Source organism: Ixodes scapularis, unplaced genomic scaffold (genome assembly GCF_016920785.2).
Source record: "Ixodes scapularis isolate PalLabHiFi unplaced genomic scaffold, ASM1692078v2 PGA_scaffold4__175_contigs__length_147842914, whole genome shotgun sequence".
Taxonomy (NCBI): domain Eukaryota; kingdom Metazoa; phylum Arthropoda; class Arachnida; order Ixodida; family Ixodidae; genus Ixodes; species Ixodes scapularis.
Window position 1 is genome coordinate 134,737,592 of NW_024609879.1, and position 119,647 is coordinate 134,857,238.

At 42.7% G+C, this 119,647-nt stretch overlaps 2 protein-coding genes and 1 pseudogene across 2 annotated transcripts; all 3 read left to right on the forward strand.

Moving 5' to 3' along the window:
- The first annotated feature begins 1,983 nt into the window (after positions 1–1,983).
- LOC120847018 lies at positions 1,984–34,555 on the forward strand (annotated as a pseudogene).
- Positions 34,556–54,149: 19,594 nt separating this feature from the next.
- Positions 54,150–103,895, forward strand: LOC115311462 (zinc metalloproteinase/disintegrin-like). The gene is made up of 14 exons (XM_029970128.2): positions 54,150–54,225; positions 54,932–55,104; positions 62,451–62,540; positions 67,886–67,997; positions 68,573–68,668; positions 73,702–73,814; positions 74,298–74,372; positions 75,586–75,722; positions 76,895–76,953; positions 81,656–81,764; positions 82,874–83,041; positions 96,166–96,307; positions 96,389–96,520; positions 103,821–103,895. Exons 1-14 carry the CDS (start codon positions 54,153–54,155, stop codon positions 103,893–103,895), a joined length of 1,554 nt encoding a protein of 517 aa, XP_029825988.2. The 5' UTR covers positions 54,150–54,152.
- LOC121837698 (tigger transposable element-derived protein 6-like) lies at positions 55,529–57,472 on the forward strand. The gene has a single exon (XM_042293452.1). The coding sequence runs from the start codon at positions 55,763–55,765 to the stop codon at positions 57,317–57,319; it is 1,557 nt and encodes a 518-aa protein (XP_042149386.1). The 5' UTR covers positions 55,529–55,762; the 3' UTR covers positions 57,320–57,472.
- Positions 103,896–119,647: the final 15,752 nt, after the last annotated feature.

The window sequence follows — 119,647 nt, forward strand, 5'->3', positions numbered from 1 at the left end:
ACTCCGAATGACGTCACTGGGAGTGCGACCAGGTGTGACCCTGAAGACTGGGAGTGAGTTGAGGGGTGCCCGAAATGCCAATCTTTATCTTTTTTTTTTACGCAACAACTAGGACACGTAGGCGAAATCGGTTTTCTGTTCTTTACTTCAGAAGTGTCAGGGGGCAACTTCCAGAAATCTTTGACCGAAGTCCGAAAATCGTTGCACCGCCCCTTTAACACGCTCCGTGTTAAAGGGGCGGTGCAACGGTCGAAGGTCAGCGCGCCCAGGAGAGCGCGCGCGCTGACCGGCGACAAAAAGTAGGCAGCAGACGAAATAAGAGAGCAGATGGGCGGCTTTGCATGATTGCGCATTCCCAACTCATAAGAAGTGCTTAGGTGTACCTTGATCTTTTTCTTAATTTCTCTTATTCTATTCACTTCGCTCGATCATTACCACAACAGGGTGGGTTATTGTCATTTAAAATTCTACGGTGTCCATCTCCCCCGCACAGGCCTTTGTGGATGGTCGTACCTCGGTAAGGGAAGGTCAGCAATGGCGGCCGTAATCTCGCTCGTGTGCAAAGAAAATTCAGCGTCGTCAACAACACCACGCAGTCAACTGGGCCCCGAACACTTCGGCGCATGAAACCTGGACCCTGTGTTCTGCAGCTCAAGCTTTCGCTTCACGTGCTCCGAGCTTAATCGATTAAATTTGATGCTCGCTGATACCTTTATTACTCGTGCCCGTTTTGATCTAGATGAGCGTCGCACCGGCGCGCGGTCATGTATAACAGCTGCGTGACGCACGTTAAAGACCCAGGCAAGCAGCCGATCGTACGGCACTGGCTAAATCTTTCATGTGCAGTGCAAACAAGTGTCGTCACATCTCAAGGACACACTGATCTTACAATGTAAAAACACAACCGTCAAATATGATTTTATTATCTTTGGTTTGCTGAAATGCTCGTGGTCTCTACACAGATTGGGACTGGATCTGGGGACCTGTAGCTTTGGCCACAGTTCAACGCAGAATGACACAAAGTATGTATTTGTTTGTCTAAAAGGCAACGATTCCTCAAAACTTGTAACGAGATACAGAATTCTAATGAGAAGCCAGGATCACACTCAAAAGCGTACTAAAATGTGAGACATACAAAAACAAGTTATTTGTTTAGAACTATAATGGGGATACATTTGTATGGCGATAACGGCCAACTCTTATGGTGCATTGTGCCCGAAAAAAAATTTTCCTTCAGTATGAGAACTAACGTTTTTAGAATTAAAAAAAGGAAACAGACATAAGGTTGGCCATTCCCATTCTTCACAGCTGTTCAGCGAGTGCATGCATAGCAAATTGATTTAGGTAAACGTAGCAAGGTGAAACTTTGAGACATACTCCTTGACAAATCCAAGTACACCTCCTTTAATTTTAGCTTTCAGTTTCGGCTAAGACCTCATGGCATACCAAGAAGCTGGAAATTCATTTCCAAATTTGCCTTGGCCAGATATTTCCACCATTGCCCCATTAACGTTATATTGCAATATTTATGTATAACTATGTGGTCAGCGTGTCTTTTCCCGTGTTAACATGCCTCATCACACCCGAATACGTTCGCGCCCGGCAGAGCCCCATGCATCCGGCAGCCCTCCTAGTCTAGCTTTGTGGGTTTGTGTGGTGTTCAAAGAAATACGTATTACAAAAGCTTGCACACATAGGCTATGAATTGTACAGAAATTCGTGTTGACTCATCTCACTTTTAAACGCATTTAAACAAGTCAAGAAAGCTGATGTTGGAGCAATGACCGGCACAATGAGTGGGCCCTGCAGCGACCTATACAACGATTCGTTAACGATGAAAAAGGCGACCAGAGGCGATCATGACGCACGCTGAATGCGTAGTAAGCTAGAAAGTTGACCTTTAATGAGTTCTATAAATTGGCAGGCTACCAATCGCTGATGCCCAAAGCCTATTGCAAAGAAGCAAAGTCATTATTGTTTAGAATGGCGCGAGGATCGATTCTCGTTCTGATAGTCCTATATTGTGCAATATATCATAGCCAGATCTGCAATGCCGGTAAGTGTGCTTTTGTACTTTAGTAAAATGTTTCCACCTGTGCAATGTTTTTGGCTCTGCACAACCAACCATACCCCCTGAATATAGTTAGTTTTTAATGATTTTTTTTATAAACACACTTCTGGATAATGCTCGACCTTTGAAATCAAGTAACAGCAGCGCCCATGCTGTTTAGTTTTAAAATAAAAATAAATATCTGAAGGTTGTCATATTGTTTCCGTAGTGACTCTAATCGAATTTACGCAAGGAATATGCAGTGACTGAAGAAATAAGAGAGAGGTCAGAAGAAGAGTGCTTCCTATGACTGCAAAAATATTTAACGCTTTCGAATGTTATAAGTTCACGGTATACTGCAACTAAACATTATGCTTAGTAACCCGCCGCTGCAAAGACATCAATTTAAATTATTGTAATTTATTGGATGTGAAACATGCAATCGGATAAAATTTTCGCGACTACTCTAAATATTTCGAAGCGAAAATTGTCTGTCCGGAATGAAGTGCATTCATGATTGTCTGCTTAAGTAGCGAAAGTACCCGATTCATACATCGCTTTTCTGAATGTTTCCTCGTTTTCCTACTACGAAAAAAAGGTCACATTATTCGGAAGATAGAATCAAGTTCAACTTGTAACGCAATATGTTTGAGAATTGCGAAGATATAAACTGTACAAAATCTTACCCAGCGCTTTTTCTACACTCCTAGGGATTCTCAAAAACAGAAAAGTTTTCCCGACGCTTATCGAAGAAAGGAGTTCGGCGGGCGAGCTCACCTTAAGAATTAACCAGGACCTCGTGCTTAATCTACGAAGAACGTCTGTGTTTTCGGACACAATTCAGTTGTCGTCGTTTGATGGGGATACTATGCTCACACGCAACGTAAGTGATGTGTACTTATTTTATGGCAGCTACATCAATAGTGTTTTGCAATAAATGATCACATACAATCGTTTTTGTTAAAAAAAGGGATACTGATATCTCGGTTTGCTATAATACAAATATTGGGTGTCCCAACTCACCAGGCTCAATCTAAAATGGACCGTAAGAATCGACGCCTGCACGTAGCAATTTAAACTTTTCGTCAAAAGTGTATTTCACAAGTCGGGTTTTTCTTTTGTGCTAAATTACAAAGCGTAGTTTTCTTTCTCAAAAAAAAAAAAAAAAGGGCCAAAAATCTTGCCAGGCTCAACCGCAAGCGGCGACTCAAACGACCAAGTTGAGTAGCGGGGCGTGTTTGACAATCGCCTAGGTAGATGCCGCTACCTCCTTATCGAGACTGCTCGCGACCACCGTGGTTTATTAGAATTAACCTAATCTTTTTGTAATCTACCTGTGGTTAGAAAATTGCGAACAATAAAAGCAAACCTTTAAATAAAAATTGGGGGCTACCATCTACGCTGTAAAGGTGGTTGGTTGCTCAGCGAAGCTGTGGTATCACCTGGAACGATGGCCTACTGCACTACACGAAATGCCGCCGCCGGTCGTAGCACGCCACCGCTGGTCGCATTGGCGTTTCTTTTCCCTTTGCAGCTCCTAGTATTCCCGCTGCTCCTCGGGAGTCCTAACTATGCGTGGCCTATTCATCGCGGTGCTGCAGCAACAACGAAATCAGTTGCGATACTCCGTTTCATCTTACGTTTAAGCGCAGCGAATGTTACGAGCCACCGGAGCCTTTCGGAGGCCATGTGAGTGTCGCGTGACTTTAGAGAAGGGGCACAGCGACGCACGGAAAGCGTATCACAGGCCACGTCCACAGTACGGGATTGGCTAAGATAGCTCGTAGCATGCGCTGAGTCCGGATGTAAGGTGAAACGGGGTATAGGCGGGTTTTTCTTTTATATATCAAAGGCTAGGGACGTCCCTCACGACGTCGCAAGCTGCCGTCGCCTTGGCAGCAGGCGCCGTTATCCTCAATTATGCGGTTTGCACTTCACACGAGGGCTTCGAATGACGTCAACCCCTTTCGAAACAGCTGCAAACCTAATGATTACCGGAACGCGTGGGAGGGTGTTCATATTGGTCACACACGCCTTCATGCATCATATGGTTTTGATGCTTGTTTTGTGGTTTTCTTTATTGGAACGGATACTGAGCTGTATGCTGTATGCCTGATATCAAAAGAGATATGCTGTTCTGCCTTCAATTGTTCGCCAGGAGTGTTTTGCTTACAACGACGACACGAAACTTTCCTTCGCTGGTAGAGGTATACAGCTTCCCTGTAAAAGTGTTTGCACGACGACGGCGCTTTTGCTGCCAACGAATTTCGCCTGCGTGTCGTCTGCTTTCTCTCACTGGTCGGCTAAACCTTTCGATGCTGCTCCCAGCGCCATCTATCAATACGTGCAGCAAACGCGTCTCGCCGTCCACGCTTGATCCTAGCAAGTTTTTTGGCACCATTTTTTACAGGAAGTGAGTTACGCTTTGTAATTCTACAAGAAAAGCCGGCATGTGAAGTACACCTTTGACGAAAAGTTTAGATTGCCGCGTGAAGGCGTCAATTTTTACAGTCCACTTCAGATCAAGCCTGGTGACTTGGGATACCGTATATAAACCTACTATAAAAAAAATTACAATAAAGCCAAAAAAAAAATATGTTTGCAGTTAAACTAATGTTGAGAAATCGAAATATGGGGAACATTTATAACTTTTACTGTGTTTTGTTTTGTGTTTTCATGCTTGAAGCACAGTTATTATAAAGCATTTAATCTCTGCAGCATAATTACGAACCAACGCAAAGGTAGACAGTTATTCAAAATCCAAGCACATATAAGCAGCGAATAAATATACCGGGTGTTTTTTTTATTACACATTCGTTAAAAAAAAACAAAAAAAAACGTGAAAGCTACACTAATGCGGTTTGTGCAGGTTGGTTATACGGCCACGCGGACAGTATGTGGGTGGCTAATATTGCGATAAGTCGGCTGATTAATTAAAATTCGTTAATTAACTTTTTAATTACTGAAAATGAACACATGGTTTCAATTAGAAACTTGCTGAGCACCATCTAAAACTCCTAAATCAACTATTTTTAGCAGGATATAACGCCGGGGCAGCGTTTTACGGCGTTCTGTAAAAACGCTCCATTTGGACGCGTTTCTAGATTTCGGTTTCTTATCGGAGCGCATCTACGCGCCCGCGATCCTGCTCCCCGGTGGTCGTGGCGCGAAGCCACCTCCTCGCCTCCTTCGTAGAATGCAGGGAACTACGGCGCACGTGTGTTGCGCGTCTCAGCCGCTGGGGAGCAGGACTGCGGGCGTGGTGATGCGCTCCGATAAGAAACCGAAATATACAAACGCGTCCAAATGAAGCGTTTTTACAGAACGCTGTAAAATGTTGCCCCAGCGTTATATCCTTTCAAAAATAGGTGATTTAGTGGTTTTCGATGATGCTCTACAAGTTTCTAATTAGAACCATATGTCTATTTCTGCTAATTAAAACGTTAATTAACAAATTTTAATTAATTAGCAACTTATCGCAAAGATTAGCCACTCACATAATGTCCGCCTGGCCGTATAACCCACCTGCACAAACCGCATTAGTGCGGCTTTCACGGTTTTGTTTAAACAAATGTGTAACAATAAAAACAAAACACCCTGTATAATATTTATATATATAAGCGAATATAAACATATAATAGGATATAAAAAGCATATAAGAAGAGCAATTAAGTAATTAAGTGCTTCTCCTCGAGTTTTATTATGATACAGAATATTTACATTGTAGCTATATTAAAGCTTTTTGTACCTAAACGTTCTTACTGTTTTTGATGTTGTTATGGGACTTGCAGGTACGATCAGATTTAATTGAGAAGAACTTGTATCACGACACCCAACATGGAGCCGCCGTTACAGTATCCGACACCGACGGAGTCCGCGTGGTATGAGAACACCATTTATGCTGAAATAATATCAAGATCTGAAATTTTAAAACTAGGCATTTGATGTTGATTTTCTTTCCTGTACTAAGTTTTTGAAGTGGCACCTCTTAATGTAGCGATACCGGGTGTTTTAGCGAACATTTCCAAAAGTTATTATAACTTTGTGAATCACGTGCGCAGCAGTCAGCAGTCACACCCATAATGCACCGCGTCGTTACATTGACGGCGACGCGTTACGCCGACGTGTTACGGTTACGCCGACGGCGATGGCGACGCCGACGCGTTTCGCCGACGCGTTATGGTTACTCCGACGCGTTACAGTTATGCCGATAGCGACGGCGACGCGTCACGCCGATACGTTACGGTTACGCCGACGCCGACGGCGACGGAAACGCTGCTCAAGCCGGAAACGGGCGGCTAAGAGCCGCGCTCGAAAAAAGAAACCAGTTCTGGGCAATCTATGCAGCCACTTCGCAGGCGATGTACGCGTAGAGGGAAGCGCTGCCGACAGGTGGCGTACGCCACGTTGAGGGAGCGCCGGCCGATTCGGGTTGATAGCAAACAATCTCGTAAAAGAACCCTAATCGACCGGCGCTCCCTGGGCACAGCGCACGCCACCTGTCGGCAGCGATTCTTTTTACGCGAGCACCGTCTGCGGAGTGGTGGCATAAATTTGCCAAAACTGTTTTTTTTTAACGAGGTAAGTTTTTTTTTAATTCTTCACAATAAATTTCTACCACCTGCTAGCAGGTCTGTAGTAACTTGCTGAGCGATAACTTGAGAAACCGATTTTATTGGTGGTCTAAAGTGCCTTACAAGCGCAAGTTTACATGCTGTAGTATATCGAGCGAACATTTCCAGTACTGGGGTAGTTAACCAACTCTTAAAGGGACACTGCAACAAAATGTTGACACTTATTTCTTGATCTATTCGTGTTCAAGGGAGCATTATCACATCAGACTCACCAATCTGCGCAAGCTCTTGTCGAAAAAGACACGAAAAAGAGTTTTAACACGAATTAAACGATTAGCGAAGAAAACCTAGTGAATGTCGCTAACATTTCGTTTGTAATGCCCGTCAATAATCCGCGACAACGTTCCTTGGAAATGCAGTGGAGAGGAGGAGAGCCCGCGCACAGGCTTTATTCAGCTCTCAACATCGGAGAGAGAACGCGTGCCTCACACTGCATAGCCAAGAAACGTTGTCGCCGAGTATATGAACATTGACAGGTTGTGACGATGACTGTCTCGCCTCCTGCCACGACGAGAGACGGAGGAAGTCCCCTCTTCCCGAGACTCTCTTTTGTGTGTCTCAAAAGTCGCTTTTGTCCTTTTACAAGATTATGGAAGATTAACCTGTCACTCAAAATTCGTACAAAAGCAGCTTTAGGGTTAGTTGCAGTGGCCCGATCGCTGGCGTGCTTCCGCCGCTTCTGTGGCTGGAACGGCTAGGACATCCTTTCGGCGTCAGCCTCGCCGCAGCTTTTCCCGTTCCGTGACAATCTACGTCACAATTCCGGCAGATGTCATGTGCTCTCCACTGGCTGCTCTCCAAGCGTTTGCCAGAGTGGGCCGTTTGTAACGAAAAATACAGCCATCAGGCTCAAAATACAAACGTGCGATTGTCATTTACGGACATCGTGGATCATATTCAGCCCATTCGAGGACACGACGGGAATATTTTAAAATTTGTTGAAGTATCCTTTTAAAACGTGGCTCGATGTGTGTGATACACGACGAGGAAAAAACGTGATAACTTAAACCTTCGTCGCTGACGGAGACGAGTAAACCGAGCCTAGAGACAGGTCTGGTGATCTCAAGGCTCGTTCACACAATTGCGGCTTCTTAGGACCGTGTGCATTGACACATATTAAAATTCCTTAGAGGACGAGAGAATACCCTGGCGCCATCTATCGGGTGGTCGTGGAACACATGGTGGTGCCGTATATCTTCATTTCTTTTTGCACACCATTCTTTCTTTCCTGGCTTGAAACACTTTAGTGAATGTTATAAACGGCCCTTTCTCATGGACGATACGAATATCTGACCTCGCAAATACCGCAGGACCTTCGCTGTAATGAAATGCAGCTCCAGGTTCACCATATAGATGGCGCCAGCCTGTCAGTGTGTTCTCTCGTCGAAACAGGTTTTAATATGTTTAAAGGTACTCGTTCTTAAGGAGTCGCAAGCGTGTGGATGGGCCCTTGACGAGAGGTGCTAGGATGTAATAAAAGCAGGAAGTGGACGACGCAGGTGAACAACAGTTGGGCAGGAGATTTGAACAAAAGCGTTTGCCTTAATTTTCTTACTACCATCATATCAGTCACCCTAAAAGGCCGACCTACAAAATCAATTCCTCCTCGCACTCCTTTCTCATTTCCTAAAAAAAAAGAGCGAGTCGTTGGGCTACTTTCTGCAGAGAGTAGGAGGTCTCCCCTCTTTCTCGAATAGAAAAGGTGGAATTGATAGAGAGCTTTCTGCTTTCAGACTGCTCGTCAGCTTTTAGGGTTTTCACGGTTTAGACAGAAGTTAAACTGTGTTTACAATCGATTCGCACCGACGGAAGAAGCATTGTCCAATGTTGGATTATTTACAAATATTATTCTCATTTTTACAAGACCAAAACTAGCTCTCGAGCTTTCCCTACTAAAATCCACCTTTTGTGCACTTCTGAGAGAACTACGTACATGACTTATTTTATGCTTCCTATTTATATACATATATATATATATGTATATATATATATATATATATATATATATATATATATATATATGTCAGTTTAAATAATCGCGCTGTGCTACGTAGTTATTAAAAATATTCCATGTATCAATGTTTTTTTTTAAATTTGGTATTCTATCGTTAGAAGTTTTTCGAATAGTGAAGATTTCCTACATCTGGGATTCTTTTCTTTCTCTTCTTTGTCTTCTTGTTCACATGTGGTGTGCTTTAAACAAGTCGAACAAGAGAGTAAGCCGTGAGTCAGCGCTGTGTCTGTGTTCCTCTTCTACTTGTCCTTGTGTGTGTGCTTTTGCGCAATTCTCATTATCTGTTTACTATCCTACTCACTTATATTCATTTCTGGTTGGAGAGCAATTCAACACCAAATGCGGTAAGCCTAGTTAAGTATTGAGATAGTCACACAGTTCGCTGAAACAAGTAATACGATTACTAGTTTTCTCTCACAGGTAGCACATTTTGATTTAAACTTGTCATACAATAGAATTATCGGGAGAAGTAATGTTTCTAGCGAAACATTATAGTTGATAAAAGGCTATATCTCCGTAAAACGCAAAAAAGTCCGTAATGTTTAAGCGCAAACTAGATAATTCCTTATGCTCCAAATTACACTCTTTAAATGTGAATATTGTTGAATGTTGGAATACTACTTTGTTACATGCTCTGCTGTTCGTCCTTTGGAAGAGTTATATCTTAACTTCAACGGAATACTTTTTATTAAACTAAATTATGTTTCCTTTCTTTTACATTCAGTCTAACATTAAAAGTGAAAAACCTGTATGCTAGCAGTTTTGCGTAAGAACACAAACAAGTTTACCAGTCAGTGAAAAAAGTGAGCGCAAACGTAACAAATATAAAACAAAACTGTAAATGAGGCTCTAATGAAGGCTCTTCATGGTCGTAAAATAAATATTTCTTTGTGAACTTTTGGGTTATTACTATAGTTATCAAGACTAAACTCCTACACATTTCACAGAATCCTGTACTCGTCTTGATGGCGCGTTAGTGCTCTGTAATGCTGGTTTCCTTTCAATGTTTATGTATTGTCAAATTTATTTGTTTTCTACTTTTCAGTTTTTACATAGCGAAGGTGTTTGGCTAAAGTAGTGTGTGGCTAAAGGTAAAATAAATAAAAAACAACATTTATTTTTCTAGGAAGGAATTATTGGGGATCGACTGAGAATATCGCCCTCAAATATTGCCGAACGCAATGCAGCAGGACATCTGGCCCATAAAATATTTGAAATCGAGATACAATCTTCACAAGGTATTAAGTTTCAAAGGACTTTTTGTTGGCTGGTACAGCTATCAGAAATGTAGAGCACACTTTTTCGCATTTAGTAATAACTTGAAGATGATATTATTCAAGGCATTTTCTGTTTTCGATTTTTACAAACCGCGATCTCCTACCACAAAAAGAAAAAGTTGCAAGGTTTACAATTACAAAGGTATTCATAAAAGATGTAGCACATTCAAAATGCTAAGGTCTCGCGCTCACCGTGGTCATTTTATTATACTTTATTATGGTTTCATTCCCTAACACATCAACATTTATATAATTATTCTACAATATACATATAGGTAAAATATATAACAAAAACATATATCTTTATGTTCAAACTTTAGTGATTGGACAATTTGTAAAGTTATTCAAGCAATTGTAATTAGTCCGAGTGAGACAGGAAGAAAAAAGAATACTGCTACTCTCTCAATAAAATACTTCATGTGCTTAAAATTTCGTTTGGTGCAACCATCATATTTTTTGCTGTACACTAAAAGATTGAAAGGTAATACCATGTTAATATCAGAAGTTTAAGTTTATGAACTTTGAATTAACTGCAGGAAATGACATATCACCGCAGCCACCAAATGCGCACCTCCTATCAACCGGTGCTTCAAAACACTTTGACGTAACAGCAGTGGAGCGAGCCCAAAGTGGTAAATCAGTACTGAATTCACATACCATGTTTGTCAAGATTTTTTTAAAATATTTAGGTAGACATTTTTCAATAATAAGCAAAATCAAGTTGCAAAATTGCCAGTGCGTGCAAAAAGAATAGTAAAATAACTCGCATCACGCACAAAATTTTTCACCTCAGCGCCTTCTACGTTTTAGTACACGTATTCGGAATAATAAGCAAAAAATAAAAATATGATAAAATCGCATAAACCTGACGACCTTCAAATAATATTTATGTTGAAAATACGTGTTTGAAGCTCGTATATGTTTGGTAAAAAGTCTGACAGCTCTATATCTTCCAGTGCGTTTGTTTAAAAAGACATTTATTCACGTTGTAATGTTCAATGTGTGTTTTTCACGTGCTTACTTACAACCTGAGGGCTTTTGCGGTAAAACGCGAAACACGGGATACATATTCACCACAAATATATATGCTTAAAAGTCATACATCTTGATTCCCAACAGCACATATAGTGTGTTGCTAGGGATCGATGGTCAATCTCATCGAATCGATGCCTGTTTTTCCGGATCACTATTTGATTTTGTTATTTTTCACGTGAATGATAATCCTCCATAGAATAATAACATGAATTTCCTGAGTGTTATTGAAAGATGCCTGTGAACGTTTTGGGTTTTAGCGTCTCTTGGAAACAAAACAAGAGTTAAAATTTCCACTCCTTATCTCAGTTCAGGCGACCTTCAATCAATAAATCAATCAATCAATAAAACAATCATTTTTTTCTTATAGTGACCAACAGCTCGAAAACCTACTGGGTTAAGCACACACATTCGAAATACACAATAAACAAGACGCGTAAACTCTTAAGGCTCAAACGGCAAGTAGGTATATAAAATATGACCTTAGAGAGTTGTGTGATATGCAAGCACACAAGCATGTGTATATACATATTAAAACAGGCAAACAAATTCGTTTTAGAAAAGACAGGTTCGTACTAAAAATATCGACGTCAGGAAATTGGGTGCTTAAAACATGTTGGATGCGCAAAACCGGTGATGCATCTTGAATGGGGTCTAGGTTCAATACTGTCAGATTTTTAGAATTCGTTCTAAGCGGAATGCGGAATTGAACATAGGTAAGGAGAATAGGACCGTATATTGGCTTACGAAATAACCTTCGCAAAAAATAAACATTTCTAAGAGACCTTCTGTTACATAAAGTGCACAATATTAGCGTAGCTAAAATCGAAATATATTCATAAAAACATCTTCTACCAAAATGTATGTCGTAAATAACGCGTAGAAATCGCTTTTGAATATGTTCTATACTTTCACTTGCTGATATAGACATGGAGTTCCCCACAACAAATGCAAATTCTAGTTTCAAACGCACGTGGGAACTGTATAGTCTCCAAAGACAGGGATGAGTGCTAAATGCTCTAGTTAAAGGAAACATTACCAGCGTACGTAAAGACTGGCTAATAATGGAGTTTACGTGAGAAAAAAAAGGGGGTTGTTATCCACAAGCACATCTAGGTCCCGTATCTGTGTGGTCCAACTGGTAGTTTTATTTTCTACAAGGTATACATACGATGAATGGGTGCACTTTCTTTACAGGGACATGACTTCTGTTTTGCAGGGATTTAAGAAAAAGAGTGATAGAATTGCACTATTCTAGCACTGAACAAATGTCGTCCTGGAGCAAAGTACAGTCAGTGATGGAGGTGACCTGCCGAAGCAACTTCACTTCATCTGCAAACTTAAGCACTTCAGAGCTTCTTACAGGCGACGCCAAATTATTTATAAAAGCAAGGAACAACAAAGGTCGAAGGTTCGAGCTCTGGGGCACTCCTGACATCAAACTTGAATCATGAAACAAGACGCCAGATATCCTTACACCACTTCTCTCTTTTAGAAAAATAACTCCTAAACTAGGCATTATTCAGGACTGAGACAATAGTCCCTGGGTTTGAGCAGTAACAGTTCTTGATTGACTTTATCTCTGGCCTTGGACATATGCAGATATATTATCTCTACTTGACCCCGACTCTGAACAACTGGCAAAGCAAGATAAAAAAATGTGCGCAAATAATTCTCTACAGGTCTGCCTGTTACTAAACCGTGCCGCACAGGAACAAACTTTATTTTAAAATAGTCATTTAAACCACCTTCTCAAACACATTTGAAAATACATTGAGAAGCGATAATTGGCGATAATTAATAAGATCACAAGAAACACCTGTCTTGAAAATCTGGACAACTATCGAATATATCCATTCATCTGGAAAGATAGCGTCCTCTATCGATAAATGAACACTTTTTCAAGAACAGCATCAAAGCATTCGACACATCCTTTTTCAAGAAAGTTGGGAAAACCATCTGAGCATGAGAATAGCTTAGAACTATGTTTTCTAATAGCTACAATCAATCCCTGAACCATAATACAAGTAAATGGTAAATAATCATCGAAATTAATGTTGCATGCCACGCGTAAGGGGTTCTCCATATTGGAAAAGCATGAACTGAAATAATGCGAGAAAACAACTCGCAAGCAAATTTGGGGGACGTTTTGGATGGGAACGCGACAGAACAGCACACGACAAAACAGCTCGCGACAAAATAGCACGGTCAAAACAGCACACGTCAAAACAGCACAGCGTCAAAACAGCGCGATGACAAAACAGCACGCGTCAAAATAGCACGCGACAAAACAGCACAGCGTCAAAGCGGCACAGCGACAGAACTTTCGCAGTTTGCATCTTGTTTTCAAAATCAGTTCAACTTTCAAAAAAAAAAAAAAAAAAAAAGCTCCAGGGGCGCAGGTGTCTTCAGGACGAAAGCTGGATTTTTGCACCTTACAGGTTTTTGTGTGCAGAATTCTTTGTTCAAATAAAAGAGTTTAATCATGAACTGAACAATGAAGATCACGGCCGTCCGTACATGCCGCACATTTTTTAACGGCTCTAGCTTCCGTCTACTAAAGGAGGGCATGATTACGATTGTTTTATTGTCGTTTCTGTGGTCGGCGCGAACTTATCACCTCTCGCAGTCGTGCAAATGGGGGAAAAAAACGCACTAAGTACAATGCTTGCGAATTTCTGGATTTTTATATTTTCCTCTCCGACCGAAGTATATAGTGACGATCATGTTCGTCCTTTGAACAAATACGAGCACACGACGATAATGGCAGATCAGAACAGGGCCCCAGTGCGTCTTGCAGATCAGGTCCCGTCGGGTGCCACAGATTGCAACAAATAACAAAACCAGTACATGGTTTACTCACTATACATTTTAAACAAACGCTTTTAAAAACTATTGCACTTTTGTCAGCATACTGGTTTTCGTCAATAAACTGAAAAGAACTGCGAAGTTTATGAGTCTACAATTATTAATCGCAATAAACCGAAAACTTCTGTTTGGAATTAGAAACGGAAAAAGAACGCCGAATTTCAAAATAATAAAAACCGAAAAGTCCAGACCCTAGCTATACTGTCAATGTCCTGTTTTGACGCTGTACTGTTTTGACGCCGTTCTCTTCTGTCACTGTGCCCTTTTGACGCTGTGCTTTTTTGTCGCTGTGCTGTTTTGACACTGTGCTGTTTTGACGCCGTGCTGTTTTGTCGCGTGCTATTTTGACGTGTGCTGTTTTGTCGCCGTGCTGTTTTGACGCTGTGCTGTTTTGTCGCCGTGCTGTTTTGACGCCGTGCTGTTTTGTCGCGTACTATTTTGACGCGTGTTGTTTTGTCGCCGTGCTGTTTTGACGCTGTGCTGTTTTGATGCGTGCTGTTTTGACTGTGCTTTTTTGTCGCCTGCTGTTTTGTCGTGTGCTGTTCTGTCATGGTGCCGTTTTGGATAGCTGACACATTGCACAGAGTTATATTCCTAGACTTTTCATGATTTGATTTTTCACATAGTGCAAAATTCTTTGGGTCTTTTGTATATTTTACGCTCCACCAGTCGCTAGCGAGCAGCGTTTTAGTTATATCTTGACATGTGTTTTATTTTTTCATACCATCAGCCCAGTCGCATTCTTTTACATAATCTATGATAATGTAATTTTAATCTTAAGTAATACTGTAGTTTTTTTAAAAACCAGCTAGGGTTCGTCTCAGGACGATTGTGAAACTGAGGAACGACCAGAGTCGTGACAACAATTACTACCGCTGTAAAACTATCCACCATGGCATCTACATCAGAGTATTGTAAGACATCCGTCTGATTGTAATGCTCAAAATATTTGTACAAACCAAAGTGATTGACAGAGTTGTATGCGTACCGAAGTGCACCAGAAGGAAACCGATATATCAAAAACAGAAAAAAAACGAGACTGTACGTGGAGGGTGATCAGCGTCGGCAGTGAGGAGCGGGTCATCCACACGAGTCGCTTCCCAAATAGGAATGTTAGATACAACCAGATCCAAATTATTACTGGACCAGTTCGCGAACATATTGTATGGCGTAAAATCGTTGAAATCTATAAAGCCAAACAAACAATAAGCTTTTTGACGTGAGCAGGAGCTTTTTAAGCTAATGCGAGCTAAAATCCAGCCAACTTTCGGTACATCAAAACTGCCGTATATATCTGGTCACGCGATATCTAGTCACGTCAATTTCATTTTCAAGAAAATTAAAGTTGTCGACAAAGTGAGCAGCATCTGAAGCAGGGGAAGAATATTTTGCTTCAAGTATAATGTTGAACCCTTCGCCAGGCGGTATCTCGACCCAGTCGATTCTTGACACGTCACCAACTCATTTCGCCTATGAGCATTCAGTGACTCTTTGCAAGCTGTTAGCACACCACCTCCATATTTTGTTCCAAAAGTATATTCACGATCTCTACGAAAGACTGTATAGGAAGATGTTAAGTATTCAATATTTGCAATGTCGTCATGAATTCCAGTTTCTGACAATATGACAATAATATATTCGGTACCTACTAAGACATAAATTCATCCGATTTCGTTCTGAGGTCACTGAAATGAAATAACTAAAAAAATAATTAGCCAACAATTAAAATAACTGCGTAATTTTTTAAAGATAGATCACGACTTGAAACAATAAATTACAGTATTAAACATATGCAGGTAATAACACATAAATGAGCAAAGCAGAATTTGCGCAAATCGTTATGAATATTTGTTCTTTATCCTTCCTGGAGACCACATATATATCACATTATTCTACATTTCACAGGTAGAATGAGGTAAAACATGTTTACATGACACAACCAATACCTTTTCCCAATCTTTCGCAATATTTCAGAGAACCGGACCTTATATTAACTATGCCTGTTGCTTAATCTTACGTTAGCATATTAGAATATATTTGGTTTTTTTTTTTGGCTGGTAGTTATCACATAATCATGGCGATTATTTCTGATGCTCTAGCTTCCTGAAAATAAAACAAAAAAAATATTACAAAAATATTACAAGAAAAGCACGATACCTTGACTGGTTTCATACTGCGCCAAGGCTTTACTTTTTTTGCTCATTTTATCTTGTTAAAAAAAAAAAACTTTTAGCACATGCTAGCACCACTTGATATTACGGGAAAACATTATTGAGCTACTTAAGGGCTGTTTTCACAAGCACACTCTTCTAGAGTGTTTGAAGAACACTGTTGAATTGAGCGATAGCTTGGAATTAAAACAGCACATTTTGCTATGGAAGTAGAATCTAGAATCAGAAACCACGTTATTGCTGCAACAACCTCTATTGCATTACAATTTCGTACGTCATTAGTAGTCTTGGAGTATTCGTTTTTTTAAATAACAATGTCGCAGCCAGGCATACTTAAGCAATGAATTAATATATTTAGGAAACGGCACTTTAACTGCATAAATGATAGCATCAGTGCAACGTTCTCGGCGCCAGTGAACTTTAGGCTATAATGAAGTGATCATGAGCTCTTTTATTTAGTGGTTCCCTTAATAACATTCGCCTTATTTCTCACATTTCAATTAGGGATTTATTTCCCATTCAAATTTCCTAAAGCAGCTATTACAACTAAAAAGCTATATCATTTTACAGCTGTATTCGATGACAAACTTAGACCGTCTAGAGATCGCCACACCATAAAACATAGAGGAGTAATGCGCCTAAAACCTTGCACCTGAGGAGACAGCATAGTATAACGTTTTTATTCTGCGGCCCCGCGAAACGGCACTGCGAGATCAGTTCGTGATTCCACACTACTCGAGCCCACTGTAGAGGCTGATTTCGCATCCAGGTGGACATCAGTCGCTCTTCTTTTCCTTTGTTTCGGTTCCTCGGTGCTGTCATGGTTAAACTTTGCAAGAAGATAGCCTGGCGCACAGTTTTCTTTTTTTTTTTTAACTGTAACGACTGCTACTTGACATTTTACGATGAACAACAAATATCTAGTTGTAATGGACCAGCTATGGCAAATATTTTGAAATGTAATTATGGTGTTTTATCCAAACTGCTCTGTATCTTCTTGCGCTTCTGACCTCACGTCCAATGTAGCCGATTACGCCACTTGGAAAAAAAAATTCTTCATTTTAAGTTACATTTTTTAAGAGCAATTTTAATCTGTGGTGACGCACTTGCATGTAGTGTACTGATTACAAGAAGTGATCTGCCAATGTCATTTGATTGTAATGATTTTTATTTAGCACTAATAATCACTCCTGAGGTCCACTTACTCATCGACTCTGCGCTTGCGAGCAAGTTTAATGACACGGAAAGCATCGTCAAATATTACGCCATATTTGCGGCTTTCGTAAGTACACACTAAAGTTCTACAAAAAATTAAGTGTTTATATTACTGGAGCAGACTGCCAAATCACATGCAAATTCCCGAGTAAAAAGTGCGCTGGCACCACCAATCGTCCTACGCGTATGTTTGGATTATTGGTGCCGTTCATGAAAGGGTGAAGACGCGTGTAGTTTTATCTTAACATGAGGACTTACATCTAGCACTATTAGCAATGAAAACACACAAAGTCCCTCCTAATGCGCATGTCGTCATTCATTTCCACTTCAACATATAAAAAAAAGGTCTGCACTTAAGTTCATAATCAACGCCTTAAATTATAGGAGCAATTACATTCACCAATAAGACTTAATACATTTATTAGAGAATAAAATGTCAGGTCGCAAACGAACTCGTAAAGATTAGGCATAACACAACTCCGAGATTGCAGTGTTAGAGACGTTTACGGATATATATCTGTGTCCTTTTATTACCTGCAAACTTGGGGCTGTGTTATGTTTAATATTTATTAACTCAGTGAGTAATATTCACGGCTTCCTTGTTTCTTTTAACAAGTGATGAAACATTTACAATTTTAATGTATTGGGACATTTTACGTCGTCAATACCCCCTAACTAGAGGTTAAAGGTGTAGTGGCAATTGCAGCTTAGAACAACGACTAACGAAATTAAAATAGGTCTCCCGTATAATTCCAGGTGAATTTGAAATTTAAAACACTAGAGGAATGGCTTGATGTGCAGCTAGTGATCACAAAAATTACGATATTTACGGTAAGTTAAACAGTGCTGATTTTGTGCTCCTCATCAATTTTCTGCAGATTTAGAAACTTCTCAGGGAACATTTAAAAAAAAGTGCTTATGGTGTCTTGAAACTGTTTTTACATATATTTTACTTATTATCTGCCCCTGCAATGCCCTTATGTATTAGATTATAGGATATAGTTTGCTCTCTTTTTTTAATAAAAATGTCGAGTTTCAAGGCCTCTATAAGAAAATGTAAAATATTTAATATCGTCATGAAGTATTTCATATACCTAGCTCTACTTAGAAGAAACAAACTACACGCCATAAATCTTATATTGAGGAACTGACACTTAATCGTTAAGGAATCTCTGTATTTGATTCCGTTTTAAATCTCAGTCAGAAGACATATTCGTGGTGTTTAGAGGCATTTGCAAACAAATATCTCTGTTGTATCTGAAATCCTAACTTGCATTTTTAAAACACCTGTTAATTAAAAAACAATCCGCAAGCGACAAAAGGAATTAGTCTTTTTGGAATGTGATGCTCAGGAGATACTATTAATTCATTAATTTCATTCATTTTTTGTATTTTCTGTTTCCCCTTGAACGGCGAGTAACCTTATCCAATAATGCACAGAGTCAAAAGGAGCACGCTCAAGAAATTTACAGCACGTGCAACAGCTAATATTTATTATGGGGGAACAGGAAATAGTTAATAGTTAAATACCAGCCTTTGAAGGAACTAAACGCTTTAATGGCTGATATTCGGAATCTTTTTGTGAAGGCAAAAAAAAATAGTCAAGTTGACAAAAATCTAGAGCTTGTCTGATGTTCAGCCATTTTCTGAATATTAAGTGGTTCGATCTGTATACAATGTTGTCTGGCCTTCCGCGACAGCGAGCTTGATTTACATACCAGACATTATGAGTGATCAACCAATTCAAAATAATATTAGCCACACGAAATCTGTCATATCTGCTTGCAATATTAACGTTCGGGTGATATATATATATCACTTGGTCACACCGATTTCAGAAAAGAACGGAAACGTTCATTAAGAAACCGCCAAAAAATGAAAGTGTCATAACGACAGAAAGCCTTGAGTACTTAAAGAACTACACTCACAACAGAAACGAATTCAAAGAGGACGACATCGTTGTACTGCTAACTGGGTATGCATACTAACTTTAATAAAAAGTCAACTATTGTACTGCGGGTCATGCTGTACAAACGGCAAGCACTTTATATATAAAGGGGAACTTGGTCTATTTTTTTAAAGATATCTACACAAAAGACGCCATTTCAATGCCGGTGATTTATTGATTCCGAAATAGCATCCTCTCTTCGAAGAATGCCTCTAGTCAAGTACAAGAAAAAGAATTCGGTTGCTACGTAGTCAAGAACCTCTATGGTTTTTATTTTAATAGTCTATCCCCAATTTTGTTTACCGTCTAAACATGGCGTCGTTGTAGAAAAACACAGAAAACGGACATGATTGTAAACCTGAGACTGGGGCAGGAAGAGAACACAACAGAAGGTAGTAAAAGAGGAGGCAACGTCTGAGACGTTGCCTCCTCTTTTACTACCTTCTGCTGTGTTCTCTTCCTGCCCCAGTCTCAGGTTTACAATCATGTTCAACTTACACCAGCTCGCCTGCACTCTGACTATTTTTACAGAAAACGGCTTGCAGTCACGAACACTAACGTTAAACAGCGAGCGAACCAGTCCGCTCGCACTATCTAAAGGCATTAATATTAATTTTTTTCCACAAAGTCTAACCATGGCTTGTATGCTGGGTTTTGAGAAACAACTTGAGCTATTGGGATTTCGGTGAAAGAGTTTTTCAACTCAATACGCTCGACCTGCGGTTCGATCTTTTCATCCAATCGGTGATATAAATAACTCACCATCCATCAAGAACGAACAAGCACACTGGCAAAAAAAGTTGAAGAGCCCGCGATAGACTTTTAGCCACGTTATTCCAGTACCAAAAAGAAATGCGGGGGCGTAGGTGAAAGTGCTGCGCGCGCTCACCTTACGTGACTGTGTGGAGAAATTGGCATTGGTATTAAATTTGCTTTAGAAACGTTACACCACGTATAACTACACTCCCAGAATGTTGCTCGGTGCTTGGGTAGTTCACCCGAATAAAGGCAGAATGAAATGAAAACACCAGAAACCAAGCGAAACATCAAGATTTAATGTGATGAGTAAAATACCGCAAAGACACTATTGTAACTTTGAGCAAATAGGCTACTATACCTAAAGACGATACCGTCCAAGGACTGGAACATTCAGTTGTCCACAGTTCTAAGCAAATTAACCATAAGCTACTTGGAACCAGTAATTTATTCAATGCCAGTGTAGAACGCAATGCATTTAGCCGCCCATTAATTGGCGCTTAGATGGGAAACAGGTAATTTCGAGTTTTATATGAGGTTATCACGAGTATTCCTTGGACGTGGCGTTTTACAAAATAATTCGTTGTTTTGCACAACTGCTTGCAGCTCCTCGTGGATATATTTAATTTCCCTACTCGGAAGTTAGATTTTTGTCAAATAGAAAATGTAAGAAAATTGTGGGGATAGCACCTGTAGCAATATAGTAGATTGCGTGTTGTCGGTTGTATCCTGTGTGGTCGAACGCGGCATGTTTGAGAAATAGAATATATATGAAAATCTGCGTTATATAGTGAAAGCCCTGGAACTTAGTTTACTCGTTTATTGCATATGTATTGCTGTACATTTGTACAGCGATACCGGTACACACCACAGCACCAACTATTTGCTCCCATTTAAACTTTATGTTGGTGTAGTCTCTTGAAAAATTAAACCCACGAAACATGTTGCATAAAAATGTGGTTGGTTACAAATACGCAAAATCCTGGTATTACCGAAACTAACTGAAGTAATTTAATAAAATGGTGTGCTTTCACATATTCATAAAAAATATTGATATTCCGGATAACCATAAGAAGTTAGGATGGGTATTTTCAGTTCGTCTTTTTATAAGTAATCCTCAATCTACACGCCTCAAGCGTCCTAAAAAAATCAAAGTTATATTGTGGCGTATACTTATACTTACCAGAAACATGGCCAAACTTCGCGATACGGCCATATTTCTGAGCTATCTGAAAAATGGGGCGCGTCGCAAGGTTTGGCTCCTTTCTAATACATAAAAAGTACACACATACTTGTCATATTTGTATTTTCAACACATTAGAGCGTTTAGATAATATTAATTTAATAAAAAAGATATCAACCAAAAAATTTCCTTAGTACCAATTAGAAAAAAATAAAAATAAAAAGATCGTGGACATGATTCGTGAAGCATCCGCAGAAAGCTTTGCACACAGAGGCACCGGTTTCGGTCTCAGGCTAGGACCCGTAGTGCACGAGAGCTGATGCCAGATGCAAGATAAATTAATTTCAGGTGCTTTCGGCACCTTAAAGACACGTGCACACACCACGCGCGCTATCTGATGCGACATATGTTCTAAACTTTCTACACTTTGGGTAAATATTGAGTTTGACATAGTTTTAAGATTTTAAGATTTACAGAATTCAGTCCAAAATCCTATTGTAATACACCCATCTACCCTGCTTTCGGTCACATAGACTATGCACTGTATAAAATGCCGACTGATAAACAAACTCATCACAACTCCATCACAACCTTCTTTTTTTCAATTTTAAGTAGGTTTGTGTTTTTGCTCAATATAAATATTTTTTACAGACTTAACATTGCGTCGTATAACTCTACGACCAAGAAAGTTGAATCTGAAGGCATTTTAGGTATGTATGCCGCACAAAAATTAAACTTGTCTATAAGTTAGATAGAAAAAACGGTCGCCAATGAGAATTAAAAAGTAAACTGAGTCATGTTTCTCGTACAAATATACTCGTACCACACTGAAAACACAAAAGAAAATTTGAAGGCGGACAGAACTTTTTTTAATATATATCATAAATTTCCCTATAGGCCTTCACACGTTTTTGTGTTTTCTGCGTTATACGGGTGTATTCGCACAAGCTAGGGCCTATAAATAAACGTTAACGACAAAATGAAAGAAATACACACAGATTGAGTGATACCAGAAGACACTTTTACTCTGCATTGCTCATGTTTCTGTGCTCTATCTTCCAATACATTTCACCGAGGCCTACTCCAGGTCAAGTGAAAACAATTTTTGAAGCAACACCAGCCTGGTCAAAAAGCCGCACTAGGCGTACATCCCTTACACATTTCCCCCTTTCGGCAACTTATATATCTACTGTTCAAAATTAACACCATAAAAGTCATAAACATCGAATAATAACATAAAAATATTAATATTTGCGGGACAGGTAGCCAAAAGTTATTGACTCACGTGCGTTCAAGCGGCAGGCCTCCATAAACAATAATACCTTGCAGTGGAAGAGTTCTACCTTCATTTATCCAAAGAACAATGACACAACACTGCCGAAGAGAATGCTTGTTGTTGTGCTGGTATTTTGATACATGTTTAACATTTTTCTTTTACTTAAAAAAACTCTGTCTATCAAAATATTGCCAGACCATTGAAAAAGGTTAGGATGTCATTAATGCCTTACATAAAGCGCTTTACGCGTACAAATATGTATGACGTGTACTTACTCTTGAGAAGTCTTGATCGTTTTTAAATATTTATGAACCAGTTCTTGACTGTTATCCCAATTTATTGCATTGGACCATTTTCAAAAGTTATTTTCGCCAATGTTTTCAAACAAAATGCATCTTCTTTAGAACACTGATCGAAACTAAATGATTAGCATCGTATGTGGTTTTGGTTATGAATTACCTCCAGTGCTGTTTAAAAAACTTAAAACTAGTTATAAAAGTTTCCGCAATGGCGCCTATTGAAGCACACAACTATTGTAACCACATTCCTTATTCTGAATATTACTTTTTAATCAAAGGGTATGCATACCTTGGTGGTGCGTGCCGCTCAAGCAAGGTGGGCATGGTAGAAGACGAGGCAAATATGTTCACTGGTACGCACACATTTGTCCACGAAGTCGGACACCTGTAAGTTTCCACTTCTGCACTTTACACAGTTTAACAAAAATCAGCAATTAAAAAAGTTATATTAATAGAAGTATGCGAATTTTTATAGTCATACGCGCACATAATCTCACTTTATATACACGAGAAGGTTTAACTGTCATACATAATTGGTCGTAATTACAGAAACCTGACGAGAAATAATACTTTATTACTTTAGTAATTATAATACTTTAGTTAATACTTAATAATTAACACTTCATTAATTGTAACACTTTAGTTAATACCTAATAATAAATATTTTAGTAATACAATACTTTAGTTAATACTAATATTTAATACTTTAGTAATTATTTCTTTTTCTTTTGACCAAATAGAAAAGATTTGAGAGATATTGTACTCGTGAATTAAGGGTTAAATGACCACTTTGAATTGAGCAACTGTGTGAGTATTTGAATTTATGTATATTGTACAACACGCTAAAACGTACTTCACTTTTGGTGATCAAACAGACTTGGGATGTCTCACGATGGTGACGGTCCACCAAACAGCGTAACAAACAGTCCAGGAGCCAGTTACTGTAATGCGAGTGATGGATACATCATGGCTCCTTCGTACCACGTAAATAGCACTCATATATTTTCAGTGTGCAGCGCAGATCAGCTCGAGGCTTTTCAAATGTGAGTCACATTTCATACATAAATTAGAGAATTGAGGAAGTACTGAAATAACGGGAACATGAAGCACTCATAACACCGTCTCTGAAGTTGCGTGTATTTCTCGGATTATATTGTCATTTCCAGGACACTGTGAGCAAAACATATCTTTAAAATTACCATTATAAAACAGAAATCTCGGATTCCCACCGAGTTATATCATTTGCGCGAAGATCTCACACACCATAAGTATTTCTTTATGTACAGTTCTGATATTAGGAATGCGCGTTTACGCATAACGTTCTAGCTTTCTTTATTTTGTCAGACCTAATGTAGAAATTGACTATTACACAATATAAGTATTTCAGGGATTCGTTTACCGCCGCCGATTCGCCATTTCCCACGTGGTCCATCAACAACCCGAGTCCAGCCTGGTTCTTTCACGGGAGCGGGATTCCGCTCCCAGTTTATTCGTACAATAAAACACAACGTTACAAAACCCTCAATCTAAATTACAAATACAAGCGACATTACACAAATATTTACAAACGCACGTTAAGCCAAAAGCTAAACACAAAGAAGGCCCCCACGCCTCGTGTCCCGCGATATCCTAGATCCGGTCGCCACGCACCTGCCTGCGTCTCGGTCTCGTCCGAAGTTCTAAGCGGCCTCTCGCCCCCTGACCTACCGAGTATATATCGATCGATGGGTGAGGAGGTTTCTCCTCGCCCGCCACGGGGCGCCTGCAGCGCCATCCAGTGCTAGGAGAGAAAGCGGCACGTCGGGAGCCGAATTCGAGATCCCCATCGACCCCGCGGCGACACGACCATGTGACCCTGTCTGAGGCCAGGCAGGTACATAGCTGCCTCGAGGCCAAGGTTGGCAGAATGGTTTTATGGACGCCCTCGTGAATGCACGGAGCGCCATAGTATCTAACGTTAAAGCAACTTCAAAAGTTTGTGGTTTATTTTAAAAAAACCTGTTTCGGTATCGCTTAAAAATGAAGAACTTTGGGTGAATCAAATGAGAAATAACAAAATGTATACATATAAAATGCGAAAATATTTATATCTTTTTTTTTGGTATAGAAGAGCACTTGATTTCATGGTTATTCATTAATGCACGCAACCTTATGCAAAATCTTTATATACTTGACTCTTGACCAGACTTGGACCGTACGCATTACAAGTAATGAAATTACTTGTAATCGATTACTTTTTTTAGTAATTTTGTAATCAGTTGATTACTTCTATTAGGCAGTAATCACAAGAGTAATCTGATTACTTTTTGAAGTAATAAAATTACGTGTCTAACCGTTACTATTTTTCCATACCCCCCCCCCCCCCCCACACACACACACACACCTTTCTTTTCTAAAATGACAAAATAGGTTTTGCTTCTTTTTTCGAACAGAAAAAAAAGACGATTTTTGAGGATTTGTAGGTAACGAGGTCAACCGCTTTGTATGTATAGTTTCTGCGGAATCTCCGTTTTCTGTTTTTTTTTTTTTTTTTTCGAGCTGGGATTGGGATTTGGATGCCTCAGGGAAGCCCCAGTGCGTGACAAAGGCCACTCAGTGCGAAGTTTGAGGGAGGAGAATGTAGCTTTGTAAGTCGTTCGCTCAAACTAGCCCCCTCACGCACACACACACACAGAAATAATCATAATAATAATAAAAAATCCTGCTTACGGTACCTACTCGCAGCCCATAGGAGAACCAGAACCGAAGAATGTCTAAAGCGGATGCAAAATATAACAAATCCAGTTCAAATACACGCCAAGATCTGGTATTTTCCCTACGTGGTCTTTGCGACAAGCAAGGTTCCGAAGTTGGAAGTAGTTCATTGTTATGAGCGCTAAAGATGTAAATCTTCACACAATAAAGTAATCGGAAAAGTAACGGTTACATCTTAAAGTAATGTCCAATTACTTTTGCTGTCGAGTAATCAAGTAATCTAATCGAATACTTTTTAGCCAAGAGTAATAGTAATTGTAATCGATTACTTTTTTTTAGTAACGTGTACAAGACTGCTCTTGACTCAGTTAAAGCGCGTTCGTATGTTTGAAAAGCTAAAATAGAACTCAATTGTTCTTTACTTTAAACATGTTGCAACAATTACAAGCTAGATCTGCCATTACCCTGCAGGAATGCTAAGTTTAGGTACTGAGAAAAATATGTATTACATAGTACCGGCCTAAAAATATATATTGCGGCGTTCCGGGCACCAGGCAATGGTTCCCGTTGAGTGGTGGAAAGTAAAAAAAAAATATTATTGATACGTCTCGATTTTCACCCTCATTTTTAATTTATTAGGCTTCTTAGATTATTAAAAAATACTAGACCCAAATGTTGTTCCTTTTTTGTTTGCCTCACTGTATTCTTCCGCACACACCTTTTAATAGAGTTAGGTGTCACTAACAAACACTAAATTCTACCACACCGTTTCCCTAGATTCTTTGGAATTCTACTACAAATACTGTCGTTTTGAAGAGTTGCTTTGCAGCGTTTTTCTCCATACACATCTAAATAAAGCCTGCTGCCATTAAAAAGCAATATTTTCCCACAGCCTTCACCGTGACATATGCGAAGGACGTTCAGCAATTTAATGAGACTTAACAAAGCTTCGCACTAGTTCCGTGTTATGTGTTTGGTTTTCAATTTAGACATATACTTTTATTTTTTTATAGGGACCCGAGTATCAAGTGCCTGAATAATACACCGCCAAGGCATAGCAAGAATTTAACGGTCAACGACATAGAAAAAAAAGCAGTTTCTCCACAGAAATTCTGCGAATTAAAACACCCCGGAACGAACATTACATATCAGGAGGTATTTCTCTTAATAGCTTTATATTATAACACCTTTAAATGTATTGACATCGGTGAAAATAACCGTTCTTTCTCTAGCATTATAAGGACGAACAAACAAAAATGGATTATGACTTGATTCGCTGTGATATCATATGCATGAACAAGGAGAGAAATACTCTGACCGTATACATGACGCTCCTGATAACACTATATGTTCGAGAGAAAATACTTCATTGGTGAGTCTTGCCCACGTGCGATTTCGTTGAGCTTACTAGAAATGCGTTCAGAAGATAATGACTTGTATGTAGAAGCTAATTCTGCTAAAATACAGATAAGGAATATATATACCATATCACGGAGTTAGTTACTTATAAGTGTAGACAGACCGCGCGTAGCGGCTGCCAGATAAAGTCCTTCCACCATGGTTTCAAGCAGTGGCACCAGATGGATCCTCGATACGCGGGCTAATGGGAGCCTATGGCGGGCCCGGTTTTCCATGCTTTTCTTTGAAAGGCATGTTTGCTTTTAAAGTCGTTTACTGAGTGCGTCACGTGATGTAGAACTTATCCCTTGCGCTACACGTGTTGCTTAGAAACTTCATTTTTATTGACTGTAGTTGTGTGCCTCAACGGCGAGAATAACGGTTTCATGAACGCACTGAAGCGGAGAGATTTCTGGCGCGGTGTTCAAGCCTGCGACTGTCAAGAACACAAGCAGACGTTCCCGAATAGGAAAGGGCGCGCCGGGGTGCCACGGAAACGAGACACTATTTTGGTTTCGCTTGCTTTTTTTTTTATTTAGTTGCGCTGTCCGGACGGTGGAGACGCTGTCGGCTGTGGCTACTGCGACGCGCGCCAGCAGGACTTTCTCTGGTCGATCGCGTCGCGAAGTTCGCCGTGCTGTACGCTTTCACCTTTATACGTAAACTGTAATACCGCTATGTATGCTTATTTTCGCGAATTTCGCGAATTGTAGAATTCGCAAACTTTAGTGGGCGCGAATATTTCTATTTTCTCTGGAGGCGAATTGCAGACTTTAGGATTCGCGAAATTTAATAGTCGCGAATGTGACCCCGCTGCTCAACTCGCGAAAAACCGGGGCAGCGAAAATAAAAGGTTTTACACTATCTTACACCGTGACCCACATAAGCATTACACCGCGTGGCAGGCGTTCCTCCGATAACGTGTTTAAGGAACCTTCACGCGCGCTGACCCCCCGTCTTGCCTGCTATGATCATATTCAGCCTAAGAAACAAAGGGCGTGTCTCCTTAATGTCATGTGCTTTGCTGAGCTATTTATACTCAGGCGTTGTCATCGATCAATGCGACTATTTCAATTACCGCGCTTTCATAGTAAGGCGCCCTTAAGTAAAGCCGCATGTGGTTTCTCCGGCTCTCAGTAGACTAACCGCCTAATTCAGAAACCTCACTCAAACTTCACTCAAACTGAAGGGCCCCTCTACTTCCTCGAGGAAGGCGCGAGGGCCGGCGCGGGCCAATCGCGACGGCGGATCCGCCCTCGCGAATGGCCAGCGCCGGTCCTCGCGCCTTCCTCGAGGAAGTGGAGGGGCCCTTCAGTTTGAGTGTAGTTTGAGTGAGGTTTGTGAATTCGGTGTTAAGCATTGTCCACTATCGAAGACTACACTCTTAGAAAAAAGGGTATGGATAGTCCTCCCTTAGGAGAGGAACGGTCTTGTAACCTATGTTCCTTTAGAAAGGGAGAAACCTTCGTCCCTGAAGCAGGGGAGCAAAGTTCCTCCGTCACTTGCATCTCAATATGGCGGCCCCGAATCGAGCAAATCGAGCCCAATAAGGCTTAACGAGGACGCTGCGTCTCTTGTACGGGACGAAAGCAGCAGCACATGAAAGCGTAACACGAGCTTTCTGCAAACTGTGTTTATTTCCGAAGCCAGATTCCCCCCACAGGTACAGAAACCTGCGTTTCAAAAGCAGTTACTCAGCCTTCTCGTCGACAGCACTGCGATGTTAAACGGAGACAAGCGATACCCAGTCACTTCGCGCACTTTGCGTCTTACCTTCGGTGTTCCTCGAGTCACAATTCCTTCGTCAACCGCACATCACGGAGAAGGGCGAACTCACTCCGCGAAACTAAAAACCGTTCTCGAAAGAACAAACTTGAAGCCGCTGTGGCCGCTGTTTATCGCATAGCGCGAAAGAAGGTTAAATCGCTAGCCACCAGATGGCGGGGTCAAGCAGAGTAATCGCAAGTAGCTAGGCTAGGTGGCGCTAGGTACCGCCCAATTCATGTTCTACAAAAAATAATTTGCTTCTCTCAGGCCAATACTGCGCTTGAGGACCCTCTACTATACACACATTACACCCATTACACTTATTACAAGCATCAGGTGAACATACATTACGCACATACAAATATCAATACAACGGATCAACACACTAAACCGAACACTACACCTGTGCCTTGCGTTTCCGTCTTTTATACTGGTCGTTTTGAACGTACGGAACTTTTCGGTGACTCCCTAAGCAATAAAAAATATTCCCAGCATGTTGCTTTTTTCCCAGCAATGTCATACCTCTGAGAGTATTTTGAATGGCTCAGGGGTTGAATCTCTTATTAAAACGTAAACGCTCGATCATGGCGTAATTATTTGAAAGCCAAAAAATCAAGCCGCTCCAATGCGGTTCGAAGCCAAGAGTTTGTTTCCCCACACGGCACGTCGTAGCCTGTATTTCTATTTGTTTTTCTATTTGTGCTGTTCGCGCAAAGCTGCAATTGCCGTCTTGAATTAATCTCTGTAGAGCGGATATTCAGTCAGCTGGAAGTGATGCTTCACGGACTGAGAAATCGCTTTTCGATCAACTTGAATGCAGTCAAAGCCGCCACTTGCGGCAGGTGTTAAGTGTACGGAGCTACGCCGTTGCGAGCCCGAAAACTTCTAGCGCTCATCCCAGCGCGCCACGGAGGGCAGTTTCTCCGGCAACCGTATAGTATATTTAAACAGCAAAATAAAGGGTAGCTTTTTTTTTTTTCGATTTTACCTACTATTGTTTTTAATGCCGAAATTCCATACTGTAAATATACGTACTTTACGTCCCGATTTCGTACTGTTCAGTCCTTGCCCCTGAGCGCAATTGCTCTCGGGGACGAGAGAATTCCGACAGTCACATTGGCCACAGTACGATAGGAACTTCTACAGTTCAGACCAGCGTTCCAACATGACTATCCGCACGTTGATCGATTGCACGTAATCCCTCAAGTGGTATTAAACTTTTTAATGTAAAGCGGAATGTCAAACTGCGACACCCCGCCCCCTCCGATCACAACCCGACCAGCGGCATCAATGCCCAACAGCTTACGATCTCATCTTATTTCTTGTTACACCACTGATACGCGAACACATGGTCACATCGGCGATAATTCCAGTCTTCTGTTCACAACCCGCAACACTGCCATCGCGATGTTGCAGCTATGTTGCTGACACGCACAAAGACAAAACCACGTTGAGCGCCGGTTGCACTCGGCATCGGAAAACAGAACCGAACTCAGGGGGGAAGGCACCCAGGCAGCCGGCAGGAAAACCTGCCTGTCTTGGACGCAGTTTCTGATATTTCCATAACGTCGAAAACGTGGACACAGTTCCGCGTGGTTTCGCTACTGTAGTGACTGTAGTGCTGTAGTGGCTGTAGCGCTGTAGTTCCGTGCCGCGCGAGTCACGCAATCCGGAGACGGCCATCCCCCAGTGTATGTGGCGCTGCTGGCACTGCTCCGGAACTTCGCTGTTTCTAGCGGCTTCGTTAGCTCGTTTGATAAAATTAGTGATAAAAACGTCAATGTAACCGAAATGTTCTGGACGTTTAAACTAGAAGACGGAATTACAGGCGGCCTTCGCTGCTGCTGAAGCTCAATCAACTCAACAGCAATTTTTTAAACAACGTGCACGACCTGCTCGAAAAACGAAACCGAAAGACGATGAGTCGGGAGGGCGAAAGCTTTCTCCCGACTGCCTGGAGAAGGAGAAAAACGTTTCGTTCCTCCCCTTGTCTCGTGTCCGCTTGGGGGCGCGTCGGTAGAAGGGAGGAAGACGCGCCGTTGCTACTTTTTTCCTCCATTTTTTCTAAGAGTGTAGCCAAGTCGCATCATTAACAAAATGAGATAAATTATAGAAATAGATCAACACGCAAAACATCTCGTATTTATCGACATAAGTTTCGCATATGCCTCCTAATGGCAAATTGCATTTGTCGTTTTGGAGCGCGCCGGGATCAGTTGACAGATATCCGAAATGAAGCATGCGATCCGAACGAAGTCGTTCCGCCTTCGAATCACCAGTGGAACAAGACCGCTCCTTTGGAATCGGCAGGTGCCATCCCGTCATTCACCTTCCCGTGAACCCCCTTTCCGCGGTCCCGGATCTCGAAGCACTCGCGGTGCCAACAAACGCATGTTCAACGCACGAGCGAAGTTGATCCTGACGTGAAGGATGCATGTCGATAAGCGATGTGCACCAGTGTAACCCGCTTTCCCCTTCATTGGAATACTCGTAAACGGTGTCCATGTACGCTCGAGTTTCGGCCTCTTCTGCGGAGGTTCGACAATGCAGTCGCTTTCATGCGGGACATAGGCAATCCTCGTCGTCGCTGCTACTCGAGACGCTGCTGCTCGAAGAGCTGCTCGAGAAACTTGTCGACGATCTGTCATCAGGCAGCAGCTGTAAAGCGGGTGGCACTAGGGCACTTCGCGAGCGATCATTACGATTTTTTCCGAGGCGAGATGCCCAGCGAAAAAGGAAGTCACGTGCGCGCGCCGAGGTCTGGTCAGGCTGGCTTCCGGTTGAATCCGCCGAAATCGGCGGGGCGGCTTTCATCGAATCCGGATCGAGATTTGGGGTGAGAACTGACCCAAACCAAAAAGGGGAACACGTCCGTCTTGATCCCGATCGCTCAGTGAAATAGGCGCGATCAAGAAAAGTCGATCACGGTGCACTCCAAAACGATCAGTGGAATTCGCAATAAGGAAGCCGTCAAAGTAAAGCCGTATTCCTACGAGAGATCAATCCGCGAAGGAGTATGCGTGACTTCACCAGCGGGCCTAATTCCTTCACCACCTTCGTCGTTTACACTGTCGAGATGCCGGCGGTGAGGATAGTAGCGTTAACCGTCAAAATTAGCGGTTTCCACTCTTTCCATAAAATCTTTAAAAAAAAGTCGTTAAAATTACATCGATCTTAACGATATCTAACGTGGACTGTTTGTGCAACAAGAGTATCTCTCCGTACCTCCACCACAAAGCTCACATCACAGCGCTGCTTCCAAAGCTTGGCGTTTGCGTCGGGTGATTCGTGCTCCGGGGAAAAATCAGTCGAATTTCTCATCGTGGAAATAACAGTTAACAAGCATTATGCATCTTCGTTTGTCAGTTGTGTTAGCGAGATAAAATTTGGCTCTACATCTTCGCATATTGACCTATAAATTCAGAGATGTATAATGATGAACAAGTCAACTTTCGTTGTCACTCTTTCTGTTTTACATTTAATTTAATTAGCATTTCAAGAACAATGAGAGGCCAGAATTGCTTCCAAGTACCGTAACAATCGTAGTCACTTTTTGCCAAGTCCTGGCTGCATTGTTTAGCCGCTCCAGTTAGATGCTTTCGTAAACAGTTTTATGCACCAGAATTAGATAAATATAGATTGCCGGAAATATGTTTTAAACTCTCAAGTACAAGAAAAAGTTAAAGCCTTCCTTTTTGTGTATTACACCGCTTAAATTACTATAGCATCTATTCTAATTTGATGCCATCACTACAATCCTCTCTTCTCTAAATGTCATCATGCTGGCGGTTACTTTCAGTCATTTGATGTTCTATTGAGTGAAAACGCCTTTCTGCGGCACGAAGTTTGTTATTGTATGGAGGAGGAATGCGCTTACCCTTCTGAAATTATTTTAACGCATCAACGCAAAAGACAAAATTGTTCTTACCAAACATGAGGTTAGAGTATAAACTACTTGGAATCAAGCCATATGCAAGAACTAGATTTCCTCCTGAGGGGCTGGCAGGCAGGACTTAGGAGTGGTGCACCTACAAATGAAGTTAATTAAAAAATGTTAGTAAATGAAGTCACTCCTTTTGATTATTAGTCCCTTACATTTTGTCCCTGTGTCCGTATAACTGACATGTACAGACCACATTAGTGTATCTTTCTCGGAATTGGGAAAATAAATATATTTGAATTAAATATCAAACCGGCTGTAGATTGTTTTTTTCGGTTTTAACTTCAGCTCGCTTTAGCGTCTTATACGTTTCGTCAAATTATCCTTGCCAAAAACGTTTTATACGAAGGTGAGTCAAATGAAAACCTTAAACTTTGGAAATTGAAATAACGTTTTCAAATAGGGCGATATTGTCTTTGAAGTTGGCCGTCTTCTTACAAATACTTAAAATAGCGTTCAGCAGGTGGTAGCATCATGCAGGCAGCGTGTGCGACCGCACAGAAGCCGCGTAAAAATGACCTCACACTCAGGGCAATACACTAAAGAAGAAGCTTTCTGTCACTCGTTGTTTAGGTATGGAAGGAGTGAAAACTATTCAACTATGTTGTCAAATTAAGCTGCGGTATGCTGACACAATCTATCACTCCAGCAAATGTACAAATGGACAAGGAAGTTCCAAAATGACGCGAGTTTTGTATCATAATGTTTGAACCCTGAGACTGGGAAGAATACTTGAATATACGTATATTAGAGGGACAGAATGAAGGTAGCAGACAAGCATTTCAGACCCTCCTCGATAGGGTCAGGCAAGCCTTGTGGTTGCCTAATCCTACCGTCTGTTTCATTGCAGAGTCTGAATGCTTGACAATTGCAAATTGTCGAGTGACGGTGGATGATGTACCTCTGCTTAAAAACGCTAGTCCCAAATCTCGTCCTAAGTGGCCACAGCCTTTTTACCAGTCAAAAAGGCAGTCAGGAAGCATTTCCGCTTCGATGAAGAGGTGCAACAGGCGGTGCGCATGGGAGACATTTCAAACAACCGAGTGATATCTTCTACGGAAATTTAAGCTCTTGTTAAGCGCTGGAAGGTCTGCATTCAGAAGAATGGAGACTATATTAAAAATTATACAGGTGTGTACTACTTTTACTTAAAAAAAGGTCGAGCAGAAATGTATATTGTTTTCATTTGACTCACCATGGTACTCTGACAGACAGTATTTTTTTTTAGAGCGCAGCTCTTAGGCGCTTGTTTCCGTGTAAGCGGCATCGCCGTCGTCGTCGCCGTAGCTGACGGCGTAACCTCCCCGCTAAATTTAGCGGGAAATGGAATAGGTGTTGAGGTCACGTGGCCTCAATTTTTCGCCTAAATTTAGCGAGGAAACTGTGGGAGCAGGGGCTAGGGTACGGAGGAGGAGGATGGGAGCGTACGCAGGAGGGGGAGGGGAGGCTACGGAAGAGGAGGAGAGGAGGAGGAGGTTTCAAGGAGGAGAGGGGGAGGAGGAAGGGATAAGGAGAAGGAGGGGAGGGTATGGAGGAGGAGGAGGGGCCTACCCTACCCTCCTCCTTCTTTAGAGCTGCGCTCTAATTTCGCACTACAGAATTTTGTAAAAATCTTTCATCTATTTTTCTTTATCTTTAAAGGAAGGCACGAGGAAATATACTGATAGCAAATCTTTTAAGTTGCGGTTGCTGCGAATGAAAGCGTAGAAAGCGTTTGAGGCATTTTTGTGCAGACATACGAAAGCGCTCCGAATGGATGTTCCGGTCCAGGCATTTGTGTTACAATCTCACAGGTGTTTCATATAAAAAAATAGTATCATATCGCCCAATTATGCCTTCTGATCAGATATCAAATGATCTGGTTTAAATCATTCATTTCGTGTTGAAACTCTTGCAAGCTAATTTTATATAGAAACCCTAATATTACTATTTATTTTCAGATATGCGTCAACAAAGACTGCGTATATATTCCCACTGGCTTGAAGACCTTTGCAACAAAACCAAAACTAGCAACAGAATTCACTTCACCTTAACCAGTGAATTAATTAATCACATTTTTCCGGCAGTCAAGTTCATTTAAGAATGTAGCGTTCGTAACAAGTTCACTTTGAATAAATATTGTTACTAATTAAACATGTTGTAAGTTTATTGTTGGTTTGTCTAATATTCAATGGCATAGTACATGCATTTGTGAGTTTATCCTTCCCCAGGAAATATTATGACAAAATAGAGAAAACAGGGCAAAACAAGTTTATTTCAAAATGAAGTGAGAAAAAAAAAAGCGAAAAACATTAACGTATTTAAGAATTTTTCGCCGTCTAGCGTTTAAAAGAAAACGGAACTTTCACCCTCTGAGCTGAACGAAATAATACGGAGCGCAAGTTCGGCTGCTCCTGGAGCAAGGCTTGAGGTTACGTCAGAAAGCCAAACTTTGATTGGCTCCGATTGGAACGATAGTGGGTAGACTTCAAGGCGGCTTGCCTTCAGGTCTACCCACTGACTCTACAATCGGAGGTAATCAGAGCTCGGCGTTCTGACGTCACGGCAACCCCTGCGCAAGAAACAGAACATCTTTCACTCCGCATAGTTTCAAACGTCGCGGAGTGATGAAATATCGGTGGAAAACATTCGCGCAAGGGTTGGAGATGCAACGTATGCAGGGTCGACATGCTGGCTCGAAGCGACAACACAAAAGGGCAAAACAGAACGTTTTGTCTTTTTTTTGCCTTTGTCTCGGGTTTTAGTATGTTGATTAAAAACCAGGTTGCCTGCATCAAGTAAATTTCACCAACACACTCTACAGTTTATTTGCCCAATAACGTTGCCTTCAATCATATGCAGGGTGTTTCTTTGTGCGGTCTGTAATTTTAGAAAAATGGGGAGCTTAGATCACGTTTCCTTTATTCTGGGGCTGAGTTTCTGGATTCTTCGGGCCACGAAAAAAGAAGTGTCATTTATTACTGTTTAGGTAATATGGACCATTGACTATATATGCATTGCATATTAGTTACTAAACAAAAATATAGGATGTCCAAAGTCACCAGGCTCCGTCTAAAATGGACCGTAAAAATAGACGCTTCCACGTAGCAATCTAAACCTTTGGTGAAAGGCGTATTCAGGTCGGTTTTTCTTGTAGAATTAGAACGAGTAGCTCCCTTTCTGTAAAAAATAGGGCCAAGAAATAAGCAAAGGTCAACGGCGGGCGGTGACGCAGATGACCAAGTCGAGTTGCGGGGTGGGTTTGGCGCGCGTAATCATAGATGGCGTCGGGAGCAGCGTTCGAATGTGTAGCCGACCAGCGAAAGAAAGCAGACGACACGAAACAGAAATCCGTTGGCAGCAAAAGCGCTGTCGTGATGCAAACGCTTTTTTGGTTCCTTTAAGTTTTGCTTTTATTGTCCGCATGTATTTTTAGACCAAAGGTACATTATAAAACGTGTAGGCTCATTTTAATCGCCGGCGGTGGTCGCGAGAAGTCTTGATAAATAGGTAGCACCACCTCTCAATACGAGCGCCAAACACACCCCGCAACTCGACTTGATCGTTTGCGTCGCCGCCCGCCGTTAACCCTGGCAAGTTTCGTGGCAATATTTTTTGCAGAAATGGAGCTACGCTTTCTAATTTTACAAGAAAAGACCGACCTGTGAAATACACCTTTGACGAAAATTTTATATATTGCTAGTGCACACGTCGATTTTTACGGTCCATTTTAGGTCTAGCCTGGTGACTTGGGACACCCTATATTTTAACTAACTTTCTAAATTTTCACTTTTTTCAAACCTAAAGTAATTGGAGAATCGGAATTAGATCTCGTTATAGTCTAACCGTGATAAAAATATTGATAAAAAAAATTCGTAGGGGGTGCTACGGGGCGAGTTTTGTTATACTCGCCCACGGCTTCAAAACCGAAACTAATCGGTGAAACGCGGCCGTGGCGTCAATCTTTCCGTCCTGCGCCTGCTCTGTAGTCCGTATGTTATCTCTATTGGTGGCGTGATCAGTGGAACGCGAGCGTAAAGCGGAAGGATCGGCCTCACGAGCACGTTTCGCCGACAAAAGTTTCGGTTTCGAGTCCGTGCGCGAGAATGACACTTCTCGCCCTGTAGCGCCTACTACAATTTTTTTTTTCACAGCGGAGCTGTTAAGGTCTAGTTTCCCCAGTATCGTGTCCGCAAGCAAACAAATGTCGATACACAACTCCGGACAGCTGCCGCCATCTAAGAGCGACGGCGGCAACCTTTCCATCCTTTCCAGTCTGGCTTGCATACTTGAGGTCGGAAGGGCTTCCAGAGTTGAAAAGCTGAAAGTTTTTAAATAAAATTTCACAACAAGGCTATACTATAATGAGGTCGAGCGTGAATTCTCCAATATCATTAAGCCCCAAGAAGGGTATGTTTACTTATTATTTATTGCATCATGTTTATAAAAAAAATTTTAAATATTTAGCTCGTTAATTAACCTATTGTGCCTATTCTTGAGAGGGCCAGGCTCCGCAATTCAGCCGCAAGGCGAAAAAAAACAAATATAATTTGTTTTTAGATTCTGAACCTTTTTATATAAATATTATTTAAAGGTCCGTTCACTCACGTGCAACCGAGTAGGACGGAAACACACGAGGCTGGTTTTTAAGCCTCTTGCGATGACCCAACTGCTGAGAGTCTATTTCTACAAAGCATTTTAAAACGGGGTATTCTGGGATATTCTTTTGTGCATTGATAATTCAGAAATAAGGTAGTTACATGACACAGAGATTAGAGTAATCCTATAGTTGTTAACAAAAACATATGAAACAGATCTTTTCCATATAACACCCAATATTTCTTGAAAGTATTTTCGGCTATTTTCGGTAGAATGGTAGCTGTAATTACTAATCTGCTGAAAATCACCGCGAGTGTCATTCGAAAAAAAGAAAGCTGTATTAATAAAAAAAATTAAAAGGCGGTAGTAGCTATGTGAATGTACTATCGGGGAAAAATGAAATGCGAACAGAGGAGCGCGTGGCTCGCGGTACAGGCTGCGCCACCTGGAAGTGAGCCCAGGAGCGAGGGTGCGTGGCCTACTCCAACGTGTTCACGCCCCTCCCTCTGCGCTCCCCGAGCTTCAGCAGTGCGCCTCTTGGTGTGCTGAAAGCTATCACTGCTATCTTTGCTGGCTCAGCGCGTGCGGTGCAAAGAAGCTCGCCGCATTTGCCGAGCAGGCGAAGATAGCGGTGACAGCTTTCAGCGCACTGAGAGGCGCACTGCTGAAGCTTGGGGAGCGCCAATCGAGGGGCGTGAACACATCGAAGTAGGCCACGAACCCTCGCCCCTAGGCTCACTTCCAGGCGGCGCAGCCTGTACCGCGAGCCAAGCGCTCCTCTGTTCGCATTTCATTTTTCCCCGATAGTACGTACTTTCACACAAGAGAAACAAGGTATTATATATATGTAAATATTTTTGTTGACTGACGAGCTTAGAGCAGATTGGAAAGGGCAGAGGTTGTTTTGCGATTTTTAATGGCCTTTACCCCCAAGTCTCTTCCGGGTTACAAGACAAATAGTCGAAACAAGGTATAAAAGATACATCCAAATGTTTTGGCAACTTCGTCAGAACTATCTGATGAGCGATCGCAGAATTGGGGTGCAGACTGACGTTTACCAAGTTGATACCAGCTCTTCCGAGTTCTACTGAAATGTTGCTGTAATGATCTCTTAGATATAACGCAGACCATTCGTGGAGAATTGAATATTATAGAACTAAACAGGGGGATTGCGGTAAATAAAAACAAAGCAAAACATGACATAAAAGGTAAAGTATTGAAAGAGCATGTTTCTGTGGCTTCTTTTTTTAAATTATATATATTTGGGAAAGGACAAAATAACTTCCCACCGACAAGTACAGAAACAACAAAACAGAGATAGGACTCTAGGTTAAACGCCGAGCACTGAGAAGAAAAGGGGCACCCGACTTTACAGGGTTCAGAAGAATTTGTATTTTTTATTTACATATTATCTCTTCCAAGCAAACTTTCCATTGAATTTTACAATGGTCATTTATTGTCAATATGATCTGCGATAGCGACGTGGGAACATCCTGTGGCAGTACATTTTTCATTCCGTTACCTGCCTAACCTCAATTATGCATAGTGTGATTTATTTAAATTCAACCAAACTTGTCTTTGATCTTTTTCTTAACCAAATATGTATTGTCACGAATGAAAAATGTTGAGGTGGCAAATAACTGGAGAAATAAACGTTTAATGGGGAGAACTTGTGCCCAAAACAATATAGAAGAAGGTTAGCGTCGCAGGCGTCGATGTCGTCAAAACAGCAGGATCGAACGCTGGGGCGAGGCTGACCCCGCTCGCCATGCGGAGTCCTCTGTACCCGCGTGGGATTCTGGAACATTCAACGTAGAACATTCGGAACTCGATCAGACAACAATGTTCTCGAACTTACGAGAACACAAATTTGAAAGAATAAATAAGATAACATTCCGCTGACTGGAATCGGAACTGGACCTTCCGCACGACAGCCAAGCACGGTAACCATTCGGCCATGCACCCGCTCGCTCACCAACGCGCATGGCATTATTCCCCCTTTAAAAAGAGCATCGCCTCGATGTAGGCAGGAAATGAAGTAGCAAAGCAAACAAAAGTAATGGCGAAATACGGAGCTTGAAAACATAATTCTATTGAGCGTAGTATAAAAACGAAGTTCACAGTCCTTTCGATCGTAGTACGGCTTGAGGCGCACGACGTGGACGACATCCGGTCGGGGAGTGCGGCGAGATGAAGTCCGAGTTCCGTCGGGCATCACTTCGTAGTTCAGATCCCCGAGTCGACGAAGCACTTTGTAGGGTTCGAAGTAGCGCTTCAGGAGTTTCTCACTTAGACCGCGTCGTCGCATCGGGATCCAGACTGCCACACGATCTCTGGGCTTGAAGCGAACGTCAACCTGACGAAGGTTGAACCGGGCGGCGTTGATACGTTGTTGATCTTGAATCCGGAGTCGGGCTAGCTGGCGAACTTGTTCAGCTCGTTGAGCAACCACCTGTCCGTCGGCGATCCCATCGTCAGCTGGTTCGTGGGGCAGCGTCGCGTCGAGCATGGTCGTTACTCTTCGGCAATTCACCAGTTGAAACGGTGTTACTCCTGTGTTCTCTTGCACCGCTATGTTGTAAGCAAACCTGACGTAGGGTAGCACCTCGTCCCATGCCGTTCATTTTTCTGCGGATGGTCGGCGGTGGCTGGACGGTGACCGGTGCCACTGAGACGGAGGATATCTTGGGTCAGCTGGGCATGAACGAAGTTCCACGGTCTGTGATGAGGACTTCAGGGGCGCCGTGCCGGAGGATAATACACTCGATTAAAAACTTGGCGACTTAGCGATGAAAGGGCTTTTGTCTCGGCGCACCGTGTAAGATAATCAGTCGCGACAATTATTCATTTGTTTCCTTGCGTCGATGGTGGGAACCGGTTTGAATAAATTCATTCCAATTCGCTGGAGTGAGGTAGATGGCGGTGAAATAGGCGGAAGGTTCTGCCGGTCTCGTCGGTGGTTTTTTCCGTCCTTGACACTCGTGACAAGATCTGATGTAATGATGGGCTGTCTTCGCAAGCTTGGGCCAGTAGTACTTTTCGCGTATCCTGGCAGGAGTCCTGTTGCAGCCAAAGTGTCCCGCCGCTTGAAATATCTTTGCCCGAAGACTGGAAGCGATTACCAACAGCCACGCCGTGTTGTGGTCGCTAAAGTTACCCTTGTAGAGCACACCTTTTCGGATAGAGAAGGTTGGCAGTGTTCGTTTGAAAACGCGGGGAACGACGTTTTTTTGTCCCTCTAGGTGATCGATGTGTGCTCGTAGTTCAGGGTCGTCTCGTTGGAGTGCTGCCATGTCGTTGAGATCCAGAGCGCCGAAGAAACAGTCATCGTCGTTGTCTTCGGCGCAGGCAGGACCGGCCTCGACGGGAGCACTTGAGAGGCAGTCGGTGTCATTGTGATTCCGGCCGGACTTGTACACCACAGTCATGTTGAACTGCTGCAGTCGTAGGCTCCACTGGTCGAGGCGTCCGGAGGGACCTTTAGATTCGCGAGCCAGCAGAGCGAATGGTGGTCTATGACCAGGCAAAGAGGACTTCCATACACATATAGGCGGAACTTTGTTATTGCCCTGACGAGAGCAAGGCACTCCTTTTCAGTCGGTGAGTAGTTCCTCACGTTAGACAACGTCCGACTTGCGTATGCGATGACTCGTTCCGCCCCGTCCTGCCTTTGGACTAGTACCGCCCCCAGTCCGGTGTTACTGGCGTCAGTAGGAATCTGTGTTTCAGCGAACTGATCGAAATGGCACAGAATCGGGGGCGTCTGGTGTCTTCGTTTGAGCCTGTCGAATGACCGCTGGTGTTCTTCTGTCAAGTCAAACTTTATGGCGTCCTTCGTGAGGTACGACAGCGGTGCGGACAGCTCGGCGAAGTTCCGAACAAACCGCCTGTAGTAAGCGAAAAGTTTGAGAAATCTCACAGCCATCTTTCGGACGGCGGCGTAAATGCAGCTACGGCACGGGTTTTCTCGGATCAGGAAGAACACCTTTGTTGTTTATGACGTGGCCAAGGAACTTTAGTTCACCATTGGCGAACCGATACTCCGTTCGCTTGAGTGACAGGCCGGCGGTCTTGATGGCTTGAAGCACTGCTCGAAGTCGTCTTAGGTGTTTGTTGAAATCCTGTGAAAATACCACTGCATCGTCCAGGTAGACGAAGAAGCTCTGCCATTTCAGACCTGCCAGTACTGTGTCCATGACAAGCTGGAAGCTGGCTGGTGCTGTACAAAGCCCGAACGTCATTAGTTTGGATTCGTACAGTCCGTCGGGAGTGACGAAGGCAGTTTTTACTCGGTCGCGTTCGTCGACTTCAATCTGCCAGTAGCCACACTCCAGGGCCATCCACGAAAAATATCGGGAATGGCGCAGTCGGTCTAACGTATCGTCAATGCGGCGGAGCGGATAGACGTCCTTCTTCGTCACAGCCTTCAGTGGACGATAGTCCACACAGAACCTCAGGGGTCCGTCCTTCTTCTTTACAAGGACGACTGGGGACGCCTACGAACTTCTCGAGGGTTGAATGATGTCGTCGTTCAACATTTCCTGGACTTTATGTTGAATCACCTTCCTTTCCCTTAAGGAGACACGATACGGTGACTGGTGGATCGGGAGCGCATCGTCGTCAGTAATAATGTTGTACTTCGAAACCGTTGTTTGTCGTACCCATGATGCTGTGGCGAAGCACTCGTGAAATTCGCTCAGCAGGTCAAGCAGCCGTCCTCGTTCTGAGGCTGGAAGCTTCGGGTCTATGTCAAGTTCCGGGGGCGGCGTTCTCTCGTTCTGCGATGAAGTCGGCTCTTCCGAAAGTGCAGCGATTGCGGCTGAGTTCTAGAGCTCATTGATGTGGCCCACGGCGATGCCTTTCCTAAGGTGCTGCGGTTGTTCTTGGAAATTTGTAATCAGGACCATGGCACGCCCGTCTTGAAGTTTTGTTACTCCTCATACGACACCAATTGCACTTCGTAGAAACAACTGGAGGTTTCCCTGAAGCAGCACATCGCCGCAGGGATTTTTCTGATGCCGACGGGTACGAAAATACTTGACCACGGCGGTAAGTTCACGCGGTTTGCGAGGACTCAGACCACAGACGACGTCGCTTTGAGTTCCTCCGGTAGTGGAACATGTTTTCGTAGCGTCAGCCGGTTTGCTCCGAGGGCGATGACGGCGCCATACTGGAAGAGAAAGTCCATTCCGAGGATGACATCTCTCGCACAGTCTTGCAGACCGACGAACTTCGCAGGGCACGTCTTACCGTGGATCTCGACACGACCAGTGCATCTCCCGGCTGGTATGATGAGCTGCCCACCTGCGGTTCGGTTCTGAGGGACTTCCCACGGCGTTGCCGCTTTCCGAAGACGGCGTGAAAGCCCCCCATTCAGAACGGAGTAGTCTGCTCCTGTGTCCCCAAGTGTCGACGCGTAGCGGCCGTCGATGCTTACGTTGAGGTTGTTGGGAATTATTGCAGAAGCGTCGATCCGCTGCCCGTCGTCGGTCGAGTGAGAGGCCACTGGCGTTTTTGGAGGCTCTTTTCGTCGTCATTCTAGGGCAACTCCGCCTCCAAGGGTTGCCGCGCTTTTTTTCCAGGCACGACCTGGGCGAGAGGCTTTCACGACGGGGTCGGTGCATCGCCGAAGCTGGACGTCGTGGAGACGGCGACCGGGACCCGCGGTGAGGTGCAGGTGCGGTAGACCGAGGTCGTCGGAGGTACTCTTGTAGATCCCACGATCGGTCACCGTCGCGTGGGTGTGAGTCCTTTGGGTTGAATCCGCGCAGTCCTATTTGGTGGTAGGGACAACGGCGGTAAATGTGGTCGGCTTCCCCGCAGTGATAAATCAACCGGCGTCGATCGGCCGTCCTCCACACGTCGGACGTTTTTCGCAAGCTTGTTCTAGGCGGACGTGCGCCCGATCTTGCTGGCGTCGGGAATACTGCGGTGCTGGAGGTTCACGCCGGGGTGGCGCCGTAGACGGGTAAGCGCGGGACGGTGGTCGTCGGGTAGCTGCGGCGTACCTCAGCGTCGGTGGTTCGGGACCGGCGCTGAGGAGAACTTCTGGCTGCAGCGCTTCCTGAACTTCTTCCCGGGTCAATCTCGGCGATTGAGGACGAAGCCGGTATTGTGGCGGCAGGCCGAAGCTTCCTGATTTCCCCCCGCACGTCGTCCCAGATAATCTTGCGAAGGTTCGGGCTGTTGCAGCTAGAAGTCGAGAGGGCAGCGACGCCGGGAACTTGCTGGTAACGGGAGGCGTGTGCTTGAAGGGCACGTTCAATGTTTGTGGCCTCAGTAACGAATTCTCCGGTTACAGAGGAGAAATTCAGTGACAACAACACCGCGTGGCTGTTGGTGATCCCATCCAGTCTTCGAGAAGATATATTGAAAGCCTGCCGCGATGACCCGACGGCGGGACGCCTTGGCTACAGCAGGACTCTTGCCAGGATACGCGAAAGGTACTACTGGCTCAAGCTTGCGAAGACAGGTCATTACTACACCCGATCTTGCCACGAGTGTCAATGACGGAAGAAACCAGCGACGAGACCTGCAGGAATTATTCAGCGTATTTCACCGGTATTTACCACATTCCAGCAAATCGGAATGGATGTGCATGAATTGTTTCCGCCATGGACGCGAGGAAACAAATGGATAATTGTCTGGCAGATTATCTAACACGATACGCTGAGGCGAAAGTCCTTCCATTCCGGCACGGCGCCCCCGAAATCCTCATTACGGACCGTGGATTACCGTTCATGGCTCAGCTGACGCAAGAAATCCTTCGTCTTAGTAGCACCAGCGAATGTCGAACCACTGCGTACCATGCGCGAACGAAGGGACCAACGAAACGATTAAACAATATGATAGCTTCTGTACCAGGATAAACGAAAAAGCTCTTTAAGTAAATGAGAACTTGAAAGTTTTAAAGAAAGCAATTCTAAAGTTCCACCTGGTGAAATGCATTAAAAAACGATTTGACTTCTTTTTTTTTTAATTTTGGCCGTTTTTTACGATCTCTTGAGTTATTTCTTACGACTAGTATTTTTTCAACCTCTAAAGAGGATTACGAATTGTCTTTAAAAAAATAGTATATTTTTAGAGTTTATACTTACTTTCTTTATAAGGTCACGAACTTGTTTTCCGAGCAATTTTAATTAGATTGCAGGAACAACTGAACCGTTAAGAATTAAGACGTTAAGCAACCATCAGTGTATAGCTTCACATATAAGCTATCTGAAGATACATTGTTCTTGTAGGTCAGTTTCATGAAATTTATTATATCTTGCTCCAAGCGTGATAGAAATATTGGTTTTATATTTCTAGGTTGACTTTTAGAAAGGCAATGTCCTAAATTTTCTTTTAACCTTTTATATAGGTTTTCATGACGTTAACATCAACCGGATATGAATATTGCCTGACTTTTTTGTTGCAGTCTTGATACAACCAGTTTAATGTATATCTTTTGTTGCTCCAAACTTGTATCACATGGTTCCGACTAGAAACTTGCTAAGCCTTATCGAATACCCTTAAATAAATTAACTATATAAAAACTTAGAGCACGCGTGAAGCCCGGGGTTGTGCTGAAGTTTCCACTCGTGCTGCTGGCAAAAAGCTGAAGATGGGAAAACGTTGGTTTCATTAGTGCACTTCCACACTTAACATGTGCTTTCAAACTTCCTAAACTTGAATAATTCAGGAGTTTGAGATGACTCACAACAAGTTTCGAACTATATATTTTATTTCTTTTTATTTTCAGTAATTAAAAAAGTATATTATTCATTCTTAGTTACTGTTTAACTTATTAGTTGTTGTTGTTTTCTTTTGCAATCCCCGACGATTGTTGTGGGTAGCTGTCTCTTCTCGAAAAGAGATACATTTTTTCTTAACTGTCTATTGGCAGGAATTTTTTAAAGCCCTCGAGGGTACGATGCTATTACAGATCGAAACGGGCAGGTGTGGTAAGCATGTACGCAGTGTTGCAGAGTTGCCTTTCTGGAGTTGGAATGATTCCAGAATTATTCCGCACTTTCGCGACCCCGGAATGGAATGGGAATGGAATGGCGGCAGCGCTGATGGGAGTGGAATGGGAATGGAATTATGTGACTTTGGCCCGTAATGGAGTGGGAATGGAATGGGGCTCGGTTCTTATACGAGCTTTCTTGGTTTTCATCTAGGGCCTACGGGCTGATGGCGCAACTCGCTATTGCGCGGTAAGTGGCTCTTGAAACAGCATCATTACACTGGAGGTGACTGACGGACTTATTGTCGCACTCGCTCATGCTCCTTGGAGGATGAAAATGGCGCGCCCTCAATGGAGCAACCAAACGGTAGACAGACAAGGTGTCGCCACGGTGCCTGGAACACGTCTCCGACTGGTGTGTTTACCGGGTTCAAAAAAGTGGTCCCTCGATTTCCGCCTGATGACGTCATACAAGTGTCATGCTGTCGCCGGTCGCGAACCTGGTGGCGTCCCCATGGCTGTGGTGTATGTGGCAGGCGCCTGTTCTGCTGCAGGTCGCTCTCCATTGTTACAGTCCATGGAAGCTAAAGCAGCCGGAAGCTGGGACGCCTGGGACGCCGTGACGACTGCGACACTCCCGTTCCCCTGTGGTTTTCGCCAGTGTTTCTACGACCAACCGCCAGGATCGCGACGTGCAACAGCATGACACTCCGGCTTCTGTGACGTCATTTGTTGCCGCTTTGGGACCACTTTTGATGTATGGGCGTCACAGGACGCTAAACACACCAGTCGGAGACGCGCTCCACGCACCATAGTGTCGCTCCCAGCGCCGCGAAACGCTACAATTCGGCTATTGTAATCAAGCGAAATTAGCATGCAGCTTGTAAACAAGGTGTCGAACCGAACACTAGCCGAACACCGAAGCAAAACCGTTATTTCTAAATGAATCGGAACAGAACTCTAACCGAAATTTAACAATGGATATTCAACCCGAACCGGAACAGAACCGTAATCTCATGCGGCGGTTACCAGTTCATTAAAAACGGTTCGGCGTCATAAAATATAAGCAGTACCTTCCTGCAATTGGCGGCGCGAAGTGACTGAAATATTCTAGACATCGACGTCGTTGTCTCATTTTCAACTAAACAAACGGCTGCGACGTCATGGAAACAGCTCAGTAATAGTGAAACAAAAAAGTGTATTTCTTCACGTCAATGTGCAGCGCGAATTAGCGCCGGCCAGTCGGCGTGGAGGCGTACACTTCTATACTTTGTTTCAGTTTAGGATGGACCGCAAAGAACGAGCTGTTGGAACCAATTTGTAGCTCGGAGGGCGTCATACACCTTAGAAGTTGGGTGGAGCGACCCTGGGAGTGCGAAGGCACTACACAAGCTACGAACTACGGACTGGCTCGTGTAGCTCGTAGCTTCCATCGCGGCACATCGTAAAGTAAATCGGAGGATATCTGACTGTGCCAAAAGGGTAAAGTGCTATTCTTTGTGTGTGTTTGTGTGCGTGTTTCTTTGCTTTTCTTGCTGCTAAGCAATATTCCTTAAAAGCCACATGCAAAGGAAAAAGCTTTTTTTAAATTTTTCTTAAACATGCTAGGTGGAAAAAGAGTGTCATAAAACCTATTTACAACGAAGCACCGCTGCCGCACGCTGAGCGTGGTGCGCTGTCGGCTGAACGCGTTTCTTCCCGCCGCCATCACAGCAGCAGAAAGAGAATAAATGTGAACAATCCAGCGCGCCGCCGCCGTCAATTTTTGACTGGCGCACAGGTCTATCACGTGGTGCCTTGCGCTCTTTCAGGAGCTTCTTTTGGCCTCGAAAAGTTACGTATACACCTTCGGTCTTTCGTTGCACTTCAAAAGAAGATTAATAAGTAACTTTTAGAGAGAATGGGAAGCTTCCGAAAGTGCGCAAGCACGACGTGATAAATAAGGCCCAGTCACGTGATAAATAAGGGCCACTTTTCCGAGGGCGCCTGCGGGCGCCAACTACAAATTCGTTTGGTGGTAAATAAAGCTCTAAAAATGTTACTTGTTTGTTGTAAATTTGTTTCATTACTTCCTTTTCCCATCCAGGCTGTTAAAAAAATCCCTTCCCATGTGCCGGAAGGAGAAAGGAAACATAAACATCAAAGTAAGCACAAAAAGTTGACGGCTGTCGGCGCGTTTGTTACCCACCCTGGTGGTGAAATCTGGAGGCTACAAGAGGCGAAGCCGCGACGAGCAAGACACTGCAGCGTCGGTCACCGGGACGCCACTCACCCAAGACTACGTTGCTTAAAGCAAATATTCTTATGTGTGCGTTTTCTAGAAGCACCAAGTCGCCTTTTTTTATGTCTTTTTTTGTTTTGACTGTCTTTCGACGGGCCCTCGCTGTCTTCTCCCCTTCAACTCAGCCGTTCGAGAAAGTCATTCGGGCGTGCGGTGTGGGTGTATTCGGCCTGTTTTTTGGGTTTTTGTGGGTAGGATGCGAGTACGGTGCGTGCTACCGTCACGGTGTCACTGTGCGTGCTGTCTGATTGACTTCACGTGTGAGTACTGTACTTTGGTACTGTTTCCAAACGCCTGTTTAACCGCGTATTTTTCATAGAACAGTATTTGCTTTAAAAATTCGAGATCACAATATGAAATGAAGCATATATTTGTTTTGCTCTCCTCGTTTTCGAAGCACGGCTTTTGATGATGTATCATTATTATAAAAGTGACGCCGTGCTAAACTTACGTTTTTTTAACAACAGGGAGCTGTGGATTTTCCTTTCAAGAAGAGCTTTGTACTGGTTCGCGCTTCGTGAAATCGGTAACCAAACCGTTATTTCAAAACCGTCCCTGAACCAGAACTAAACCGGAACAAAATTCAAAGCAAACCAAACCTGAACCGAAGCAAACCAAACCCGAACCGAACCCGAACTAAACCCGGACCCGAACCGAACCCGAACCGAATTCCCAACCGAAACTTGAAACGAACAGGAATAATGACCGGCTCGACTCACTGCTTTTAACCCTGCCGAACGTCTATGGTTTTTCCGTGGCACACATATAAGAAAACAACAACAACATAGATTGAATATACAACAAAGGTAAAAGTTTATATATTGAAGGCAGGTTGCATAATATGGTGGTACAGTCCCTTGTGCTGGCGAAGTATACCGATTGCACTTTATCCGTGGTTTTCCGTTCGTGCCGCAATGCGTGGAGGTTGGAGGCAAGTATAGGCGGCGTCGCTTCTAACAGAGCACTAAAGGTGCGGTTGCGAGGTATTCGAAGCAGAGAGAAAGATAGCACCTTCTTGCTCGACGCACAAACTAGACATTTTTAAGGCCTTATTAAACAAACAAGACGCTAACCACGTATCCGTGGAGGGTATGCAGGTACACGGTCCGTTTGCGAAGGAAATAGGTAGTCTTAATTTTTGGCGTCTGTTGGGACTCGCAAGTCTTTTATGCTTGATCGCGCGATCAATGTCTGCAGTGACAAGAGGTTGCCACAAATTACTTTGTGCGACCACCCTTCGGCTTAGCACGACGAGTGCCTTGAAGATGCTCTTGCACACTTTTACAGTAATCTCCGCGTTTGATAACGTTAGCAGCTTTATGCAGCTTTTTCCAGTAACACAACGTGGCAGTGAGTGACCATTTTTTCACCTTTACATATTAGAGAAATGGAAGGCTGAAATTCAGCGATTCCAGGAGCTGGAATGGGCCCAGTTTCGCCATTTTGAGGAGTTAAAAGGAACGGAATTGTCGGGAACTAATTCTCCGGAATGGAGTTGGAATGGAATGGTGGTGCCCGTCTTCGTAACAGTGGTAGGTAGGCAGGAATTTTTACTAGCGTGCCTGCCAACAACCGAGTGGCTTGGACAGCACTGCACTGTCTTGTGAAATACAAGTACAAAAAATTAGAGCAGTAGAAACTAAATATTGAAGTCACAAAAAGATGTCTACGCGAATAAACAAAATATCGGAACACTGTTGCAGGCGGGTCAAGGGGCGAATGGCCCTCACATCGTGATAAAAGTCCGGAAGTCCGCACCGATGGTACAAGAAAGTTGAGCGCCGTCAACAACACCACGCAGTCAACTTAGCCCCGAACAATTTGACGCAGGAAACCGGAACCCTGTGTTCTGCCGCTGGAGCTTTCAATTCACGTGGTCCAAGCGTGTGCGCGGTACTGCAATGCTATTCGTTCACTGAAACGTGCGGACACCCGAGCAGTGCACCACGTGGTTTGTAAGTGTCTTGTAACTAGAACCGGCAGCACGTAGCGGGTTTGCTTGAAGTCCATTGTTGAATAAGACGAAGTAAAGCCAACAGTTTATTGTTGGTATTTTTATTTTTATTTTTTTGCTGGGGTGAGCTTGATGCGCAGTGATGGGGGCGCATTAACACTTTGTCTCTCACTTGTGACCATCCCAAAAATCGCCAGCTACTAACCGCCATGTTTGTCTACTGGACTCAGGAATGAGTTGCGAACACACGCGCTAGCTCTGTGTAAAAAAATAAATTTCACGCACCGCACATCCGTCTACAGGTCGTTGGCTGTGAACTTGTTTACTTAGAAATAATACCTCAGTAAACAAGTTAACAGCCACCTGTAGGCACACGCGCCTACGGGTTAGTGGCTGTGAGCGTGTTTACTGAGGAATAAGCGCTGAAAGATCACACATGTGCCGTTATTTCCTATTGTACAAATAACCTAAATGTTAAAGAAGTTGTTCGCACAAGGCTTGTCAAAGCTTGCGAGTACAAGTATGTTTAGCTCAAGTACGCATGAGCTGAAGTAAAAATGTCGTGTTCAGATTCGACCGAGTGATAAGAAAACACCGATTTATGCCACCATGATCTAACGATATCACCGCTTAATAAGGCGCCAGGAACATTAAAATAAATGCACATAGTGTCTTTCACGAGAAGGGTAGAATATGCAGAACACTAGATACTCTTCGTTTTTGATGAGAAAAAAAAAAACAAGAATTAATTTCTGCCTCGGCAATGTAAAACTCGAAAATCAGATGTCATCTTACCGTGCGTCGGCTTCTTTGCTGTCTGAACAAAGATATCCTATGTTTTTTGTTCTTTTTTTTAGATTATTGTAAATCACGTTGACTTTGAGAGCGCAGTTTTTTTTCTTTTTTTTTTATAGTTCTCCTTTAAATTCTTTGCCAGGGTATATCGCCAAATTAAAATACCTCAAGAGCTCTGCTCCAATTTCGCATGACAGAAAAGAGTAAAAAATTTCCATTTTTTCTTCTAAATTTTCACTACCAGGTGCGCGCAATTAATTTCAGGCCAGTATTTTCGTCCTAGGCAAACTTTTTTTCTATTTGTATCGCAAAAAAATATTTTTATGTATTTAAATGTAGTTCAGCTGCGTTTTCGATACGTTAATTTGTATGAATGTATTTTAGTATGAATGCTAGCTGCATTTCTCATTCACCTCAATATTTATACTCCCCAAAACGTGTGAGGGTATTTCTGGCGAACTCTATGGATTATTGTTATATTTTTATTATTCAAATTAACTTTCGGACACACGTGTCAACAACTTGCTTACTTATAAAAACAAACAAGTTTGTTGTGACTCAAAGGAGCACCAGACAGTTCCAGCCTTGGTCAGTGTGCAGCAACGGCGTCGAGGTGGTTTGGGAAAAATGTATCAAAAGAGGTTTAGTTGTGTAGTCGAGGCTGCCCTACTTACGAGTTTAACTTCCGCTGATTTGCGCGTGAACAGGGCAATGTTCAACGTAACACTGAATTCCTCCTTTTTTATTTATATGCTTGTGTCAATACTACCATGCTTGAGAACGTCTTCTTTTGGCAACGAAGTCAAATATATGGGTGAAAATTCGTTCGTACTCATTGAGCGCCCATCAAAACTGTGCACTCGTGATTTTTATTTCCTTTGAAGTGTCAGAAAAAAGTTTCCTCAAGTACGGTGTGATGGAAAGTGCCTATTTTTGACACTAACTTAATCGACCAAATTTGATGCGCGCTAATACCTCTATAATATAAAACGGGAAGATATGCCGAATTCGTGCCCGGGGTAAAGCCGTGTACAGCGTGCTTTTGTTAATTATAACGCACGAATCGTGACCCGAAATGGCAATCACCGCAGTATAAAAACGAAACTCGGAGTGGAGCACACAAACAGTGGTGCTTCTCTGCCAGATTAAGCAAGCAGACGTGGAAGCATCTTATTCTGCTGCTGCTCCCTCGTTAAAGCGCTCGCTATACTGCTCTTTAAAAATGCCTGAGCTCTTATTCTGCAGAAAGCACGTGTTGCACCGACCGCTGCGTTTTAGTGTCTGCGTCCCGCGAACAACGGGGCGCAAAAAAGATTCTTTGTTTGAAAACAGGGTCTGCTGCAAACCCATTGAAGCTATGCGTCCTGTGCATTTCCCTTGGGCAAACTGAATTAGCGAACCAAACTGTGTTTGAACCTCGCTGATGCATTGGGCGCGCTGTAGATCTCAGTGATTGATCAAGCGCGGGTTAGCGAGAGCAGTTTTAAGGCCGGTTCCCACATGCACTGGAGAGCTGATACAGCGCTTTTCATGCGTCGTCAGATACTTATCATCTGCCATGAGCAACAGTTTTGACGCTGCGATACAAATACTGTGAACGCTCCCATGAGCACGCGCTCATCGCGAAGTCAGCGCTTTGATTATAGCGCTCCGATGTTTTTGTGAACGGGCCTTTAGTGTGCTGAAAGCATCCATAGACGCGTTGCGGCAGCTGTGCATGGGCGCCACCTATTAGACCTTCTGTTTTAATACGAAAGCGTGAATTGGGGAGGGGGGGGGGGGGGGGGGTCTCGTGAAGCGAGCCGCGAAAACGGCACCTTAAATCCTTTCTCCGAGTGAAGGCATCTCCCAGCTATGAAACCACGCGAAAAGGTAGCCAACGGCTCCAAAATTCCCCGATCCCAGAACAGCGCAGTAAAGCTGATTATTTTCAGCTTCGGTCCCATTGGCTGGCGCGCGTCGAGGAAGCTCCCATTGGCCGTTGCGCGTCGGCTTCAACGACCGCTCCTCCCATGGCGCCCCCTGTCCGTCACCGCGCCGTTAACACGGAGCGTCCAAGGTCAGCGCGCCCAGGAGAGCGCGCGCGCTGACCGGCGACAAAAAGTACGCAGGAGACCAAATAAGGGAGTACACGACCGGCTTTGCATGATTGCGCATTCACAACTCATAAGAACTGCTTAGGTATACCCCGATCTTTTTCTAACTTTCTCTTATTCCGTTCACTTCACTTGATGTTTACCACTGGCCGCCTCGGTGGCTCCCAGGCGAGAGCGCCGGCCTACGGATCCCCAGGTGGCGGGTTCGAATCCCTACCGAGGTGCCCGCAATATGACGGAGGCTTATTGCGGAGAAGGCGCCGTGTAACCAAGCTTTCGGTTGCACGTCAAAAGAGACCCAGGTGGTCCAAATTAATCCTCAGTCCTCCGCTAAGGCGTGCCAGATGCCCGTCGTAGGTTTGGCACGTAAAACCCCCAAATTTGACTTTGATCATTACCACAGCAGGGCGGGTTATTGTCATATGAAATTCTACGGTGTCTATCTCCCCAGCACAGGCCTTTGTGGAGGGTCGTCATCGCCCGATTCAAGTGGCTCCGTACCTCGGTAAGAGAAGAGAAGATCAGCAATGACGGCCGTAATCTCCGATCGTGTGCAAACAAACTTCAGCGTCGTCAACAACACCACGCAGTCAACTGGGCCCCGAACACTTGGGCGCATGAAACCAGGACCCCGTGTTCTGCAGCTCAAGCTTTCGCTTCACGTGCTCCGAGCTTAATCGATTAAATTTGATGCTCGCTGATACCTTTATTACTCGTGCCCGTTTTGATCTGGATGAGCGTCGTACCGGCGCGCGGTCATGTATAACAGCTGCGTGACGCACGTTAAAGACCCAGGCAAGCAGCCTATCGTACGGCACTGGCTAAATCTTTCATATGCAGTGCAAACCAGTATCGTCACATCTCAAGGACACACCGATCTTACACTGTAAAAACGCAACCGTCAAATATGATTTTATTATCTTCGCTTTGCTGAAATGCTCGTCGTCTCTACACAGATTGTGACTGGATCTGAGGACCTGTAGCTTTTGCCACAGTTCAACGTAGAATGACACAAAGTATGTGTTTGTTTGTCTTAAAGGCAGCGATTCCTCAAAACTTGTAACGAGATACAGAATTGTTTTGAGAAGCGAGGATCACACTCAAAAGCGTACTTAAATGTGAGACATACAAAAACAAGTTATTTGTTTAGAACTATGGGGATACATTTGTATGGCGATAACGGCTGAATTCTTATGATGCATTGTGCCCGAAAAAAAAATTTTCCTTCAGTTGGAGAACTAACGTTTTTAGAATTAAAAAAAAAAGGAAACAGACATAAGGTTGGCCATTCCCATTCTTCTTAGTTGTTCAGCGGGTGCGTGCGTAGCAAATTGATTTAGGTGAACGTAGCAAGGTGAAACTTTGAGACATACTCCTTGACAAATCCAAGTACACCTCCTTTAATTTTAGCTTTCAGTTTCGGCTAAGACTTCACGGCATACCAAGAAGCTAGAAATTCATTTCCAAATTTGCCTTGGCCAGATATTACCACCATTTCCCCATTAACGTTATATTGCAATATCTATGTATAACTATGTGGTCAGCGTGTCTTTTCCCGTGTTAACATGCCTCATCACACCCGAATACGTTCGCGCCCGGCAGAACGCCATGCATCCGGCAGCCCTCCGAGTATAGCTTTGTGGGTTCGTGTGGTATTCGAAGAAATGCGTATTACGAAGGCTTGCACACATACGTTATGAATTGTACAGAAATTCGTGTTGACTCCATCTCACTTTTAAACACATTTAACCGAGTCAAGAAAGCGGATGTTGGAGCAATGACCGGCACAATGAGTTGGCCCTGCAGCGACCTATACAACGATTCGTTAACGATGAAAAAGGCGACCAGAGGCGGCCATGACGCACGCTGAATGCGTAGTAAGCAAGAAAGTTGACCTTTAATGAGTTCTATAAATTTGCAGGCTAATAAATCGCCGATGCCTTAAGCCTGTTTCAAAGAAGCAAAGTCATTATTGTTTAGAATGGCGCGAGGATCGATTCCCGTTCTGATAGTCCTATATTGTGCAATATATCATAGCCAGATCTGCAATGCCGGTAAGTGTGCTTTTGTACTTTAGTAAAATGTTTCCACCTGTGTAATGTTTTTTCGCTGTGCACAACCAACCATACCCCCTGAATATATAGTTAATTTTAATTATTTTTTTTATAAACACACTTCTGGATAATGCTCGACCTTTGAAATCAAGTAACAGCAGCGCCCATGCTGTATAGTTTTAAAATAAAAATATGTATCTGAAGGTCATCATATTGTTTCCGTAGTGACTCTAATCGAATTTACGTAAGGAATATGCAGTGACTGAAGAAATAAGAAAAAGGTCAGGAGAAGAGTGCTTTCTATGACTGCAAAAATGTTTGGCGCTTTCGAACGTTATAAGTTCACGGTATACTGCAACTAAACATTATGCATAGTAACCCAGCGCTGCAAAGACATCAATTTAAATTATTGTAATTTATTGGATGTGAAACATGCAATCGGATTAAATTTTCGCGATTACTTTAAATATTTCGAAGCGCATATTGTCTGTCCGGAATGAAGTGCATTCACGATTGTCTGCTTAAGTGGCGAAAGTACCCGATTCATACATCGCCTTTCTGAAAGTTTCCTCGTTTTCCTACTACGAAAAAAAGGTCACATTATTCGGAAGATAGAATCAAGTTCAACTTGTAACGCAATATGTTTGAGAATTGCGAAGATATAAACTGTACAAAATCTTACCCAGCGCTTTTTCTACACTCCTAGGGATTCTCAAAAACAGAAACATTTTCCCGACGCTTATCGAAGAAAGGAGTTCGGCGGGCGAGCTCACCTTAAGAATTAACCAGGACCTCGTGCTTAATCTACGAAGAACGTCTGTGTTTTCGGACACAATTCAGTTGTCGTCGTTTGATGGGGATACTATGCTCACACGCAACGTAAGTGACGTGTACTTATTTCTTGGCAGCTACATATATATTGTTTTGTAATTAATGATCACAGACAAACATTTTTGTTAAAAAAAGGGATACTGATATACAGTCGAGCCCACTTATAACGGCCCCACTTAAAACGAACGTTCGGTTAATACGAACAATTTCTCATCCCCAAACATATTTCGCAAGAATCCTGCACAAAACGGCCCACTTTTAACGGCCATTTCTGTGCGCAATTCTCGGATAGAACGAACGAAACGGCGCTGACGGCGCCGCGACCTTGGCTGCCGGCGGAGATAAGGCAGGGGAGAGGAGGCGCAAAACGCGGAGGAGCACCGGCAGCGCAACACCCCGACAGCGTCGGGTTCTTGGGGAGGGGGATGGGGAGGGAAGAGGGAACGAAAGGGGAAAGCAAGACAATCAGGCCTCCCAGCCCAACGCTTTGCACGCGTTCTGCTCGAAGCGTTAAGGCCGTGTGCAAAGCCCCCTTTTTTTTTTTTTGCATTTTTTTTTATTTTTTATTTTGAGTGTTGGGGTTTCGCGGTCTTTTGTCTTTCGTTCCGTCTGAAGCGTGTTGCCTCTCGTCGTTTGGTTTCGGCATTTCGGCTCGACCTCCGCGCAATCGTTCAGTCTACGGTCACTCGCCGAGTCATCGATCGTTATGTCGGACATTGCTTCAACTGCGAAGAAACGCAAGGCGATCGACATGGGCACGAAATCTGCAATCCTTCAGGAGCTGAGCGCAGGGGCGAAAAACGGCGAACTGTGCAAGAAATATGGCTTATCGAAGTCCACCATTTCGACGATCGCCAAGGAAAAGGAGAAGATCATGGCAGCAATGAGCATGAATGGTGACTGCAGTGCTCGAAAACGGCTGCGGCACGCCGCGTACAAAGACGTCGAAGACGCTCTCTTCAAGTGGTTTCTCGACGCAAGAACTATGAACGTCCCCATCAGCGGACCCCTGCTGCTTGGGAAAGCCAGGGACTTCGCGTTTCTCCTGAATTTCACAGAGTTCAGCCCTGGAAACGGATGGCTCCATCGCTTCAAGGAGCGCCACGGGATTGTTTACAAGTCCATCGTCGGGGAAGGGGCATCCGTGGACATAGAGAGAGCGGAGCAGTGGCTTGCTGACAACCTGGACGAGATCTACAGCTACAGTGAGCGAGATGTCTACAACGCGGATGAAACTGCGTTGTTTTACCAGATGAGGCCTGTGCGTACGCACGCGTTAAAGGGCGACAAATGCGTCGGTGGGAAGCACAGCAAGGTGCGGATAACTGTGCTCCTGTGCTGTAATGTAGACGGCAGCGACAGGCGCTTGCCGTTTGTGATTGGAACGGCGAAGAAACCGCGCTGTTTCACCAACCCCCTGCCCGTACGGTACCGAGACAGTGCCAAGGCTTGGATGACTCGGCAACTCTTTGCCGAATGGCTCACGGAGCTTGACAATGCCATGGTCAAGCAAAAACGAAAGATCCTGTTGATCCTGGATAATTGCTCAGCTCATCATGTGAACCCACAGCTGAATGCTGTGACTTTGATGTTCCTCCCTCCGAACGCCACTGCCAAGCTCCAACCCCTCGACATGGGGATCATCAGAAATTTCAAAGTGTGCTACCGCCGCCGCGTCATCGAAAGGCTGCTCATCGCAATCGGCCGACCAAGTGCGCGAGGGCCTCAGCTGACAATTTCTCTCATGAACGCAGTGGAAATGCTGAAAGCCTCCTGGATGGAAGTCAGGTCTGGCAGCATCAAGAACTGCTTTCGAAAAGCTGGGATTTCGTTTTCTCCTGCGGAGCAATCTCCTGCGGAAGCAAGCCAAGACGATGCGCAAAGCATCGACTCGACCCTGTGGACCCAAGCCGTTGCTGCTAGTCTGACAGAGGAAGGGCAGACGTGGGACGACTTCGTTGACGCCGACGAAGATGTCATCGTCTCGGAGTGCGCCTCCGATGAAGCTATCGTGCGGGAGGTGCGGCAGGACATCGCGGCGTCCGACGACGAAGAGGACGACGAAGACGACGTCGGCGATGGGGTTGCTCCCTCACCTCCGGTTTCGACAGCGACGGCTTTGGGGCACATAGCTTCGTTGAAGCAGCTGGTGTACGCACGGGGACTGAGCGATGTTCACATCGATCAGCTGAGCAACCTGGAGAGCGCTATAATTGGATCTGCACTGCGGAAGCAAACAGCGATTACGGACTTCCTTGAATAAACGCCATGCACATCGATCGCAGGTGTTGCGCTTTCCAATCCGTGCCGTGCATACTTATTTATCTTGAATTTTAAGGGTAAGTCCATTTATAACGAACTTCTCTTTGAGCGAACGCGTTTCGTGTTGTAGAAGGGTTCGTTGTAAGCGGGCTCGACTGTATCGGTTTGCTATAATACAAATATTGGGTGTCCCAACTCACTAGGCTCAATCTAAAATGGACCGTAAAAATCGACGTCTGCACGCAGCAATTTAAACATTTCGTCAAAAGTGTATTTCACAAGTCGGGTTTTTCTTTTTTGCAAAATTACGAAGCGTAGTTTTCTTTCTGTAAAAAATAGGGCCAAAAAACTTGCCAGGCTCAACCGCAAGCGGCGACGCAAATGACCAAGTTGAGTAGCGGGGCGCGTTTGACAATCGCATAGATAGATGGCGCTACCCCCTTATCGAGACTGCTCGCGACCACCGTGCTTTATTAGAATTAACCTAATCTTTTTGTAAACTACCTGTGGTTAGAAAATTGCGAACAATAAAAGCAAACCTTTAAATTAAAATTGGGGGCTACCATCTACGCTGTAAAGGTGGTTGGTTGCTCAGCGAAGCTGTGGTATCACCTGCAACGATGGCCTACTGCACTACGCGAAATGCCGCCGCCGGTCGTAGCACGCCACCGCTGGTCGCATTGGCGTTTCTTTTCCCTTTGCAGCTCATAATATTCCCGCTGCTCCTCGGGAGTCCTAACTATGCGTGGCCTATTCATCGTGGTGCTGCAGCAACAATGAAATCAGTTGCGATACTACGTTTCATCTTACGTTTAAGCGCAGCGAATGTTACGAGCCACCGGAGCCAATCGGAGGCCACGTGAGTGTCACGTGACCTCAGAGAGGGGGCACAGCGACGCGCGGAAAGCGTATCACAGGCCACGCCCACAGAACGAGGTTGGCCAAGTTAGCTCGTAGCATGCGCTGAGTCCGGATGTAAGGTGAAACAGTTGCCGATTTTTACAGATAGAGTGGAAAATGCTATGCCTCCCGTCATAATCACGCTAGAGGGAATAAGAAATTGCTTAAACTCTTTAAAAGAAGACAAGGCCGTCGGTCCAGACGAGATGTCCCCCAAGGTATTAAGAGCCTGCTCGTGTATAGTTTCACAATACTTTTATGTAATTTTTTGTAAATCTCTTGAAAGCGGATTGCTCCCCAAAGAATGGAAACAAACGTATGTTGTACCAATTCATAAAAATGGTCCAAAATCAATTGTTGACAATTACAGGCCGATTTCCTTGAGCTGTATATCATGTAAGATATTTGAACATATTGTCTATAGTGGTATAATTAAGCACCTAGAAGATAATAACTTTTTTTGCCCTGACCAACACGGTTTTCGTAGAGGTGTCTCCTGAAGTACCCAATTATTTGAGCTCTATCATGATTTAGTTAGTGCGGCTGAAAACAGACTGCAAACGGATGCCATTTTTGTGGATTTCCGCAAAGCGTTCGATTCTGTTTCGCATCAATTGTTATTACACAAAATGAGTGCTTTAAATATCGACCGTAATGTGCTCCGGTGGATAAAAGACTACCTGAGTGGGAGGAAACAGTGCGTCGTCCTGGGGGGTAAAAGATCAGAATACGTAGATGTAACTTCGGGGGTACCTCAAGGGTCAGTGCTGGGACCACTTTTATTTTTAATCTACATTAATGATATAACGTCTTCCATCTCTCCTAATATCAGATTATTCGCGGACGATTGTGTAATTTACAGAACAATAAGGAACGTTAACGATGTCTCTTCTTTGCAAGAGGATTTGAACCGGGTTAGTTTATGGTGCGGGACCTGGGAACTGGGGTTAAACACAAGCAAATGTTTTTATGTCGCTTTTAGTAAAAAGAAACATACTATTGATTCGGCTTATGCTATTGGTCGAGACTCGTTGCGGAAAGTGTCTGAAATTAAAAATCTTGGTGTCATTCTTTCAGAGAACCTTTCGTTCAATCAGCACATAGATTTGATCATGAAAAAGGCTGGCAGGGTTCTTAGCTTAGTCATCCGCCATCTTCGCTCTGCTCCACAAATCTTGAAAGAGACAGCGTATCGCTCACTAGTTAGACCACATCTAGAATATGCGAGTGCCGTATGGGACCCGCACCAAAAATATCTCATAGATAAGATAGAAAGCATTCAAAATCGCGCTGTGAGGTTTATTCAGAATAAGTATTCTCGAGCAGAGAGTGTGACACAAATGAAAGTTTGTATGGGTATCGAGCCTTTAGAAAAAAGACGTACGAAAAATAGATTTAAACTTATTTACGCTATCAACAATGATTTAACTGGAATAGACAAGTCTAATTATCTAGAAATGCCCCAGTATATATCGAGTAGGAGGGACCACGTAAAAAAATACGCGAAATAAAATGTCGAACTAACTATATGATGTTTTCTTTTTTTCCGAGAACTATATCGGAATGGAATGAACTGCCGTCTGATATTGTATCAGCTAACAGTGACTCTTTTATTAGCCTTATTAATGCAATGTAAGTTTCTGTGTTAAGTACATCATTGGTTTTTTCGTAATATTGCTATTGTGTGCTGGTGTGAATCATGTTTATTGATGTTGTTGGAAATTGCTGATGTGTGCTGTTGTGTGACTTTCCAATTTATAATGATATATGTGAATCATGTAACACACTCCTCTGCTGTAATGCTCCGGCGATGCAGAGAATAAATAAATAAATAAATAAATAAACAGGGTATAGGCGGGTTCTTCTTTTATACATGAAAGGCTAGTGACGTCACTCTCCAAGTCGCAAGCTGCCGTCGCCTTGGCAGCAGGCGCCGTTATCAACCATAATGCGGTTTGCACTTCACCCCTATTGAAAATTCCATCAAGCTACGTAATTTGGGACACTGACTGCCAGTCAGCAGCCTTGGTGGAACGTGATGGACCATCAGACGTCATCTGATGGTCCATCAGATGACGTCTGACTGCCACTGCCAAGGGAATTTCATCAACAAGGGCAGCATTTATATAAGAGTAAAGCAATACGCACTCATAAATATCGCCAAACGCCTCGATAAAAGAAAATGATCAAGAAAAAAAAGAAAAAAAAAGAGAAGCTGGACCACCCCAGATCGAACCCGCGACCACTTGCGCGCAAATCGAACATTTTAAACCCTATGCTATGCCTCCTGTTAGGAAATTCGATTTGAGTACTCGTTTTATACGAGATGCTTCGGCTGCAAATGCAGTTAAGCCGTCTGCATGTTATGCAAAGCACTCGTACATCTTTCGCCGTACTTCAGTTCTACTCACCTGCCATGTAGAGTACTTTCGCGTCATAGAACGATCCTTTTGTTCGCGCGTCTCCGGCCCAGTAGACCTGGTACACCTTGTCGTCTTCAACTACACCGCTAAAGTCCCTTACATCGTCGAAACTCACAACAGGCTGGGTCTTTTCGAGTAGAAATTCTACTAAAACATAAGACATTGTAGAATCCGGGCAGCATCAACAGGTTGGAGCAAGCGGGGAAACAAAACGAGTCGAGAGCGATCGTTCATGAAAGCTCGGCGAAGCCTCTATGGGCGAAGCGAAGTCGGCGAAGTGTCGTGTTTGGCGCTTCGGCGGGCTTCTGATCAAGGTTGTCGGTCGGTTGCGTGTCACATCTCTAACGTCAGCGGTTTTATGGGCTCACGTCCCGAAATCATTTTCTCGTGCATGGATTACTTTTCGTATTCATAGATTTGACGAAATAGTGGTGTCCGAACGAACTTTACGTCCTTTGACCGTACGTCTGTCTGCACGTCAAAGCTTTTTGACGTACAGTCAGAACCAGTCGATGTACAATCAGAATCGCCACCAAGACATCCTGATGGCATTTCGCGGCGGCCGACTGCCACCAGGAAACCATCAGAAAGCCGACAAGCGGAGTCTGACTGGAGTTTGACTGTCGGTCAGAGTAACTTGTTGGCCAATCAGACATGCTTGACGTACAGTCAGGCACAGTCAGCGTTCCACTAGAAAACATTGACTGCCAAACAGGGTTACATTGATGGATTTTTCCTTCGGGACACGAGAGCTTCGAATGACGCCAACCCCTTCCGAAACAACTGCAAACCTAATCTTTACTGGGACGCGTGGGAAGGTGTTCCTATTGGTCACACACGCCTTATCGTGCATCATGTGGTTTTGATGCTTGCATTGTGGTTTTCTTTATTGAAACGGATACTGAGCTGTAGGCTGTATGCCTGGTTTCAAAAGAGATATGCTCTTTTGCCTTCAATTGTTCGCCATGCGTTTTTTGCTTACAACGACGACACGAAACTTTCCTTGGCTGGTAGAGGTTTACAGCTTCGCTGTAAAAGCGTTTGTACGACGACGACGCTTTTGCTGCCAACGGATTTCGTCTGCCTGTCGTCTGCTTTCTCTCACCGGTCGGCTACACCTTCCGATGCTGCTCCCAACGCCATCTATCAATACGCGCACCAAACGCGTCCCGCGACTCGACTTGGCCGTCTGCGTCGCCGCCCGCCGCTGATCCTGGCAAGTTTTTTGGCAGCATTTTTTTACAAGAAGGGAGCAACACTTTGTAATTTTACAAGAAAAGCCGACATAGTGAAATATACCCTTGACGAAAAGTTTAGATTGCTGCGTGAAGGCGTCGATTTTTTCGGTCTATTTTAGATCGAGCCTGCTGACTATATTTTTTCTAATATAAAATATTAGAAAAAAACCTAAAACAATAATGCTCGCAGTTAAACTAATGTTGAGAAATCAAAATACGGCGCACATTTATAATTTTTACTGTCTTTTTATTGTGTTTTCATGCTTGAAGCACTGTTATTATAAAGCATTTAACGTCTCAACATATTTACGAACCAACGCACAGGTAGACAGTTACTCAAACTCCAAACACATATAAGCAGGATATAAACATATAATATGTTTATATTTATATAGATAAGCATATATAAACATATAATAGGATATAAACAGCATATAAGAAAAGCAATGAAGTAATTAAGTGCTTTTCCTCGAGCTTCATTATGGTACATAATATTTACATTGCAGCTACATTAAAGGATTTTGCACCGAAACCTTTTTGCTGTTTTATGATGATTTTATGTGACTTGCAGGTACCATCAGAATTAATTGAGAAGAACTTGTATCACGACACGGAACGTGGAGCCGCCGTTATGGTATCCGACACCGACGGACTTCGTGTGGTATGGGAACAGCATTTATCCTAAAATAAAATCAACACCTGAAATTTTAAAACTAGGCATTTGATGTTGATTTTCTTTCCTGTACTAAGTTTTTGAAGTGGCACCTCTTAATGTAGCGATACCGGGTGTTTTAGCGAACATTTCCGAAAGTTCCTACAACTTTGTGAACCACGCGCGCAGCAGTCAGCAGTCACACCCATAATGCACCGCGCGGTTACGTTGACGGCGACGGGTTACGCCAACGTGTTACGGTTACGCCGACGTGTTACGGTTAAGGCCCATACGCACATTCGCGTTTGAGCGCGGTGCGTTCCGTAGCGGCAAGCGGACGCGTTGCGTTGCGAAGACCGCTTGCGCCAAACTTGTACGCACAGTTGCGTTGACACGCAGTCAACCGCAGTCAAGAGCCAATAAGAACGCGTTATCGTCACTAGTGGCTCACCAATAGTAAGCGAAATCCAAGGCAACATGGCGGCGCACGGCGACAGCGTCGAAGCGTTCGATCTTGGGACAATCTCGCCGGCTTCCCCGACGTTTTGTAAAGCTTGAACCGTCGCAGCCTTGGAAAATAGACCGTTCCATTAGGGTTATAGCAGAGAGGGTAAAAGAGAAAAAAATGCGCTCCCCCTCTCACCCCGGATGACGTCCGCCCCGCCGAGTGGGCTGTAGGTAGCGTCCGGCTGGCGTGCAAACTCTGTTTAATATCGCGTCATTTTGGAACTTTCAAGCGCAGATGTGCAGATTTTGATATGCCAGTTATCGTGTAATATTATGCTAGATAAAAAGACTCACGGGGTCCAATTGCGCTGTTACCTGCGTGCAAATAAAACAAAAGTGATTGGGAAAACTGTGTCTGATTGGCCGGTCTCTTTGGCGAAAAGTAAATCCGGTGGCTGTACCTTTTTTTACTATACACAAGTTCGTACTGGTGTAGGCCTTTAGCGACCGTGAGTGGAAGTCTGAAATAATAAATAAAACGTGCTCTCCTGCCACAATACAAGCAGTAGTTAAGGGTAGTACTGCCGGCTGACTCAACTGCTATTTAAGTAACGGAAAAAAGATATGCTAGTTGATCATTTAGCAAAATAGAACAACAGAGAGCTATAGGCTGATTTTGGAGTAGCCACAACTATCCTAAGAACGCGAACCACTTCACAACGGCAGCCACGAGCGAGAGTTCGATGTTCGTTAGAGACCGCCGATACAGCCCAAAGATGGAGAACGGCAACCTCCCGGTTTGTCGTCTGCTAGCGGAGTCGGGCGCGTGCTCTCTCTCTCGTGTGCTCCGCCGAACCCGCTGAACTTCCCGGATGTGTGGAGAGGGCGCTGCGGTCGCACAAAATGGTGCCGCCCAGAGAGCGCTAAATGGAATGGTCTATACAGTCCCCACCGCTCCCCAAAACGAAAAAGCAAGCACTGCGACCGGCGAACCGGATACGTCTCGCAGTCGCCGAGTCGGCCGGGTGGGGCGAGCGAACACGTCACCCCCTCTCCTCTTTCGGCTTCTGATTGGTCGAACGCACCCGAACGCACCGCAACGCTTCGGAAAGTTAAACGAGTCTCTACTCGCTTGCGTCGCGCTACCGAGCGTTGCGGGGAGGCGCGCGTCGCTCCGCAAGCGACTTCGCCTGGCCGCAAGGACTCCGCAACGCACTCAAACGCGTTCAAACGCGAATGTGGGTATGGGCCTTTACGCCGACGTGTTACGGTTACGCCGACGGCGATGGCGACGCCGACGCGTCACGTCGACGCGTTACGCCGACGTGTTATGGCTACACCGACGCGTCACGCCGATGCGTTATGGTTACGCCGACGGCGACGGCGACGCCGCTCAAGCCGGAAACTGGCGGCTAAGAGCTGCGCTCTAAAAAAGAAACCGGTTCAGGACAATTTATGCCGCCACTTCGCAGACGATGCACGCGTAGAGGGTAGCGCTGCCGGCACATGGCGTACGCCACGTCGAGGAAGCGCCGGCCGATTCAGGTGGATAGCAGACGATCTCATAAAATAACACTAATCGGCCGGCGCTCCCTCGACACGGCGCACGCCACCTGTCGGCAGGGAGTCTTTTTACGCGAGCATAGTCTGCGGAGTGGCGGCATAAATTTGCCAAAACAAATTTTTTTTAACGAGAAAAATTAATTTTTTTTTATTTTTTATCTGTAATTTGCTATTACTTGCTAACATGCCTGTAGTAACTTGCTGGCCGATAAGTTGAGAAACCGATTTTCCGGGTTGTCTAAAGTGCCTTAAAGCGGTAGTTTACATGGTGTACTATAGCGAGCGAAAATTTTCAGCACCGGCGTACTTAACCATCTCTTAAAGGGACACTGCAACTAAATTTCGACGCTTATTTCTTGATGTATTCGTGTTCAAGGGAGCATTATCAGATCAGACTCACCAATCTCTTGTTGAACAAGACACGAAAAATAATTTTAACACGAATTAAACGATTAGCAAAGAGAACCTAGTGAATGTCGCTAACACCTCGTATGTAATGCCCGTCAATAATCCGCGACAACGTTCCTTGGAAATGCAGTGGAGAGGAGGAGAGCCCGCGCACAGGCTTTATTCAGCTCTGAAAATCGGAGAGAGAACGCGTGCCTCACACTGCATTGCCAAGAAACGTTGTCGCCGAGTATAGAAACCTTGACAGGTTGTGACGATGACTGTCTCGCCTCCTGCCACGACGAGAGACGGAGGAACTCCCTTCTTCCCGAGACTCTCTTTTGTGTGCCTCAAAAGTCGCTTGGGTCGCTCTATATTCTAGAGGGACAAAAGCGACTTCTGAGAAAAACTGCGCCGAGGCTGACCGCGAGAGGATATCCTAGCCGTTCCAGCCACCGAAGCGGCCGAAGCACGCCAGCGATTGGGCCACCGCAACTAACCCTAAAGCTGCTTTTCTACGAATTTTGAGTGACGGGTTCCGCTTCGGTGGCTGGAACGGCTAGGACATCCTCTCGTCGTCAGCCTCGCCACAGTGTTTTTCGTTCCGAGACAATCTACGTCACGATTGCGGCAGCTGTCATGTGCTCTCCGCTGGCTGCTCTCCAAGCGCTTGCCAGAATGGGCCGTTTATAACGAAAAATACAGCCGTCCAGGCTCAAAATACAAACGTGCCATTGTCATTTACGGATATCGTGGATCATATCCAGCCTCTTCGTGGACACGACTGGAATATTTTAAAATTCGTTGAAGTATCTTTTTAAAACGTGGCTCGATATGTGCGATAAATGAAGAGGAAAAAAACCGTGCAAACCTAAACATTCGTCGCTGACGCAGACATGTAAACCAAGCCTAGAGTCAGGTGTGGTGATCTCAAGGCTCGTTCACGCAATTGTGGCTTCTTAAGACCGTGTGCATTGAAACCTATTAAAATCCCTTAGAGGACGAAAGAATACACTGGCGCAATCTATCGAATAGCCGTGGAACACATGGTGCTGCCGTATATCTTCTATTTCGTTTTGCACACCATTCTTTCTTTCTTGGCTTAAAACACTTCTGTTAATGTTATAAACGGCCATTTCTCATAGGAAGTACGAATATTTGACCTCGGAAATACCGGAGGACCTTCGCTGTAATGAAATGCTGCTCCAGGGTCCCGCCATAGATGGTGCCAGCCTGTCAGTGTGTTCTCTCGTCGAAAGAGGTTTTAATATGTTTTAAGGTACTCGTTCTTAAGGCGTCGCAAGCGTGTGGATGGGCCCTTGACGAGAGGTGCTGCGATGTAATTAAAATCAGGAAGTGGACGACGCAGGTGAACAACAGTTGGGCAGGAGACTTGAACAAATCATTTGCCTTAATGTTTTTACTACCACCATATCAGTCACCCTAAAGGGCCGACCTACAGAATCAATTCCTCCTCGCACTCCTTTCTCACACCCTAAAAAATTGATTCGTTGGGCTACTTTCTGCAGAGAGTAGGAGGTCTCCCCTCTTTCTCGAATGAAAAAGGTAGAATTGATAGAAAGCTTTTAGACTCCTCCTCAGGTTCTAGATTGTGCGAATAATATTTTCAGCTCGATAGAGAACCTATCTCATAACATTTTACAATCGATGCGAACCGCCGGAAAAAGCATTGTCCGATGTTGAATTATTTACAAATATTATTCTCATTTTTACAAGACCGAAACTAGATTTCGAACTTTCCCTACCAAAATCCACCTTTTTTGCATTTGTGAGAGAACTACGTACATGGCTTATTTTATGCTTCTTATTTTATATAATATCAGTGTATATAATCGCGCTGTGCTACGTCGTTATTAAAAATATTCCATGTATCAATGTTTTTTTTTAATTTTCTAGTTTGTTTTTAGAAGTTTTTCGGATAGCAAATGACAGTGATGATGTTCCTACATGTGAGACTCTTCTCTTTCTTTTCTTTGTCTTCTTGTTCACATGTGGTGTGTTTTAAAGAAGTCGCACAAGAGAGTAAGCCGTGAGCCAGCGCTGTGTCTGTGTCCCTCTTCTACTTGTCCTTGTGTGTCTGTGTTTTTTGCGCCGTTTTCATGACCTGTTCACTATCCTGTTCACTTATATCCATTTCTGGTTGGTGAGCGAATCAACACCAAATGCGGTACGCTTAATTTAGTATTCAAAGAGTCACACAGCTCGCTCAAACAAGTAGTACGATGACTAGTTTTCTCTCACAGGTGGCACATTTTCATTTGAACTTGTCATACAATAGAATTATCGGGAGAAGCAATGTTGCTAGTAAAACATTATTGTTGCTAACACGCTATATCTCCGTAAAACACAAAAAGATCAATATTGTTTAAGTGCAAACTAGATAATTCTTTATGCACCAAATTACACTCTTTAAATGTAATTATTTTTTACTTGTTGGAATACCACTCTGTTACATGCTGTGCCGTTCGTTCTTTGGAAGAGTTAAATTTTAACTTTCACAAAATACTTTTTATTAAACTCAATTATTTTTTTTAATATTCAGTCTAACATTAAAGGTGAAAAAGCCGTAAGCTTGCATTTCCGCGTAAAAACACAAACAATTTTACCAGTCAGTGAAAAAAGTGAACGCAAACGTAACACATATAAAAACAAAACTGTAAATAAAGTTCTAATAAAGACTCTTTGTGGTCATAAACTAAATATTTATTCACGAACTCTTGGGTTATTACTATAGTTTTCATGACTAAACTCCTCTACATTTCAGAGAATCCTGTACTCGTCTTGATGACGGGTTTGTGCTCTGTAATGCTGCTTTCCTTTTAATGTTTATGTATTGTCAAATTTATTTGTTTTCAAATTTGCAGTTTTTACATAGCGAAGGTCACAAGTAGTGTGTGGCTAAAATAAAAAAAATAAAAACAGCTTATATATTTTAGGAAGGAATCATTGGGGATCGACTGAGAATATCATCCACAAATACTGCCGAACGCAATGCAGCAGGACATCTGGCTCATAGAATATTTGAAATCGAGAGACAATCTTCAGAAGGTATTAAGTTTCTAACGACTTTTTGTTGGCTGGTACGGCATTCATAAATGTAAAGCACAATTTTTCGCATTTAGTAATAACTTGAGGATGATATCATTCAAGGTATTTCCTGTTTTCAATTTTTACAAAACGCGATCTCATACCACAAAAAAAGTTTCAAGTAAGCCTCAACATTTCATAGCTATTCATAAAAGATGTAGCACATTCACAATGCAAAGGTGTCGCACTCCACCGTGGTTAGTTTATTATACTTTATTATGGTCTCGTTCACTAACACATCAATATTTATATAATTATTCTGCAATATTCATATAGGTACAATATATAACAAAATATATATATTTATGTTCAAACTTCAGTGATGGGACAAATCGTAAAGTTATTCAAGCAATTGTAATTAGTTCGAGTCAGACAGAAAAAAAAAAGAATAGTGCTACTCTCTCAATAAAATACTAAATGTGCCTAAAAGTTTGTTTGGTACAACCATCCAATGTTTTGCTTTACACTGAAAGACTGAAAGGTAATACCCAGTTCATCTCAGAAGTTTAATTTTATGAACTTTGAATTAACTGCAGGAAATGACATATCGCCACAGCCACCAAATGCGCACCTTCTATCAACCGGTGCTTCAAAGAACTTTGATGTAACAGCAATGGAGCGAGCCCAAAGTGGTAAATCAGTACTGAATTCACATAGCATGTTTGTCAAGATTTTCTTAAATATTTAAGCAGACACTTTTTCAATAAAAGCAAAATGAAATCGCCAGTGTATGCAAAATTAATAGTAAAATAGCTCGCATCACGTACACAATTTTTCACCTCAGCGCCTTTTAAGTTTTAGTACACGTATTCGGAATAATAAACAAAAAATAAGAGTGTGATAAAATCGCATAAACCTGACGGCCTTCAAATATTATTTATGTTGAAAATACGTGTTGGAAGCTCGTATATGTTTGGTAAAAAGTCTGACAGCTCTATATCTTTCATGTGCGTTTGTTTAAAAAGGCAGTTATTCACGTTGTAATGTTCAATTTTTGATTTTCACGTGCTTACTTTCAACCTGAGGGCTTTTGCGGTAAAACGCGAAACATGGGATACATATTCATACAGTGTCATAAATATTGATTCCCAACAGCACATATAATGTGTTGATAGGGATCGATGCTCAATCTCACTGAATCGATGCCTGTTTTTGAGGATCAGTATTTGATTTTTGTTATTTTTCACGTGAATGATAGTCCTCCATAAAACAATGACATGAATTCCCTGAGTGTTATCGAAAGCTACCTGTGAACGTTTTGGGTTTTAGCGTCTCTTGGAAAAAAATGTGCGTTAAAATTTCCACTCCTTATCTCAATTCAGGCGAGCTTCAATCAATCAATCAATCAATAAACCAATCATTTTTTTCTTGTGGTAACCAACAGCTCGAAAGCCTACTGGGTTAAGCACACACATTTGAAATACACAATAAATAAGACGCGTAAACTCTTAAAGCTCAAACTGCAAATACGTATATAAAATATGACCTTAGAGAGTTGTGTGAAATATGCAAGCACACAAGCATGTGCATATACATATTAAAACAGGCAAACAAATTCGTTCTACAAAAGACAGGTTTGTACTGATAATATCGATGCCAGGAAATTGGGTGTTTAAAACATGTTGGATACGCAAAACCGCTGATGCACCCTGAATGGGGTCTGGGTTAAATACTGCGAGATATGTAGAGTTCGTTCTAAGCGGAATGCGAAAGTGAACAAAGGTAAGGAGAACAGGACTGTCTATTGCCTTATGAAATAACCTTCGCAAAAAATGAACATCTCTACTAGACCTTCTGTTCTTAAGGTGCACAATGTTAGCGTGGCTAAAATCGAGATATATTCACAAAAAACATTTTCTACCAAAATGTATGTTGTACATAACGCGTACAAATCGCTTTTAAATATGTTCTATACTTTCACTTGCTGATATGGTCATGGAGTTCCCCACAACAAATGCAAATTTTAGTTTCGAACGCACATGGGAACTTTATAGTCTCCAAAGACAGGAATGTGTGCTAAATGCTCTAGTTAAATGAGGAATTCCCACCGTACGTAAAGATTGGCTAATAAGGGAGTTTACTTGAGAAGGAAAAAAGGGTTTGTTATCCACAGGCACTTTCTAGGTCCCGTAACTTTTTGGTCCGACTGGAAGTTTTATTTTCTAAAACGTGTACATACGATTAATGGCTGCTTTTTCTTGAAAGGAACATGACTTTCGTTTTGTATGGATTTAAAAAAAGAGGGATAGAACTGCACTACTCTAGCACTGAACAAATATCGTCCTGCAGCAAAGTACACTCAGAGATGGAGGTGACCTGCCGAAACAAGTTCACTTCATCTGCAAACTTAAGCACTTCAGAGCTTCTTACAGGCGACGCCAAATCATTTATAAAAGCAAGGAACAGCAAAGGTTCAAGGTTCGAACCCTGGGGCACTTCAGACATAAAAATTAAATGACGAAACAAGAAGCCAGGTATCCTTACACAGTTCTGTCTTTTAGAAAGATAACTCCTGAACTAGGTATTCTATTCAAGACTGAGGCCATAGTCCCTTAGTCTGAGCAGTAACCGTTCTTGATTGACTTTATCCGTGGCCTTGGGCATATGCCGATATATTATGTCTACTTGACCCCGACTCTGAACAACTGGCAAAGCAAGATAAAAAAAATGTGCGCTAATAATTCTCAACAGATCTGCCTGTTTCTAAACCATGACGTACAGGAACAAACTTTATTTTAAAATAGTGATTTAAACGATTGTACAACACCTTCTCAAACACATTTGAAAGTACATTGATAAAGAGATAAATTATCTGGAAAGATAGCGCCCTCTATTGATAAGTGAGCACTTTTTCAAGAACAGGAGCAAAGCATTCGACACACCCTTCTCCCAGAAAGTTGGGAATACCATCTGAACGTGTGAATAGCTTAAAATTATGTTTCCGAATAGCTACAATCAATTCTTGAACCATAATACAAGTAAAAGGTAAATAATCATCGAAATTAATGTTGCATGTCACGGCAAAGGAGTTGTTACATTGGAAAAGCATGAACTGAAATGATGCGAAAAAACAACCCACAAGCGAATTTGGGAGACATTTTGGATAGCTGACACGTTGCACAGAGTTGTATTCCTAGACTTTTAATAATTGGATTTTTCACATAGCGCCAAAATTCTTTAATCTTCTGTTTAATTCACGCTCCACCAGTCTGCGGCAGTAATACTCATCTCTAGCGAGCAGCGTTTTTGTTATATCTTGACATATGTTTTATTTTTCATACCATCAGCCCAGTCGCGTTTTTTATATAATCTATGATAATGTAATTTTAATCTTAAGTAATATTGTAATTTTTTGTGAAAACCAGTTAGGGTTCTTTTTGGACGATTGTGAAACTGAGGAAGGGACAAATTCATGACAACACTTAAAACCGCTGTGAAACTATCCACTATTGAATCTACATCAGAGTATTGTAAGACATCAGTCTGATTGTAATGCTTAAAATATTTGTATAAACCAAAGTGATCGACAGAGTTGTATGCGTACCGAAGTGTGTGCACCAGAAGAAAACCAATACATCAAAAAGAGAAAAAAAAACGAGACTGTACGTGAAGGGTGATAAGCGTCGACAGTAAGCAGCGGGTCGTCCACCCGACTCGCTTCCGAAATAGGAATGTTACATAGAACCAGGTCCAAAATATTGCCGGGAAAGTTTGCGACCATAATGTATAGCGTAAAATCGTTGAAATCTATAAAGCCGAACAAACAATAGGCTTTTTGACGTGTGCAGGAGCTTTTTCTGTTAATGCGAGCGGAAATCCAGCCAATTTTCCGTGCACCAAAATCGCCGTATAGCTGCACGCGATATCTTGTCACGTCAATTTCGTTTTCAAGAAAACTAAAGTTGCCGTCAAAGTGAGCAGCATCTGAAGCGGGGGAAGAATATTATGCTTCAAATATAAAGTTAAACCCTTCACCAGGCGGTATCTCGACCCAGTCGATTCTTGACACGTCACAAACTCATTTCGCCTATGAGCATTCAGTGACTCTTTGCCAGCTGTTAGCCCACCACCTCCATATTTTATTCCAAAAGTATATTCACGATCTCTACGAAAGACTGTATAGGAAGATGTAATGTATTCATTATTTGCAATGTCGTCATGAAGTCCAGTTTCTGACAATATGACAATAATATATTCAGTACCTACTAAGACGTAAAATCATCCGATTTCGTTTTGAGATCACTGAAATAAAATAACTAAAAAATAATTAACCTACAATTAAAATAACTGCGTAATTTTTTTAAGATAGATCGCGACTTGAAACAATAAATTACAGTATTAAACATGCACGTAATGACACATAAATGAGAAAAGCAGAATTTGCGCAAATCGTAATCAGTATTTGTTCTTTATCCTTCCTGGAGACCACACATATATTGACCTCCGCCTGTTTCTGAAGGTCAATTTAGCGTTCTAGATTTTACCCGCTATGTCTGTACTAGTATAATGTTGTAAATAACTTGCATGTACAAATATAAATTTGGTGCACTTGCAGATAGGATATGATCATCTCAACTATGCTAGATGCATTTAAATTAAGAATAACCCACTTTTGAAAAGACAAGCTGTTTTAAATTTTATGCAGCAAACCAACACTCCATAGTTAATCCTCCCAAATAAGGGAATATATGTCCAAAGAACACCAGAGCCAATTGAATCACCAGGAAATCACGTTGAATATTTTAAATCGCCCGTGTTGAAACGAGCTGTCTCCCAAAGTGTTAGCTCCTCTTCCTGTTCTATACTGCACCTATAGTGTCGTATTATATTGCCATCTTTGTTCTAAAACTACCTTCTGGATTCAGCAAACAAATTATTGCTGCACCAGTTATGTACACTTTTATCAACATTAATACTATGGGCTATTTACCGTACTCAAAGTGGGGGATGTGGTACGTTTATATTACAGTATTTTCCAATCTATGAGTCACGTTTGTTTTTTTAGATTTTCTTCACGCGCCTTATATAACGGTGCGACGTTTATGTCATTTTTACATGTCTCAAATGTGCAAGATGTAGGCCCACGTAAAATTACGCTTTCTGTTCGATTGGTCGGCCAGAATATTGAAACTGACTCTAGCGTTTGCGTATATCGCGACCACAATACACATATGCGCGTCTAGTGACAATGCAGTTTCGCTGCGTCAATCGTACAAAAGTGCAACATATATACCAACTTTTTCGTGAAAAGGTCCATTTATACAAGGATGCGACTCATGCAATGGTTAACATATAGACACAAGTAACTGTGTTTTGCGTTCGTTTATATAGCGGCAAGCTAGTCTCCAATGGGAGACTGGTCTCTCCGGTGTAGATGATAAATTTGGCTATTGCTCTACGACAGCAATAGCCTGAGGTCCTTGACATGCATCAGTGAGTAGTGATACACGACAGCACGCCGGTACAGTGCTCATCCACATCAAAACGGACAGGGGCGAGGATTGAACACAGGATTCCTGTGTTTGTTGCGGTAGCTCTCGGTTAATATGCTCCAAACTGCGGTCAGCTCACTCCATCATTAAACTCCCTGACTTATAGAAAGAAAAATGTGCTAATTATAAGAAGTAAGCTACAGCAACATTTTTTTTAAATGCCTTTTATACAGGGACCAAGGTCATAATTACACCAGAGGTTCACCTCCTAATCGACTCGAAGCTTACAAAACAATTTAATAACACAGAAAGTATCGCCAGCTATTATGCTATATTCGCTGCCTTTGTAAGTATTCGCTACAGTTTTGCGACTTTTTAGAGCGTATAATAAATGGAGCTTGGATTGCCCAATCACGAAATGGAGGCGCACTGCCATACAATTTTGTTCGCTCTGAGTTCGTTTGATTGGTACTGTTCATGGGAATGAAAAATGACAGTTTGTTCATAAGGGATTATTGCATGACCATTAAGTCTACACCTTCGGTTGGTTCAGAATATTGGGTATAATATCAGTCATTGCTAGTTGTACACACTAAAGTTATACACAGAGAAGCGCATAAGCACTGGTCTATTATTATTATTTTAGAGAAGCGAGTTGAGTATTTAGAGTAAAACCTCTAGTGGGTCCGTGCAGATCAACGAGAATATATTTTAGTTAGGTTATTTTGAAAACTTGATAAAAATGTAACATTTTAGTAGAGTAGTTATGTCATAAATGAATAAAGAAGTAAATAAATAAATTAAATATACGTGTGTCGTACTATTACAGGTGAATTTAAAATTTAAAACTCTGGAAGAACCGCTTGACGTACAGCTTGTCATTGCAAAAATTACGACCTATACGGTGAGTGAAGCGACATTTCTTTTCACGACCTGAAACATTTCTGCAGGTTTAGGATTGCTCATGACATGTTTCAGACGAAGTGCAGCTTCTATTCTGAAGCTTTATTCACAATTTCTGCCCCTTTTGTTTTGTCGATTTCTGTCATAATACATACATATAGCTTTTGTCGTGTTTAGTTGGTTGTTCCTTTGTGAAGGTGGGAATTTATAAGGTCTCGCTAGGCAAATATTGAAGAGCTAAAAGACTGAGCAAAACTATCTGTCAAAAATGATGAATTGAGGAACTGGGCATGATGATTGTAAACCTCTTTATATTGAAGCCAACAGCATAGTGCAATATAGGTGCGTGACAAGAACTGTACGTAATAAGGATGTGAACATTGAGCAAAATACCGAATTAGAAAATGCAACGATCACAATGTGAAGGTGATTTTTATCAATTCTTACTCCTGGGATGTACTCCATTATGTCCCTGAAAGAGAAATTCTGTACAGTTCTGTGTGAAGGGTAAGGAAGAAAAAACCTTGGAGGACGCTTAAGCTTCACCTTTAACACTGGAGCGCGATAGCGTTACCTGGCCCCGATCGCATCGCCTTCTCATTCACCGTGCAAGCGCACCTTGCGTGACCTAGTCAATATTGTGGCTCGCAACCCAAGGGTCGTTGATTCGAATACCACTCAAATTTTTTTAATTTTTTTTTATGTGAATGCATTACTTTATAAAGTGAAATTATTTTAGAGATGCGGTGATCTTTAATCCACATTAAATGCCACGTTTTTCAATGCTTTCATTCCACATGTGACGTCACATTTCGCATGAGTGTAGTGGGTTGTTTAAAATTCTCGCGCGACGTCATAGGGCTGTGACGTCATAACCCTAGCGACCAACCGGAATTTTCGCGTCACGCCACCGACGCCGGATTTTCTGTCACGCCAGCGATGCCAGCTTTTCTGCGACACGAGCTCACTAACGCTATTGCGTTAAAAATGACAAATAAATATCCCGTTTGGCTATTTTGCGTCAATTTTTGGAACATAAAGCAATTTGGTTGGTTGACACAACTAGCTGGTCTTCCGTAAAGGTAGTTTTTTGTGCACATTAACGATCTAAGCGATACATTTTTGAAGACACTATTAGCCGTACAGCACGCGCCATACGCTCCGCTTGAAATATAAATGATGAATTGATATACATCTGATCACAACCATTTCAGGAAACAAGCGAAACGTTCGTTAAGAAGGCACCAAAAAATGAAAACGTAATACTGACAGACAGCCTAGCCGAATTAAAGAACTTTATCACAACAAGAAGCGAATTTAAAACTGATGACCTCGTGATATTACTAACTGGGTATGTACTCAACCTGCAAAGCTCTTAAAACTATTCCATAGTGGGTCGAACGACAAACTCTCCACACTAATCTAGCATGAACTATGCCTTTGCTACTGCATAAGAAATTTCTGCTCAAGTTCTACTGATCTCAAAGCCCAAAATTAGTATTTGCTGGCACTGCTCACCAGAAACTTGTGTCAAACGTCTAGATACCGTACCCTTCTACTGCATTAACTGGTACTCCGGCATAACTAGAATGAATAATATTTATATTCCCTCTTGTAGGCTACCCTTGTCCTTTCTTAGATTCTACTTGTTCTATGCCGTAGCAAAATGAATTAATGTTCATAGAAGGAGCCTCCCGTTACGTAGAATATGTTGCAACAATACGGTTCATGCAAAAAAGAAAACACTGAAATCTAGAAGGTTTTTTGCGCCTAAGCGCAAAGTGCCAATCGATTTAACTTTGACGCAACCCACAGATTATAAAACTTGCAAAATACAGAGTACGTGAGAATCATAGCAAACGAATGTTTCTTCTACTTCGGGGGAAATAATATTCACAAAACCTGTTTATGGTGGTGTCTATTCTTCCGATTTCTTGCACCCAATGAAGAGAAAAAATGTATTTTAAAATGTAATACCTTTCTGACACATTAGCTACATGTTATGTTTTTATATCTACAAACATAAATGTTTGTTTTTATTTGTAATTTATTTTATTAACATGAACTGCATTGCATACTGAGTAGTTCAAATTCGCTCAATACATAGTGTACTGCAACAATGTCCAAGCTACTGTCACGAGCTCGTGGATTTGTGAAGCGTCTCACATGCACGCGAGCGCGTGAAAATAAATTGAGTTCTTGACAACCCTATATGAAAATATGTTATTTAAAGCCTTATAAATGCAGCCTAAAGTTCCAAAAGTTACATCGTAATATATGAACCAAACAAAACTGCCGTCATCATAACCCTTGAAATATAAACTTGCAGCAGCTAATTGGTGTGTTGGGCTAGTTCGTTTATTACGCACTAAACGCGCCATAAAACAGGGACAGATTAAAGACGACAACATAATGAACTTGGTGGAATAAAACTAAGCGTCATATTGCATGAGGTACATATTAAACACTATTTTAGGAATTTTAAGTTGTTTTGCGTTTTGGCTTAGGGTATATTTTTTGCAGACACGACATTGCGTTTTATAACTCAGTGAGCCAGAAAGTGGTATCTGAATGGACATCAGGTACGTATCTTGCACAAGAGTAAACATCTCTCTAACAGAAATAACAATGAACGTTAATACTTAAAAAATCCCCAGACATAAGAAACAAGGGGCAAACACAACGAAATCTCAGAACTCAGCTGCGAAACTTATTCACAGAAGCAGCCTCTTATATAGACGGAACTCACCCCGTCTTGAAAATGACAGCCGTCAACCCAACAAACAAGAAAAGTAGGATGAATCATCACTCGAAAAAGGTAACCCAGCCCAATCAAAAAAGGTTACACATTATACAGATAGGTTTTTAGCCATTTATGAAAACGACATCCGACAGCCCCACAAAACAAGTAAAGAGGGACCGACCCAACACCCCAAAAAGTGACCCCGCAAAAGAAATATTATACAGATAGGAAGGTCGTGTACCTTTCTCCAAGGTCATTGAGGACTGCTGATACAGTTGCCAAAGCTTGAGATTCGCAGTCTCTCTTATCAGCCACCTAATTGAATCCCTTTCTCTTCTAAGTACCTCAGTGTGCGTCCATTCTGAGAGACAATGTTTGCATCCTTTCACGTGTTTAGCGAGTTCAGAATTTGGCAAACAGGCCTGAGGCACTCATAGATGAGTCAAGCTTTTGTCTTGAGTTGGCCAAGCATAAGGCTCAACTTGCTGAAAAAAATTCAGATGCACACAACCAACGACGCTTTGGGGAGTTCCCCAGAAAAAAAGTACATCAATCCGGACCAGTTCAAGCACATATTCCTTTTGGACTCGAATTGGTCTTCAAAAAAGAGAGTTTTCAGTTCCTACAAGAATTCAGCCGCACAGCATTTCAAGAACGTACAACAGGTGTGTGACACTGTTTGGACGATATTTAGAGGCAATGAGTTCAAAAGTTCCTTTGAGTTTGGCGTTTTGTGGGGGTTGAAATCTCAACACTTTAAGAATGTATGCGAGGCACAAAGGAATGCAGTGCAAAGTAGATGGCTTGTGTAAAGATTTCTGATCCCAATCAAGCACAACAAGAGCTCGGCTCGGCGAGATAAATGCGGAGTTGTAAACCTGACCTAAAATTTCCTGTCCGATAATCTCGAGACTGTGGTTGCTGGTGGGCCTAATTGTTGCCCTAATTTCAAGCCTCTTAGGCTGGATATACTGTCTTCGGTACAGATTATTTACAGTAAAACTAGGGATGAGAGCAAAAAAATGTATATGTCAGACTCAGGCAGTTACGCTTTTTTCAAGATTAGTTGATATGTCTTTTGCGTTTGATATGATGAACCTTCAAAACATAAGGCGGGGGAAACTTGAAATGAAACAAGAATTTGTTGAAAAGGAATACGACTGGGGAGTTTTATGTTTTGTCACGTGGTTCTTTTGAGGAGAAAGTTCAGAACTCCCTGAGTGTTTCGTTTAAGCCTTGCGAAGATAATATTTGGTGGCTTAGAAAGAATGCCGTTGATGTCCTAAGGGAATGTGAGCTTGAAACAACTGCAAAGAAGGTCACTAACACAAAGGCGGCAGTTTCTGCCGTTAAAGTCTTGGTGAAAGATCATAAGCATCAAGCTCCCCTCCGCATTGTCATAAATAAGAATGGGATGTGGCAACGAGTATTCTAGGACTTTTTCCAATTATGTCTAAAAGTTCTTCCCCTTCGTAATATGTTGTCAATGAGAAACTCGAATGATTTGGTTACTCTAATAGACCCCTTCATTTGAAACCATGCAAGCTTGCTTACTTAGACATCAATGACCTGTATTATACGTGGGATATTGTTGTAACACTTGATAGGGAGCGTCAGTTTATATAATATAGGTAAGTTAAGTTCCAGGCTTCTTCGGGTACAGATGTCGACAGTTTCATGAGTCTGCTTGAATTGCACCTAAAATCAACGGCGGTGGAGGTTGAGGGAAATCTGTTCACACAAAAACAGGGTGTTTGTATTGGTTTCTCTTTGGCACCAATTCTAGCGGATATCTATTTATGTGTTTTAAATAGCGACGACCAGGCGAGAATTGAGTCTATGGTGCCGAACAGTGTAATTGTTAAGACGTATGTAGAGGGTATGTTCATTTGTGTGTTCAAAGGCCCGGATATGAATGATTGGATTTTTTTTATCAAAGCGCAAGCATCATATCTCCTTTTCACTTCGGAGATTTGTGTAACAGGGTGTTTCCAGCCTCTAGATTTGAAGTATTTTCAATCTCAAGCGTTATGCTACGGTTACGGCAAGGATGCGCCTAAGCCGGTTTGACATTACAGTAGTTGCCACCCCAAGGCGGTAAAATAGGGAGTGGTACAGTCACTCGCCAGAACGCCTTAGGCAGATCGTGTTGTCATAATGTACAGGAGAGTGCGACTCTTACTTTGACTAGGTTTGTCAATTCTAGGTATTTTTTGAAAGTTCTGGCCAGTGAAATGCGAAATGTTCTGTTTAGCTTAGGGCAAAGTGTTGTAAAGCGGAAAAAGGTTCATAATTGGACCTGTTTACTTTTTTTTCACACGTTCCCGCACAAATTGAATGCAACGAAGGAAAAGCATGGAGTTCAAACAGTATTAAAACATCAGGTTGAGTAGGTTTACGCCTTTTCGAGATGTCACCATGTGTGTAAAAAGAAATATAGAGATCCGGCAACTACCTGTGAGGAATCAGTAGTGTACAATATTCCTTTGACTTGTGGTTTTTCTTACGTTGACCAGACTGACCGTAGTCTAAGCGACATGATTCTGGAATATAATAATGCAGTCATGAATTGTTCACCAAATTCTGAACTTGCTAAATACGTGAAAGAAGGTAACAATCGTTTTCTGAAAGAGAGGCACACTAGGGTACTTAGAAGGGAAAGGGATCCGTTTAAGAGGCTGATAAGGGAAACTGCGGACCACAGGCGTTGGCAATTATATAAGCATGCCCTCAGCGGCCTTAAACAAAGAGACATGGGCCTTCCTATCTGCATCATTATTTTCCAGGGTCACTTCTTTAGGCTGTTGGGTCGGTTCCACTTCTCTTGTTTGTGGTGCTGATGAAAGTCGTTTTGGAAGCGGGGACGAGTTCCTACTTGCATGATGTAACCTTTTTTTTTGGTTCGGTTGTGTCACCCTTTTGGGGCAACGGGTCGCACCACTTTTCTTATTTGTGGGGTTTATTTTTATTTCAAATACCCTCAAGGTAATACAATGGAGAGGGGAGTGGACATTAAAATAATATTTACAATGTGCACATGTTAGTTAGAACCCTCTTAAACAAAGCAATATCAGTAGTATTAGCTATTGAGGCGGGAAGGTGGTCCCAATCCAATAATGTTTGGGGAATAAAGGAATATTGAAACAACAAAGCTTTAAAATTTGACAAATGTCATTTTGACGGTTGACGGTTGTCATTTTAAAGGCAGGGGTGAGTTGCATCTACATAAGAGGTTGCTCCTGTGAATGAATTTGCAGCTGCGTTTTGATATGTCGTTGTGTTTGTCCCTCCCTTTTCCCCTGTCTTGATTTTTATGTCTCTCCAGGGCTCGTGCGGAAAATTTTAATAGGCAAGTGTTAAAAAACGGACTCGGTATTTCTTGCCGAGATAATATGACACTCTGGAACACAGGACATTTAAATTTCAAAAACTAAATTTAATAGGGAAGTTAGAAATAATAAGGTCGGCCCAGAAACTGCCTCAAATAGTTCGTATTTTAGTGATGCCGGAAGATCCTAACACTGTTGATGTTTCTGTTTATAAACTGCCTAAACATTCCACGAGGTGACACCACCTCTAGGGCAGTTTCTATTCTTTAGAAACTCATGATTGCTAGTAAAGTCTGACACCTAAAACATCGCAAACGTCTAAGAGCACACATTTCAATATATATTTATTCAATGTGCTTAAACGGTTGTCCTCCATGCTGAACACTATTTTGGAATGGCAAAAGCTTTTGAATATCTAAAATCCGACATATCGCTGCCATACAAAACATCAGTTCTTTTAACAGTTGCTCCTAGTGTTTGTAGTTTGCTTTCTCATAAATAATGTCTGCCTAAAAGCAAAATGAAGGTCCAAAGGGGATGTTACGTTCCTGCTAACTTCCGGTGAAGTGTGCTTTCATCGGGTAGAAGTATTTGTGACGTAAAAGCGGCCAATAATGTTGCGTTGTACTGCAACAGTAATTTCACAAAAGGTTGTACTGGTTGAGGCTCCCATTTTTTTCCGCAACGTTCATGGGCAATACGCTTTACGAAAGACAATGAGGAAAGCTAAAGCAAGGGTCGCCAACCTTATGCAGCGGCGGGCCGAGTCGTCACAAAGCCAACACTAAGAGGGTCGGACAGGTCGCGAAGTGATTATTGGGGGGGGGGGGGGGGGGGGGATGCGAAGAAAAGGCAAGCTGGAAGTGAAGACCTCTTTGCCGAAGTGAGGGAATGCCGAACAAAGCCAATTGGAAGTGCTCCTTGTTCCTGTCTGCCGCCATAATGTAAGAACGGACGTTTGGTCCTTGAGTCTGTGTGAGGTAGCGGCGAGGGTGATTTTCTGCTGCCGTGCCGGGGGCCTCATGAAGCTGCCGCACGGGTCGTGGGTTGCCGACCCTTGGGCTATAGTGTCAAAATGTTAGGCTTGTAGTTATGCATTTTTTGTTGTTGTTCTAAATTGTAGCAAGTTCTTTTAAAGCGTTCTGAAAATGCGACTGTTAAACCATACAATATTCCACTAACATTTTTTTTCTGTTTTTTTTTCGATAAAAGGTTACGCCTATGCTGGTGGCGCTTGCCGAGACACCAAGGTGGGCATGGTGGAAGACAAGGCCAACATGTTCACTGGTACACACACATTCACTCACGAGGTCGGACACTTGTAAGTTGACAGCACTACACATCATTGATTTCACCGAATATCAGCAGACATCGAAACAAATAATAGTCGTAAAAGTGCGTGAAAATTTTAAGATACATGATTCAACGCAATGTAAAGCTGTCAAATAAGCAAACTAGCTTGATTTATACAAAAAATACGCTTGACATAATAAAATGTATGTTGATGTTACACGATGACAAAACTTACGTGCATGTTTTATGCATTTAAAAAGAAAGATTTTCAATAATTCGATTATTTGACAAAACAAAAACTGTTTCTGCGAAACCTGATTATTTTAATATTGCAATGCAAGATAAATGTTACCTTTTGTGTTGTTCATGATCAGCCCTAGTTTCCTTTTTCTCATAATCAGTGTTCCTCATATCTTGTAGATTGTTATACTCTTCTTGGTGGCTAAGACTTAAGACCAAAATATTTTTGTTTAAAAATATTTCTGAATTGTTGTGGTTGCTGCAGTTTATAAACCATAGTACCCTTCAATATCAATACGTCCCGAAGATTCCTTGTTTCCGAAGATGTAATATCTTGATCACTGACGTTTCACTTAAAACATGCAAATTTGCTGCACCAATATTGCAGTTTAGTTAGGAGTATTAAAAATCTGATAATAGACTAACTTAAATATATTCCTGTACGGTACAATGTCACTGCACCCTAAAACCCATAAAGCTCAGCGACGTATGTTGGAAGGCCATTGATATTTGGAAGGTCACTGCCTAACAAAGACGTTTTTCTGAACGGCGCTCGTTGCGCTCTACGAACGCCTGGCTTTAAAGCAATATCACCGTCGTACTTTACTAATAAATATTTTTCACAAATATAAAACAGAAACTGCTGACAATGAACTGAGTCTATATACGCAGTATATATACATTTGTTTTGAATTCGGCTAAAATGAAAAAAAACCAAAACTGTGTTTCTGTTTTTTACTTTTGACCAAGCAGAATATACATTTAAGGTGATTTATATGTGAGTTTAATGCTACATTTATGGGTTTATTACTTGATTCATACATTGAACAACTGTATGCGGTGCATAACCGTTACAACAGAAACTACACTAAAGCTGAAGGTATTATTTTTTATCAGACTTGGGATGTCCCACGACGGTCAAGCTGCACCAAATCATATAACGAACAGTCCCGGAGCCACGAAGTGCAAACCTAGTGACGGTTACATTATGGCTCCTGTACATGATGCTCTTAGTTACCATATGTTTTCGGTATGCAGCGCAGAACAGCTCCTCGCTTTTCAAAGGTAAGTATAAAACCTTTATACCTGAACTGTTCCAGCCATAAGAGAATGGAACAGTTTAGATAGACACTTTTTAGTTGTACAAATGTTGAATTGTTTAGTGATGAAGTTGAAAAACAACTACTTTGTCAATTTTTAATTTATATGTTTTTACAGTTACACGAACTACACGATATTTTTGCTTTTCTGTTTTTATTGATATTTACCTCTTGATGTATATTTCCTTTGTCCCAATACCTGCAGAAATCCCAATAGGTATGGCAGTAGTTTGAAATAAAGAAAGAAAGAAAGAAAGAAATACCTAAATAACTCAAAAAGAAAGCACAACATCAGTTTATAATAATTATAACAATGCTCTATCTTTTTCTCGCTTGTTTTCTTCTGTTTTATTTTCCATAATGCCAGCAAAGAACTGTGAAGCCTTTTCTGTGGTGAACTGCCAGCTCGTGTTTACATGTACACCTTAAAATGTTCAAAGACACGTGAAATTACATGAATACACGTATTTAATATTTTTTTCATTACAGAACACATACAGCGCCTCGAAGGCATTATCGTAGGAGGGGCAGGAAATAACACACACACAAAATTACAAAATAGACTCTTGTCCGCACGATTAGTTATACAGCCGAAAAAAATAAAATACACTATTGTCCAATGTGCTCACCACTTCCGCTGACAGCAAATTCCACTCTCTCATTGCTAAAAAAAATAGAATTACAGATTTTGGTCGTTTTATGAAGAAAAATATACAGAAACCTTTCTAGAGTTTTCAATCCTTGCTGAAACGTACGTTGGCCCCAAAAGACACTCATTCTTATTATATCGCTAAAATGAATGCGATGACCAAAATTCAGTCTTAATGTTTGCCTTCAATTGTTTAAAAGTTCTCAACCAATCACCGCTTTGACCTCCGTCAAACTAGCCTATGAATTGCAGTTTTTGCTAACAAATAAGCTGCTTGATTTTTAAGTTTTTCTAATCTATCGATCAGATACTGCTGGCAGGGATCCCATATAAAAATATCATAATCAAGTATGGACCGCACTTGTAAAACGCAAAGGGTTTCCTCCACGTCACAGCACTCGTCTTTGAAATGTCTACGGATAAAGAATAACATTTACTGGCCTTATTGATTGCATAATCTATCTGTTTATTTCGAGTGATCGGTGAAAATAAACGCATTTATATTTAGAGATATTACTTATTTTCTGGTATTTGAAAGTATAAGTTGTAGGAAATTTAGAAACGTTTCTTGCAAAATTGACGAGGTTATATTTAGGCTTATTTTAAGTTGGTTACACCAGCATGCTACTTTAGGTAGATCGCTTTGTGTTTTCCTTACCTCTCTTGCTGAAATTAATTCCGTGTATATAACAATATCGTCAGCAAATTTTTTTATCATTGACTGAATATTTTCTATAATATCATTGACATAAATTAAAAACAGCAACGGTCCACGAACGCTGCGCCTAGGGACCCCTGAGATCACATAGACGGCTGAGGATTGATTTCCATTTACCATACTGTTCACGGCACCTGAAATAATTTCTAATGCAATTCTGAACCTTCCTGTTAATGTTTATAGAGACTAATTCAGTCTGTAGTAGGTTATGTCGTACCGTGTCGAATGTTTTGCTAAAATATAAAAAGACCGTGTCTACTTCCGTATTCTTGTCGATTTCTGTTGGTAGATGACGTTGGAACTCTTCTAACTGTGTGTTACATGAATAAACACTCTTCGAGCCAGGCTGGGGTGGATTAAAAAAATTAGTTAACAAGATATCTGAACATTTGTCTTTATAAAGTGTGCTATAAATCTTGGAGTGTATTTGAATTTGAAGTCTTTATTTCTTTCGGATCAACCGAAAGAGGAACAGAGACTAAAGGCAGACAATGCCTGACGAAGGTCTCTGTCCCCTTTGCAGTTCGTACATACGGTACACAGTATACTATACACTTATGCGGCTGTAGAACAATCAGCAATTCAAATAATGTCATGGCTTTATAATACATCATCAAGAGAAAATCGCAACCAGTTATATAGATTATGAAAGAAACTTTTTCACAAGTTCAGAGATAAAAACCATCAATTTGTACATGTATAAAAATGGCTATAGAACAGTGTCACTGCCCACCAGGAGTGTCCTCACCTCTTTTTTAAATTTAGAAAAGGAGTTATTAAAGCCCACGAAGGTCCCAATTAAATTTAATAATTTGGACACCTGATAATCTTTAGTTTGCTTTCCGTAATTTGTTCGAATCTGTGGAGGTCGTCTTAAAGAGTGCCGAAAGGTGTATCTGTGCACTACATCACTTGTAGTTTTATCATAAAGTTCCTCAGTTTTGATATGTTGCATTAACTTGAAATCATAAACTTAGTTAGCCTTGGTATACTGTGTTTTTTAAAAATGGCTCAGTTGGAAGGTTTTGCATATTTTCCGTGTAACTTTCAAATAACAGCAAAATTTTCTTCTGTAATTTAAGAATCTTACTGTAGTTTGTGAGCGTGGTGGTACCCCCCCCCCCCCCCCCCCATACTAAAATACAGTAGCATCACTTTGAGTAAAAAAGAGAGTAATAAATTTGTTTTTTTAACCATGTAGGGATCAGGTTTCTTCTTTTATAGAAACATCCAACTGCCTGAGAAAGCTCAGCAGTCAACTTATTTACATGTGCATTCCAGCTAAGCTCCTGGTTAAACCAAACGCCTAAAAGGTTTTGTTTGGGGACTTGCTCTATAATTGTGTTTTCGAAATATTGAGTAATAGGAGTATTATCATGTTTGTTTATTGGAGCAAAAATTATATACTTGGTTTACTTAGAATTTAGTTGCAGTTTATTTTTATGGAGCCACACTGCTAAATTCAGCGAGATAGCTATTTGCCATTGACTCTAGGGATCCTTTGAAGGCAGAGGCGAAAAATGCGTTGGTATCATCTGCGTATATAATCAGTACTGGAGATCTAGGGGAATAGCAGTAATGACATCTATATAAAGAAAAAACAACAAGGGGCCTAGGATAGAACCTTGGGGGACACCATATTTTACTTCTAACGTGGTTGAGACAGAGTTGTTAACTTTGACGAATTGGAGGCGATATGTTAGATAATGTTTTATTAAAGCCAAAGCTACTCCTCGTATTCCGAACAGTTTAAGTTTACTTAGCATAATTTGGGGTGTTGAATCGTGTCGAAAGCTTTTTTAATCTCTAAAAGAGCTCCCAGTGTGTATAATTTATTTTCCATGTTATATATTATTTTATCTTTCGTCTCAACAAGTGCCTGCTCTGATGATTTGCCCTTTTGGAAACCATACTGTGATTTGTTTATGACATCATGCTTTATAAACAAACTGATATATAATCGCCTTTGTATAACTCCCTCAAATATTTTCGAAAATATTGGCAAGACTAATATAGGTCTATAATTTTGTACATACGGTTTCCCTCTTTTAAAGACAGGGGTATGTTTAGCAATTTTTAGGAGGTCTGGGAATATACCCGATTCTGGAGTACAATTTATGATATGGGATAAGGTGTTACTTATAATTAAGAAACACATTTAATGGGAGCGGGTTTTATTTCGTCTACGCCAGGGGCTACATTATTTTTATCTTATTTGTAATACCTTCTATTTCTTGTGGGGTGGTTGGTGATAACATTATCGAATGTGCTATAGAATGCGTGGTCATCATGCCGCCGCGTAAGGGCTCATTGTCGGATTCTAAAGGTGCACCAACATTTACGAAATACTCGTTCATCGAATTACATAGTTCTATACCGCTCATATGATTCCCATCAATAATCACGTGATTTATATCCTGGGAATGACTATGCTTATTTGTTAAGGTGTTTACGGCTTCCCATATCTTTTGGGGTCACTCCGAACGAGATAAAACAGGTGCTTGTAGTATTCTTGCTTGGCATATTTTAAATCAGAGGTTAGTTTGTTTCTATATTTCTTGAATGCAGCAAGAAGTTCTTGGTCTCTACACTTAAGAAAGTCGTGGTACATTGTATTTTTTCTTTAATGCGTGTGTATAAATCGGGAGTCATCCAAGTTTTACGAAATTTATTTCTCCGCTTGTTAATTTGTCTCAGTGGGAAAGCCCTGTCGTAGCAATGCTGAAATTTTTTTAGAAAACTGGCGTACGCAAGATTCGGGTTTTCTTCTAAATATTCACTGTTACAGTCCGTGACAGAAATGTTGTCGCGAAACCTTCTCAACGATTCTTCATCTATTCTCGTGTAACTGAAAGTTTCATTATAAGTGTCACCCATCTTTCTATGAAGAGCCGAGAGACAAAAAAATAGGTAAGTGTCGCTGAGATCATGTTTGAAAACACCTGATGAGACCTCATTAAAGTTTAGATTTGTTATACAAACATCGATAGAGCTACACCGTTCAGAAGTCACTCTGGTAGGCAGTGCCACCGTATTTATACCCCCACAAGCAGCCAAGACATATTTTATTTCAATAGAGTCACTTTCATTTCCAAGTAGATCTATATTTACGTCGCCCATAACAAGAAATGGTTTAGCAGTCGAACCGAGAAAATCAAGAAGGTCTTCAAAAATCGAGAGAAAAACAGACTTACTTCCCGCGGGAGGCCTATATACAACACCAATAATGACGCTTCCAGCATGAACGACGAGACACTCTACGTCTGTGGTGATCATAGAAAACTCATCAAGTACATACCACGATATATCATCATTAAGGTAAATGGCAACACCACCTCCTCTTCTATTTTTTCTTTCCGAGCACGCACATTTGTAACCAACAAAACCAGGAGGTTCTACATCTTAAGGGACCCAAGTCTCCGTACAAAGAAGGACATCAAAATTTAGACATAATGGATTGAAAAACAAATTAAGGTCATCTTGTTTGTTGATTATACTTCTCGTATTAAAATGAATTAAAGAAAAGGCATTTTTGGTATTTTGAAATGTTCGGTTAAATGATGACTCGTCATAGTACACACAGTCTTCCGTAAAAGTGGAAGTCATGAGATAGGAGCAACGCTTATCGGAACTGTTTTGGGACAGACCGATTACGGGACCATTTTTTGAGTATCACTTTGGTTCACGATTCTGATAACAGCCGACGTATCATATATCTTTGCATACACTTTCCCTCCCGCTGTCCAGACAAATTTCCATCTAGTCTCGCGCTTGCGGGCGATTGCCGCTCCAAGTAACTGCTTATTCTGCCTCGTCAGGTGCTCGTTTACATACATAGGAATTTCGGATCCCAGTGCATCAATATCTGAGGTCGTCAATCGCTTTTTTTTTTTTTTTTTGCATTTTTCGAGCAACGCATTTCGCTTGGATCGCTGAACAATACGTACTATGATATTTTTTTCATTTCTCTGAGTGGGAACCCTATGGCAAATGTCAATATCTGTGTTCTCAACAGGTTCACCCATCAGTTCACCGATTTTCTTTACGATGTCGATTGGGTTGCCCATTACAGGGGCTCCTTTGATCTCCAAGTTATCAGATCTTATATACTGTTCTAGCACTTCCACCTTGCTAGTGAGCTGACGGTTCTCAGTTTACAGCTCTCTGTTTTGTAGTGTTAGGTTTTGTATCTCCCTGCGTAGTTCCCTGACTTCGTCTGGTATTTTCTTCAAATCATCAGAAGTGCCACTACAGAAGTTAACACTCTCCTTGAGTCCTCTAAGCTCAGCTTGCATTTCCCTACGAAGCTCGTCTATGGCTTTAGTAAACTCTTTTACGTCTTTACTCATTTCGGATGGCAAAGTGGCTGAAACAGAGTTGGCACTATAATGCCCGCAGAACAAACCTATGCTGTGTTCGGCAGCAGTACACAAAAAGTTTCGGGCAGATGCTGTCAGCGACGTCTGTCGGACTCTCACCTGCACACAGGATGATAAACTGGAAACGATGTCGGCGTGCGCCGCTGCCGAACTGGATGAGTTGGGCCTTCGAAGTTCGCCTTTGTAGGTTGATGTGGCTGCAGACGGCGCTGATGTCAAAGACTTTGATTGGTCCTGATGCGACGCGTGGCTAAGGACAAAATCGCTCCCGCTCGATGACAAAGGCCCGTGCGATGCGTTGCGTGCGTGGGAAACTTGAGGTTTTATCTGCACACGGGATGATAAACTAGAAACGATGTCGGCGTGCACCGCTGCCGAACTGGATGAGTTGGGCCTTCGAAGGTCGCCTTTGTAGGTTAATGTGGCTGCAGACGGCGCTGATGTCAAAGACTTTGATTGGTCTTGATGCGACGCACGGCGAAGGACGAAATCGCTCCCGCTCGATGACAAAGGCCCGCGCGATGCGTTGCGTGCGTGGGAAACTTGAGGTTTTATCTGCGCACAGGATGATAAACTTAGAAACGATGTCGGCGTGCACCGCTGCCGAACTGGATCAATTACGTTAATCAATGACGTTAACTATATAGGCATATAATTTTGTACAAGTTTCTTATCTACGGATCTAAAACAGGAATCGCATTTGCCGTCTTCCAATCTTCTGAAACCAACCCTGTTTCAACTAGAGTTTTCAATATATTAAATAAGTACTATAACACAATACTGGTACAATTACTGAGAATTACTGGTGATATGCCATCAGAGCCAGTAGCCTTTTACTGATCTGGGCCACGTAAAAGTGTAGAGATACCATTAATATCAATATAAATATCAATATTAGCCATTATGCCAGTAGAACATATATTGGGTGACAACACAAACCGTGTGAACCCCTGAGAAAATACAGATTTGAAGTATGAAATAAAGCTTTCTGCTTTCCCCGAATTTTCCTTCAACATTTTCCCATCCACATTAAAAAGTGGGATAGAAACATCATCTTTTCTGCTCGTCTTCGCATATTTCCAGAAAACTTTAGTTTAAGATGACTGTTTAGTTTGGTGAAGAATGACTGCTTTGTTAATTTATCTGCTATTTTTAAATTATTAATTATATATTTTAACTCCTGCAAATCAAGGAAAGAGCTCTCGTCACAACATTTTCTATAAGCCCACCTCGCTCTTCCTACTAGTTTTTGTATTGATATCAAACCATGCAGAGCAAACACAGCTATTGTAGAAACTGTGTCAGATTATGGTACACTCCTGAAACAATAATTTAAATCGAATAAAATTAGTAGAAAATATCCAATTCACAATTGGCTACGGTATTAAAAGCAGACTGTATGCGAGATAATGGTGACAATTAAAACATTATACTGTAATAGAATATTGAAAAACGACGAGGACTACTGGGCACCTAGAAGTCTATACGCACAACTACACTCGTAGTTATAACAGCACAATGTACCTAACAACCTTATGAATAAAAGTTATTATCTCTCATAATCTTCTTGATGAAAGTCATTCAAAACTAAATGATGATAGCGACGAATCGTGACTAAACCAGTTGATGACCAATGATTCGGCCGTAAATAAATTTAATGAGTTTCTTCTGTACATTTCAGTAATTTTGAGGTGATTAAAAGGTAGCGAGTTCCAAATAATTGGACAGAATTTAGTCCCGTGCGTATGAGGCAGCATAAAAGACGCGCCATAGATAATAGTGAAGTAAAAGGACGTGATAATCGAGCGATCACTCTCAACTATTTTAATCGCTGGGCCACCGATCTTAGAAATGTGCGCTGAAAATGAAAGTGTTGTCAATAAAGCTGCCAAGATATTTCACCAGAGATGCGCAATCTATCATATTGCCATCAAGCATATAGGCGGAGAGAAAACGAACCCATTACCTTGATCAAGAACGTAATAAAGTATTTCTGGTTCTAAGGTTAAAGCGTTTCTGCAAACCACTCGGATATCACATAAAAATCAGTTTTCGATAAAGTGCAATCAGAATAGTTGTTACATAAAAAGCTTCATATCGTCAAGGAAAAGAACATTCAAATGGCCGACGCATGAAACAATAGGTTTAAAAGAAAAAACAAATATTTCCCACTCCTGGTTTGTTCAAAACGGTTATAATTGTTTTCTTTCTTTTCGATCGGCACCGCCACGCGTACCGTGGCGGTGCCGATCGAAATCTTTATTTAACCGTATAAACGGTCGGGACATGCAATGCGCAAAATCGCCGGAATAATATGCTCTATAGAAACAAACTAAAAAAACGCTGGTCTCAGGTTTGACCCTTGGGGTAAACCTTAAGTCGATATAAAACACTTCAAAAAGGAGTGGCCAACACGAACAGTGCCCTGAACCATTCACATTCTACTGAACCATCCACAAAGCTTAGGTCACAGGCCGTGAAAGAGAAGTTTGCGGTGGAATAAATAATAATCTACACGGTCAAGGGCACTCGACATGTCATAATATACTGTATCAAGTTGTGTCAAGTTGGTTGTGGTTGTGGGTAGTGAACATTTATTGAAAAAAACAAAAAAAAAATGAAAGCCGCTTACAACTCCCTGTAACGCCGAATTAGAGCGCAGCTCTTGAGGAGGAGGAGGGAAGGGCACTGGGGGGGTTAAACTAACCAGGGGGGGGTCACGTGACCTTGGGGGTCACGTGACCCCCAATGCCGATGATGTCATCACTGACGTCACTGATGACGTCATCAGTGACGATGACGATGCGGGTACCGATGACGTCATTGGTGACGTCACTGATGACTTCACCAGTGATGATGACGATGACAATGCGGATGTCGGTAACGTCATCAGTGATGATGACGATGCGGATGCCGGTGACGTCATCAGTGATGATGACGATGACGATGTGGATGCCGGTGACGTCATCGGTGATGATGACGATGACGATGTGGATGCCGGTGACGTCATCAGTGATGATGACGATGACGATGTGCAGGCCGGTGACGTCATCAGTGATGATGACGATGACGATGTGGATGCCGGTGACGTCATCAGTGATGATGACGATGACGATGTGGATGCCGGTGACGTCATCAGTGATGACGACGATGACGATGTGGATGCCGGTGACGTCATCAGTGATGATGACGATGACGATGCGGATGCCGGTGACGTCATCAGTGATGATGACGATGACGATGTGGATGCCGGTGACGTCATCAGTGATGATGACGATGACGATGTGGATGCCGGTGACGTCATCAGTGATGATGATGACAATGTGGATGCCGGTGACGTCATCAGTGACGATGACGTCATCGGGGGGTCACGCGACATCGGCGGGGGTCACGTGACCTCAAGGAGGGGGTCACGTGACCTCAGGGGAGTCACGTGACCCCCCACGAGGTCACGTGACCCCGGTGGGGGGCTTGCGCGGTGCATTATAGGACATTTCCCATGATGCACCGCGCGGTTACGCCGACGGCGACGCCGACGCCGACGGCGACGCCGCTCAAGCCGGAAACGGGCCCCTAAGAGCTGCGCTCTAAAACACGAATTTGCTCCAACGAGCTCTCCCTTGAAAAAGAACTATGCCTCACATTTTTACTGACATAACTAGAGATCTGGTTATGTATAATCGTTTTGAAAACCTTTGCAAACTCACACATTATCAAAGTGGGACGCTAGTTATAATCTAAGGACGGATCACCGGCTTTGAAGAGGTGTACAACTAAAGATTATTCCGCAAACCAGAAAAAAACTTCATGAGAGATAGGTTAAATGTGTGTTCCAAAAGTAAATTAAATAAACAAAACCATTTCTTAATACTAAAATTGGGTCTACCTTTAGGCCCCGTGGAGAACTCCGGCTTTAGTTATCTAATAGCTTCAAGAACTACTGTGACAAAGCATTGAAGAAGTCTCTGCTTTTGTTAAAGGTCTCGATTGTACTATCAGTTTTTAAACCAGAATAGCAGTTACTAAAGTAACCATAAAAGCGATTGGCCGTGCCAATTTCTGAGGTCGAAAAGCCAGTTGACTCTCGTAAGCAGACGTTTGTTATATTGTCGTGCATGCGGTTTTTAGCATTGCGACTGTACGTTCGAGATTTCTTAGCTAAATGTTTTCAACATTCGGTGAATGTAAACGTTTTTCAATCTTTTATAGCCTTTGCACTAGAGTACGATAAATACTGCATTTAACGTACCAGATGTTCAGTCCAGTTTTCTAAGACATTTTATTATAGTGCGTCTTTATACAAAACAGATCTCAAGAGATCTTTAGATCAATTGAGATCTTAAGATCCCTCGAGAGATCTTGAAATATTTTGAGAACCAGCTAAAATACTGGGATTTACGTGCTTGTCCTTTCAGTATAAAATCCCTCGCCTCATTAGATACAACCAATGACAATGTAGTATTAACACATTCAACGTTTTGTTCCAATAATATGTGAGACCATTTGTTATTTGCAAGGCAATCCTAAAAGCCATAATTGTTTTACTGCAATAGCAAGACGAAGACAACTTACTACTAGCACAAGGCCTACATGACAGGCAAACTGAACTACCAAGGGAACATAACGTACATCAAGACGCACCGATGGTATAAAAACTGTAACAGTAAACCGTCTGGAGTACTTGATAAGCATAAATTGAGGACATTGGCAGCTGTATTTCGGCAGAATCTATACTCAATAAACCGAAAGAAATTAAAAAAAACATGAAACCAGGCCGCTTTTCTCGAAGCAATACTATTTAAACGCGATACCGTTTCAGTCGACTAATCAATATCAGGACTAAAATCACAATATTATGGTAAACTGCATTTAAATGAATCAACAATAATACAGATGTTTGCAATATGGTCAATAAACACGACATAATCAAAAAGTGAAGGTAAAAACTAGTTCCCAATTAAGTAATGAAACCCATCGCTCGCAGGAGTTTCTACCAAAAGGCCGCACTCAGCGTGAGTTTAGAGATCCGCTCTTCGAAACGATTTAGCTGCGGAATCAACAGCTATCAAACCCCCACGTCAAAGGTTTTGCCCTCTGTTCGCATAATCGTGATCTCTCTGGGGAGGGACATAGATTCACGAGAAGTATTAGAATCTTGATATTCTGTAAGACAAACCATTTCTAAATTTCTAAATCAGATGAAAAAAATATTTTTCATCCGTTCGGCAACCTTCGACTTTAGACCAGAAGCATTTTGATAAAAAAATGTTCGGCTGAGGAACTTAAGACTGCTTACGTATGGGAATTTGAAAGTATTACAGCCCCTTTGGTGAAATGTTTTTAGACTTTTAGAGAGCCAGATGGCTGCGACGTGACATGTGCAATGACGCACGTACTAGGCACACCTTTAGTCAGCCAGAACCGTGGAGCCTCCGTGGCGTCAGAGTAATCTTCTCTTACATACACAACGCACCTCCGGATTGGTTACCACTGCTAAATAAATTGGCCATTAAAAACAATTAGAGTGTTACAGATGTTTTTTTTTTTTTGTGGCTGACATATTTTAGCCTCTCTCTTTTGTTCTTCTTGAAAATATGTCGAAGCAGGCAATAAAGAAAAAAAAATCTGCCGTGGCGAGGGGGAAGCATGCTTACCACGCACCGCAAAGGCCCGGGTTTGATTCCCACCCAGACCGAAATGTACCAAAATTTATTTTCAAAGCCTTCAATTTACTTTCTTTACCGGAATCTCTCAGAAATTTGATGTCAAGCCAAGCATATTTGCAGGGGTTTCTACTCTTTGCGCCTTCGGCCATTTTTGGTACCATCACTCGGTTACGTCGCCGACGACGCCGGATTTTTGCGTAATGGGGCATATAATTCTTTCCAATTAAAGACACCTTTGGGTGTATATGCATAATTGCTTATGGTTGCTGTGTCAGGTAGGTATATGCGAGTCCTGTCAAGTTTGCCGTAAAACTGATAAACATGTATCCTATCGTGCATCAGTTTGAAGACTCATAAGAGCATATTTGATATTTCGTGTTCTTCTTAAAATAATCATGTTGTCACCACATTCTGCACTACACAAGTCTCATTTTTAGTTGAGCCTGTTGGTATGATGCTCAGAGCGATTACTTCTATCTAAATAAAATTAAAGGTGAGAATATTTTTGGATAGCGTCAGTAATAGTTAAGCGTAGCGTTCTGATATACAAAATGCATTAGGTGTCGTAGTTCCGTTCTTGTTTTATTTCTTGACAAAAAAAAAGTTAAAAAAACAAAGAAGTACTGTTATACATCATTTATATATATATATATATATATATATATATATATATATATATATATATATATATATATATATATATATATATATATATATATATATAACGGGCATGGTGGCGGGAGGCCGAAGGCGTGGGTATAAAACTGAGAAGAAAAAAACCCTTAGTGAAAAACAGCAACAACGGACGATTTAATCTTCGAGGTTTCGGCCGGTATCCGGCCTTCGTCAGGAAGTCCGGCCGAAACGTCGAAGATTAAATCGTCCGTTGTTGCTGTTTTTCACTAAGGGTTTTTTTCTTCTCAGTTTTATATATATATATATATATATATATATAGTTAAAGTTGATCATGATTCAGATATATTAAAATAAAATAATCCAGATTTGATATGTCCTAAGCAATTGAAGATAGAGTTATGAATAAGTATGTACAAGAACAAAACTTACACTTGTGAAATCGGAAAGTGACGTAAAAAAACGCTAAGGATAAACATGGTGGGGGATATAAACATTTAATCTTTATTAGATACAAAACTCTACCAGGCTTGTCTGTACTCATCAATACAAGCAGCCGTCTGCAGTATTATTAATAAAATTTACCCTCGCAAATGTAGGGGTCCTAGATAGGCAATAAAAAAAGTGCATTTTTACAAAACGACATAAAATAAAATGAAATAATGCGTTTATTTTATAGATAATGTTTTTTTTAAAGAATCAACAACACTGGAATATTTAAGGTTCTACATTTGTGGCCTTAGGAATGTTGAATTCACCTACTAAGACATGTATTATTATAAAAGTATTATGCATAATACTCAACTGCATGATGGATGGGCTGCCTGATTGATGTCATCGTCTACAATTATTTAGATCCCTCCTGAAAAACTATTAATTTCCAGTGTTGTTGTTTTTCGCTGTATTCTTTCTTCACAGCTCTAAATAGAGCTTCTTCCCACTCACAAAACGCATCATATATTGTACAATGACGTCACTGTTCTTTGCATTTGGCGTTCTTTCTTGCGTGTTTGGTTTTGAGATCAGACAAATCTTTCTTCCAGGGACCCGCAGACGACATGTTTTAATAATACTCCGCAGAGGCATAATAAACCTTTAAAGGACGACGAAATTAGAGGCATGGCAGTCTCAGCGCAGAAGTATTGTGAAACACAACACCCTGGAACAAACGTCACCTACCTCCAGGTATCTTTCTAAATTTCTTTACGTTCTGACACCTCAGGGAAATATGACACTCAGTTTTAATAACCGCTGTCATTTCTCTAGTCATATAACGGATCTCAATATGACCTGATGCGCTGTGAGATCATATGCTCATGGCGGGTAGGTCACTTATTGTATACGACCTTTTATGACGCTCCTGACAACACCCTTTGTGACGAGAAAGACAAGTCATTGGTGAGTTTCGTTCAAGCGTGTATTCCTGGAACTTGTACAGAATACCCTGAAAAATGGCTAACACCGTTTTCCCCCAAGTGAAACTGCTGCCGACGCCACGTTCCGATTATGCAAATCAAGCAGTGCCAAAAGTGCAAAGTCATGGCACTTTTCGTGCTTGTGCGTACCATATAGCGCATGCTAAACAAGTCTCAGAACGCACCACGAACTTGCACATTTATTTTCCGCGTCGGTGCTCATATGTTTTCGAGACTTTCACTGCGGCCTGACTTACGATGAGACGAAGAATAGTCCGCGTGGAGTCATTATAGCTTAGAAAGCGAATTCGGTCAAAACGAAGCCAAAATAAATGACTGGAATCGCTTTAGTTAGTGGCACGAAATATGATCACAGCCAAAATATTACGCCAAAATGAAGCCGCGTATACTCCACTACACCCGAATTAAAAATTGACGCGACCAGCGGTTATTTAGTTCTTTAGTGGGTTAGCTTTCAGTCGAGGGCCTTTGGCTCAACATTCTTGTGACAGCACGTCACGGTGGAGCCGCGGTTGATTGCTTGTAACGCATAACGTCCCACTCTTTTGTCGTCACGTCACGGCCGTACGGCAAATGATTAGGTGCTGCCATCCCTCTCGCAGATACTTTCGGTTTTGTTGTAGACACCCAAACCAAACTTTGAGCACTGATGTAATAAATCTGTACTCAATATAGAGAAAAATAATTATAACTTGTAATTCAGGGTGACCGCTTTAGCAGAAAAGAGTCTGAATCCCAAATTAAATAACAGGTGGACACTTACCGCCGAATTCAGAAACCTCACTCAAACTTTACTTACAGCGCGACCGGGACAAGGACAGACAGAGGAGAAACACAGAAACACAGGAAAAGCGCTGAACTAGCAACTGATTCTATTGAAAAGAAAAGACATGTGATGCTGCTGCTGCTCGTGCAGGCATGCCCCTCCGTGGCCCTGGCGCTTCTTCTTCCACCCAATGCGAAACCGGCCAAGTTATCCAAGATCCAAAAAGCCGATCTCGCTCCTCATCAAAGTCACTCTGGGTTGGCTCACACACAAGGATCCGGTTTTTGTTATGTGGTACGTCTCCATCATTTCTCGGGGTAGTTTGTGGTTGTGTCGGAACATCATTGTAGTCTTGTTGAACAGGGGTTGGCATCCGCAATGCCGGCAATGCATCGCGAGATGCGTGTGAGTGGTTCCTTTCTATGAAAAAAACCGCTCACACGCATCTCGCGATGCATTGCCGGGATTGCGGATGCCAACCCCTGTTCAACAAGACTACAGCGATGTTCCGACACAACCACAAACTACCCCGAGAAATGATGGAGACGTACCACATAACAAAAACCGGATCCTTGTGTGTGAGCCAGCCCAGAGTGACTTTGATGAGGAGCGAGATCGGCTTTTTGGATCTCGGATAACTTGGCCGGTTTCGCATTGGGTGGAAGAAGAAGCGCCAGGGCCACGGAGGGGCATGCCTGCACGAGCAGCAGCAGCATCACATGTCTTTTCTTTTCAATAGAATCACTTGCTAGTTCAGCGCTTTTCCTGTGTTTCTGTGTTTCTCCTCTGTCTGTCCTTGTCCCAGTCGCGCTGTAAGTAATTATGAACTCTTACCAACTCGCCCAATTGTCCATTTTACCTCACTCAAACTACACTCAAACTGAAGGGCCCCTCCACTTCCTCGAGGAAGGCGCGAGGGCCGGCGCTGGCCAATCGCAAGGACGGATCCGCCGTCGCGATTGGCCAGCGCCGGCCCTCGCGCCTTCCTCGAGGAAGGGGAGGGGCCCTTCAGTTTGAGTGTAGTTTAAGTGAGGTTTCTGAATTCGGCGGTTAGGATGGCTTATGTATAGGCATGCGGAAGTATTCCTACACGCAACGCAACCTTATAAGCAGCGCGCCCTGCTCCTCCGCGGCAGGACATGACTGAAAGCAAAGCGTAGAACACCTGACACAGGAGCGCACGGCGACCGGAAAAAAGCAATCGAAGTAACAAAAAAAAAAACAAAAAAAAACCGGTTGCATAACGACGGCGCTTTTGCTGCCGTCGGACTTCGTTTTCGCGTCGTCTGCTTTCTTTAGCTGGTCGGCTGCAGCTTTCAACGCTGCTCCCGACTTCATCTATCCATACGCGTGTAACGAAGCGAAGAAACTGAATCGGTGTGTAGGTCCGTGACGTCCCATAAGAAAACACTGCCGCGTTCAGTTTCCACGTTAAATTTAGCGTTAAAGGTAACCTCACATGACGTCAACGGCAATTCAGTTTTCCCGCTAAATTTAGCGGGGAATTGAGTTGGTGTTAGGGTAATGTCAATTTTCTCACTAAATCTAGCGAAGCAACTGAATTTGTTCATAAGTTACATGACATGATAGCCGTTGTCCTGTCGTACTCTTTACCCGTTCTTCGTCCCTGTTTATCTGAGGCTATTTTTCATCATGTTTAACATGAAACCATGTGACGTCATTTTCCAGCTAAATTTAGCGGGGAAACTGAATTCGTGTAGAGGTCACGTGGTGTCAATTTTACGGCTTAATTTAACAGGAAAACTGGGAGGAGGGGAGGGTAAGAAGGAGGAGGAGGGGGAGGACGATGGAGAGGGGTGGAGAAGGCAAGGAGGAGGGGGAGGGGAGGAAAGAAGGGTTTTTCATACCCTCCCGTTCCTCCCCCTATGTACACTTCCCTCCTTCTTCCTACCCTCCCCTCCTCCTCCTGCGTACCCTCCCGTCGCAGCAGATCGCAAAATCAAAATACTCAGGAGCTGCGCTCCAATTTCGCATTAGAGAGATTTGTAAACGTCATTCAATTTTCGGCGTAACCGCGCGTTGCTTTATAAGACTATCTCTTAATGGCGTCACATGTGACGTTACGAGGGTCATGCGGGAGGAGGAGGAAATTTTGTGCGCTAAATATAGCGGGAAAAATTCTTCGCTAGATTTAGCAAAAAAATTTCCCCGCTAAATTTAGCATAAACAATTCTCCGCTGAATGTAGCGGAAAAAATTCGCCGCTATATGTAGCCAAAAAATTTCTCCGCTATATTTAGCGGGAAAATTTCCCCCTAAATTGAGCGGGAAAATGTACTGTTAAATTTGGCGGAAATTTTCACCACAGAATTTATGAAGAAAATATTCCCTGCCACATTAGCCGTAAAATTTCCCCACTAGATTTGGTGAAAAAAAAATTCCCGCTAAATTAAGCGGGAAAATGTTCCCACTAAATTGGTGCCAAAATTTCCCCGCTAAGTTTAAAGGAAAGATATCCCCACTAAATTTTGCGGATAAATTTTTTCCGCTAAAGTAAGCGGGAATTTTATCCATTAATTTTTTGGGAATTGTTTTCTCTGAATTTAGCGAAGAAATTTTCCCCCAAAATTTAGCAGAATAATCTCCCGCTCAGGTTTGCAGAAAATTTCCCCGATAAGCTTAACGGGAAAATTTCCCCACTCATAGTTTAGCAGAAAAATTTCCCTAAACTTAGCAGAAAAAATTCCCCGCTAAATGTAACGGAAAAGCTTTCCCGGTAAATTCAGCGGAAAGACTTCGCCGCTAAATTCAGAGAAAAACATTTCCCATTAAATTTAGCGAAAAAGGTCTTCATTCAATTTAGCAATAATATTTACCATCTAAATTTAGCAGGAAAAGTTACCCCGCTAAATTTGGTGGAAAAAATTGCCGTTGAACTTGGCGGTAAAGTTTTCCCGCTAAAATTGGCAAAAAATTTTGCCCCGCTCAAATTAGAGGAAAGATTTCCCCTGCAAATTTGGCGGACAAATGTCTTCGCTAAATTAAGCGGGAATTTTATCGGCTAAAATTTGTGGGGAATTTTTTACGCTATATTTAGCGGGGAATCTTTTTCTGCTCAATTTAGCGGAAAAGGCTTACCGCTAAGTTTAGCAAAAAAAATTCCGCTTAAATTAGGGAAAATTTCCCTGCTAAGTTGAACAGGAAAATTTCCCCACTTAGTTTAGCAGAAAAAATCCTCCCTAGAATTAGCGGAAAAAATTTCCCATTAAATTTAGCAGAAAGCTTTATCCACTAAACTTCACGGAAAACATTCGCCGGTAAATTTAGCGGAAAGACTTCTCAAAAAAATTTAGGAAAAACGTTTTCCGCTACATTTAGTGAAAAAAGGTCCCGACTAAATTTAGCGCAAAACTTTTCGCGCTAAGTCTAGCGGGAAAATTTCCCGGCTAAGTTTGGTGGAAAAACTTTCCCCTAAATTTAATGGTAAAATTTTCCCGCTAAAGTTGGCGGAACAGTTTCCCCGCTAAATTTATAGCAATGATCTCCCCGCTAAATTTGGCGGACACATTTTCTGCTTAATTAAGCAGCAATTTTATCCGCTAAATTTAGCGCGGAATTTTTTATGCTAAAATTAGCGGGGAATCTTTTTCTGCTGAATTTAGCGGGGAAATTTTTCCGCCAAATTTTGCACCAAAGATTTCAGCTAAATATGGCGGAAATTTTCTCTGCTAAGCTTGGGGGAAATATTTTTGCACTTCATTTGGCAGTAAAACTCCCCCTAAACTTAATGGAAAAATTTCCCGCTTATTTTAGCGGAAAACGTTATCCACTAAATTTAGCGGAAAAGACTTTCCCGGTAGATTTAGCGGAAAAACGTCCCCGCTAAATTCAGGAAAAATCATTTTCCGCTAAATTTGGTGAAAAATATTTCTCGCTAAATTTAACCAGCAAATTTCCCGCTAAATTCAATGAGAAAATTTCCCCGCTAAAGTTAACGAAAAAATTCATTCTATATTACGAAAAAAATGAAAGCCGTTTACAACTCCCTGTAACGCCGAATTACAGCGCAGCACTTGAGGAGGCGGAGGGAAGGGTACTGGGGGGTGGGGTCAAGCGACCTCGGGGGGGCGGGGTCACGTGACCTTCTGGGAGTCACGTGACCTTGGGGTGTCACGTGACGTCGGGGTCACGTGACCTTGGGATGTCACGTGACGATGCCGATGACCTCATCAGTGACGTCACTAATGACGTCATCAGTGACGATCACGATGCGGATACCGGTGACGTCATCGGTGATGATGATAATGACGATGATGCGGATGCAGGTGACGTCATCAGTGACGTCACTGATAACGCTATCGGAGATGATGACGATGACGATGTGGATGCCGGTGACGTCATCAGTGGCGATTACATCAACGGGGTCACGTGACCTGGGGGACCTGGGTAACAATCGTGACCCTCTTGAGGGTAACCCTAGTAACCTTTGTGAGGGCAACTCTCATGACCCTCGTGAGGGCAACTCTCGTGACCCTTGTGAAGGTAACTCTAGTGACGCTCGTGAGGGTAACACTCATAACTCTCGTGACCCTCGTGAGAGTAACCCTCGCGACCCTCGTGAATGTAACCCTTTTGAGGGTAACGAACCCTTGTAACCCTCGTGAGGGTTACGAAGGTTAGTAACCCTCGTAGCCCTCGTGATCCTCGTGAGGGTAACCCTCGTGAGATTAACCCTCGTAACCCTCGTAACCCTTACGAGGGTTACGGGGGTTACTCGCGGTTACGCCGACGGCGACGGCGATGCCGCTCAAGCCGGGAACGGGCGCCTAAGAGCTGAGCTCTGAAAGTCAAAGCCGCTTACAAGTCCCTGTAATGCCAAATTAGAGCGCAGCTCTTGAGGAGGAGTAGGGAAGGGTAATGAGGGGGGGTCACGTGACTTTGGGGGGGTCCCTGGATCTCGGGGCGGGGGGTGGGGAGTCACGTGACATCGGGGGGTCACGTGGTCTCGGGTGGGGTGACGTGACCTCGGGAGAGGGGATCATGTGACCTCCCCCCTACCCGAGTTCACAGAAGGTACCCGAGGTCCTCCCGAAGGAACCCGAGGTCCTCCCGAGGTCCTCCCGAGGGAACCCGATGGACCCCACCCGAGGTCATCGGAAGGGGGGGGGGGGTCGCGGTTACGCCGACGCCGACGCCGCTCAAGCAGGAAACGGGCGCCTAAGAGCTGCGCTCTAAATTTCCCGCTAAATTTAGCGGAAATATTTATCCGCTAAATCTGGCGGAAAAACTCCCCCTCTGAATTCAGCAGAACATTTCGCCGCTAAACTTAGAAGAAATATTTCCCCGCTAAATTTGGCGGAAAACTTTTTTCGTTAAAATAAGTGGGAAGTTTATCTGCTAAATTTAGCGGGGAATTATTTACGCCAAATTTAGTGGAGAATTTTTTTCCGCTGAATTGAGTGGGGAAATATTTCGGTTATCTGGGATGGGAGCAGAAGAGTTGGAGGGGAGGGGATGAGGAAGAGGAGGGGCATACCCTCGCCTCCGTATCCTCGCCTCCCCCCTCCTCAATTGCTGCGCTCAAATTCGGCATCGCAGGGGATTGTAAACGTCAGATTTTTTTTTATCTACGTTCCATAAAAAGGGAGCTACAATTTGTAATTTTTTAGGGCAAAACCTATTTCTAAAATACACCTTTGACGAAACGTTTAGACTGCTACGTGCAGGCGCCGATTTTTACGGCCGTTTTAGTCCCAGCCTCGGTATTGCAATCACCTTACATATCAGTTAAAACTTCTGGTCTCTTGAAGTTAGAGCGGAGATAATTCTTGGGCTATTTCCGCGCGCACAGACACACACAAGCAAACAATACGTTCATGTAAAGTGTTTTCGCCCAAAATGTGTTATAATTTTACAGGCGGTCGATGTAAAAGAATACTAATATTTTATTTTGGGGAGACTGGCTTGCTCGGGACCCTACACAGTGCAAGGTCTGTGCTGGGGTCTAAATCTTTTATTCGATGTCAAAACACTTGCACTCGTTTGATTTACAAAACCCACAACGTTTTTGTTCATTTTCCTGGTCTGCATTAAGAAAGAGTGCAGTCGAATTCCCACTGACTTGAAGACATTCACAGCAATACCTAAATCCGCATAATTTTTCACGTCAATTCTATATCTTAATATAGGCTGGTAATTGTAACGGCCATTTTAGTTCCAGCCTCGGTATTCCAGTCACTTTCTATATCAGTTAAAACTTCTGATCGCTTCAAGTAAGAGCGTAGATAATTGTTGGGGTATTTTTGCGCGCACAAACACAGACAAACAAACAATACGTTCATGTAAGGTGCTTTCGCGCAAAAGCTGTTATAATTTCACAGGCGGTCGATGTAAAAGAATAGTAATATATTATTTTGGGGATATTTGTTTGCTCGGGGCCCGTGCAAGGTCTGTGGTTTAAATCTTTTTAGTCGATGTCGAAACACTCGACGCTCGTTTGATCTAAAATGCCCAAAACGTTTTTGTTTATTTTCCAGGTCTGTATTAACAAAGACTGCATCCACATTCCCACTGACTTGAAGACATTCACAGCAACACCTAGAACCGCGTAATCCTTCACGCAAATTCTATATATTGATATAGGCTGGTAATTTGCTGGAAATAAAATATAATTTTTTGGTGATTAAACCTTTACGTTGTTATTATGTGGTCTCACGCTCACTTCTGAACACGCATGTATTGGTTCATTCACCATAAAACGCAAGCATGACAAAAATGAAAGTGAATAAAACAAGGGTATCCCTAAACGAAACTTATGAATGTGTTACAACATATAAGAATTTAGCAGTGTCGAGCGCTCCAAAGCATTATATATATACATCAGTGCATAGTCGTAGACTTCGGGGGGGGGGGGGGGGGGGGGGCGGCATTGGGGCTCGTGCCTTCTCTGGTGAGATTCAAGGGAGTGGAAGGAGGGGGAAAGACAGGCCCCCCCCCCCCCCCCCCCTAGGGCCCGGGCCATGATTCTTACCGAGATACTGTTTACGCCCTTTGTAACGAGCTTCCAGTAGTGACATGTAAACAAAATAACGCCCATGTTGCCTTTATTGCCAAAATACATGTGAAATGGAATCCCGGCGTGCTTTCGTTAGTTAGCTTCAATCTCCAGTTCTGGCATAAAGGTAACGCGCAGCACCCCCCCCCCCCCCCCCCCCCCCCCCCCCGGAGGACGTCTCAGCCCGCCCTCCCGTCCTCCCCGGGAAAATGGAAAGTCTACGCCGCAGTATCAGTGTTCTAGAACTCATTTGAGTGTGCGGCCAGATAGCCCACACCGAAAAGGGTGAGGACCATTGTAATATGTAGAGGGGTGGAAGCGGGGGGGGGGGGGGGTTCAAAGGACTTGAAAGAATCCTCGTGCTCAATGCTTTTTGTAACCTCACTGTTTAGCTAGTGACATCTTAAGATTCGGTTTGTAAATTACTACTTTGGGCCCTAACATGACATGATAAAATAATTAAATGACACCTTCCCGCTTTAGGGCTGGCGTTTTTAATGCAACAACAGAGCAAGTGCACCTTCGTTTCCGTTGCTCAATTCCCTTAGGAATTAAGCAAGTTCAATATGTATCTGAAACCAACCAGTTAATTTGACAGTTCTTTCTTTGCTGGCGATATTTGTTGCACCACTTTCAACAAATACTTGTCTTCTAATCGTGATAGTTTTTCAACATTAGAATCCCGAGATCGTAGCTTTATCTTTGGCCGTTGCTCCTGCTGATCGAGTTCGAGCAGCCAAGAAGCATCCTTCAACGAATAGCTCGCGCTGATAGGCTTGGAATTTTTTGACATTACAAAAAGCCGGGAAGCAAAAATTAAAGCGAAACAAAGAGAAAATTAACACATATAAGTATAAACTATGTGAAGAGGTGAAAAGAGCAGAGCTACTTTTCGAGCGAAAATGAATCGACGAGATGAGGTCACCATAGCGCACGCCATTTCTAAAATTTGAGACATTGGAACCTGGACTCCGGTCTGCCTGGAGGTTCTTCCCAGCGAGTCGCTGGCCGCATGCGGCTCGCGGGCCCCTTGTTTAAGACCCCTGATATATATGTTTAAACAATTAAAGCAGGAAATTAGCTTCTAAGGCCTGCAAGTGTGTAAAACATTGGTGAACACTGGTGCAAGCCCGGGGGGATGCCTCTTATATAGATGGTCTGCCTAGATGTAGCAAAGGGCATTTTAATCAGCCTACTGAGAAGTGTTCATTGTAGTAATTGATTTTAAGCGACAATATGGGGGAATATTTTGAAGGGACTGCGAATTTCAAGCTGAATGATGACATTACAGGCGGTGTGACTACCCCTTAGTTTATAAAGAAAACCAATCTCACGTAGGGCCTCGTTTTACCGGGTGTGTTTTTTTTTCAGTCGATCAAAATTTATTTAAAATAAACATTTACTTTAGAGTTTTTGTAGCTTTGGGGTCAAGTTGTCCGGAATAGCGGCTGCAAGAAAATAATTTAAATTGGTTAATTAGCTAGCTAAATAACTCACTTTTTTTATTAACTTATAAGGTTTTTTTTGTGTGTGCGGAGCAATTCATTCTGTTTAGAGATTAATAGTATGAAGATTAATCCGTGCCATAAAAATTAGAAAAGAGTCGTGCTAGGCCTTACGGGTCGGTAAATGCCACCCATGTAGACGGCTTCAATGCCGAACTCGGCAGGCAAAAAACAACAGTAGCTTCCTCCCCCTTCTGTCGACTGCGCAACGAAAACCACCTGCAATAGCACCTCTTTTCCCTGCTTAATTTCGGTTTCACGCCTTGTATAAGGGTGACATTGACCGCCCTAAGAGACCGCTACAACTTTTTAATCAAACTTTCGCGGCATGGCTATACCATCTGAAGTCGAACATCACTTTTCCTAATACATTATGGCGCCAAAATATGCTTTTAAACCGTTTATTAACTTTTTTGTTAATTAGCCTTCTAATAACCTATTTCGCCTCTTCAAATAGGAAAGTGATCGGTCAAATAGTCTGGCGCTGACAAGCATTCAAGTCGAAAAACATTGTGCATTTCCGAACATGGATAAAAACAAAATTCGAAAAAACATCAATTTTTTTTAATAGGAATTGCTACAGAAATCAAATCAAGGTTGAACGCTGTTCTTGCGGAACCATCACCGTCATTTTCCAAGGTAAGTGTCTGAATTTCAGAATTCAAACGTGGCCGCATGGACACCAGACGTGACCCACGTCCAGGAAGTAAACAAAATGTCTATAATACCCAAAATTGTGGACAAATTATTGACATGGTCTTAGCGAATCGCTGAATAAGGGTGCGTGAAATTCAGAAAGCCGTGGCTCTGCCTTCCGAACGACCATTTCATATTTCACAGAATAAACTAGGACAAAAATAAAAGGAAACGTTCTACAAGATAGGCGCCGCACCGCAAAAAGGCATTCCAGCCGGACATCAACCGTTAATTTGTAAGTGCAAAAAAAAAAAAGAAGAAAAGGTCATTTCAAGAGACGACTTGTGACTATGGATGAGACCTGGATTCACCACAACAGCCCCAAAACTAAAATGCAATCGAAACAATAGACAAGACACGGTGAGTAGGTTCCGAAGAAGGTAAATACTATTCTGTCGGCTGTAAAAGTGACGGCATCAGTCATCCGGGACGCCAAGAGAATTTTGCAAATAAATGATCATGTAGAAAAAAAAAAACGGTTACTGGCCATTACTACTCAACACCTTTGGAGAAGCTGAAAGAAGTAATTCAGGAAAGACGCCCGAGTAGGATCCGGGCATCCTGTTTTTTCAAGTCTTTTTCGAAATGCACATTTGATCACAGTCAATCGAATGGGTTCCTACAGTGCCCTCGTTCACAAAACCTGCTTAGTAAAATCATTCACAGTGAAAAATAATTGTGTTGTATGCATGTTTCGACTCCGTGGAGTTAGCCGGTTTCAATGGGCGTCGGCTGTTACACCTGTAAATGGCGAATTGGGCATGTGAGGCACCGCTGCCTGCCTGGGGTCTTCACGTGCATCTTACAGTAGTGAGATATACGTGCGGTGCTCATTCGGATCAAAGCAGGCGGGGGGCGGAGATTGGACTCGGAATCTCCGGATTATCGAATGCGAACATTCGTTACACATGCTCCGAGCCGCGTTGCGCAACACACACGGCTACAAATCTTACCGAAATTTGTATGTCATTTAAGAGGATGACCTAGCTATTTTCTTGTAAAACATACTCACTTTGTCGCTCTCATTTTGTGTGCATTTGCGTATAAAAGACGTGCATGGGGCCAAACTGTGCTTAGCACTACCGCATAAACTTCCTCAGCTAATAGATATTTCATATTTTGGAGACTGCTCGTGTGATGTAAGTTGATCACAGTAGTAAGGCCTGAAAGTGGGCAGAAAAATAACCCAGTGGGAGAGACAAGAAAAGCAGAAAAATACTGAAGTCAGACGTCGTTTTTCCTTTCTTTAAGCGATAGCGTTATGGAGTCCGTGTCGTAGAGAAGCCAGCATTGGCGTCGGTTGCGTTGTGACGGGAAAATCCTGAGTGGACGATAGGATAATGACGTCACAACCACGTGACCCCACGTGGGAATTTCAAACAACCGACTACACTCACGTGAAACGTTGCGTCACGCGTGGAATGAACATGATTGAAGAACATGACATGTAATGCGAATGAAAAGTCGCAACATGTCTCAAATTATTTAACTTTGCAAAGTAATTAATTTCCCTTAAAGAAAAATTTAAAGAGTCTTGGGTGAAATTTTATCCCTCGACCCATCGGTTGCAAGCCAGATACGCAACTAACCACGCAAGGCACAATCGCACGTCGATAAAGAAGGCGATGCGACCGGGGCCCAATAACGTTGTCATTCAACTCTGAAAAGTGAAGCTTAAGCGTCCTCAAAGCTTTCTTTTTCTGCCCTCCATTGGTATGTTTTTGCCCCCTCCCAGTATAAGGTTTTGTAATCATAATGGGTTGACATCTAAAAGAACAGTGGTCCATCGACATATTTCTAAGTTTTTGTTTCCTCGCAAAGGCTTTGCCTCGTTGCCTGTTTATTTTGAGTTATCAGTGCGTTATTTCATCATGCGTATTATTAAAACACATGGAATAAACACAAGAACCACAGAGTAGGTCGGGTTGTCAGGTATAAACTGGAGAGCTTTGTTGTAAAGTAAAAAGAAATACGAGTTTAATACTTACATTGGGCAGTTGAAGCTTCTGATGTGGGTCATCACCGTCCTTCCATTCTTCTTTCGCGATCTCTTTCTCTCTCGACTGACTTCTTAGTACTCACCCAGTTAAGTGTCGCGCGAAGGCGATAGCATAATATTAGTTTTATGAAAAATTAAAATTCGCAAGCGGATTATTTCGGCTACACGGGCGCCATTTGTAGGGTGCTCGCCCTTCGTTCGGTGTGGTGACAATCAAACCTGTGTCTTTTGCAGACTTACACCGTGGGGTTGTAAAATGTGTTCTTAGTTTCCTTTTTTAGTAAGCATATTCGTTGGCGTAAAGAGGTGTGATATACATTAAGAAACCGATTTATGAGGTTCCTTCAAAAGGTGAGCCCCTTGAAGCGCAGACCGTACATTGTGGGCAATTTGGCGGTATGTCTGAAAAAAATAACTGGAATAGAAGTTATAAAGTCTTTAGCTTCTCATTAATGGCCTATTTCTAGAGAAAGAATAGTGAAATAAAAATGCATGGCCCCCAGTTATTTTTTTTTTTAAATAACTATTTTTATCCGTGTATAAAGTTCACACTTGCTAATTTAAGTTTACCTGAACTTTCCTGAGAGGCATCTGATGTCCCTATATATAGTTAAAAATGTTTCTCGCTTATAGGTGGACTACATTTTATTGAAAAAACACAAGGAAATAAGACTAAGCAAACACAATTCTTGTGGTCTATTTTTGCTTCTACGGAATGTAGCATTTACGAATTGACTTATTTCAGTCTGCATGTGAAATCATGAGGATCGTTATAACAGTTTAACGCACCTCTTATCAGTAACGGTATACTTATTGTATATAGTTGTACTAACCAGCGGCTTGCATGGCATTTTTGACTGAGACCACTATGTTCGTTCCTGCTTAGATTTTTGAAAATGCCATGCTATTTCCACAACTCCATTTTATAATAGCACTATAGCATCCCTTGGTCATATCATTACGTTGTATCGTTTGTTTCAGACGTGCTTGAACTAAGAGTGCAAAATTCCGAAGAACATAACTACTTTCCCCAAAAGAAAGTACCCTACAAGCTCATAATTTGAGGGCTGCGATCACTACATTAAAAATATGCAACGTGATCAAGCCTCGCGTAAAAATAAACCCCTTCGCGTGTTTTTGTGCGTAATAATAAATGTTGGTCACGCTTGCGGTTTGTTGGTTCAGAAGCATAGATCAGAGCCGCCACATGACCAGTGGTTAACTCCCAAGCTTTACAAAAGTGGAGGCTTGGGCATGAATTGGTGGAGCCACATTCTTAATCTTTCGAAATATTAAATGATTGGATATAACATCGCAAAACTGAAATGCAATTGAGGCGATGATATGCGATCGGGAAAAAATATACAGCTATGCTCATTATGTATTATTGGTACTCAGGGTTCGAACCTGGGATATTATTGCATTTCTGAAAAATGAACGATGAAGCTTGTATCTTGTTTGATTTTGAGTGCAGCTGCACTTAATACTTCCAGAGAAAACGTGACTTTCGATAAAAGTATTAACATGCGCAATTAGATAGGAGTGTGAGTGGAATGGTTCTTATAGAAAAGCGGGATGTAGTAGCTTCTACACTATTCAGAAGGCCGGTTGTCATGGCTTTTTTTTGCAATGTGAAGGTTATGAATGACATGCAGTGCTATTCGATTCAAATACCTATTCCTACACACATAAATTGTAAACGAACGTATTAAATATTCATATTTGAAGTCTAATAAACTGAGATACTCTGCTGGTACCTGCATTATTCTTCTGGTTATGTCTTATACGCCTTCTTGTCATTGGCAAGACATGTTTCATGTACAAGGTTTTGCTTCGCAATCTGTCATTCTACGCTTTAATTGTTTTGTGATTACAACTAAGCTTTTTGCTCCCCTATTTTCAACCAATTTTACAAGGTCGAACGACATCCCCTTTGAGAAGCTTGAAATACCAGAGATGAAGTAGATGATGACAAATTAATGCTTGATATCAATTGGTTAGGCATCTGAATTGAGTAAATTATGTCAGTGCTTGTTAAACTATTTTTAACATAACCAATTTACAGATTTACACTCTCCAATAAGTGAAGAATAGTTCTTAATATGTACTTTTCTCTGATAAGGTTAAATATAACACGATCGAGTCTAATATTTGCAACAGAGAATAACTCTACGAATTCAACAAATACTATAAGGATACAATAGAACATATACACATAAAGACAAAACACTCAGTATAATATAATAAGGCCTCACCTGCGATTCTCAGAATTATTTCTAGCAACTTTGCAATTTGTGTAACGCCGTATTATCCCAAAAGAGATCACAACAGTCTAATTGAGATCGAAATAATTAGCTATAGAAACAATTTGACATATTAGACATTACGTATCGTATTTCGTGTAATACAACGGTCGTTCAAGAAACAGATTCGTTTATTGCAACAGAAGGAATGGAAAACTCGTCATCTACGAAATCATGTCCCAGTATTCCTTGGTGCACGTTCAGACACACTGCCATTGTTTTGGCAACTCCGATCTCTTTGGCGTCGAAATAAGAAGACTGCGGGACTGTAGTCGGGACGAACGTGTTCGGGCGGTTCATTTGTCACCTAGCAGCACCCTTCGCGAAACTGTTGACCCCATTTTTACACTCAACTCCTTCAAACCGTTTGTGCCCCATGCTGTGGTAGCAATTTTCTGAAGATTGTTGCTGGTTGTACGCTTTCTCTTCCTCGAAAGTATAATTGTGCACTGCTGCTCTACCGCTACAGTCACGCGGGTGACCGCCATAACAGCTGTAACCGCTGCGCTTCCAGTACTTGCGTCATTGCATGCACGTGATATTCGAGAGTGATTACCTTAACGTCTTCCGCGTGTATCATCACACTAGACTTTCTCAGCGACTCCTTATGAACCCTCCCTCAATCACAAATAACCCTTGAGCACCCGCACAGATGTTGGCAGTACAACGACCGACCTTTCCAAGTACGCCCCGCACGTTCCACGGAAGACATTTGTAATCTGCCAGGTATGACCATGACGTAAGCGCGAAACACATGTACGACGAAACCGTCCGATCCGACGTCCGACCGCGCAATATGACGGTCGGAGGCGAGGGTTTTCAACGCTCTCCGATGCTACGAACCAGACTTGTACACGTTACTGAAAAATAGTAACGAATTACATTTACAATTACTCAAGGCTAAATTGTAATTTATTACAATTACAATTACCCTCCTATGAAAGTAACTGACCGTTACCCCAAAAAGTAATCCGTTACTTTCGTGGCGTTACTTTTAACATTATTGTCCTCAAGTAAGAAACAAAGGGAAGAGGGTTATTCAAGTTGTTATTCTTGTCCCCTGTTCTATTTAATGACCTTGAGTATTTTGAGCAACAGCTGGCTCTCGAATGTCTCGTCAGGCATTTTGCGTTATTTCTTACTCAATATGTCGACTGCTACGCTGAACACCATTTGAGGTGAGGCACTGGATGGGAGTGCCATACTGTTCCTCATGAATGCTTCATGCTCTGCATTGAGCTTTTTTGGAGAAGCAAGGGAAGTACTATTTACCTCGAATGTAGAGCAAAGCTCCGTCGTTGCAGCCGTTGCCTGCTATTCGAGAGATTTAGTAGATCCTTCCGATACCTCCGATACCCGCGATAACGATATGATGCATACGCAAAGACGGCGGCGAAGTATGGGATATCGTTATCGGAGTCATCGGACCGATCTAAATTCTCCATTGTCTAAATCGCGAAGCTGTGGAAGTCATCAATAGCAAAAGATAGTTGTAACAGTAAGGTGATAACTAAATAATAAATAATGTTTGGCTCGATATTCTTCTCCTTTGGTTCTGAACAGTTCGAGCCTCACTTGAGACGTTGGTGAATAAAAGAAAGTTTCCAGTATATACATATAAGCAATAAAAGAAAAAGGACACTCATAACAACAATTGATTAGAACGTCGGTTAAAACAAAGAAATGTAAACGCACGTTTGCCGTGTGTACCTTTCTTGGTGCCGTTCAAGAACGCACGGAGCACGAACCGACTGCAGGTTACTCCGGTGTTCTCCAGATAGACGTCCGCTGATGCCAAGGGCAGCAAAGGGTAGAAGTAAGCCGCACTATGGCCCCACTCACGAATTTCACTCTCTCCTCAAGCCCAGGATATCAAGTCTGCGTCAGCCACCATTATGTGTTATTTGTAAAAATATCTGCTTGAGATAAGATGGGCCCTGCTGGGCAAAACAGGAAAAAGAAGGAAAGACTATTAGCATTTTCTAAGTGCTCGCAAAAAGCTGACTCACAAAGAGGGTAGGGTAGACGGAGCGTTGTCTCGTGTTGTGACATTATGAAAATAGTCGTAGAAGGACATTGTTAATTCTTTTCAGTTCATTTACCGCCTCGAGCTTCTCAAAAAGGCGCGCAATCACTTGGTGTCCTCCTCTCCCCGTCTTCGATCGCAAAGAAAAAACAGAGGGGCTAAAAAAAAGCGGAAATAACTCGCCCCCTCCGCCCTCCCTCCCCCCCCCCCCCCCCTTTTTTTTTTTGTAGAAATGTGAATTTGGATTTTTCGACATTGTTGTTACGGTCTACAAAAAATAGGTTCAGAAGCTTGGTGTTGCAAAAAAAAAAAAAAGGCTTTGCGGAATTGAAGTGCCAAGCCTCCCTTTGCGCTGGTCAATTCGCGTGATAGTGTCACTGCGCTCGATTTTACAAAAATGAAAAAGAAAACTTTATTTAAAAGGGGAGGGGTGGCTTGGTTCTGACAAAAAAAATGTAACGGATTACAAGGAATCCGTTTCGTCAAAAATGTAAGGGAATTACTTTCAAATTACTCTAGAAAATATGTAATTATTCCGTTACTAAATTTCCAATAAATGTAAGGGATTACAAGTAATTTCGTTACTTGTAACGGATTACGAACAAGTCTGCTACGAACACCCTCTTCCCCCAAGGTCATTCCGGCAGTCCGCACGTCGGATCGGACGGTTTCGTCGTACATGTGTTGCGCGCTGTACACTCACAACGAAACACGGAAGCAACGTTTCCTTTCAAAATGTTGGCGAACACCTGGACCTGTAACAAAAAATCAACAAAAATAATAGGAATATCTTATAAGTTTAGCTACTTTTCTAGGAACGAGCGGTTACCAACTGCAATGGGGAAAACACTGTTTTTTGTTGCCGTAGTTCTGCTCTGCGCCATCTTTCATGGCCCTATCTGCAATGCCCGTAAGTGTCCCCTTTGTGTTATCGCAACCGAGTTCAACTCATGAAAAGTCAACAGCTGAGCTTGTAGTTACCATATCCAATCAATATAGTATAACTATATATATAAAGCTTAAGGTAAAACCCAAGGTTACAATTTAACAGATGTGCAAGGGTTCATCCCAGTGTCGTGTCTTCAATTACAAAAGACTAGTCCCAGCCGGACGCCAACGTAGCACACATGTCGAGTTCGTGCTCGGCGTTCGCCCTCCTATGTGACATTAAAAATTCATCACTATGGCATGGTTATCTATACTCACTGACACATCAAGGAAAATATAATGTTTTCGCAATATACACGCGTTATGCGAAGTAGTTCTGAGAAGATTTGGATTTTAGAAGGAAGAAAAAATAATTTTGGCTTTAGAAACGCGCAAACTCTTGATAACATGACCTAAAGCTAATCCAAGATGCACAAAATGCATCTTAATTCAACACAAAAAGGGACGGAAATAGTAACGTCCCACGAGACACCGGATTTTGTTTACTATAGTTCTTGAAGTGCATGCGTGTATAGGTAGAGTTGGAAGAGCCCACATGGCCGGTTTACTCAGTCACGGGGCCGGTTTATGCCAGTATCTAATGATGCCATAAATCGGCGCTTTCGAGTTCACGAGACGCGACCATAAACGCGGCGCTGCAGGATCCGGTTATGCACGAGCATAGCCTTTTCTATACTCACAAAGAATGGCAGTTCGACGACGGAGCCATAGCTTACAGGAAGCCTGAGGAGGTCTATCCTGCTTGTCTTGCGGTCTCCAGTTACATGCTGCTGCCTTGTGTCCCGTTTTCCCACATCGCCAACACACGGGTAAGCGTTGAGCCTTGGTGCTCGCCCAGCAGTCTGCTGGCTTGTGACCTGGCTTGTTGCAGAGAAAACATTGATTCCTCCCCCTAGCGGTGGGTGGCATTCGGGTATCCTCCTTACTTCAATCTGCACCCTTGTTACTGTTCAGGCTGTCCTTGTTCCTTTTTGCCAAGTTAGTTTGGCCCTGCGCCTCTAAGAAGTGGTCCGCGGTTACTGCCATGTTTTCGAGCGTCTTGCAGTTCCTCTCTTTTAAGAAGAATGATAGCATTGGGTGACAATATTTTAAGAACTGTTCCGCAACTATCAGATCTTTCAGGGCCTCGAACGTCTTCGAAATTTCTCCAGTCTCAACCCAGCGATCAAAGTACCCAAGAAGTCGGGCTGCAAATTGTTTCCCCGTCTCTGCCTCCTCTGGCTTGCTTTCCCTGAATTTCTCTCTGTACCCTTCGGTGGTGTAACGAAACCGCTGTAGCAGGGAAAGTTTGACGTTAGAAAAATCCAATGACTGCTCTGGTGTCATCCGACCCACAACTGTCAATGCCTCACCGGTGAGGCACAAGCTTAAGGACATGGCCCATTTTTCTCGAGGCCAATCCTGGCTAGTTGCAACCCGCTCAAACCTTTGGATATACACGTCCAGGTCGTCTCTCTTTTCATTAAATGGTGGAATTAGTTTGTGGGGACTCCGGTGACAAGTTTGTGCTCCCGAGTTCTCTCCCCTGCCATTGGTGTGGTGGACCTCATCATGAGCTGAGCCGCTATTCTCTTGTAAGCGCAGGCGCAGCTGTAACACTTCTTGTTCCTGTTGGAGCCTGCGGAGCTCTCGGTCAGCGGCGTCCTGTGTCTCCTTAGCTGCTTCCAGGGCATTTTCCCGCAATCTGACCCGTTCTTCGCGTTGCCTTCCACGCTCTTGCTCAACCCAGGTACGGAGTTCTTCGCCCACGCACCCGAGCTCTTTACCAACGCCAAGCAATTTTTCTGCATCCATGCTCTTATCTCTCTCACACAGCCGTCCCGGGGTTCTCCTCTCTAGGGGTTGTTAACAAATAGAGAGTCCTGCCGCGGACGCCAGATATTGTGATGGAAAGATGGTGAATAAAGGACAAAGAACCCGAGGACGGCGAGTGAAAGAAAGAGAGGTGTATTATGTACAGAAGAAAAAAAAACGAAAATAGATGACGTAGTCTCACTCGAGTCAGGCACCGCACCTTCACGTCGTCGTCGGCGGCGGCCACGGGTGCTGCCTTCTGGGTCGGCTAGGGGAATGTTCGCTTTCCGGCGTAGGCGGCGGTCCCCTTGGCCAGGGCTAGCTCTCACGGGCCTCTAGCCGCCCGTCCAGAACCAGTCGTTGCTGGCGTCGGGACCGCGGGAGCCCACCGATGTCTTTTTCAGCGTCGCAGTTGCCGATCTGCCTTCAAAAGCCCCCTTTTTCACGCGCACCACACTGCCCGGCCCCACTTCGTCTTCCTCTCTTCTCGCTTCTATAGTCCACCTCATCACATTGGCATACAGCCTGACAAGAGCTTGGTGGACAGCGTGGTATATATGCCAGTTCGTAAAGACAAGAAGGATGTTCAACGCATGTTGAGTGTGTTCACATATTTCAGCAAGTACCTGCCTAGACCGGACCATTCTCCTATAGAACTTGCTCAAGACGGAGTCGGTATTCGAGTGGACCCTCAGCCATGACAACGAGTGAAAGACCCTCAAAACCTCGCTGACCACAGCACCAGTCGTTGCCTTCTACTATGAAGCACTGGAGACTAAATTGCCCATGGATGCGTCCAGTTATGGCCTTGGCGCGGCCCTCTTCCACTATGACACAGAGTGGAGGCCTGTAGCTTATGTATCCTAATGCTGACAGAATGGGAATCTTGATACTTTCAAATTGAAAAGAAAGCACTGGGAAGCAGGTTTGGTTGTGAGTGGTTTCACTATTTCATTTATGGAAGACCCATAACTTTGGAAACGGACCACCAACCCCTCATCGCTACTGAAAGAAAGAAAGTGGGGGACATGCCCCCTCACCTACAGCGCTTTTTTCGCAGACTGATGAAGTATGACTACAAGTTTGAATTCCTTCCGGGCAAACAGCTAGTTCTTGCAGATGCGTTGTCGCGCGCACCGGCACCAAGAGACTCACAAGCTGTGGAACATGGTGCCGAAATGCATGCGGTCGAAACACTATCAGACCTGGTGAGCGACCTCACACAATGACCAAGCTCGCTGCAGCGACAGCCGAGGACAAGGTATGGTCAGCAGTCATCAACGGCCTACGGGATCACCGACCGCTGGCTCAGTCATGCCCCTAAGCGGCAAGCAAGCAGACGACTTGCTCTCCGCATAAATTACATTTACAAAATTATGAATTTCTGCCTTTTTCGCAAAATATTGTAACCCCCAAAATGAAAAAGTTGTAATTACCGTTAGTCAGTAATTCGTTTTCGCGCGAGTGAAGGCAATGCTAGACGTGCGACCGCAAAGCTCAGTACCTTATGTATATCGCGTTCCCCTCTTGCAATGCATGCTCGTGCATTTTTTCAGGTGATCTTCACGCGCGTATAGCTTCACCTATGATCTTAGTTCGTACATAAGATAACAATAAGTATAAAAATGTCAAACTTGTAATTTCTAATTGATTAAAAAAGGATAAAATAAATCAACAGCAGCCTCAACCTGTGTGGCTGCCACTTCTAGAGGACTTGACCTCCATCAAAGACTTCTAGCTCTGACATAAGCCTGGAACGCTGATGGTTTTACCCATTTAGTTTGCCTCAATAATTATGTATGTCACCAGTGACAAACAGGCAATAAAAAGAAGTGAACGGGTTAGTGCGCTGTTGTATTGATGTTTGTATGTGCCATGTGTCTATGCGCTCAATGTATACGTTCAGCTGATGCTAGTGGTAGGCATAATGGATCTACATGTGAGCATATCAAAGGTGTCCGAAGGGCCTGAAGCGTTATGGTGGCGGTGCAAATTAACTATTTTTGTAACGCATGAATTGGGCGGCAGCTAGCGCCACCTAGTCTAGCTACTAGCAAATTACTTTGCGAGACCTTGCCTTCTGGTGGGAAGCAATTTAACCTTTCTCGCGCTTCGAAACAGCCAAATAGGCTGTTTCGAATTCCCTCTCTTTGAGAGCGGCTTTTGGTTTCGAGAATGGTTTAACACCCGTCCGCGATGTGCGGTTGACAAAGGAATTGTGGCTCGAGGAATAGGAAAGGTAATACGTGGCTTGCACATGACGTCATTCCCGATGCCCTCCAGAGAAAAGGGGAAGAGGGAGCTCCCCTCTTATCAGGATCCTCCTTTGTGCCTCCCGGATTTACACACGCGTCGCTATTCTCCTCCCAGAAGATTATAGAATATTCACCTGTCACTCGAAATTCTTACAAAGGCAGCTTCCCTCTCCTCCTCTTACATGGTGTTCAAAAGTATGCGATGTGACGTCAGTGCAAGGAGCCTATAGGTAAAGTGCGCGACGTAACTGCGTACCGGTTGTCTCCGTTTAATATCGAAGTGCGGACGATGAGAAGACTGAGTGACTGCTTTGGAAACGCAAGTTTCTTCACCGGCGGAGGGAAGCCGGCATCGGTAATAAATACAGTTCGCGGAAATCTCGTGTTACGTTTTTATCTGCTGCTCCTCTCGCCCGGTTCTTCGTTAAAGGGATACTACAACGAAATTTCGGCGCTTAATTTTTGGTCTACGTGTGTTCAAAGGAGCAGTATCACATCGAACACACGAATACCTTGTTTAAAAAAATTAACAAAAAACAATTCTAAAATGAATTAAACGATTAACAAAGAGCACCTGGTGGATGTCGCTAACGCTTCGTTTGTAATGTCCGTGTGGGAATCTTGACCGCTAGTCACGGTAACTGTCTTGCCTCCGGCCACGACGAGAGAAGATGGGAAGGAGGAACTCCCCTCTTCCCGAGAATCCCTTTTCTGTGTCCCAGGAGTCGCTATTGTCCCCATGCAAGATTATAGAAGATTAACCCATCACTCAAAATTCGTACAAAAGCAGCCGCTTCGGTGGCTGGAACGACTAGGCCATCCTCTCGACGTCAGCCTCGCCGTAGCTTTGCTTGTCCCGAGACGAACTACGTCACGATTGCGTTGGGTGTCACATGCTCTTCACTGGCTGTTCTCCGAGCGCTTACGAGAGTGGGCCGTTACAGCCTCCAGGCTTAAAATACAAACGTGCCATTGTCATTTCGAATATTGTGGATTATATCCAACCTATTTGTGAATACGACGGGTATATTTCAAATTTCGTTAAAGTATCCCTTGAAGACTTATTGAGCTCGTTTTGCTCGTTTCGAGGCCGCCATAATAAGATGCAGGCGACAGAGGAACTGGTAATCCCTGCTTTTAAACCGAACGTTTCTCCCTTTCTAAATGAACATAGGTTACAGGAGCATTCCTTCTTTTAAGGAGGACTATAGAGACCCCTTTTTCCAAGAGCGTGCGCGTTTATCGCAACGTCAACGCTTTGTTTATAGCACTGCAATGGACATGTGTTTTCTCTTATTCCCCTTTCGTTTCACTTCCTCATTACCACAGCAGGACAAGTTATTGCCCTTTTAGATCCTACTGTGTCCATCTCCCCAGCTAAGCTAGAGAAGAGAAGGTCAAGAATGGCGGCCGTAGCCATAATGTGGCTCGTGTGCAAAGCGTTTATACTCATTGAGAGCCGCAGCTCGGAGCAACCGAAGTGAAAGCTCGCGCTGCAGGAGTTAGGGACCCTGGGTTCAATCCCCACCCCTGCCCGTTTCGATCTGGATGAGCATCGTACCGGCGTGCGGTCCTGTTTTACTACTGCGTGACCCTCGTTAAAGACCCCAGGCTAGCAGTCGATCGTATTGCACTGGCTAAGTCTTTCATAAACAATGCCAACCAGTGTCGCCAAATCTCAAGGGCACACTGATCTTGCGCTGTGAAAACAGAAACGTCAAATATGGTTTTATTATTTTGTGTTTGCTAAAACGCTCGTGGTCTCTACACAGTTTGTGATTGG

Bases quoted from the DNA above. Each gene is read 5' to 3' on its own strand.
- LOC121837698 (XM_042293452.1), top strand. From the start codon at position 55,763: ATGTCGGACATTGCTTCAACTGCGAAGAAACGCAAGGCGATCGACATG.
- LOC115311462 (XM_029970128.2), top strand. From the start codon at position 54,153: ATGGCGCGAGGATCGATTCCCGTTCTGATAGTCCTATATTGTGCAATA. The intron at 75,723-76,894 runs GTATGTACTCAA...TATTTTTTGCAG, and splicing joins CTCGTGATATTACTAACTGG to ACACGACATTGCGTTTTATA. The intron at 76,954-81,655 runs GTACGTATCTTG...TTTCGATAAAAG, and splicing joins GGTATCTGAATGGACATCAG to GTTACGCCTATGCTGGTGGC.